At 42.3% G+C, this 122,019-nt stretch overlaps 6 protein-coding genes and 1 long non-coding RNA gene across 9 annotated transcripts; 5 read left to right on the forward strand and 2 right to left on the reverse strand.

Annotated features, from left to right (window-relative positions):
* Window positions 1-12,052: 12,052 nt before the first annotated feature.
* Window positions 12,053-12,947, reverse strand: LOC113020091 (uncharacterized). Its single transcript, XR_003272153.1, has 3 exons — window positions 12,704-12,947; window positions 12,394-12,546; window positions 12,053-12,107 (listed from the first exon to the last, which is right to left on the reverse strand). It is a non-coding gene; the product is annotated as an uncharacterized LOC113020091 (long non-coding RNA).
* Window positions 12,948-32,098: 19,151 nt separating this feature from the next.
* LOC113021469 (histone acetyltransferase KAT7-like) lies at window positions 32,099-51,341 on the reverse strand. Of its 3 annotated transcripts, none has more exons than XM_026166188.1 (15): window positions 50,936-51,341; window positions 49,235-49,379; window positions 47,980-48,180; window positions 45,124-45,408; window positions 44,934-45,016; window positions 44,690-44,776; window positions 42,661-42,759; window positions 42,484-42,573; window positions 41,488-41,679; window positions 39,936-40,025; window positions 39,202-39,342; window positions 38,813-38,906; window positions 38,522-38,668; window positions 36,907-37,013; window positions 32,099-36,776 (listed from the first exon to the last, which is right to left on the reverse strand). In XM_026166188.1, exons 1-15 carry the CDS (start codon window positions 50,948-50,950, stop codon window positions 36,678-36,680), a joined length of 1,875 nt encoding a protein of 624 aa, XP_026021973.1. In that variant the 5' UTR covers window positions 50,951-51,341; the 3' UTR covers window positions 32,099-36,677. The 3 variants fall into 3 exon arrangements, with proteins under 3 accessions (XP_026021973.1, XP_026021971.1, XP_026021972.1); XM_026166186.1 differs by having other exon boundaries at window positions 42,463-42,573; window positions 50,936-51,340; XM_026166187.1 differs by having other exon boundaries at window positions 42,463-42,573; window positions 45,124-45,405; window positions 50,936-51,336.
* Window positions 51,342-52,365: 1,024 nt separating this feature from the next.
* aldh16a1 (aldehyde dehydrogenase 16 family, member A1) lies at window positions 52,366-62,982 on the forward strand. Its single transcript, XM_026166185.1, has 17 exons — window positions 52,366-52,685; window positions 53,874-53,973; window positions 54,102-54,228; window positions 54,315-54,472; window positions 54,558-54,635; window positions 55,183-55,370; window positions 55,933-56,091; window positions 56,175-56,333; window positions 56,505-56,661; window positions 56,810-56,885; window positions 57,136-57,241; window positions 57,517-57,650; window positions 57,745-57,918; window positions 58,886-59,090; window positions 59,193-59,378; window positions 61,688-61,813; window positions 61,952-62,982. Exons 1-17 carry the CDS (start codon window positions 52,596-52,598, stop codon window positions 62,123-62,125), a joined length of 2,397 nt encoding a protein of 798 aa, XP_026021970.1. The 5' UTR covers window positions 52,366-52,595; the 3' UTR covers window positions 62,126-62,982.
* A 6,216-nt stretch (window positions 62,983-69,198) lies between these two features.
* LOC113021470 (ferritin, middle subunit-like) lies at window positions 69,199-70,904 on the forward strand. The gene is made up of 4 exons (XM_026166189.1): window positions 69,199-69,525; window positions 69,940-70,086; window positions 70,264-70,389; window positions 70,494-70,904. The coding sequence occupies exons 1-4, from the start codon at window positions 69,424-69,426 to the stop codon at window positions 70,647-70,649; spliced, it is 531 nt and encodes a 176-aa protein (XP_026021974.1). The 5' UTR covers window positions 69,199-69,423; the 3' UTR covers window positions 70,650-70,904.
* A 6,086-nt stretch (window positions 70,905-76,990) lies between these two features.
* LOC113021471 (ferritin, middle subunit-like) lies at window positions 76,991-78,686 on the forward strand. The gene is made up of 4 exons (XM_026166191.1): window positions 76,991-77,310; window positions 77,722-77,868; window positions 78,046-78,171; window positions 78,276-78,686. The coding sequence occupies exons 1-4, from the start codon at window positions 77,209-77,211 to the stop codon at window positions 78,429-78,431; spliced, it is 531 nt and encodes a 176-aa protein (XP_026021976.1). The 5' UTR covers window positions 76,991-77,208; the 3' UTR covers window positions 78,432-78,686.
* Window positions 78,687-90,375: 11,689 nt separating this feature from the next.
* Window positions 90,376-92,074, forward strand: LOC113021472 (ferritin, middle subunit-like). The gene is made up of 4 exons (XM_026166192.1): window positions 90,376-90,695; window positions 91,110-91,256; window positions 91,434-91,559; window positions 91,664-92,074. Exons 1-4 carry the CDS (start codon window positions 90,594-90,596, stop codon window positions 91,817-91,819), a joined length of 531 nt encoding a protein of 176 aa, XP_026021977.1. The 5' UTR covers window positions 90,376-90,593; the 3' UTR covers window positions 91,820-92,074.
* Window positions 92,075-116,661: 24,587 nt separating this feature from the next.
* On the forward strand, window positions 116,662-118,471 carry LOC113021473 (ferritin, middle subunit-like). Its single transcript, XM_026166193.1, has 4 exons — window positions 116,662-116,897; window positions 117,505-117,651; window positions 117,829-117,954; window positions 118,059-118,471. The coding sequence occupies exons 1-4, from the start codon at window positions 116,796-116,798 to the stop codon at window positions 118,212-118,214; spliced, it is 531 nt and encodes a 176-aa protein (XP_026021978.1). The 5' UTR covers window positions 116,662-116,795; the 3' UTR covers window positions 118,215-118,471.
* The last annotated feature ends 3,548 nt before the right edge of the window (window positions 118,472-122,019 follow it).

Raw genomic sequence — 122,019 nt, forward strand, 5'->3', positions numbered from 1 at the left:
CACACAGGTGGGAGACACAGCTGGACCTGGTTAACCTGACGAGACAGGGGAACACTGACACCAGGGACCAATAGAGGGAGCACAAACTCAGAACCCAGTACCTAAAATCCCAAAACACAAACCACCCCAAAACAGCCCATGAATAATAAAGAGAATAATAACAATAAAGAACACAAACACAAAGTCACCGAGTCATGGTCGCAGGACCATGACAGTTATGGTTTTTGGTCTTAGTACCTTTAGTGTTTTGTTTCTTAGTGTTTTGCCAGTTTGTTTTGGTTTCCTGGTCTTCCCTTGCCGTTATCATTAAAGGATCACTTTTCTGTTGAAACTTACTACTCCTCGTCCTCATCTGCTTTTGGGTCCCTTTTTCCATTACACAGCGGCGCACCCTGCCGTGACAGAACGACCCGACCAGTATGGACCCAGCGGATGTCTGCGAGGATTTTTTTGAGTTCAGCGCACGTGTGACCATCCTCCAGGGACAATGGAACATCTATTCTGTATGCAGACAGGAGAGTGAGGCGGAGTCAGTTAAAGTTCGGCTTCTCCAGATCCTGTCTGCTTACCCTGTCTACACGGCAGAATTGTCGGAGGATGTGCAGGATTTCGTTCGCACTGTTTTTTCACTTCAACAACATCAGGACTGTGAACAGGAATCGCTGCCGCTGCCTTGCGTGCCTGAGACAGTTCGTGTCGGCTCGCTGAGACTCGCTGCAGCGTCCCCACCTCACAGCTCACCAGTTTCCACGCCCTCGTCACAGTCTCGCCACGCTCTTGCCACGGTCCAGTGCGGGGAAGCACTGGACACCATAGACTTGGACCACGACGAGCGCCAGTTAATATTCTGCTGAGGAGCTCCGGTGGAAGCCATGGCTCATTCCGGAGCACGAGCCCTCTTTCCGGGGAACTCGACTGGCTCTCGGGGGACCTCGGAGTTACCAGGGACTTCCACCTATCGCTCCGCCGTCTTCCACTCCCAAGAAGAAACGGCGTGCGCGCCACCGACGCTCCGCACCACGAACGCAAGTGAGTGACTATGTTTTGTCTCCTCATGTTTTTTCTTCGGAGGTTATGGAAACTGACACTGCTTTTCCGGTTCATGAGCCCGGCTGTAAAGAGACTGTTTGCACAGGAAATGCTAGCCATCAGGCTCAGCTAAGCTGTTGTGGGACTGCTATCCAGGCCGTTTTGGAGCCGGGGACGGAGGTGCAGCTTGTGCAGCCTTTTTTAGTGTTAGCTGGAGGGCCCGAGGAGCCCGTCCGGCCTCATGTTTCGTCTGCTGCAGGTTCGGGAGAACCCTGCCAGCTTCATGTTTCGTCTGCTGCAGGTTCGGGAGAACCCTGCCAGCTTCATGCTTCGTCTGCTGGAGGTTCTTTATTCTCTTCCCCCTCCTGCCCCCCCCCCCCCCTCTTTCTTAAATAGATAACTATCATATCTGATATCATATCTCACAGTACAATAATATTGAATGGGTTGCATTGTTGTATTTTGTCATGTTTCTCAGGTCTTTGTCTGAATTTCTACGAACATTATTGCTAAGGATTGTCTTATTGCATTGGAGTCACACTGGGTTAAATATGTACACTTGGGTTTTAAGGGGTATTTATTATTTTCTTCTTTTTTTTGGGTTGTATGGAAGCCCCAAACGCAATTTCATTGTTCTTGACAATGACAATAAATAAATAAATACTAATACTAAAATACTAAATACTAACCCAGCCAGCTTCATGTTTCATCAGCTGGAGGGCCCGAGGAGCCCGTCCAGCTTCACGCCACGTCAGCTGGAGGGCCCGAGGAGCCCGTCCAGCTTCACGCCTCGTCTGCTGAAGGGCCCGAGGAGCCCGTTCAGTCTCACGCCACGTCAGCTGGAGGGCCTGAGGAGCCTGTCCAGTTTCACACCTCGTTAGCTGGTGGGCCCAAGGAACCCGTCCGGCCACCTTCTGCTTCACCACCTGTGGCTGTAGTGCCACCACCTGCGGCTCCCGCGCCGCCGCCTGCAGGACCACCACCTGCTGCGCTACCGCTTGCTGCTTCTGCGCCTCAGCCTGAGGACGACACCTCGCCTGGTTCTGCCACACCTCAGTCTGAGAACTCATACAAACTCATTTCACCCACTATAGACTGTGTGTTGCTGCAACTTACACAGCCTCTTGCCACGTCAGCTGGGGGGCCCGAGGAGCCCGTCCAGCCACCACCTGTGGCTGCCTCACCGTCACCTGGTTCTGCCTCTGCTACGCCTGGTCCAGCCTCTGCCTCTGCTATGCCTGGTCCAGTTTCTGCTACGCCTGGTCCAGCCTCTGCTTCTGCTACGCCTGGTCCAGCCTCTGCTTCTGCTACGCCTGGTCCAGCTTCTGCTTCTGCTACGCCTGGTCCAGCCTCTGCTTCTGCTACGCCTGGTCCAGCCTCTGCTTCTGCTACGCCTGGTCCAGCCTCTGCTTCTGCTACGCCTGGTCCAGTTTCTGCTTCGCCTGGTCCAGCCTCTGCTTCTGCTACGCCTGGTCCAGCCTCTGCTTCTGCTACGCCTGGTCCAGCCTCTGCTTCTGCTACGCCTGGTCCAGCCTCTGCTTATGCTACGCCTGGTCCAGCTTCTGCCTCTGCTTCTGCTTCGCCTGGTCCAGCTTCTGCCTCTGCTTCGCCTGGTCCAGCTTCGGTTTCTGCTTCTGCTTCGCCTGGTCCAGCTTCAGCCTGTGCTTCGCTTGGTCCAGCTTCGGCTTCTGCTTCTGCTTTGCCTGGTCCAGCTTCGGCTTCTGCTTCGCCTGGTCCAGCCTCAGCATCAGCTCCTGCTTCGCCATCGTCAGGTCCAGCGTCGGCCTCTGTTCCTGCTTCGCCTCTGCCTGGTCCAGCTTCGGCCTCAGCTTCTGCTTCGCCTGGTCCGGCTTCAGCCTCTGCTTCTGCCTCGTCTGGTCCAGCTTCTGCCTGTGCTTCGCCTGGTCCGGCTTCGGCCTCAGCTTCTGCTTCGCCTGGTCCGGCTTCGGCCTCAGCTTCTGCTTCGCCTGGTCCGGCTTCGGCCTCAGCTCCTGCTTCGCCGTCGTCGGGTCCGGCTCCGGCCTCTGTTCCTGCTTCGCCTCCACCTGGTCCAGCTTCGGCCTCGGCTTCTGCTTCGCCATCGCCTGGCTCTATTAATAAAAATAGTGTACATGTACATACGTGTACATACCTTAATAAAAACAAGCAGGTGAGATGTTACAATGCTTTTATTTTTATTTTAGTGGACACTCAATACAATAGACAGCTGCTGGGGTTTGGGGTTTGTTTAACCTGAGTAGCGAAAAGACCACGGGGGGGTTGAAAACGATGTGCCGGGAGTCCGCTGTTCTCGCCGGCTCTAATAATCCTCGACCTCGCTGTCTGCTATGGAGCTGGCGGGTCACAGATGTCTCCGAGTCGGAGCGCGTTTGGAAATATATGATGTCTTGATAAATCGAGCAGATATTTGAAGTTTACACAGCTACATTCTCGCTTGAAAATAACTTAAAAGTTTCTTTTGTGACCCAGAAAGAGTAATATTTAAAAGTTTTCAGCCCCGCTCGTCCGCCATTGTGAAAGAAGTGTGAATTTGAGAAACTGAACCAGTTAAAAAGAGTATATTTCACTGAGGTTGTGAAATAAGTAAATGTAATTGATGTGAATGAGGAACCAGCTGAACAGTATATTGAAAGCTCATGTTTAGTGTTTATATAGCATTTATTTGTGTGAAATAAATCAGACAGACACGTTCTGGAGGAAAGCAGAGACGCATCGTGTCTTCCTTATTCTGCTCTTCACCTGCTTTTACAGGTAACATATTTGTCATCGTGGTCTTCATCCTTGGGACCCGTAACATTTTCACCCGTACCTACTCCTCAGGTGGGAGCAACTAGTGTCCAGCAGGTGCCTGTACCCATTCCTGTTTCCGGTGGAGGCTCAGGTGAGCCCATCCAGCAGTTTTCCTCGTGTTCTGGAGGCTCAGGGGTCCTAGTTCAGCTAACTGCTTATCCACTGCCACTACAACCTTCATTATAACAACCACCTCTACAAACTCTACTCCAGTCTCTAGCCCTGTTGTCAACTCTGTTACCTGTTCAGTCTTTAGCTCTGGCATCAGCTCTGTTTCCAGCTCAGTCAGTAGCTCAGCCACCTGTTCAGCCACTTCCATCCTCTGCTGGAAGCTCCAAGGAGCTCATTCAGCCAGCAGGGGACCGCATCTCGCTAATAAATCCTTGACAGACTGTTTGCCGTTGCAACCTGAGCCAGCTGTGTGCCTTGTGCAGCTACAGTTAGCTCCACCCATGCCAGAGGTCTCTGCACCCGCTGGCCCTGCCTTTGTTCCTGCTGGGGGTTCAGGAGAACCGCTCCAGCCTCATGCCATGTCGCCCAGCACCTCTCCGTTTCCTCTCCGTGCTGGAATCTACTGGGGTAGACAGTGACACTGCAGAGCCTGTGACGATTTTTGAGGTTAACAAACTAACTGGACTATTGAGACATTCTCAGGACATTTACAGACTCCCATGTTATAATGTGCCCAAAGGGGCCACAATATGGAGCTCCTTACATTAAGGAACAGTAATATTTGGGAATCTTTATGGGAGCATTAAGAGGCGACCTTGGAATTGAGTCTTTCCAGTACTTTCTAACAATATTTGCAGAACCCTGTGCCATGTCTAGTGAAACGTGCCTACCCAAAATGCAGACTTTGATATGAGTAAATGAACAAAAGCAAACTTTTGGTGAAGCAAAAGTCCAAAAGGCAGCAAACGACAAAATCCATACATTCTATCAGGCGGAGAACAATGGAAACTCACATGCAGACAAATGATACAAAACAGTACGACAAGACTGTGGAGCAGTTCTGAGTCACTGGCACGTGGATCATTGCAGGAATGCCCACGTGGGGGGGCGCGTAGAGAAAGCAAATCTGTTAAGGGGGACGGCTGGGTGGGCAGCAGTGGAGCAACTCAGCAGGGAGGCTGGGAGACCAGTGATGGAAATGGAGCTTAACTACTGCTGTTGGTGATGACAGGGGAACTGTTGCACTCCCAGTCTCCTCAGACTTGTGCCTTTTTCAACTGTGTAGCACCTAAATGTGCATCACGTTAGCAACACAGCATTTGTATGTGACACAAACACAACACAACAATGGAGGATGTGATGGTATACCTGCTGCTTATATGTGTATATAATATATATCTATAGCTTTTTGTCAGGTTTTTGTGCAGCTTTTTAAGCAGGTGCTTAAAAAGTACCAGAGAAAACCCTAAAAACTGAGTCGAATCAGGTCAAGCCGAGTAGGTTTTAGTGGAAAAGGCCTGATACGGTCAAAGTTTCAGCTGGCTCTAGAAGCTTTGCAGGTTCAGGGTCCTCTTGCTTGTTATGAGCTGGCTTCACCACATGAGGTACAGGAATAATAAAAGTGTCTGGGCTGGCACAGAGGCTGTATTATCTTGCTTCACCATCTCGTGGTACAAATCAGTATTACAAGAAAGAACAACCTGGCCCTCGTTCAGCCTCTTCAAGAGATATTCAGATATAAAGTTACATCTGCTGTTTCTTCACATTTTGTTCATAGCTTTAGTTAATTATGGAAAACTATTTTCTAATTCACCAATAATGAATTAATTCAGCCCTTTAACAGGAAATCATTTAATTAATTCACAAATTCAAGTGATAAACATATTATAGACCAGTGTGAGCATCCTGAGAAGGCCACACTCACAACAAGATGTTAAACATGTTTCAGGTTGTGCCTCATAATAATTAGCACTAGCATCATACTCATATCCTGTCTGATATATAATCTGAATGTGAAGTTCTTCACAGTCACATATTTAACGGTGGATGTAAGAGCTGTGCTCCACCACTAGATGATGTTGTGGATCAAGGTTTGTAATGGAGCAGCTGGTCCACTGTGAATCACTGCACCTTTGTGTTTGTTTGTTTTATGAAGATTTGTGACTGAACAGAGATTTAAACACTGAAATAGTCACGACTCAGTCACGTTAATGTGCAAACATATTGATGCCTGTTAATTAGGGCAACTCTCTTAGGTGCTTTAACACTGCATTGCAACATTATCACATTTTATTATAACAATACTTTTCTTAAGAGAGTATAGATAATTCTACTAATCCACTTAATATTAATGTAATTACTAATAACCTAATCCTCCATATATATTATTTCTAATAGCTGCATCGATATATTTTTATTGTCCTTATTTTGACTTTTTTAGCGCTGAATGCAAATAGTAATAACAGTCAAGTTACAATTATGTCCTGATAGATTTGTTGTAATTTTCTTTGCACAATACTGGCTCACTGCACTGGTACATAAAATGTTTGTCCTATCTACGGTAAACAAAATACTGTACAGTGCTGATGTAATTAGCAGATAATAAGTCATGCGTTATTCTAAATTTTGTTGTGTATACCAGCTCGTGCAAGTCCCTCCTCTTGAAAACATGTGCCCTCTCCACACTAAGAGGCTTTAAACAAAGACAGCAGTGAGACCAGTGTCAGCACTGGTCTTGTTTCCTGAACTGGAGCAGCTGTTAAAAGAGCTTCAGTGTTTGGCTCCCGTTTGTTGATGCTTGTGCTGATCTGATGATTCTGAAGGTCAGAACGTCCTTCAAAGGCCGCCGTGTTTAACACAAGAGACATGAGAAATATCGTCATTCATTCCCCGCCTTCCTCTCTTTTTGTTGACACAGCTGTGTCATTTTGAATTTACCCAAATTAAATATCACTTCCGTCCTTCTCCAGCATCTTTGTGATTGTGACCCAGTTAACGAAATAAAAGCAATGTCAAGCTCATTTTCAAATTCTTTATTAGCAATTTTAATGACATTATGCGGAGCAGATGTTTACCAAACCACCAGAGAGGAGTCTTATTAAGCTATTAGTTAGCAGAGGTTAACCCGGCAGTGGCAGGGCATGAATTCAAGAACCTTATCTGCATGTGTTGACCTTCACTCGAGGAAACATGGTTGTTTGTTTTGGACACCAGTGTAGAGCATTTCCTTATATATCATCCGCAGGCCTAGATGTCAAGAAAAGACATTCAGCTGACAGTCAGCGCCAAAATGTTTGTTATCACTTCTCTCCCAGTAAATAATGTGTATATTTCTCATTGTTCGCATAATTAAACTCCTGAGTACATACATTTCATTACAGTACACAAGCACATGCTAAAAACACACAAACAAGCAGATGTTAAAATACTATCCTACACTCAAACACTGCACGCAGGCGTGCTGTAACTCTCCCTCCCCCAAAGCAGGGCCAGCATCTCTGCAGCAAATGATTTAGCAATCTAATTATAAAGTGTGGGGAAACATCCTTTCATGTTTACTACCAGTATTCATTACCTGTAGAGGTGCAGCTCAGGGAGAAGCATTTCAGTGGAGACCCGTAAGATTTAGAGCAAGTTAATGTGATAGGAATTCAGCACTTCAGGGTGGAAAAAACACTGGAAGCTGTTTAGCTTTATAACTTTCAAGCTTTGCAGTAAATGTCTTCAAGTAAACGGCCATATTTTTGACTCTACTAAAATTATTGAAACATTTAGATACATTAAAAATATATGTAAAAATGTACAACTTAATGGTTGGTGGACATAACATATATTAATCTATTAGGGTAGCTTTGCTTGATTCACAGTTGAAATAATGTTTATTTGCTTTAAACCAGGCCGTGGTGTGCCTGAGGTGACCATATTCAGGATATCCCCTCTGTTCAACAACATTTGGATGTTCACAATAAGGACAAATGTATTACAAATCAACAGGGTTTGCCAAGTGCTGAGCCAAATAATGCTCAATAGCTCCAAACCTCCTCTGGAATTAACTTTAGCACCACAACTTTGCACAGAGAGCTTAGTGGCATGAGTTTCCACACCCAAGCAGCTCCTGTAGGTGTAAGATGGCCCAGCACTTTTGTCCATGTAAGGATGAAATGATCACATTATGTGTAACTTTGCCCAATTTTACTATGTGTATGCACCAATGGAAAAAACATTTCCCAGTTTCTTTTCAACAAAAAAGATCACATTGATTGTTTTTTTTTTAAGTTAACTGCAATCGTTGAGTGTAATAATTCGATTACGGTAAATAACGTTAAACAACCCCTAAGCACCTCCACAGAGGTCCAGGTGAGTCACAGCTATTTTGGCTGCAGTGGAGCCTGCGAGCAGGTATACAATGTATACCCTGTTGTACTCACAGAGATTTATAGTTTGCCTATAAATATTAAATAATAAATAATAAAAGGCTGCGGGATCTAAAGGAGCAGTTGCTCCTTTTTGACAGCACAGCTCCCTAAAATGTAATAAACCCGCAGACAGGAGCAAGGAGACAAGGGGCATCAAATCCATTTAGAATGATTTAGACTGAACCCTGCAGACATGCTTGAATGAATGAAATGGATTACAATGGATATGATCCTGGTCCTGTCCTTTCTCTCGTTGTTCTATAACCTGTGAGCATCATGGCAGGTATAAAATGAATTCACATTTAAAACGCCAGCTGATCAGGAGCACACATGTACAAATATAAAAATATGAATCAACATGATCATCAAATCTGGGGCTCAAAGTGGGTGTGCGAAGTTCCTCCAGTGGCTGCTTGAGTCTGACTCCTGTGGTAAAATGTCCTGCTTAACAACATTATAAAGCATGTTTACAGCCTGGTGCAAAGAATGGCTTGGACTAGTTAAATTTACCCTTTTTAATTTTTCATATTTATTTCCTATCTTATTCATAGCCTTTTCCTTTTTTGTTTTCTTTAGGTCACGAGCAGTTGTCCAAGCATTTCACTACATATCGTACTGTGTATGACTGTGTACGTGACAAATAAAATTTGAATTTGAATTTGAATTTGAAATTTGACTTGTGTGGTTTCCTCCTCTGACACCAGACAATGGTTGATGTCATGGTGCTTTTATGCACCCGCAGATTTTAATTGAAGTAGTTGTCATGCTGACATCAGTATTTGCTCAAAGCACTTTTTCTTAAACATTAATTTAACTCAGCAGGAGCAATAAGCTGCGTAAATGAATGAGTCCGTTCCATGAACAGCAGGTTTCCCATATCTGACAATCTTGTAGCAGGTGGGACTTGTTTGCTCTTCTCTGCTAAACTTAGATTTTCATGCTTGTTAATAAAACGCGCAGCTTTAAGTCCTGCCATATGTAAAAAACAAAAGACGGGCAGAAGGAAGAGCTTTCAGGCAAAAACCTGCTTCCCTGATATGTTCTGTATGTAATACGACGCTATCCAGTGTCGTGCTTTGATGCAATCTACACTGTGCCAATACTGCGCCTGTTACCGTGCTTGTGGCTGTGCTCCGGTCTCTGCAGCTTGCTCACTTGGGTTTGCATTTGCAATTTTTTTGCTTTTTAGCCTGACGAAGCGAAAGAGAGCATATGAGAGACATGAGAGATGAGAGCAGTCCGATCCAACAAATAAAAGCTGATTGGATCTGCAGCTGGCAGCATGACAGGAGGCTGCCTCTTTTCACCTCCAATTCTGGACCTCAGCATTCCTTCCAATTTTGACCAGCGATGGCTTATTTACAAGTTGGCCACACACAAATTTGTTTTTCTTTCTGCTATACCCGCGTCACTTTGTGTTGTTTGAAATAAGTGGGAACATCTATAAAGTCACACAGTAATAGAAGCCGCGCAGCTGAAGTCACGACGCAGCCTAAATGAAGTGTGTCATAGTCCCAATAACTCTTATGTGCATAAATATAGTGGTGGACAACTTGTAATGTAAACCCAGACTGATTGTTACTAAAGGTATAAGTGAAGTTAGTGAGCATAACTGGGCCTGAATGTCAGCAATATCTTAGTTTTAAAGCCTGTTGTAATGTTAGTCTGTCTGCCTGGTCTTAAGACCATTTAACTGTTGAAGACAGCAGAGCTGATACCAGCATCAAACCATTCAGTTCATTTACATATTAATGTTAGTTAAATTAAACATTTGAACAATGTATTTCATCAGTTATTAACTTATGTTGCCAGCCTTTTGCTTTGACAATGTGTATGATTTAAATTTCATTTACTTAGTATTGGTAACCAAATTGTGCATTTTTAAAACGGTCCCTTAGATTTCATTTTTAAATGAAATTAGCTGGAATCACAGCAGTCGTTAGCTGTCAATGTACCCATCTTTAAGTAACAATGTCACCATGTTTCAATCAAGCAACAATGTCCTCGGCTGAAAAATTAAGCCTGGTTGGAAATGACCAACACTGCAGTTCCAGGAATGACCACTAGAGGCTGGCTTCCAAAGAGATTCAGTTCTTATACCATGTTTATACCCAGGTACAAAAAAATGCTTTAGTTTCTTCTGGATAGAGATCTAAGATGTAATTCCCTGACAGCGACATCAATCACCAAAGCCTTCTTCCTCTGGCATTTTTGCACAGCCTGAACCTGGTTTAAAGTTAGCCATTTAAACTGAGTGTGACAGACAGGGAGTTTTTCCTTCCCACTGTCGCTAAAGAGCTTGCTCATAGAGGTCATGTGGTTGTTGGGTTTTTCTCTGCATGTATTATTGTAGGGTCTATCCTACACTGAAAAAAAAAAGTTCTTTCAATTTACTTGATTTTATTGTGTACATCAGTCCCACATAATATGAATAAGTATGACTGACTTAATTTTCCACTTTCCCTCAAGTAATTAATGCTTGTCAGATCAAAGTATTTTATTTATATCAGATTACTTTAAAAAATCATGTTTGATGTACTAATATTAATCTATTATCATAATATCAATGTATTGCATAATGTCAATATATTTTAATGTTTAACACCAACTTATTTTTATTTGCCAGTGGTACGCAATGATATTATGTAATGTAAACACATTGCAATTATGTTCCTGCAACACAAATTATGGCTTTAAATCCTACTTAATTTTTTCAATTGAAATATTAACTGATTATTATTGACAAAAAAGGCAAAGACTGTGAGTGCTACTGAACAATACACCTTTATTAAACTGTAACAGCAGTGAAAGCAGCAATTCTGCCATGAACAAGTCCAAAATCACATCCATGTAAACTTGTTAACACATTTTTAAAGATAGCCTGCAGAAATAAAAAGAAAAAGTTAGTTTGAGAATATATTTGCAAATATTTCACAAAAAACTGACCTTAGCAGCAAATAAAAGAAAGTGCTTATAGATGATCCTGTCATCTCTTACATATAAAACATTTGTATTAATTACACAATTGAAAATGTAAACTAAATTAAGACTACCTGAAAAAAAAGCAACACGCTTTTATGAATAAACAGATTTACACAAATATAACTTGTGTGTTATTTGACAACAGTTTCAGCTTCTGTACAAGTATTTACCTGTACAAGATTTCAACTAAGTTGAGCCTTAAATGACATTGTTACATAACTAATACCAAACACCTACATGAATTTTAATCTTCATTTTAAACATTTAAGCAGGACATTAAGGTTGACTTAGAACATATTGCTAAAAATCGTCAGTAAAAATTTCTTACAACATGATACCAAAAGGAAAAATTATCCTGCATTGCAGTCACATGAGGGGAAAGCAATAAAAACATAAGCAGTATAACGTTACTGAACACAAAATGAAAAACTGCAAAGAATTGCAGAAGTGCAGTCTTTGACTTCTCAATGAAACAGATGGTTTTTGAAAGCAAGAACTTTAGAGAGTTTAGCTCCATCCAGTTCCATGAAAACCTTCTGGAAAACGTCAAAGTTGTAGCGAAGGTCAGCAGGGTAGGCAAGGTTTAATGCATACATGAGTCCAAATAGCATTATCACAGCAAATGCTACATTATCCAAAGTCTTCGCCACCCTGATGCCTGCAAGGACAACTCTTGTTCATCTGCTGAAGCTTGCTCTTTAAGAAGATAAATTCAAACAGTGGTGTCTTCAACAGTCTCACTGATGGCACGTTCTTCCATGCCCTGTAAAAAAGAAGCCATGTTAGTCATTTCCAAGTAAGTAATATGACACACTGTGGAAAGTCCAAAAAAAAAAAAAAAAGACAAGTACATACCACATACTCATGGATAAGCATGCCAGGGTCTTCACCCATGTAGATACACACTCCCTTAACACACTCAGCATCAACATCTTCACACTGAAATGAAATGTATGTAATTAGCATCTTCATTCAGCTCTTGTCCTTCATTTAAGTTTTAATAGTGTACTTTACATGAATGTTTTTAAAGTAAAGGCACACAAATTAATAATAGGTTTACTGGCAATTAATAATAAGTTGACAAAGTGAAGGTTAAAAAAAACAAGTAGATGTAAAAATACAAAATGAGAGAATTTATCATGGGAAACATTTGAAATCTTCCACAATTATAAAATTTCATCCAAAGAGGATCATGTTAAGTGAATGTTGAGGCTTTATCACTTACATTATCCATTTATGCCACAATTCTTTTCAGTATTAGTCCACGCTCTCCTCTTCTGTTGACCAACTTCACCAGGTTGTCCAAGTGGAGATCCAGCTGAGCCAGGAACTTTGTTTGAGGGGGGATGGTGGCAATTCTCTTAAACTCAGCGTTGATCTGAAAACATGAGCACAGAGAAATGAGCTTCAAAGGTTTAATGCCTGGAAGAAGGCCGCAATCACTCATGCTGAAGAAATGGGCTGTCAAATAACAACTGTGCCTTAACCATTTTAGGCTAATACCACAAGAACACCGTGTATGAGGCAAACCTTACCTCATGGAAATCAAATAGAGCAGGCCATCTTGCCATGAAAGCCTCCACCATTGGTGCATCACGAACAACTTCATGTCTTCTGTATGAAAAAGTCTTTTCCATCTTGAGTTTCACCAACTCTGTTACTCTTTTTTATGTCCATGTGGTGGGCTTTGACATGTCAATAGCTTTAAGAGTCCCTTTGTCTGCTACTTCTGAAACTGAGGTAAGGTTAAGAAACTCATTCCCAAACAAGGAATCCATAAACTGAAGCTGCCCTGAAGACAACACTGTCTCTTGACTTCAACGATGAGATCCTCAGTTGATTCTGGCGCTTCATTAGAGAGTGAGCCTTCGACAGGTTCCGTCAGCCAAAACAGTCTTTAGGACCATAGGACTCCCCATAGAACTCTGTAGGAAAAAAAGAATTACATATCAGACATTCAGAAAGAATCCTTTCAGTTTAGTTTTCATAAAGCTATCCATACCCAATACTCAAAGTTATAAAGATCAGACATAAAAAAGTAGAATTTATCTAATGAAATACATGCGACTGAACCTATTACACTTATATGAACACCTTTTATTTCTATATGCCTTTTTAAAGTCACAATGTGGACTGATCCAATCTCATAGTCAACCAATGGATAAGTATCAAGGAGTTCACAGAGTGAAGCGAGAGTGAATATTCTTGTGGATACTGGGCGGAGCTCAAAAGCTCTGTCGTGCTCTCTGTACCAGCCACCAAGCTCTCTGACAATGTAGAATATGCTGTGGTACAATGCAGATATGGTTTTTCAGTATTCTGGCAATCCACCTGCTGCCCTTTGGGCCAGTACCATTCCATTTCTATAAGTTATACTCTTTATGTCACACACTGTGCAAGGTTGACCTCTAGAATGTCAGGGAATGTACCTAATGACTTAAGCTATCTCCTCTTTAAGCAAATCCACTAGAAAGGCCGATACAGCTGAGCTCTCTAATTCAGACTTGCCAAGAGATGGGGAGTTTAGATGGTAGGCTATCATCATCTGATGTTTTGACTTCTGTAATCATAAAGGTAAAAATTCCACCATCACAAAAAACATTAATTTTAATTGAAAAAAGGTATTCCAGTCCAGAAGAGCATCAATGGTTTCTTTAAAGTACCAATCTTTCCCTCATTTATACATAATGTTTTGAGAAGCAGCTCACATACGTTCTACACAAACTAGAAAAAAAGAGGGGGGGAAAGGGTCCTAATTTGTTTTGGGCCGATTTTGGAAAATTCACTATACATCACTTAATAAGACATAGTCTGTTGAACAAACTTATCTCCTTGTAGATATCTGCTGTATTATTTGGGCATGGTGGCAGGATCCTTCTTATAACTTGAGTGCATGTCATCAGCAAGAATTAAGGTATGGCACTGTGGCCCTCCCAGCTTCTGAAACTCTGACGGTTACAGCCGGACTAATTACCCACTGTAGCCATAGCTAGCACGAGTAACACAAACACTATTGCGCTCTCAGTGACGTTTTAACTTGCTAAGCCATCAAAAACGTCAGTGCTCTCTGTAACATGCATAAATTCCATATCTGACCGACAACAGCTGCTTTCTCCCGACTATGTGCAATTTGTTAATATTTTTCAGCTTTAGCCACAAAGCTAATACCAACTTTAGCTAGCACTGTAAAAACAACATGTAGATGCATTAAAGATTACGTTTCATATAGCATGCACTACAACAATTCTGTGAAAACGTACCCAACTAAAACAAATGTATTTAAATTACTTACCTTCTCACTATGCCTGACTCAGTGCCAAAGGTTGCATGTGGCTGAACAGTCTTCCAGAATCTGGCGGTCAATTGCGCTCTCCTTAAATTATGTTGTTGTCTTATTGGATAAGACTCTAGGTCTTATTATCCAATCGCATTTAGTTGTTGTCTTTGAATATATTGCATCATTTCCGGTTGTGGTCAAACATGATTACAATGGTTTTAGTATTCTAATTTAGTCACTTTAAATCAATGCAAGAAAAATGAGTAGTCTCAGTATTGTTTATAATCAAGTAAATGGTACTTTATTTAATCATGTAAATAAGAGAAACATGAGAGGCTTGTGTAGCATTAACTAAATTCATTTGTGCAAATTCAAAAGCCTGCCAATTCCCATTTTTTCAGTGTACAATATAAAGCACCTGAGGCGACTGTTGTTGTAATTTGGCGCTCTATAAATAAAATTATATTGAATTGAAGGATGTGGTTATGGATTTAATAAGGAAATGGGCACTTTGTGGGACAGGTGGTATTCATTTAAGCTCTAGCTGTCTGCTAGGTATCCCTTACCTGCACCAGCCAGCCAGAATGAAATGTCAGCATTTTATTGATATGTCACAATAATTAGCAGGTACTGGTATCTGTGTGATATGCTTGCTAGCCGATGTTAGCTCTCTGTCCTCTTGTTTAAATATGGACACTTACTGAAAAACAAAAACAAGTAAAAATAGATGATGATGATGATGATGGCCTAATGGGAGTTTACAAACGACTGGGTGACAACACTGTGCTTTTTCCATCTTTTATCTATACTCTATACTTTATGTATATTCTAGATGTGCTTAATATAGCAAAGGGCTTTTTTAAAACAAGCACCAAAATGAAAATTGAGGAAAACAAAAGTAAACATCATCATTAATCATTCATTTCTATCATTTCTTACGTCGCTTTTGACATTTCGAGCTTCCAGCCACACTGGAAAACATTTCATATGACTAGTACACCCAATAATAGCAGCAATGATTTGAATTGATCCTTTCCTTTTCTCAGTATCTCACACCATTTTGGAGGAATTTTACTCTGGAATATTTTGGTATACAGAGGAGTTCACGGTCGACTCAATGCCAAAGCACTGAGGTCCTGTAGCTGCAAAACGAACCCTAATCATCACCTCTCTGCCACCATGTTTATCAGTTTTATATAAGCCACAGCTGTGCTGTGTTTGTTAGAGACAGCATCCCTTCCACACAGGCAACACTTGTTCAAGTTTTTGAACACTGCACAGTTTGACCTTGGGGTGAATTTGTTGGGATGTCCACTCTTGGGAAGACTGTGTGTTAACACCTGAATGTTTCAAAAACATCTGCTTTTCTAGAAGTGCTCACGCCTGCGGGTGATTAATTAGTCATGTGAATTTGATGAGCAGCTGCTACCCTTAAATTCCTGTGGAAGTAGTTTTTCACAGGATTGTAGAACAAAACAGCTAAATAAATAATTTAAGGTTTGGACTGTCACAGTCTGGCAGAGGCAGACTGTAGGAATTTGACGTGGAGGACCCAAAATGCTCCACGTCAAACGAAGGAACTTGGACCAAAACTTGAATATTAACAAAAAGTGAGCCGTTTAATAAGGCTTTTAAAAAAGGTACAAACAAAGGGCAAGACAAACTGAAGTAAAACTAACATCAACCTAAACTGGGAGAACTAAATAAACAACAAGAAAAAGCTGGACATGAAACTTGGAAACACGGCATGGAAAACGTGGCGTGAACAACAGGCGACCTGACAAAGAACGAACAGAAACACACAGACTAAATACACACAAGGGGGGTTAGGGGAAGTGGAAACACATGAGGAAACAGCTGACACTAGTCTGACATAACGAGACAAAGGAAGCAAAGCTGACTGCACTGACATAGGACACAGACCTTCAAAATAAAAGAGGAAACAAAAAATGCAGACATGACAATATGAACTTGACAACATAAGACACGCAGGATGAAACACAAAGGGTGAGGGAAACTTAAACACAGGGGAAGAAAACACAAGGAGTCTAATAACCAAACGAACTTCGCTAATCTAATGAACTCAAACATAAACAACATCCAAATAAACTAAAACTTAAAACGCTGCGTCAACACACCCAGGAACCTGACACTTGGCAACTCAAGGAGTGTTAGATTACATTTCCAGATAAATGGTAGAAAACGTCAGGTGGAAATTGTGTACCTCAGCAGTTTTATGTAAACTGCTTTACAACTATCTGGCAAAGGCATAAAAACGGGATTTTGTGGCACGTTTCAGTTGTTACTTTGAATTATTTTCCTGGGTCTTGTGCACCTTCCAAACTTCAGTGTTGTTAACACACAAGGAAGAAAAAGTAATTAGCAGTTAACCCTAAATAGGTTACAGAAAAAGTAGTGTGCTGTCTCTGCTTACCCCTGGAGAAAGTGGTGACAGACTGCGTCTCCCAGGAACTGCTCCTGTGGTTGTTTACAGGATTCAGGTTGAGCTTCATCTCTGTCCACAGACTGTACAAAGAAAAAGCTGTGAGACACTAAAGGAACGACTGAGAGAGAAAGGGGGGGGGAAGTATTTTTTTATTTTGAAAGAATTTTCTTTGCCTACAAGTCGATTATTGTGAGAGGAGCATAAGAAAAACGGTTTTGTCTTGTTGAAAACAGTTTGTCACAGCTGAGAGCTTTTTCGTTGGACTCTTCTGAGGTCCTGACTGTTAGCAGCTGCTAAACATCACCAACTTTCCTTCTCCTCTCTCACTCCTCACAATGTGCCGGTGAATCGTCCAAAATCATATAATAAATATAATAGTAGAGCAGCGGGCCTCTTTAGTCCTTCATATTGTGTCACTGATGAAAATTAAACCTTATCCCACCAACATATTTACATATATACTTGATCAAAAAAAGAAAGTTCAATTCTAAGAGTAGGCTGTCATGATCTTCGGTAGCCGATTGAATGGAGGGAGAGTGAGGACCTAAATGCAGACACTGCAGGCAGAAGTTAAACGAGAAGTTTCTTTTTTTCAAGCTGATTGTTGAAAGTAAACTAATCAGGAAAACTAAACTGGGAGAAACCTCAGAAACCTGGGACACAGGGATAAGTGTACAGGTGTTCTGACAAAGGACTGAGGGACACAGCCACTGTATACAATGAGGGGCGATCAGGGAAGTGGAAACACAGCAGGAACAAATTAGACATAACAAGACAGGGGAAGCAAAACCGAACACAATGCTCATAAGACTATCAAAATAAGACAGGAAGCAGCACGAACACTGAGACCCAGACACACAAGCTTGACTCTAAGGCGGGAACACAGAAGAACATGGGAAAAGGTGAGGGAGACAAAGAGACAGACAGAGGAGACACGGGGATAAGTGAACATGGAGACATCGTCTTCCACAGGAAGACACTGAGGACAAAACACTGAGAAAGGGAAACGATAAGGGAATTTAACCTGAATCACAACAGACAAACATAATAATTAGGAAAGTTATAAGCACAAGAAAAGTAAACTAGGAAAGATAAGTCTAAGAACACAACAATAACGACTAAACACGATTCAAAAGTCCACAGACACAAAACATTGGGTCAAAGGCCCAGAACCATGACATAGGATGTCTGTCCAAACTGGGAGCTGGACTGGTTTCTGATACCTGACAGCTCTGTCTACACAAGTAGAGCCTAGAGTAAGTATTTCATTAGGATACAATGTTACGGTATGGACCTATGCAGATGTAAGAAAGTGAAGTATTTGAGCCTGAAGTTAAAGTGAAGACACAAGATAAATGCACTGCCAAAACAGGAAATGATTAACAACCAATGCTAAAAACAAAAATAAGGATGAGACACCAGAAAATGCTGAGGGGACCAATGAACTTCACAAACACAGACAGTGATTTACCAAATACAGCCAGGACGAAAGAGAGAGGATCAAGCAATGAAGAACGATATTAAACTGAAAAAAGACTGAGAACCCTGAGAAAAGACCAGCGATCACGAGGAGCCCTGGTCTGCTGATCAGCTGAAGGCGTTTAGAGCAGCCTGACAACAGAGACGCGACAAATGGATGAACACGTTTTTCAGCATCTGTGTCAGATACGACGTTCCTAATTGGGACAATATGTGCAGATGAGATAAGACAGTCTTTACAGTTGTTTAATGTGAGGCAACAGCTTGATTAAAAGTGACTTTGATTTCTCACAATATTTTAGCCAAAGTAATGGCGTTCAGGGCCTGGTCAGAGATTTACTTTATGTAGCCAAATATCAAAATGTCCATTTTGTGCCCTTCTGTGATATGATTCTACTATGAGGTCTGTATGATGTGATAGTGCCTGCTCCGTATGTGAGGAGAAAGAATTTAAAGCACGCTAAACAGCATCAGCATCTTAGCACTGTCCCTGTGATCACGCTAGCATGTTAACAGCAGCTGTAAAATGCACAGACGCACAAAGCTGCCAGGTTAGCTGTCAGTTCATAAAGGTCGTCTTTTTCTTCTGGATCAGGCATGATGCTCACTTCCATTTATAATGGACACCGATTGAAAAGAGACTGATTGCACGATTGTACTTTTTTTAAAGAACACAAAACAATGAGAGATGCAGAAGCTTGTGCCACTGTCATTAGAGCAAAGACACCCCTCTATAAATGACTGATCAACTGGTCCAAGTGTAACACAGTTTGAAGGCAGCTGATTAAGGGTCAGCTCCGGCCTGGACTGGAGCGTGGATGAAGAAAATACAGTGATGGGGGCCATCGTGGTTTTTGCTCCCGTTGGGGAGAAGGTGCAATTTCTCCCAAATGAGCATCTGCACACACTGGCTTTATGATGTTTCTGGGAACAGGATGCATTTCTTTTTACAATTTGCTTTGACGGTGTTTGATGAGTATTCTTAGAACAGATGTATTTTTAGATGATGTGTTTCCATAAGCTGAAACACACATTACAACATTACAAAGAACATTTAAGACAGAAGAACCAGAGGCTCACTGAACGCTTTAAATATCTGTTTATCTATTTATCGTACATGATGAACTAATAACCAGAAGATATGGTTTCAAAGAAAGGGAAAAAAGAAAAGAGTTTTTAGACACTCGTCTGACATGTGCGTACAGTTGTGTGCCTGTGTTTCAATCACCTGTTTGAGGATTACTTCTTCTTCTTCTTGTGTGTACTTCTTTGGAACCCCAGACTAATTTCCCAGCACTCCCAGCACAGCAGAAGGATGGGAGTCTTTTAATGAAGCTCAAAAAACCCTCCCTTGTGATCATGAAGGTTAAGAGTTAGTGAGGCTGATCCCTGCTCAGGCAACAGACGGAGTGTCAGCAAAAATGTCAAATACGGCAGTGAAACATAACCGAGTCCGTCCTCTGGGAGGAATGAGTGAAATAACAGGGAAATAATTTCTATGCAGTAACTGTTAATGGATGACATGGATCAATCAAAGCACACAAGGCTGAATAGAAATGTGACGTAAAGAGTGAATCCATCCATCTTCTTCACCACTTGTCCAGTCCAGGATCAGCAGTGATCAGGCCGTCACAGTAACAATGTCCCGTTCCTGAGTCTGGTGACTCAGTGTTTATGTTTTTGATGATCAGTATTCTTGGTTTCTGTTCGTTTCTGGTTCGACTTTATTGATTTTTAGATCTTGGGTTTTGCACCTCCCGTGTGTTCCACGTGTCACGTCGAGTCAGTTGTGCTTTCTTGTCTATGTTCGTGTGCTCAATGTTCGCCTCCACTGTCAGCCGTGTCGCCTTTTCAAGTCTGCGTCTCCTGATTTCTGTTTCCTGTTTTACTTTGATAGTCTCGTATCCTGTTTTCAGTGTGCTGAGTTTTGCTTCCCCGTTGTCTCATTATGTCAGATTAGTCTTGCTGTGTTTCCCTCCTGTTTCCCATTCCCTCGTTACTCCCTCGTGTATTTAAGTCCTTTGTCTTCCTCTTTTTGTTGCTGGATCTTCTGCATTTTCTGCCCCTCATCTCTGATTTTCACGTTTTATGTTCTTACTTTCTTTATACTTGTTCGTAGTTTTCCCCAGTTTAGGTTTTTGTTAGTTTTTCGCAGTCTCCCGTCGCCTTTTGTTTTTGGTGTTTTTTTGCCGCCCAATATAAAGGCTCACTCTTTGTTAAACATCCACCTGCATCTCTGTGTCTGCGTTTCGGTCCACATTCGATTAGGCCTCCCAAAATGCATTGGACTCAAATGCAGCAGTCTGGAGAAAAGTTTCAGTTTATTTCCCAAACACAGCTCACATGGTGAAGGTAAAGGTGTCCAGTCAGTGAAGTCCAAGGCCCAGAAAGAACAAGAAAATCCACACCTTAGCTCCACAGAATCGAGACCTCTTTCTGTCTCTCTAAGATCTCAAAGGCCTTCTGCACAGAGACACACAAAGCAAGCAGCAAACACTGAGCGAGAAAGCCTGCTTCACTAACTGTGGTCAGTTCAATGATCCAGCAAAGCCTGAAGACGATCTTAAGTAGCAGCTGATTGCAAATGGGTGAGCTCATTACCTGCAGGTGAGAGGAACCGAAGGGTGTTAACCCAGGACACGTCCCGCTCCTGAAACACAACGCTGAGGTCAGCTCACTCACACAAAACAACAGAAGGATAGAAAATGGTGAGCCAGCACAGGAGGACTGAGGGACCATGGCAATTTTCTTTGATTCTGGAAGGTGCTACTTAATGGTTCCCTTGTATCCCCACGTTCAATACCCTGCAGGTTATCATATGAGAAATGTGAGGAAGGGTTCAAATTAAGTGGACACACATCTCCAGGAAGAAAGCTGTTTCGCTTCTTTCTGTAGTTTTTCTCCTTTAGGATTATTTTCTTTTTACCCTCAGGGTGTTTAAAAAAACCCTGTCAGACCTGCAGTTCTCTATAAAACAGAAAGTAATGCGGCTCTAGTCGCTACTTCGTGTCTAACCATCCCCATTTTATTCAGTTAATACAACATTACATAGATACATAGTGTGGCAGAAGACTAATGTAAGCGTTCTTCTGGCCTGTGATTTAAAAACAATGGTTCAGGTTGAGTAAATTATTTATTTGAACACAAATGCACAAACGAACACAATCGCAGTAACATTAGACTCCATTAAGCTCCTGTTGGTCCTCTGACATCTCTGAAAGGCTTGACTGCCATCCAGAAGTCCAACAAACGCTCACTAAGGTTGACAAGTCAGGTAGATTCAAGGCCTGCACTCCGTCCTACTGTGGAGTCCCTGGAGAGGAGAATTACTTTCTTTCTTTCTTTCTGCAAGTTTATTCATGCAGGGAATCCTATGTATGCAATTCCAAGCAGGAAAACACTCTCCCAAAATATCATCCCAGGCCTACATGACAGAGAATGTGCATCTTCTCTTTTGTTTTCATATTTTAATTTATATTTGATTGTGTTGTGGTTTGCAGTGTTTTGTGTTGTTTCACTTAAATTTGTTTAAAAGGAAAAAGCTGAAAATTTAAATAGTTAAAAGTTGAAATGTAAATTGTTGTTTTTTGTATTTTAACATTTATTTATTACGTTTTATGTGGAGTGAATAAATAAAAGTATATTTACGGTGGCCCCTACAAAGCACGTAGTGCGTCGTTCACTTCAAAGAGCCATTTCGTTTGCGACCTACACATCACTATTACCAAGCCCAGCATGTCAGCTATGATTTGGAAGGGGTGAATAGCTGCCATGACCAGATGCTGAAGGCGGTTCCAGAAAGTAGTAGGCAACGCCATGGCAAACTCCATCTTGGCCCAAAGACAAGACTCGCCCTTGTCAAAGCTGGAGAAGAGCCCTGTCGGTAGCAAAGAATAAGGTCAGGTCTCCTCTATACAGCCTCGGACTGGCAGCTGCAGGATGACCTAAGGATGCAGTTGATGTTCTCTCAGCACATCACTGAAACATCACTTCAACCAGACATGTTTATGTCTCAAAGGCAACAAAACAGCTTATTGTCCTCGATCTCGCCACGTCCTGGGAAGAGGAAGAGGGAAATGAAAGAAGTAAAGAAGTGCCGGGAAGGCGGCTTGAAGATGTACTATGAGCCAATAGAGGTGGGCTCTAAAGGCTTCGCATGATGCTCACTCCGCAAAGTCCTGAACCAACTGGGCCTAACAGGAGTGGCTAGGAAGAGGGTGAAACCGCAGAGAAGGCCCCAAGGTGGCTGTGGATGAAGAGGGTTGATCCGTGGGTGGCTGTCGCTGGGACGCAGGCTGGGGTCTGCTCAACCTTAGCTGGGTGCCTGGATGATAGTGTCTGATGTTGAAAGACCCGAAACACCAGATGACCCCATGTTACATCACTGAAAATGCGTCCCAGCGCATCCAAAGATGCATCGTGCACACTCCATTAATAATAATAATAATAAAATGAAACTGAATGTTTCCCAACTGAGGACATTTCATTTAAACAGATCCCATTCAATTTAAGATTTTAAGTACTTATGTAACAAAATTACATTATAAGATTTACATGTAATCAAACTACTTAAAGTCAGGAGTTTAGGGCATGAATTATACAAACCTCTCTTTCACTCTCTCTTTTGCTGCAGGCGTCTCTGAACTGCATTTCCTTATGCTTCCTTTCCTCTGTCTTTGTCTTTGTTTTAAAACTGCAAACTCTTTCATCAGTTCCATCAGAGGGTCCTTTCTGATTTCTGGATGCTCTCAGATTATTTATGCTTGATTTGGTGCTATGTAAAAATAAATAAATAAATTTAATTGAACACGCATGACTGGCTGGAAAGGAGACGTGAGAAGAAACAGGTATTAAAAACATTAAAATGTTTGGAGCTTCGGTATTTTCATTTGTTATTATAGAGAGCCATGGGCTTAGACTGAAACATTAAGACAACATGATTGTGCAACAGAACTATGAGAAGCAGAGACAAAAATTAAAAAAGTGAACATGCACAACAACTTTGAACATGAGCAATAACAGTAACCCTGCTGAAACACACAAGCTATTAAAGTTAAGTGGTTTATAAATTAAAACAAGTGAATTTATCACTCAGCTGAATAGTTGCTGCTTTCACACTTAAGCAGGTTATTTTAGAAAAGTTATTTGTTAATAGACTTGATAAATATATTGAGAAGCATCATCTCCTAAGTGATAACCAACATGGTAAAAAGGCCCACTTCAGTGGCAGTGATGGAACTTGTAGAAGGGATATCTACTGCAATAGATAATAAAGAATATACTGTTGGTGTTTTTATAGACTTAAAACAGGTGTTTGATACAAATGATCTATATTAATGAATAAACTAGAGAGATATGGTCTTAGAGGGATAGCAGACAAGTGGATGAAAAGTTACCTGGATGACAGAAACCAATAATGTAAAATCTAATCAGCTGAAGGTAGCTTGTGGTGTTCCTCAGGGCTCTGTGCTGGGCCCTAAATTATTCATGTTATATATAAATGACATATGTAGTGTTCCCAAACTGTTAAAATGTGTATTGTTCGCTGATGACACCACTCTGTGTTGCTCAGGTAAAAACCAGGAACAGCTTCTGACTACAGCGGAAAAGGAGTTAAATATATTTAAAACACTGGTTTGATGTAAATAAGTTATCATTAAATACAAACCAAACAAAATGTATTAATTTTGGTACCAGACAAATGAAAGATTTATCTATAATCAGGGTTGATGGAATTGAAATTGAAAGAATGTACAGTTAAAATAAATTCCTTGGAGTGATGATTGATGATGAGCTGAGCTGGAAGTCTCATATAAACCATGTGAAAACAAAAATGTCAAAAACCATTGATTTTCTCTACAAAACAAACATGTCCTGAACAAGAAATCATTACACACACTATTGTTCTCTGTGCTTCCATATATGACTTACTGTCTATAGATACGGGCTAATGCATATAAAACAAATACTCTTCCCATTTTGGAGTTACAAAAAAGAGCTATAAGAATTATAAACCAATCAAACTATATAGAACCAACTAACATTTTGTTTATTAATCTGAATACCCTGAAATTTTATGATTTAGCTGAATATAAAATGGCACAGATAATTATAAAGCACAAAACAACTGGCTTTGCTGCAGTCAGAGAGAGTCAATATGACATAAGGGCAACAGATTTCTTTAAAAAGAACAAGATGAGGACGAACATAAAGCAGAGACGTGCTTCTGTTAGAGGAGGAAACCTGTGCAATAGTTATGACAGGGATTTAAAAAGGTGGAGTTCATTTCACTTGTTTACAAACATGTTTAAAAATAGATTATTAGAAAAATATATAAATCAAGAATGAAAAGAGCAAAAATAATAATACTGAAACTCTTGGTTGTTTTGCTTTGATTATTTTAATGAAATTTAATTTAATCGATTTACTTATCTAAGGTGGAAAGGTTTTTTATTTTGTTTTGTTTGTTTGCTTTGTTTTACTCTTTGCTTCGAGCCCTGTGTATATGAGCTGCATGCTAGAAGATCTTTTGTTAAAGCGTAATAAGCACATGATTCAGCCAATACCTTTTGATCAGCTTTGTCTCGTGCTTTCTCGCTTTGTGGTAGATCTTTATTCTGTATTCACTGAGATGCTAATCAATAAATCAATATTCAACTCAACATGGTGACGGAGACAAGGGATCACAGGAAGGCAAAAGAAATATCACTGAAACAAGACAGAGAGGGAGATGGTGAGGGTGGAAGAAATGATGAAACACGTGAAATCAAAGCAGGAACTAAAACTAACATAATGAATAAAGCAAAAAAACCAGGAATCCCAAAACATAACAAACTTCAAGAACAATAAAAGACAAACTCAAACACCAAGAACCCAAATCCTCGTTGGAAGTTGTTAAATCTGAAAGAATTATTTTGAAGCACAGATTGAACAGGTTGAGTCCATGCACGAATGTCAGCTACAACAATGGGAAAAATGTTGACACTGGTAGAAAACAAGCTACTGCATTAAGACTAACAGCCAAGCTAGATATAGTTCAAGCCTGTTACAGATGGTGCACTAATCAACAGACAGACAGAAAAAACTCACAGCTGCTGAGCTCTGCATCACTTTGAACACATGCTGCAACATGCAGCTACATCTTGAGGAAGATGAAGGTCAAGTTACATCAATGCACACAGCATATTGAGCATCAGACAGACAAAGCATGTGGGTTTGTTAGTTGGTTGAGACCAGAATCGGAGCTCAAAGAGTGAATAAAACTGCACTAACGCTCCTCCAAAATGGCCAGAAAGGCTTTGGCTACTATGCTAATTGCTAATTCGTTGCAATCTTCACCTTTTCACAGCTTTTACCTGAAAGCTGCTCATAAGAACAGCAATCGCTACATCAGAAATCATCAAAGCTACACACAGCTTCCTGAGGCTGTAGAGCTGTATAGAGCAGCACCTGCTATTAGACGAACTGTTCATAAAAACTTATAGACTAATGCAGTGTTGAATGGTGGCCATAGCATCGGCTATGTGGTGTAGGATAAGCTGCAGATTTAAAGCAGTAGTGTTTCTTTGTGAATTTAGTTGCATAGGCATGTTGCTAATTTCCAAATTGAGCATCAGAATGGTAAAAAAATGCTTTAAGTAAGATAAGTAAGAGCTACACCAGCAGAAGACCACATCAGGGCTACACCTGTCAGCTAAAAACAGGAAGCAATTCACACTGGCTTACCAAAACGTGACCATGGAAGATTGGAAAACCATTACCTGCTCGGATGAGTCTCAATTTCTGCTGCAGCATTTTGGTGTCAGCATCAGAATTTGGTGTAAACAGCATGAAAACATGGCGCCATCCTGCCTTGTGCCAGTGGCTCTGCTGCAGGTGGTGTACTGGTGTGGGGAATGTTTTCTTGCTGCAATTTTTTGCCCTTTAGTACCAACTAAGCATCATTTAAACACTACAGTCTACCTCAGGATCGCTCCTGACCTTGTCCACCCTGTATGACCATACTGTACTCATCCTCTGATGGCTGTTTCAAGCAGGATATGTCAGGAGCATGTCACAAAGCTCAAATCATCTCACGCTGGTTTCACAAACATGGCAATGAGTTCACTGCACTCAAATAACCTCCACTCTCAGCAGATCTCAATCCAATAGAGCACCTTTGTGATGTGGCGAAGCAGGATATTCACATTATGGATGTGCAGCTAACAAATGTCAGAAACTGGGTAATGCTGTCATGTATGGACCAAAATCTCTTTTCAGCCCCTTATTGAATCAGGGAGTCCAACCCGGTACTAGTAAGGTGTACCTACTGACGTGGCTGACTGAATTTTGTGCTTTCTTTATAGTAAATAAAAACATTTCCTTCAAATGTTGATACAAATCGATGCATCAAAATTGACCAAAATTCAGGAAATGAAATGTCTGATACTCACAGGTTCCTGGGAGAAGTCTTTCAGATCCCTCACATGTAAACACTTCTGGTCATGTGTCTCAAGTATGAAATCTGCCCGGTGTGCTTAACTCCTGTCCCAAAAGAAAACTCCAATTTTGCTCCATCTTTCACTCTCCTCACTGAGTCTTGAATGAAGAGCTTGTGTAAAGCTATTTTCCCCAAAAGGAAGTGAGCGCTCCTTAACTGTTGCTGAGAGATGAATCAGTTATGCCACATAAATAAATAAATAAATAAATAAATAAATAAATAAATAAATAAATAAATATGTGCAAAATTGTTTGCGTGGGTGTAGCTACTTGTGCCACTCATTAAAACACATAGAGGTGGAGACTGATTGATCAAATGGATACTAATAGCAGAATAATTTGTTGGTGTTAACAGCGTTTTTTCAAAGAGTTCTGGTGAGCTGAAGAATCCTGTATTGAAAATGAAAGAAAACTGAAGTCATAGGACATTCAGAGCAGAACCAGTTGAGTTTTACCCAGCGGGTGGGTCCAAACCCACATGTGGGGCTGATGCACAATTGTGTGTTTGTCACAGATCAAGTCAAAGGATGGATTCTCGTCAGAAGCTGCACTGATCATGATTATAAACCCATCATAATACTGTGGCACTCACCCGCAGAGTCACACAAACAAACCATGAATACATCTAGCCCCGAAAATCAAATTGCACTGGGACAAGGCGACACGAACCATAAAGAGGACACAAAACACGATTATGATCTGGTTCAGGGAAATATATCCGTGTCAGTTGGAGTTGTGATTTGGTTTGGCGTCTTGTGCTCAGCCTGTAAAATAAAGACACATCCTGTCTTTTCCTACGCTCGCACCATTTTTCTTCCTTTGGGTTCATCGAGCTGACATTTCAAAGGCACACTGTGTCATACATGGCTTTGCCACATTTTACCATAAACGTGTGGGGTAAATGAAACAGAAGCTAACCAATCAGCACACCCATCCTTCACAGTTTGGGTCAGTTGGTTTTAGATTAGATGAAGTTTACTCACAGTCAACAGCTCATGAGTCAGACAGAGGGGTGGGAAAAAATCTGGCCTGCAGGATGTGTTCGGTTTAATACGAGGCTGCTGGAGGAAGCGGGGAGGAGCGAGCACAGGGCGTTTATAAGAGCAAGCACGGACCTCGCCTCAAGACCAGAGCACAAAGTGCAGAAACATAACCACGCGTGGACGGGTTGAATTCTGTTGGCTCCTGTATGCGTCCGAATCAGGGAGACTCTTCTTGACTATTTGCAGCCACTTCTATATTTTATTATTGTTGTTATTACTTTGGCATCCTTAGGTAGCCATGGAGACGCTGAAGTTTGTAGTAGTGATGCTGGTGGTCGTGCTGGTGCAGGTTTGCAGCGCGCTGGGGACTCCGCTCTCCGGGGAAGAAAACGACGGAGAAATGTGGACGGTGGAGGACTGGCAGGTACAACCCCCACCCCGACCCCTCAAAGAAAAGAAAAGGGAGAGGAAGAGAGACGCAGATTTGAGGGTTGCATCCCCATATTACGGAGCTTTGTAGAGAAAAAGATATTTTCTTATCAGAATCAAGTCTAAATTTGTTTAAGCTGTATAAATATTACAAAACAAACTTCTCTCTCTTTCTCTTCTTCTGCAGTTTCTTTGACTAACTTGCTTTTCAGCACCACAGACAGAGACCGAAAGTCCAACAGAGGCTGGAGGATCATCGCCTTATTTGTTAGAGCCAATCATCTAAAATCATCAGCAGCCGATATTAAAAAATAGTTCTGGTAATAGTTCTCTGTCGAATGTGCCTGCAGCTACAAATCCTCAGAGAAATGTGAACATGACAACCGAGCGTGTCCGCCAAACTGGTAATTAGATGGTAAATGGGCTCGTTCACGCTTTTCCACTCTAACCGAGCAATTCAGTGCTTGAAAGCGAGGAGAACTCGTCCAGGGCAGAGACGTGTTCGTGCTGACTGCAAACTTTAGACTTTTGGAAATAAATTCACGCGTGATGCTGTGCTTTATATCTACGTGAGTGTGGCGAGCCTCAGTCTTCTGTTGTTGTGTGTGCAATTTTCTGGGACACATCTGCAGATCCGCTGAATCACATGCCTCCGAAATAAGAAAATCTGCGGTGGTTTATTTGCGATTTGACGCGTAGAAATGAAGGCCTAGCAGGCACAGATGGCGTGTTTATTACCATATTTAACAGCTGGAGTCTCAGCTAATGTCTCTGCTTCTGTGGCAAAGCATTTCAAAGCCATGTTCACGAGTAATTCTTACAGCTAAGATGTGTCATTCGGAAACATTTTAGAAGTCTGAGAAGTAGATGTGTTACAGGGTTATGAAGTCTCCACGACTACAAATAGTGTTTTGTGTGTTTGGTGTGGTATATCTATAGTATGTGGTGACCTTTAGTCCAGATGCTGGTGAAGAATTTTGTAACAGACTTTTATGAGACACAAAGAACGAGTGTATGCAGAGCTTAATACTCCCATTTCTGCTTATTTCCACAATCTGACTAGATCCTAGTATTTATATCAGCAATAACTTATTGTACTATATGTACATGTGTGTGTGTGTGTGTGTGTGTGTGTGTGTGTGTGTGTGTGTGTGTGTGTGTGTGTGTGTGTGTGTGTGTGTGTGTGTAAGCAGGGTTACCCAGTGGAGAGAGGAATAACCATTCGTCTGGCAGATCTCATCAAGCGGTCCAAAGCGCAGCAGTTCCACGGTCTGATGGGAAGAAGCTCAGGTGAGCAAATAAACCAGCTCATAATTGTACTGCATGGTTTAGAGTTGATGATGTGCTCCACAGTCCTTTTTGCTTCCTGTAATACCCGAGACTTCTTTATCTCTTGCTTGTTTCAGGTGTATCCCACGCTGTGAGACTGGGCAGGAAAAGTGAGTAAGACAGATTAGAGTTCAACTTTTCTTTATTGTTTTATTTTGGTAGCGAGCCTAAAAATCTTTGTGTTCCTCTTTCTCTGTGTGTTGGTTTGTTTTTACAGGAAATAAAGGGGAGATGTTTGTTGGACTCATGGGCAGAAGGAGTTTAGGAGGAGGTAAATGTCCGGCTACAGCCACGTCTATTTGTATATAATGTTTGCTTTGCATAACTCTTTAGATAGAGAAGCGGCTCTGTTATCATGTTTGAATCTGCCATTTAAAAAGTGATTTTCAAGCTTGATTATAATCAAATCTAAATGTTCATTCTAATATTTGTTTTTGCTGTTTTCTTTCTGTTTTACAGACATGGAGGAAGAATTTAAATCGGACTCTTACTGAAGACAAAAAAAGAAAAGAAACCAAACTCCATTTCAGTTATAACGTCTTATTCAGCCATCCGTTGTTGACCAACAGGACACTGAGTATGATGCACTTTGACCGACACGGTCCAAACACCTGTTACAATGAGCTGAAATAAATGCTTTTAAAAATCGCTAACTTCACTCCCGTCGATCTGATGAACTGCACTGCTGTATGTTGTAGCTGATGATATCTTGCCACATTTAAACTTAATGCATATGTAAGTCTCGTGTCTTTTCAAAGGGTTCGCTCAGTTTGTGCCAGATTCATTAAAGATGATTTCATTAGCTAAGTGTGCTTTCTTTCTCTGTCATGCATTACTTGCAGAATATCATTCTCTCGTGTTCATGACCCCTACTGGTCCACTAATTCTTAATTTACGTTTTAATAATTAGAAATAAGCAAAAAAGATGTTTGGTGTTAATTGTTATTACCTATTGTTATTTAAACTCACTAAAATAAAAGTGGAATAGAAACCCTGAGTATACGAGGGCATTTTTAAGTGTATTTACAGGGAAACACACTAATATTCAGCTCTGCTTTAGGCTACATTTGCTTATCTAATAAGTAAATTAATTCATTAATTAATAAATATTTAGAATTTGCAACCGAAATAAACATTTGGTAACAGATGTTTTATTTAAAACACTGACAGGCACATTCTTTTCCCCTGCATCGGCCCTCTGTAAAGATATTACAATTAATAAATCACATGTTACATCTTTGCATCTAACTAACATGAAAGCGTGACCAGGAAAAAGAGCAGATCAAAGATCAAAGGTCTCCTATCATCTCCCTCATGTGTGGAATTAGCAAGTGTTACAACTCTGAGTCAGTTCTGCTCTTTAAACATTTTGAGGCACCACAGAGATCTGTTCTTGATCCAGTTATTTAATCTAATAATAATGACATTGTTATTCCAAACCAACACTTTATGTTCAACCTTCTTTTTAACTGATGATACAATAATATGTGCTAGAAAGAGCCTGCAGGCCCTGATTTATCTTAATCCCCTCAATCTCTCTTTGGCAGCTCAAAATCAGCATAAATGCAGAAAGGATCTTAAAATAATCTTTTTGAAAACCTTTACATCCTGTGCAAATAAAATAAATGGATCTTATAAATATATTTTTTTAATAGCGTGTGAAAAACGTACATTTGAGATTCATGTTCAACGAGGGGCTCAAACACTGCACCGTACAGAAATGTTGTCTTTCATTTTCCAGCTGCAGTATTATTGTGCAGTCAGTCTCCATAACTGTCCTGGCCTATGAAGAGATTCATGCAGCCCAAACAACACTCCATCACTTAAACCCCGTATGTCATCATGCTTCTTTGAGCTCTGAAGGAAAAGCTTGGATGGATTCCCTTGAACAATTAACAGCCCTCGTGTGGTATTCCTTTGTAAAGCCTCCAAACCACACATCTCTCATTTAAGTGTTGTAACAACAATTAACAATAAATTGACATTTTAATTTCAGATGCTCTCCAATGAAACCACCTGTTGGGTAGAACTGGTTTCAGCAGCACTATTCAAACGGAATAAACTCAAACCACAGACCTACATTCTCTTTGTAGCTCTTTAAGTTTTATGATCTGATGTTTGTTGGAATTTTGCAATTTTTTTTAAATTAATTGTATTTTGTGCAGTTTTGTTATTTTTTTCTGCCAATTGTGTTCTTGTGGATGTGGGATATCTTGATTTTCAGTCCCCAGTGTGGACAAAACTCGATCATCTTCTTCAAAGCCGACATGACCGCAGTAGTGCCAGGATTTATTTAGTCAGATTAGACATGCAGTAGATACTTGCTATTGCTGAAATGCCCCTTTAAGCGATCAGTGGCATTGCATATTTAGTTATTTAAACAGGCACGACACATAGAAATATTCTTTTGTCTATAAGTTCCTTATTAGCTGAGCAAACTGACCGAGCCTAAACAATCCTTAAACCTTTAAGGATGCTGTTCGGGACACAGTCAACACATGAGGCGAAATCTGTTTGTTTCACCATTTGTCTTTATTGAAGAGGAAGGCAAAGAGGAGAAGCAGGTACAAAAGCACAACTGAGCTACACAGCAATGTCACGCTACTTTTGTGTCACTTCTTTGTGTGAGTAGTTTAAATAGGTAGCACTACAACAACAGCTTTCTGGTGACCTATGAAAGGCAAAGGAATGCATCTTTGTTTCTCCAGGGAGTCGTGATAGCATATGGGTGCGTTAGTAACCAGCAAAATGCTCTAAAACTGTCCATCTATAGCTGCCATTGGCACCAGGGGGAGGAATGAAGAGGTGATTGGAAAATAGACACAAGCACAACAACGTCATGACAGGTTTCTTGAAAACAAGGACCCTACACACACGGGTAAATTTGATTTTTTTTCTAAAGTTCAAAACACTCCAGTTATTTACAGATTTAATGGGCTGTATTCAGCATTATAATTAGGTCCATTTTCTGCTCAGGTAAGAAGGAAAAGAGTACACCCTTAATGATGGGATTTCTTCTTGTAAGACTCTTAAATATCAGCATAATGGAGGCCTGAAAAAAGGAACCCATCCTCTATAATATTTTCTCTGATACCAAAGCCTTTTGCTTACCAGTCATCTCAGCCAAAAAAGACCTCGAGAGCACAAGTATCCCAATCATGTATGGAACACTGTAGCCAGGAGTGTTTGAGGATGCTTTTTATTCATTGGAGATTCATTTAAAGGCAAAAAAAAAGAGAGGAGAAAATGGTAAGTAAGCGCACTTTGCTGTTAATGCACATGAGTTAAAAAAAACAACAACAACCTACCAACAAGTAAATTCAGGCTGCAGCACATTTGTGAGTGATTTATTGAGAGCTCATGCTAAAAGGATAAATGGAGTGTCTGTTAGCACTGTTGCCCTGTGCTGTACGACCCAATGACAGTGCATTTAACCACATTAACCACCGGATAACACAAATATGTATTAATATGTCAAATGCAGATAACCCGTACACAGAAACGATCAGTATATAAAACAGGACAAAAAGACATTGATTTTTTTAAACTAATGAACTTTAAAGGCAACAGTTGTTTCAACACAAGAAGAAATGTAACTTTAAGCCGCAGTCGGGAAAAGAAAATGGCTCAAGTGTGACACAAAAGCTACAGGAAAAAATATAAAAATAAAAAAGATAATGGTTGATTCAATGTGACATTGTTGGCAACACACCTCTAATTTCACAGCCAGCTGCTGTCTAAACTTATGCACAATGTTTCTGAGTCTTACCAAGTGTTAGACGGCACGATTGAAACCACCCCCGTGTCTGTTTGGTAAAAAACAAACAAAAAACTACTAGTAGTATTTTTACAACTGCTAGCTTGTTTCGCTTTTAGTGCCTGCAGCCACTCAGTGTTTAAATATGTATTTCCTTCAGTTACCTAAACTGAGGATTGTTAGGATGTATGTGAATCCTCTGTTGGACCAAGCAGATGTTTAGTCTGAACAAAAAGGGAATTTCCTGTTTTAAAGTCAGTTATTTGCTCGAGCCAGAACGGCTATTTCCCAGTTTCCAGTCTAAGATAAGCGAACAGCTTCATATTTACCGAACAGACGCGAGAGAGATATCGATCACAGATCAATGTTCACAGATCCACATTTGATAATAACAGCCAGCTACTCCTTTACCAAAACATTAAATGCTGATTAAAATTCTTCAACATGTTGATCCAGATCAATAAATGTAGAGATTGTCAATAGAATTAAAATAATATTTTAATCAATCATATAGAACAAATTAAAAAAATTTAAAGTGCTGCCAACCATGCTTATTGAGCTTACACAACAAGGCTGCCCTTTTCTAACAGCTCACAGCATCAACTATGGTGGTAATAGGTAGTGACAATGTGCACAGTGACATGTTTTGACTCAATCACGTCACTTTTGATAACATGGAATAAATCTCTGAAATGTAAATGACTCATCGCCTTTGTTGGTGGGGAAATGCTCTGGATTGTTCTTCCTGTACTTCCCAGTTTGTAGACACATTCAAAAGCACGTACAATTTTTTTTTAGATTTTTTAAAATATTTGATTCACCAGGAAATCAGTTCCCTAGAAAGGAGAGATTCCTCTACGCTTGTTTACGCTCTATGTAGTTAATGTGGTTTTTTTAAGAATATAAATAGGCTATTTAAAAAAAAAAAAAATCTATAAAAAACCCCAAAACACTTGCTGGGCAGTAACATCTACATTATTTTCACGTTAATACACACACAAAAACTAAAAAACAACAACAAAAAACCCCAAACACAACAAAACAAGAAGCTTAATGCGCCATTTTAGCTTTTTATACAGTGGTAAAACCTCAGAGGTAGAAAAAGTATGAAAATCATTGAGAACTTTAACAAAACCAAACAAAGCACACAAGAGCTCCCAAACTCTATAAACTGATAAAAAATGAAACTGCAGACACAACTGAGAGAAAAGTCTTAAAACATGAGTTACAAAAACAAACGGAAAACACACAAAAACACACATCGTGGGTAGGTTCCTCCTTGGTGACGGTACAAACGTGGCCCAGTGGCACCTATAGCTTTTTGCTAACCAAGAGATGGATGAGACGGGGTTAAATGCTGGACACAATGTGAGGCTTTGTTGCATGAGAAGCTCTGTTACTGATCGGCTCTGGGTTCAAACAGCCACAAGGCCGTAAGGTAAAACACCTGACCTAAAACCATATTAGCTTTTCAATACTGCATCTAGTTGATAAAATGGATTAAGTTAAGTTAGATCAAATCACTTTTCACTACTTTTCACCTGTGTATGTGTCAAATATGTGAACACTAATTTACATAGTGTTGTTTGCTCACTGTGGTTTGATACTTTTGGACATTTTCTTTCTTTAGATTTCATCACTCGTCCCAGAGGAATGATCAACCTTATTTCTTCTCCAGTTTGTTTGAAAACTCTCCATTTAATCATGTGGATGGCAGTATTACATGCAAGCCCAGACATGGTCCTGTTTAATCACAACCAGCTGGTCTGTGTCTGCAAAAACACGTTTACACGAGTCAAAGTGTTGCCGACCTGCATTTTGTCTCAATGACAGACTGAAATGCACTGCAGATTTGATACCACATGCCACTGATTGGATTAGCAAGCGGGCCTGGTGCGCCGTGCTAATTAAGTGTCTGGGAGAAGGTGCGCTAACGATGCACGATTACCTTCACTTTGCAGAGAACAAATGAGGTCAAGAAGCTATCAGCGGCCATGCTACGTATACACACGTCAAAAGAACCTAAAGATGAATAGTGGCTGTGGTCAGTGTATAATAAAACCTGTCTGTTCTATTGTGTAAAATGTATAACTGCATTTGTGAAAATGTTAAAGAATTACATAAAACTCAAAGCCCATTTCATCAGAACAATCCAACATTCAATATTGTATTGATTAACATTCTCATGTTATCCCCCACTTTAAAAAATAATTTATAGCAAAAGCTAATCAAAAGCTAATTAGCTAAACTCAACATCAATAGTTTATAGCTAGCTAGTTAGCTTATAAAATACTGTTTAATCAAGAAATATTCATCAGTTTTATTGAATATCTGTGTTATTTTTGCCATTTTTCCCAAAATGCCCATTTTCAGGAAAGTCTTAACCAGCTAACTTTAGTAGTGGTTTTTGCTAGCTTATAAAATACTATACAGGGGAGTGTAGCTATTTTGGCTGCCATGAGATAAGGGTCGTTCTACATCCTGAACAGGGAAATAAATATTTAAAATTGTGACTGAATATCGTTCCTATTTTTCACCATATTATTTTTTAAATGCCCACTTTTGGCCCAAACAAACCAGCTAACTTTAAGCAGCTGTTGTTGCTAGCTTTAGCATAGCGCATGTAATACGCAAAAAATGAAAAGACAGCGACAACCCCGGTGTTGCTTTGTCGTAAAAATGTCTACCCCTATCAAAAGAGTAATAAAACAAGATTTGAATCATTAATTAATTATTTAACTTGTCAGCATCCCGCCACAAATAAAGCAAATTTATATTTCCTTTTTATAAATGTGTTAAGTACTGTATTGGATGTTGTATGTTAGGACCTGTTCTGTAATCTGTCTTTATTTCACTGCTTATTGCTCGAGATACATCTAAATGTAGTTTTCCCGCTCACAGAAATTAAACATTGCTTTTCATTAGCCCTCTTCCTTTACATATTTTATTTATGCAGCTTTCCTTTCAAAAGGACGTCGTTCCTGATTGCTTGCTATTAAACACCTGGCAACTCAGGGTTTTTACTAACACACAGTTAAGTGTCTGAGAAGTCATTCCCAGACTCATATGGATTTTCCTTATTTTTCTAATTCAAATTTTAGGGAAATCTCCAAACAATTCTTTTAACAGGAATCCTACCTGTGGACTAACGTTGTGGTTACTTGAACCCAGAGTAGCAACTGTCCATGTCTGTGACTGCGCTGTAGCTGCTGAAAGCGTTTCGTACAATAGTGAGTGAGGGTTTAGACTCAGCGTCTGTGAGCATGCCCGTGTACAGAGGAGGATCTGTGCGTGACTGTGTGTTTTTGGAGTGTGTGTATTGGTAGCTCCTCTACGTCCCTTTGGGTGGGGTCCATTTTAAGGCTGTGGGGTCAATGGTCTTGCTGTTACCACGTTTGGTCTCCTTGGCCTTCCAGTCATCAATAAGGTCCTTTAAAGGAAGAAGGAAACACCCCGCAAAGGAACCCTGGTTATTAGAATCATAAACAACAACCAGCTGCTAATTGGGAGAGAGTGGCTAATCTACTAAACAGAGACAACGGCATGGCTGTGTTTCATACCTGTCTCTTTAAAACCAGGTGCTTCCCCTTCCAATATTTAAGCATCTGGAGGGACTGCAGTGTGCTGACTATATCCACCGGGTTCACTGCAGTTTCCTGGCTGATCTCTGTGAACATAAAAGTGAGAGAAACTGAGGATGAATCATCAGCAGCTTTCAAATCATTTCCCTGCATTCATTACACCCATAAAAAACATCTTTAAAAAATTCATATTTAAAAGTTTTTTTTCATTAAAATATTCCCTTCAGGTCTTCAGAAAGCTCAGATGTAACTTTACTATCTGTGGCACAGGGGGACACAGAGCAGCAGAGTGGAGTGACTGAGAAGAGTCACTGTCATCACTCTGTGCGAGCTGGAGACATTTTCCTAGATTCAAAATAACAAGAAGACATTCTGAGTTCAAAAGAAAAAATACAAATAAAAGAGGACAAAGAGATGCTCAGAAGTGAAGGAACAGTGTTATCACTGAACCATTCACTGTTTAGTCACATTCTTCTTTATTCTGCGTGTCAAACAGATTGCACTGAAGGACGCTCGCGGTGAAGTCGTCATTTATGAAAAGTAACTCCTATCAAATACTGGCGTGTCAGTGCTTCCAACCTCCAATTAGATACACCTATGGTAGCTAGCATTTTCAAGATCCTACGTCACGTCCTTCTCAACTTTTTGCATTGACAACAGTTTCATAAAAACTTGACCTCTGACCCCTGACCTTGAGGATGAGGTCACTGAGATTCAAAGCCGTCTGAGATTTTTAGGGATACACCTAAGATATCGAACATCGTTCTCGAGTTACTGCATTCACAAACTTGGGTGTCTGTGAATATAAAACCCCACCAGCCTGTTACAGCAGAGGGGTAACAACGAAACACAATATTGGATATTGAAGTGAAATTATTGAAAACTTTAGAATACACAACGTGATGATTATAGTGCTGTTAAATGATGATGTCAATCCCATCAAATGCAAAGGATGCATAAGCACCATGAAACAATACAAGTGTAAGCAAGTAAACAGAGATGTGAATAACTTCAAATATTCCAAAATCCTCCATATAAAGAAGGAAATACAAGCAGCATGTGAGCTGGACTGCAACATGAAGACAAGGAAAATGAATGTGTCGTGTGTTTGAGGCCGGTGTCACTCAAAGCACTGCTGTGCCTTAATGCCTTACACAGATGTGAGCGTGTGGCTGCACTGTTTGTTTTTAATCACAGAAGCAGAAACGAGCAGCGCAAACAAACGCGATGCACCATGGGAGCAGGGCGTTCCTCGCTTCCTCCGAGTCACCGCTTCTTTGGCAGAAAACCACAGGGGAAGCCTCGCGTGCGCCCGCCTTCATTTATCACCAGTACATTGACTCAATATGGCTGCAGTGCTCTCTGACCCATTCACAAAAGTGGCCACGCTTGAATGTGTGCATACACACACACACACACACACACACACACACACACACACACACACACACACACACACACACACGGTCTCAGGAGCTGTTCTTGTGTCTTACACTGTATTTTATAAGCTTTTTGACCAGCAGCCATAGTCAAACAGAATCAACTAGAAGTCAGATATTTGTCTTTCTCCATCCAGCATTTTGAACTTTCTGACCTTTGATGGAAATCTCCTTGCCCTGAAAGTTGTTCAGGTAGCGCAGCAGCACCTCCTTCCAGTAACTTCGGTAGCTGATTAGTCCCAGGTCCGACAGGGGCCGCTCAGGTGAGCCCACCTTCTCCTCTACTTTGGACAACAGGTAACCTGGCAGGACAAACCGAGAGAGCAGTGCTTTGGATGGCTACACTTAGGAGCGACCTGAAGCTCCTACACCTGCTGTTACTGTGTAGCGCTGTGCAGAATCTCTGGCCAGTGTGTGAGCTCGTTTACATTTAAGTGGGTACTCACTGAAGTCTATGAGCATCTTGCCGTAACCCTGCCTCATGTACTGCGGCATGGTGAGGATGCAGGATACGTTGTAGTTCAGGAAGGAGTTTTTCTCCTATGGGAGGAGAATGAACGCATGAAGGTAACAGGCTGAATCAAAGCTCATAGCAGGACTATGGAGGCTGCAGCAGTATGAAAATGCATTATCTCTGATCTGATTGCTTTGGCCCAACATCACAGAGCAGCTGACATTACAACCTGTGTGAAACTTCATCAGAAACACGGTTTTAAATTCAGCTCGCACTTCGTAGTAAAGACATTTGTGATTTGTTGTAGTCATTCTCTGCAAACTCTGTTAACACTCCCTATTTTCAAGAAGAGTTCAGTCATGTAAAATACTCTGGAGTTACCTTGGAGAAGTATCCGACAAGGTGGCACCCTGTGTTGTCAGCTTCAGTCATAACATAGAAAAGGAACGGTTCCACATCATAATACAGAGTCTTGTGGTCCAGGAAGAGTTTCGCCAGCAGACACAGATTCTGACAGTAAATCTGCAGAAAGCACAACGTGAAGAAGTCGCACAGCAAAAGTGTGTGAAGTTTTAGCCAGTCAAACAATCCTGCACTGACTTTCGTGACTTCACGTTACCCATCAGGTATAAATACATTAAGAGTCTTCCACACCTCAGCCACACAGCCTGCCTTCCTCCACAGGGAGGAAATACTTGTTAAGGCCTTTCTGTCACACCGGATGTGTAAATGTGCAAATGTTTGGTGTGTTAAAAAAATCTATCGCAGCCGTTCACCTCGACTGCGCTTTTTTGCAGGTAATTATTTGGATGGATTCATTGGATGAACCCAGAATCTCAGTTTCTTCCTTTGAATCATCAGGATTCGCTCATTAGACATTTTCTGTGTTACGAATTCTAAATTCTCACAGTGCACTCGGTGTGTAACGGCCTTTAGATTTGAAATATTAAGATCTTGTTAACAAATTTAGCCTAAAGTTCAAGTACATTAAATCGAAATGTAACTGCCATTATCACTGCCTGCAGACTTGCTGTGAGGGTTAGATAGAATATTTGGCAGAGCAAGTTTAGAGGTCAGTATTTGGTGGGAAAATCCTCCCACTGAGACTCTCTCACCTTATTCTTCTTTCCATCCACCTCAAAGACAGAGATGTTCCCCTTCCTGTAAATCTCGTCACCTGGAGGGTGTTTCCACACACACTTGGCCTTAACAAAAAAGACAAACGTGAAGAAATCGAGACAAAAAGTAACTTTTGTTCAGATCTTCAACTGGTGCAAAATTCTAAAAATACACTAAAAATAATAAATAAAAAATAATTTAAAAAAGTATTTTTTCAGTGTTTGCCAATTGTTTTTTTAATTTTATCTTTTGTGTTTATTTCAGTTGTAGCTGCTCTGTCCCCCCCCATATTCAGGCTTTAATATTTAATCACTAACACTGCCCTGCTGTGGCTGTGCAGTTCATCTGTCTGACAGTCAGGCTCCAAACACCTGACTTCAGCCAAGCACCCAGTTTGGAAAAATGTTCTCGTCAGCCTTGTCACTTAAATACAGAAAAAGTCTGAACGTCTCAGAAAGGCCAAAGTTACACACTTTATCTAAACGGTGTAGGAATAATATTATAGAGCACCTGAGGCACTGAGACAGTCTAAGACAATAGCCCAGGCTCACTTTGATACCTCTGTGTCACTGACTGGCACCTTATACTTTCTAATCAATCAGATACTTTGACTGAGATAAACTGAAGCTCAACACTTTGAGGAATCATTTGCATATTTCCCCCGTTTACTGATTACAGAATTAAAGCATAAAAACAACTTTAAGTATGACAGGAGAAGCCAAACTGCAGTGCACAAAAACAGCGGGACCTACAGCACCGTGCCAAATCTCAGACCACCTCATGTCTTTGTAATTTGCAGGAAAATTGGAAATGGGTGCAGGAATTTAAAGCAGTATCTGCCAACATACATGTGTACAGTATGCAAGACAAAATCAGAGTTTGTGCAGTTTTTACAAACTTGGCATTTTATTACTCGACTTTTCTTCACGTAGTCTTCAGCAATAGTTCTCCAGGCTTCTTAAAGGACATGCAAAAGTCCTCTTTAGATGTCGGCTGCCTTTTGTTCTGTTCTCTTGCTTCAGTAACACTGAAGTCCAGCCTCTGGACAGCCCACGAGTGATCAGGTATGTTTTTACTGCTTTGGCAGTGTGTTTAAGAACATCTACAGCTGTTGGCTGAGAAATGAAGACCTGGACTGAAAAGCAATGAAAAAGCAAAGACTGAACAATATTCTGAAAGCCCGGAGAATTACTGCTTAAAACCAGTTTTTAAAAAATGAGCCAATGTTTGTGATAACAAAGTCAGTGTATGAGCCAACAGCTCAGCCTGCTTCAAACACTAGCAGTGTTGAATGCGTAGTCCTAACATGGTCCATCTCAGTCATGCTGTTCTGCCTTTCAGCACAGAAGCCCCACCCACCTGCTGTTGAAACCTTGTGTTTGTGAGTGATAGCCAATCAGTGGAGAGTTGGGGGAGAAGTTATCAAGCTACTGTAGGCGACTCCAACAATGCTAATCTGGTAGGAGTCTGCTGCGATCTATCTTATCTTAATGTAATGATGATAATAATAATAACAATGATGATAATGATGATAGTGGTGAGCCTCACCATGTGCCTGCGTAGAATGGTCTGACTCTTCATGTACTTGAGGCAGAACTCGCACATGTAAAGCCTCCCCAGGCGGGCGTACTCCTCTGGGTATGGAGAGTGGTACCAGGTGTCCAGCTCGTAACGTCCAAACACAATGGTCTTTATCATGTTGCTGCCCTCCGACACCTGGCCAGCCAGACGGAGCTTCTCCTGCACAACCAGGACAGGAAGGGACAGGAAGACAAGGTACAGAGAGGACAAGAAGACAGGGCAGGCGTGCAGAGAAAGAGAGAAAAACAAATCTCAATTATTTGTCGAAGAGGATCGAGCGAATCAAAGGTCACGCTCAGGGAAACCTCAGTGGAGGAAAAACAAAAGAAAACGATGCAGGAAGAAAATTTAAAGGAAGAACTAAAAAGAAAAGAATTCGAATAAAAAAGGTATGAAGCAAATTCTTTAGAAAATACTTGAGTGTAAATGTTGTTCATGAGGAAGTGAATCAACAAACAAGCTACTGTTAATATAATATAAAAATCATAGTCAGCAAGAAAAATGATCAGATAACTGTTAAAGTTGCAAGCAAAGAGTAAAAACACGCATATGTGATGTCAATTCTAACTTAGATGCTTTCAAGATGACTTTGTTTTGAAATTGAAAAGCTAGTCATTCATTTACCTCTGTAAAGAAATGTATCGCCAGAGCAACGCAGTTAAAAGACCAAAATACTTCCAAAATCCTATGTGATAGTTCAAGTATGTCTGTTTGAGAATAACGATGCTTGAATGGGCCACAAAGTGACAGAACAGAAGGGGAAAAACCCAACACGGAATGACAGGAAGTGATTTCCCAAACTACCAAAAATATCTCAGACGCCTCCTGCAGCTGCAGGGGAGGGTCTGCAGACTGCAACAGAGAAGAAGAGCGATAAGGCCAAAAATAAAGGGAAGAAGACAAAGTGCAAGGGGGGAGATGAAGATGAGTTTTCTCTCTTACAAGGTCGTCCGAGGCACGTGCCTGCGCTTTCCTGAACAGCTCGAGGTCATAGTCACTGGTGATGTTCTCCAGCAGAGGCTCGCGGCTCGTTCCGTGGCTCTGACGGTGGTCCTGGTGGTGAGCGGGGACCAGAGAAGACGGTACAATCAAATGATATGTGATATATTACACACACTGACTCTTATCTAATCCACTTACCATGTACTTTTCCTTCTGCTCCTTATTGAGGCCAGTGTTCCTCTTCCTCCTCAGCTCTGTCACCTTCTCTTTGTAGCGCAGCTGACGCTCTGTAGGGGCCTGAGAGGACACAAAACACACTTATATATACACTCACATAAAGGTGATGCTCATAATAAACATGCCCCAACTTTTAAATAATAAACTCACAGAATGTCTATGAGTCAAAAGCTCAGAAGTCATCGATATAAAAAAGAATATTGTCCTCATAAATAAACACTGATTTGTGTGTAATTATGTCTTCTGACAAACTGATGCTTTCTCATGAACTTAAAATGAATCCCTTAAAAATACGCAGGAGCAGTGGTCGTGTTCATGGTCGACCACCATGTTGGCCCGCCCTTTTGAATGCAGCCAAAAACATAATCACACTTTCCCTCCGATAAACAGTTTGCTTATGGTATGAGAGTTTATTCACTGACATAATAACGAGATAATAAAATGTTATTTCCACAGACTAAAATGAGCTAACAGCAGCTAACAGAGGCAAAAACAACAGTGCTTACTGACAAAAATGTTTAGGATATCAACACCACCAGCTCATCGACTTGCTTTCATAAGGTTTACAGCCATGGACACCCGGCACACTGACTCGTGAAGCAAACAGCATTTAACATGTGGAGTAAAATGAACGGTGGGCAGGTCTTTGTCCTGCAGAGACCACCGTAGCTAGAACTATATACTAAAACTGGGAGGCGTAAGAAAACAGAATTCAGTTGACTGCAATCTGCAACCTCCTGACATCTGCTGGTGAGATTTTACACACTGTAACTTTAAAGGGCGAGAAGCTTAACTGCTTCTTTCAGATAATGAACTAAGTGGCTGCACCAAGGTGCAGCGTGAGACAAATAAGTGCTATTTGGAAATGTTAATCACGCACAGTTCCACTAGCAGACTCCATGAATATAATAAAAGGATTTAAATAACATAATAAGACCCTAAAATGGACACTTTATCGCTTTCTGAACACAAAACTTTCTAAAAATCTCATTTTTTTCTCATCTGCACTGACGTCCCACAGGATGTATAACCGACCTGGCATTATGCTGGCTGCATGTAACCGCGTTTGGCTGATCAGCCTTCAGCCAGGAGAAATAACGACATATTGTTAACCATGTGATCTAATATGCAAACAGTAGTTTAGCCCTTTAAAAACCCATTCATTGGGTCATATCTCAAGTTCAGTCTAAAGTACCAGATAAATGATTATAAGTCATTCATTACATTAAATAAGTGTAATTAATCTGATGTGTAGTAACTAACTTCAAAAACAGCTCCTCAATATAAATGATCATTCAACACTTCACATATCATCCAAGCACAATCAATAATTATATTATAATTATCTAAAATTATAATTTTACAAATGTGTTCCAGAAACCAAACAGTTTTCACAGAGCAGAGACAAATACAAATAACCGGGAAGGTAAAACAAACGTATGTGCTTAAAGTATAAATCCTTAACCAAGTGTCTTTATTAATGCAGCGGTCATAAACATAACCAGGGAAATGTCATTTGGCCTTCCGTGCGTCCACAGAGAGGAGGTAACCAAGTGTAAGCGTAATCATTCGTTAGTGCATGTGACCTGGGTTTACTCAGGATCAGAGGGAAGCCAGTGCAGAGAATAAACAAGCGTAACAGATCAGTCACATTGCTGCTACTCTTACAGATACAGTCAGGCAGCGAGGGGTCCTACCAGTTACCAGCAGCAGCTCTTCATCACTTTGCCTCTGACCCTGCTATTCTGACAAATCGCAGCATGATGGGAGGTGTTGCTGCTTTAAGAGTGATGTTGTGCTGTCTTGTGGGTGGGTGAGGGGGGATTCCCTCCCATACACACAGACAGCATTGTGTAACAATCCACTGCATCTAAATTCTTAGGCTGAGTTCAGCTGACAAAGGGAATTACTTAACAGAAGCATGTGCACGAACTGGTGGACTTGTTTACGTTTTATTTGTTTACTTGCGTGCGTGCCGTCCACGCGTTACCTGGTTTCTCGTGGAGTGTCTGTTCTCGTCCTGACGGTGCGACAGCGTCCTTTCCTCGGCCTGTTTGTCGCGCGTCGATGCCTTGCCCTGACAAAACATCAACACCGTCTGCCACCAAAATCTCACAACTGACCCCGCAGCAGGAACATCACAGCACGTAGCATCATAGTTTCACACTCACTTCTTATCCGGAATTCCCCGTTGATGTATCGTCATGTTTATTTGTGTTTGTGTGTGCGTGTACCTTGCATTCATCAGCAGAAAGGTTGTGGTAGAGAGGGCATCCTGATATGGAGAAATGTCTCTCGTGCCTCCCTGTGAGATGACCTGAGAGAGACCGAAGGAAGAAGTGGAAGGGGTGGAATGGGAAGAGGATGAGGAGATGCTCTGAAGAGGAAGCGATGCTGTGAAGTATGTGTCAGTCTGTCACTCACCCAGCGAGTTGCAGCCAGGTGTGGGACACTTCATGTTGAAGTTGTAGCTCTCGTGGAAACGCCGTCGTTTGGGCCGGTGGGAAAGGTCGTGGGCGGCGGCCTCTTTGAGCGACAGCTCTTTGGCTAACCTCTCGTCTTCCTCTTGTGAAACTACAATGTCGTTGCTAGAAGACACGAGGTCATTGCTCGGGCTGGAAACTTCAATGTCCGACTCTGATGACGGGGCGTTGCCTGTTGGTGTGCGAGGAGGGGTCTCGTCACGATCCGCCCCTTGTTTGATGTCTACTGAATCAAATGTGACAACGAAGACATGTCAAATGTCAAACAGACATTCTTACAAAAGTCCCATCATTTTTGCGTGCCACCAACTTTCAACTGTCTTATATCTCATGGGAGGCCTCTGTTAACTTTTGTCACCACATACACAGCTAGCTAACACCCTGCGACGATGAAGAAAAATCTAATATCAAGGAACATATTAGTGCACCAGTGTCTGAGCTCACAGACCCCAGCGGCTCAATTGAAGCAGGCACATCAACACTTTTCTTTTTCTGTTTTTCACTCATGTAGGGCGAGTCAACATGTCAGTCCAACTCTGTGTCTACAGAGCGGACGCAGTAGAAGTAGCATGAAAGCACCAGCAGCAGCTCAAGTGATTTCTGTCCAGTGAGACGGCGAGACGGTGCTTAGGCAAAGGGTTAAATGATATGCTAGCTACATGTTGGAAACACTCAGAACTTAACACACAGTCACTACAGTAAATGGTAAATGGCCTGTATTTGTATAGCACTTTTACTAGTCCCAAAGTGCTTTACACATCCAGTCATCCACCCATTCACACACACATCCACACACTGGTGATGGCAGCTACATTGTAGCCACAGCCACCCTGGGGCGCACTGACAGAGGCGAGGCTGCCGGACACTGGCGCCACCAGGCCCTCTGACCACCACCAGTAGGCAACGGGTGAAGTGTCTTGCCCAAGGACACAACGACCGAGACTGTCCAAGCTCGAACCGGCAACCTTCCGATTACAAGGCGACCTCCCAACTCTTGAGCCACAATTCTGTTTTCATGGATGCCTGGATGTTAAACTTAATTGTTACACCTGGTAAAGCAGCAACGCTGATCATTTTATTAAAGATGAAAGAATTTAGACAGTTTTTTACTCTCAGTGATGACGCAGAGTTTGTTTGTGGGACCTGAACAGACGGAGTTTAGGACCCAGACAACCGGTCACAGCAGATGGCCCCGCCCCTCCCTGAGCCTGGTTCTGTCGGAGGTTTCTTCCTGTTAAAAGGGAGTTTTTCCTTCCCACTGTCACCAAAGTGCTGCTCATAGGGGGTCATATGATTGTTGAGCTTTTCTCTGTACCTATGAAGCGCCTTGAGGCGACTTTTGTTGTGATTTGGCGCTATATAAATAAAATTGAATTGAATTGAATCGAATACTCCACGAGGCTCCAGACTACGATAGCTGTAATTCTCCGACAATCCATCAAGCGGTGCAGCTTCATACCTTACCAAAGTCGTACTAAAACATTTTTGACAGATGTTTGAGTGCCGTGTAGCACATGAAATCGGTTCATGGTCAGTAAGCACAATCAGAATTCATATATGAGGCGCACTGTCGATTTTTGGAGAAAATTAAAGGCTTTTAAGTGCACCGGAAAATACAATATACAGAAGAAACGAATGCATCACGATATATATAGTTAAAGCACAGGCTTCAAATTATACGGCGATATGGATTTTAGGCCATATCACCCAGCCCTAATTTCAGCATACTTTATTAATCCCTAAGGAAATTATGTGTTATAATTTACAATCATAGCATTATACAATCAAAATTTAAGCTCATATATCAAATAGCTTTTAATTTTTTATGCTTCACTGGTTTTTCTTCATCACAGTGAATCAGAATTTGTCATTTCAAACAGATACAAAAAATGTCCAGCCCTCCTGCAATGTCCCATATTTGAGCAAATATTAATAAAAACTTCAAGTTGCAAAAAACAATTTGTGATGATTTCTGTATAGTTCAGTTTTCTATGTAGCTCAGTTACACAATACTGTAAGATAAAGCATGTGGGATACGTTTTAACATAAAACTCCCTGATTTCATTCAACTTTCATGTTGGATTGAGCAAATACAACAAATTGTACCAGTAGAACAACGTGCTGGAGTTTCTAGATGGTGCTCTGATTATAACACAGAAAAAAAACGAGTTAAATATGTCTATATTTTTTCATTTTTAAGACCTGGGTCACTAAATCATCCATTTTAAGAACATTTTCTGCTCCACCACCACTGATTTGCACGTTTGAATGTGCAGTATATAACAATTGATAAATGAAGCTAAAACGAACAGCCTAATAACCTTCTGCAAACCAAACCTTTCTACAGGTACAATAAAGTAACCCGAACCTGCAGATGATCATATCCTGCATCCGCTGAAGTTAGATAACAGTTCCTGGTGTCTATGAAGTAATTCATTCATCTCAGTGACAAAACACAAGCCCAGGATATCTACTGATAGCAGGAACACACCGTGATCACAGACAAGCCTCGTGACATCAGCTGAATGGCATCACGATGTCAGATGGACTCCGCTGCACATTCATGTTCTTCTTTCTTTTCTTTTGCCCTCTTGCTTTTCTAACACTCTCGTTCTCCACCTGTCCTGTTTCTTTCTCTCCCTGAACCCCTCCTTCCCGTTTTTTCCTCACTGCAAATTCATCCTCTAACTAAAGTGGAGCTTGGCAATGACCAAGCTCAACTTTTAATAAGAAAAAATGTTTAGAGCATGTTTAGAGCATTTGACAGTTCTGAATTCTAGTACTGTACCAATCTTACCGTGAGCCTCTGTGTCAGAGCCGGACGACCTGCTCTGCCGTAGTGGGTATTTTTTGGCTGTGGTGTTTGCCGCCCCCTGCTGGCTGCGTGTGACCCTGCGCCCAGAGGAGAAGACTGATGCTGCAACAGCTGTCGGCGCTGACTCTACGGCTGAGTCCAGAGCTTCATCAGAACCCACAGTTACAGGAGAGCTGCAGTTATCTACAGAAGAGAGGGGAAGTCAGTCAAACGTGTTTTATTTACTGCAGTAAAATAACTTAAGAGGCCTTTCAGGGGATTACTCAACCAACTCATTAATCAACAGAAGAGTAATCACCAGTTACTTTATAATGTACTTTTCAAGCATTAAAATGAAAGGTTCTGCCAAACCATGAAAAAATTATCAGCATATGAAATCTGCTGCTGTTGGAGCCCTGAGTGGACTCTGCTCCTCTTCCAAGAAGGAACTTGACTGAAATGCCCGATTTCGTTAACTGTGCAAGTAGTTTGTCAGTAACTGAATCCAAACGAAAAAGTTAAAAGAAAAGAAAAGATGCAAACGGCCTCAGTGGCTATGAAGAGACTGATCCCATCACAAAACAGAAGCAGTGAACCTTTGAATCCACTTTGTTTTTGCAGATAAATAGCCTCTTTGCTGTTTCTGTCTGTCTGTGTGTGTGTGTGGGGGGGGGGGAGACGACGACAAGGAAGGAGTAGCCAACTCTCCTTGACAAAAAGCAGAGGAAACAGTGTCAGTCTCTGTTTTAAATCTCCTCTGATAGCCAGAGCAAAACGAGGTCACCCAGGGGTGGGGGTGGGAGTGTGTGTGTGTGTGTGTGTGTGTGTGTGTGTGTGTGTGTGTGTGTGTGTGTGTGTGTGTGTGTGTGTGTGTGTGTGAGAGAGATGAGGGAGATCAGTCTGTCTAAAGCCATTCATCCTCTATGGCTGCCCATATACAATAGCTATGTCTAAACCAGTGTAGTGAGGAGGCTGGACTCTGAATGAATGCATCTTTAATTTATATTACTTATAGAGACAGAATTACACAGCATGTAGGCATGCTTGGATTCTTATGCTTCCAGAACACCCAAAAGCTACACAGTAACCTAAACAATGTGAAAAGGATAGATGTACACCTTTATGTCAACAAGTTATGTTTTTTCCATTTCATGCAATTTTTATTTTGGTCAGTTTTTTTGTGCAAACCTTTGGCTCAAAATTTGACTGACGTGATCTCTCTTCTAATTTGTATTTCTGTCCAAATGTGAATGTTTACCTTGTGAACTTCGGCTGAGTCGCAGAGACGCGCGAGTCAGGCGTGTGCTGCTGCGTCTGTGCACAATCTCAGCAGCTTCAGCATGCTCGACATCAGCGGAGAAGTCCGAGTCCTCCGTCCCGTCCGAGCTGCTGCCAGCGGTCCTCTGGGAAAGCAGCAGTTAGAAGTTAGAAGCAATCTGTTAGAAGCAACAACTATGGACGACCAACACAACCGCGTGTGACAAAGTTACTTTTTTTCCCTCTTTACCAGAGGATAATCCAACAAAGATCCCATTCTGGGGGGAGGAGCGTCACCCCCTTCAAATCTCCTCCGGCACTTCACCCCCTCTTCCCACCAAGGACTTGTAAATACTTCAGATAAGCCTAATACCAGTATCACCACGGGAGGTCCGGACAGCTAATCTATTGTACCAAGCACAACCTATAACAACTGGGTTTGTTTAGAAGTCCAGCACCTAACGATTCAGGATAATTTGTTCAAATCAGCACACCTCCAGGTTAGCTAATAAGCATAATGAATGTAATGTTGTTTTATTCTGACGATTCACACTAGACTAATTAAGCAGTGAGGGCTGTCAATCACTGCACAAACTGATCCCTGTCATCTCGGTCTAGCCTAAAAAACAAAACAAACACAAAAAGTATGAAAACAGGATCAAACAATGTGCACATTTCTCTGTTTAATTCATTACAAACATTATTATTGTCACAGTATTTATTTAGTTACTTTTCTAATCTGTCCTTACTTATGTTAAATGAAATGTAGAAACAGTGACTACTTTGTTACATTCACTTCCCATTCTTTTCTCATTGTTTTGCTAACTATTTATGAAAACAAATGAACAGTTACAGACTTTGATAAAAATGGAGAGGTAGATCCAGGCCAATGTGGTTATCCTGCTTTATGGACGTTAGCGTAACAGCAATAAAATAATAGTAATAACATGTTATTAGGCTAACTAATTGTCTTTTAATATTAATGTAAATTTATAACAATGTAAGTTACTTTTTAAAATCCACACAGCCAAAAAGAAACCCAAAGATCAAACACAACATCAGTACAGCACGGGCTATTACCGCAAACTATGTTTGACAACTTCATAACAAGATGCTGCGCGCACAATTTACATACGACCAATTAAATTAAAAAGGAGGCGGGAGTTAGAGAATGCGAACCAATGAACGCGACGCTTGTCAGGCGTCCGTCCAATCACAGCTGTTGTTTTGGTGCGGGCGCCCGTTCCTCCTCGCACCCCAAGAACTGCCTATTGCTTTTTCATCAGTAAGCTAAAGCTGCTGCTGTTACCTACGTTAAAGTGTGCTCGGGATTCCCACTGTACTAAGCAGCCGTTACAAATTTGAACAAAGTTACCAGCATGTTTAAAACTCTTATTTGGGTACTAGAAAGAAGCGACAGTTCAAAAACAACAACATATTCTTGCAACTCAGCAATATGAGCCTGAGCTAGCTTAGCCATATAGCAACCGCAGATCGACAGCTCACTTATGCGATTCTATAAGCACTGATATTCTATGAATGCTACAAGCCGTTCACTTTGTCTTGTAGGAACGTTTTTTAGCTTGCAGCCCCCTTAAGTTTGTTTCCCACACAGTTTGTTTGCTTTTACCTCTATGTCGGCTAACATTAGCTATGACGTTATGTTGTTGTTTATCTGCATTAACGGTTGAGTCTGCCTCACCTTTCTCCGGGGCATTTTTCAAAGATCTGCCGTAACGCCTCTGGCGGATTATTATCCCGTGCTGTGGCAATTTATGGCAGCCTTTTGAAACTGTAACAACGAAAAAATAACCACCAGCTGACATGAGCCAACCCAGCTGAAAAAAAGCGCATAAAATTCTCCGCACTTCCTAGTGAGGACAGCGCAAACTCGCTCTTTTTGGGCGGTACAGTGACAAAATGACTCCGGGGAGAAACATACACCGTCAAATCACGTTACTATGGTGCATTAAGATTTTTGCAGCCATATTTGAATGCGCTCAATTGGGTATTTGGGATTGCTTTAAACTGTACAGCATCGTAAAAAGTAATAGTCATAATAAAAGCAATAAATAAATAAATGTAAAACAATTAGCCGTTTAAAGTAATGGCTGCGCTAGTCACAACTAATAACGTTCTTATAGACGTGGACCACTAAACGCACCGTGTTTACGTTGCGTCTTTAAACCAAATTTGTATTGTTGCTATGAATCTTTTAACTGGAGGAAGTCTTCAAAACGGCAGACAACACAATTACACATGTACTTAAAAAAAGTGATTTAAGTTTAAAATTTAACACCATAACCTCCTAAGATGTGATGAGTCATTTTTAAAGCGAATTGCCCCTCATTTATTATCATTGATTTTCATTTTTTAATCATTCAAAATCACTTTTTGTTTTAAAATTAAATTATTATTATTTTATTTAGCTACATGACAGACTGGACACGTGACCGAATGTTTCCGTGTGTGTGTGTGCGTGTGTGTGTTTTAAACTTTACGTACGTTGGTAAATAGACTTCGGTGAACAGGGTTTACACAGGGGTTAAATCTAAACTTTAAAATTTACATGTTTTTCAAGTATCTTTATAACTCTTTGATATTGTAACCAATCCGGTCCTTTTTGTCCACTTAAAATATGTTTACAGAACTATTGTGATATTGTTTGTAATATTTGCTGTCCTCTTGGGCAGATTAACCTTAAAAAAACATTTTTAATGCCAACAAGATTTTCTTAACTGGATAAATAAAGGATATATAAAAGTCACTGCCAAAAACTGATTGCAGCTTCTGCCTTGTTACAATAATGTTGTTTGTGGCTCAAGATGACTTGATATCAGTCATGGCGGATACATTTGACATATGTTTCACATATTATAGACCAACAAGTTATATATCAGTTTTGGCAAATACCAAAAATCAGTTTTTGGCAGACGATCATTTTTTGGTACAAACACCGGAAATTAGGCTTTATTTTGAAATTATGTCACACGTTTTATTACAATAATTTGTATGAGTTTGAAAAAACTAAAACTAAAAACTGGATTGATTGTGCTTTACGAAGTTAAAAAAGGTTATTTTCATTTTCTCAGTGTCCATACATCCTAGTACGGTCTATCTGTGTTCTGGTGAACTTAGCGCACACAATAGCGGAAGTCGGGAGGAGTGAATCCTCTCGCTCTCACGTATCGACCTGCGCGTTTCTGGCAGCTCAGGGAAGCTAGCACGTTTCTTTCAGAGTCGGAGTGACGCTCGAGTTCCCCTTCTGCCAGCTTTCTCTCTTCGTATTCTTCCTAACTCCATCCAAGAACGACCACGCACAGCGACGGCGAGATTTGCTCCCACAGTGGTTTCTTCTTATTATGGCTGTTAGCAGCACCAAGACAGTGTACGAGATTTTCCAAAGCATGGAGTACGGGCCAGCAGCAACTTCTAGCACTGCTACTGCACAGGTACAGGTAACGTTCAGATTCATATTCAGAGACTGCTTTGAAACGAAACTTACTCACAGCACGCTGTGCTGCGGAGTTAGCGGATACCTATATATAAGTTATTGGACTCGTGAAGTTGCTTAACCGTTAGCCCAGTGTACCTCACAAGACAAACATGTGACAGAACTAGACACATAATTACATTATAATGTGTCGAGGGATTACTGTTCATGTAGATTGTTTTTTTATGTCCGTATCCCACCGTAGTCCGTGAAAAACATTGTAGGGGTTTCCTCTTTTTACCTGAACTTGAAAAGAGTTTAACAGGAGCTTCTGCCAAATACCAAATGTAGAAGATGGGATCTCTCAATAAAGGTTTACCCCTCGTTCATGGTGCCAGGCCTGCTAAAACTAAGTAAAATCAGCTGGCTACTCCCATCTTCTGTGTACAGTCTATGATTGCTAATCTGCAAACAGCTGTGTAAAAACAGCTGTGTAAAGGTTTTTGTGGCTGTCAGGACATTGAAGGTTTACAAAGAGTGCTAAATTACTGGAGAAGCACTCAAACCACTAGCATGCTGTCATTTGACAGCCCACATCATGTAGCGCATGAGAGACCATAGTACCAGCACCACGGCTCAGTTAATACACACTGCTAAAAAATGCCGTTGGTGCTTTGCAGAGAGTTGAGCTCTGTACTTTGGTCTTCAGTCTGTAAATAGCTGACACTCTTCACTTTGCCTACCCGCCTTTATCAGTCACTGCCATGTATATTGGTCTCTTCAACCAGTAAAAAGGTTTTTTTGGTTTTGGGTGCTGCTCATCTGCAGGCCATAATTTCACGAGTGTGCTAATGACGATGTTAACATGTTGTGGATTTAAAATGTTGAGAGCACGATAGACTGTAGTTTTCTTATTTTCAAAATAATGCACATCTCTTATATGCAAATGCTTAGATTTGCAAAAACATTAGAAGGGCCTCCTTTACCTGTAAGACTCCAGATAACAGCTTGTCTGAGATGTTCGGCATCCTCATCCTCTGTACTCATACAGGCACGGTTTGATAAAAGGGAAGCAAGACTTTTTTATTTTAATTCAAGGATTTTCATAAATCTGCAGTAACCTTTTAACAAAACTGAATCTGTGTGGGAGTGTTGGTCTCTCTGTTCTGGAGCTGATCCTTCCCCTGTTCCCTCTCTTCTTCATCAGGCCTGGCTGGAGCATCGTTCCCGTTCTCTGGGTCTCTTCATTGACGGTGAATTTGTCTGTTCAGCAGACGGGCGGAGCTGCTCCCTGGCTGATTCTAAAGGTGAGAGCAGCCCAAGCACACAGTTACACAGAAGTTAAAACCTCTTCATTACAAGTCAGTGTTTCAGACTTTTTACAAACATCCTAATGATAATGATGGTCTCAGTGTTTTGCCTGCCTGCTCTCCAGGAAGTATTGTATGCAGCACAGCATGCGCTGAAGAAGCTGATATTTCCCAGTGTGCCTCCTCTGCTGTTAACGGTTTCAAGTCCTGGAGCAACCTGAGCTGCAACCAAAGGGCCAAAGTGCTCCTCAGGTCCAACAAACACACCTTCACACACCTCGCTGCTTTGTTTTTGAGCCACCAGTTTAACATAAAGATGAATTTCTGTCCTCTAACAGGTTGGTGAGTGTGCTCGGGCAGCACGGCCAGTGTCTCTCAGAGTTGTGTGAGCTCTGTGAGGCCTCCTGCGCCACTGCCGCCCTGGTCAGGCTGCTGCAGTTCTACAGCAGCTGGGCGCAGCTCAGAGACACACTCCTCACTGACTGGACACCTCTGGGTAAGTGAATTCAGCTATCTTTACAAAATGCTCTCAGTCTTTTTATTGTGGTGTTTCGTAATTTTTCTTATTTTTTATCTTCCAGGTGTGGTGGCAGTGGTGACCTCGAAAGACTGTCCTCTCTATTCTCTTCTGCTCAAAGTCCTGCCAGCACTGGCTATGGGTAAAACACACACTGATGTTTGTAGCTGAACCCTAATCTGACTCTAACATCAAATCTGAACATTTCAAAATCGTCTTAATACCTGAGTTTAAAAGTGAAATACTGAAATGTCTCAGTTTAAACATTTGGGATGAAATACTATTTTATAAGAGCTTCATTTGGTTCTTATTTACTTTTCCTGCAGTGTCCCAACTTTTTCAGAATTGGTTTTTGTGGTCCGCTGTTAGATCTTAATTACTATCAAATGTATCCAGATCTTTGATATGGGAAAAACATCAAAGCACTTCTCTCATCAACCACCAAAGAGCCCTGCAGCCTGTGGTTATATTCATCGATTCATGCTTTAGTTGATTAATAAATTATATGGTTTATTAAATACCAGAAAATTCATCCAAAGGCCAAAGATGTGTAGCTTAAGATTAGTCATGAGAGAGAAGCCAGTTATCTCTTTTTGTAATTTGTTATCATCTTAATCGTTTAGGTTTTCTATCTTTATTTGTGGTGTCAGAGGAGCTGTGAGGTATAAATGAATGCTTCTTCCTTCTAGGCAACTCTGTGGTGGTTGTCCCCGGTCAGAGCACGGCCCCCCCAGTACTACTACTAGCTCAGCTTTTTACAGGAGCAGGACTTCCTGCTGGGGCTCTTAATGTGCTAACAGGAAGTGACATAACACTGGGTGTCAAAGTGGCCCAGAACCACAGCATCAGTTACGTCAACTACTGCGGCAACAAGGAGGTGTGTTTGTGTGCCATGTTTGCATGTCTTTGTGGGGACCAGAAATGGGAATGTTACTATACTGGGACCAACAGCCCTTATGGCAGGGGTACGGAGCTGCAGGTGTCCTGCAGGTTTCAGATGTGTCCTTGAGCCAACACAGCTGATTTAAATGGATAAATGACCTCCTCAACATGTCCTGAAGTTCTCCAGAGGCCTGATAATGAACTCATCATGTGATTCAGGTGTGTTGACCCAGGGTGAGATCTAAACCCTGCAGGACACCGGCCCTCGAGGCCTGGAGTTGGACACCCCTGCCTTATGGGGACAAAATGCCTGCCCCTTCGAGTTTGAGGGCATTTTTGAGACTCTTAATGTGGTTTTGGTGTCAGGGTTACTGTTAGGCTTAGGCGAGGTTTGGATTAGGCATTGCTTTTTGATGATTAGGGTTAGGGAAAGCATTGTCAATTAGACGTCCCCACTAAGATATGAAAACACGACTGTGTGTGTTTTTGTGAGAGTGAGTGAAATGGAGTCCAAATGGTTGAGCTGTGTGTAAGAAAATGTTTCCCTGCTCTTCGAGGACGGAGTGATGCTGTGTAAGGCCACAGCAGGGATGGGAGTTCCTGTGGCGGTGTCACCGTGCGTAGGCTCCACCTGTCCCTTCATCATCTTTGAGTCGGCAGACATTAACAGTGCCGTGGATGAGGTGATGGAGGCCGCCTTCAGGAAGAAGAAAGAGGTACGCTCATAGAGCGACGAGGTAACTCCTATTCCAGCGACGCATCCCTGAGCCTGTTTGACGGGACTCCCCTCTGCCTGCAGGTCTTCTGGGTGTTGTGTGTGCAGGAGAGTGTGGTGGACAGTGTTGTTGCCCATCTCCGGTTGCGAATGGCCAAGATGAAATGTGTGACCCTGCCCAGTGAGGCAGACAGGGAACGGGTGGATGCTGCTGTGCAGGAGGCTCAGCAGCTGGGAGCCACGGTTAGTAAGAAGACTTTGAGACATCAGGGTTTAAAAATGTTAATGCCAGGAAAAGTTTCAACGAACTTGAAGGTTCCCTTAGACTCGTCTGCTGATGGTGTGCACCACTTTGTCTTCATTTCCTCTGAGTTTACTGCCCATAACTAGCAGTTTTAAATGATCTCTCCTCAGTTGGTTCAGTCCTGTGCTGATCCCACGTCAGGTGCCCAGTATCCTTCCACTGTGCTCTGTGGGGTGGCCCCCTCCTCACCATGTGTGCTCAACCCCTGTCCCGGACCACTGCTGCCCCTCATGACCTTCAGAAGCAACACAGAAGCCGTGACTCTTGGTAAGAAGCTTCATGTGAAAACGTCTCCTATAAGACACCAACGTGAATAAGGTTTGAGGGTTTTTTAAAGGGTTGCATTTGCATCGTAATCAGAGACCTGGGCCTGTGTCGAACAAGGCGCCGGAGTAACATTTTCTGCCCTGTGCAGGGAACCACAGTCCTCACGGTCAGGCAGCATCCATCTGGACCGAAGACCTCACCCTCGCTCTGGAGACAGCTCAGAGGTGCATCTGCATTCTCTGCTCTCTGTCCTTCTGTTCTGCTGTCTGTTTCCTCTTTCTCCTTCTCTTCGTTTCTTTGTTGACTTTTCTTTTTACTTTCATATACAGTCGTTTCGTCACAACCACCTGTGCTCGGTGTAAAGCGAATACGTTGACTTTCATGGTCGGCTTCACATCTCGTGACTGTCCATTTAGTACTAACATTCATATTTATTTCCTTTAAAATGAATATTTCTTCTTCGTGTCCTGCCAGGTTGTCAGTTGGCTCTGTGTGGGTGAATTCCCACTCCATCTGTGACCCCTGTCTGCCCGTCTCCGGTCACAAAGACAGCGGGACCTGCACCGATGGAGGACAGGAGGTTTGTTGTTTTGACAGGCCGACAGAGCCTGGATCAGTAACACTGCTTGCACATGCTGCTGTAGTTCAATGTTTGAATTCAACGTCCCCTGGGTGTCGTCTCACCATCCTTAGTTTAGTGTTTTCTGTTAGGCTCATATAGCCCCGCAGCACTAATAACCTCGGTCTTTAGATATGAGGTTCTTATTGGTCTCCAGCTCCTGCAGTGCAAAACATCCCTACTAAACACGCCCACATAAATCACTCGATAGTTATATCCCCTCTTTATCCTGTCAGGGTCTGTACCAGTTTCTACGCCCCTCCTCTTCCTCCCCCCCTCTTCCTCGCTCCTCTCCCGTCTCCATGGACTACACGCAGTTCGGAACAGAAACGTCCCCACCTATCATTCCTGCTGAGTCGGACCCTGCCAGGTATGTTTGTGAAGCATTATAGCTGGTAAATGTTGCAGGAAAAATGTGTTGCACAGCACTAATCGCATCATTACATTTTCTTTCGTTTTTCTAGAGCCCCTCAGTCCCACCTGCAGTTTGTTGCTGGTAAAGCATGTAAGTCAGTGTCTGGCTGCAGTGTGGCTGTGCAGCCACCAGGTGGTAGTGGTGGTCTGTTGGCCTACTGCCCAGACGGGGGCCGGAAGGACGTTCGCAATGCTGTGGAGGCTGCTGTCAAAGTCCAGCCAGGGTGAGAGCGCAAACTACGTGTACGTGTTCACAAACACGTACAGGTCATTCAAAAAAACCACAAACACAACTGAGGTTTGTGTACTCGCACAACAGATGCTGTTGAGAGTTTATGAAACTGCACAGATTTTCCAAGATGTAGTCACTATATTAGTGGAAAAGCCATCAAGTAATGACGTAGGTACAAATCATCCCTGTAGTATTTCTGGATGGTTTCACAGGTTCTTTCAAGTCTTTTCTTAAAGTGGAGACGGGGTTCAGCTCCCAGACCCACACCTGCACCTGCTTCCACAGAAGGGCTGAAAGCTGATTGTGCATTGAGACACTGCCGGTCTGAGAGCAGAGTGCTTTGTTGGTATACTACGGTAATATGAGGATTTTAAGATGTGATTATTTAAGACCTTGAAGGATTTAAAATGAAGTTCTGCGTCTACGACAGAGCCACTAAAGAAATGTTACTATTTTTAACTTGGAGTCAGACGAGGCTGTTCGACGAGTAGAGTCACAAAGCAGAAATCTGGAGAGTGAACTGAGCAGCGTAGATCCACTTTAATGTTGTTTGTTACATTTTACTCCATATACACAACATTTAGATGAGTCCTCTGAGCCTTCCATGTAGAACATTGTGTTCTTAATCTGCTCTTATCAGCTGGTTACTGTAGGGCCGGGCTGTGTGCGTTTGCCATCAGTCAATGTACAACTTGACTGTGGGAACAGATAAGAAGACAAAGTGCAGAGTCATGAACTCGACACAAACTGCTTACAGAGTTCACTGAAATCTGACAAACACAAGCTGTGAAGCAGGACGTGTGGCCATTACTCATCGGCAGTCTTTAACAGTTGATAGATTTTATCCACGTAATGAAGCTTAACCTGACGGACACATAAATCCCAACAAATGGCATCAGGCTTTTGTTTTATTTATATTATTATTGTTGTATTTCTTTGAATGCCTTTGTCTCTTACAGCTGGATGAAAAAGAGCCCGTCTGCACGTGCCCAGTCACTCTACTCTCTGGCCAAGGGCCTTGAGGCGAAGAGGCGGGACATAGCTGCAGCAATCAACACACAGACCGGCCTGTCAATGGACGAGGCTGAGAAGGAGGTGGAGCTCAGCATTACCAGGCTCAGTGTTTGGGCCGCTTACTGTGACAAAGTCCAGGGAGGAGCGCTGGTGAGACCTTTCATGTTACTCAAAGCTGCTAAAGATGCTGAAACATGATAGAAAAGTATCAGCTGAGGCCGTCTGATCGCTCGTTGTTTCCCTCTCCTTCAGCCCATGCCAAACTCTGGCTCCGCTCTCTCCATCCCTGAAGCCCTGGGAGTCATGGGGGTCGTCCTACCTGACTACAATCCCCTCCTCTCCATGGTAACCGTGCTTGGGGCAACTATTGCCACAGGCAATGCTGTTATTATGGTCCCCAGTCAAAAGTATCCACTGCCTGTCTTGGCATTCATTAAGGTAAGTGTATAAATGTGCTGCGTGGCAAGTGGCAGGGAACCTTTAGAAAGAAGTTGCATGTTTCAGTCGGAACACAAAGTCAAACACGGTGGAACAAAAGTAACACGAACTGAAGCAATACGTCTTTGTTACTCAGAGGCAGCTGACCTGAATATCGTCTTAACTTGGGGGTCAAACTAGTGATTGTACAAGTGAATAGAAAAGTCTACACAAAAAGAAAAGTCTGCCCAGGTTTGTATGAATGTCAGTACACTGTGTGGGTCAGAAGCAGAGCTGCTGTCATTCTAGAGGAAAGGCTCGCCACCCTGCAGCCATTTTAAACATGCGCGGGCACCTGTGTGAGCATGTCGATTTACTTTAAATTCAGTCGTCAGCATGACATAATCATGCACGCGCAGAAACGCCAGTCAGACGTGATAAGAAGCGCCGTTAAGCAAAAATAGTAATAAAGGCTTTTGTCCATTTTGTGTCCACCGCCACGTTTGCTGGCGTTTCTCGTTTACTGCAGCAGTTTGCTCACATTGCTCAGGACGCTGCACTCTGTTTACACTCGAGGTGCACGTCCTGGGCAGGGAGTCATAGGCTACGTTCACACTGCAGGTCTTGATGCTCAATTCCGATTTTTTTGATCAAATCCGAATTTTTTGTCTGCTCGTTCACACTACAAATAAAATGCGACAGCAAACGCGCTCTAGTGTGAACGCTCAAAGCGGCCGCATGTGCAAAAGAAGACGTCACACACAGCGCGCTCTGTTTAGACACAGAGCAAACAATATTGTTTGACTGATGGCCTTAATATAAAGACTTCTGACTTCACGTTTCCCAATTTTTGCTTTAAGTTATTTTGTTATTTACATAATAATGTAAATAACCTAATAATTATCATTATTGCTGTTTTAGAGAGGAGCGCTGCTTCAAAGGACAGCTGCAGATTTCTGTCAGAATCTGCAGATTATGCAGTACAAATAAAATGTTCACGTTTCTCCAACGCTGTCTTCCCAGCAGTTTCACCGGGTGGCCAGGAAGCGTTCGCGATGTCTTATCGGGCGCTTCTCCGGTGCTGATAATTGGCGTCTGTCTTGTGTCAGTGACGTAAAAGGCGGATTTAATGCGACTTGACCGTTCACACAGCAGTCGCTTCATCGTATGTATCGATTCAATAGAAAGTGACCCAGCGATTTGTCGATTTGTGCGTTCAACTGTCAACATGTTCGGATATGGTCCATAGGGTCAAAAAGATCAGCCTGCAGTGTGAACGTAGCCAAAGAGACCAATTACACGAAGAGTCTCTCAGTATGTCATTCTGCGCTGTGATTACAGCCGTTCACCAGCTCTGTGAACAGTCCTCGTAGCCATTGATCACCGGTCACGACAACGAGCATACTAACAAACCATGAAGCTGAGCTTGTGGCCCTCCAGCTAACATGTGACTCTAAAGTGGCTGTTGGTGTGATGGTAAATAGTGATCTGTCTAAGTGTTAGCCTCTTAATAATAATTTGAGGACAGGCTGTGCAGGCATAAGGGATGTGAGCCGAGGATAAAGGAGTCTTCATGCGTTGAACACATGAAATGAATTGAACTGAAATAAATCATCACCGGATGAGTGTTACATGTCTGCACCTAGCTGTTTGAGGGTAATCCCTAAATCTGCACAGCTCTGTGCGGCTGACCTTGTCAGGTCACGTCTAACATGCGTGCACGTGTTTTGCTTTACGTGTTGCAAAGAAGCTCTGAAGATGTTTTTAATCAGGTCAAACCTTGGAAAGAACAGCTGTTTACTCAAATGGAAATAATGTGCAAAGGTTTTAGAAAAGTCTGCTTATAGTGTCATGATTGTTTTAGTTATGTGCAGTTCCAGATCCTTTCAGTGTTGCATCTATTCTGGGTTCCCCCAAATGTTTGGTTGGCCTGCTATTGTAAGACATGGTGCCTAAATGTTTTTGTACAGCCTAAGCAAAAAAAAAGAAAGAAAAAGACGTAGGTGAGTGGACTGTTGGTTAGATAATGCTTCCTAATGGAGAGTTTGAAAGTCTTAAATTGTACCTTAATGTTGCGGGCCTGTTTCTAGCCAGTTTTTCTAAGTTGGTCAGCATTAAAAGTGCTTGGTCAGCGCAGCTTAAGCTGCAGTCGATCACGAGGCTGTCAGTGTGAACTTGTGTGCAGATCTGTTTTCATTTAAGATGAAAACTTGACTGCAGAGTTGAAGCAAGTCTTCGGTTTCCTCAGCTTGACCTGCATTAAAAAGCACCGTGAATCATAAAAACCGGTTGTTATCTTTATTGCACCTTTTCCTTCTCCTCTTTCTCAGGTGCTCCAGTCCTCGGACTTGCCAGCAGGTCTGGTAAACGTTATTACAGGAAGTCGAGACCAGCTGACTGTGGCTCTGGCTAATCACAGTGTCATCAAGGCCATCTGGTACTGGGGCAGTGCTGAGGTGAGGCTAACTCTTTTAGCTAACTCATTTTGCATTAAACTGAGCTCCTGAGTGTAGGATTGACTTCCTTCTCCCAAATTAGGCCTGCCTCATATAATCGCCTACACCCACTTCACTGTTTCTGATTTCCTGCTGCAGGGCTGCCAGTACCTCCAGTACACCTGCACTAGTCCACTAAAAACCCTGCGCCTGTGTGAGGACCAGGAAGGGAAAGATGGGGAGCTAGACTGGACTCGGTGCCGTCCGTCATTCCTGGAAGAAATGTGGAGAAGCGCTGTGCAGTGGAAGAGTGTGTGGATTCCTACAGCTTAAAACAGAACGGCAGGAAGAAGGAACAGAGTTACAGTTTGGATCATGGAGCGTTTGACTGTGACCTGAAAAAGCAGAAATCATCACAGGCCAGACGGCGACAGAAGGGGAGGAGGGCTTTTAAAAGCAAAGAAACATTAGATGTTAAATTACATTTTGAGATTATATTAGGAATGGCTGACACAAAGCACTTAATAGACAGACGAGGGATTCAATGCAGCTCACACGTTAACAGTGTTGCTGACTTATGAGCTGATTTTTGTTGCCAACATGGTTTAAAAATGATCCTAAAATGGAAAATGTGGCGATTCACTGTGATTAAGACGAAAGGTTTTTCCCTTTTACGTCCCTGTGACGGTCAATGCAGAGACCCTAAAAACATTTCACTGTTTTCATTAAATGTATGTCGGTTTACTGAAGATTATCGAGCAGAGCAGTAGCTGCCCGTCAGAAGAATCGATTCATTGTTGAGTTTGTCATTTTGGTTTTTAAATAAATATAAAAAACAATGCTAGCCAAAGTAACATCCATTAGAACTACTGCAACATTTTGCTTGATTAGTCAAAACAATAAACCTGCAGGTTTATTAACGACAGCTGCTCTTTAGTAATTCCTTTATTTTAGTCATAACAGGCTATCATGATAATAACCCTGCTGATTTTCTACCTCTGTTATGCGTTTTTTAATTAACCCTCACATGTCTGATCAGGTATCACAAGTTATTTCAAAGTAGGTCATGTTCACATTTCTTTCCACGTTAACGAATAATCCACGTGAACCGTGACAAACCTCAGGAGAACTTTGGCTCAGATTATTGCGCCTGTGTTGCAGGGTCAGTGCATATTAAATAGATAAAGTTGTGTTATGGGCTTGAGCATGCTCTGTGGGGGCCATTCCACTTCCTGCTCAGAAGTTAAGACAGACAGAAATGAGGTGTAATTCAGAAAAGGTCACAGCAGGGGGCGCTCACAAGGTAGTTCTCAGTGATCAGGAGTGAATACAGATAAACGTGAACAATATATATATTTTTTATTTTGTTTTTGACAATACAGCAACACTTATGTACTAAAGTTTTTCTGAGAGAAAAGCTAAAAAAATACTTCCAATCTGGTGACGTATGCTGAGAGGTCCTCGGAAAAACCCTTTGTGGCTCCTGTTTCTAAACAGCAACTAAAACACACATTAGATGTGCGGTTTAACTACAACAGAACCTTACACGTATAGGAAGCAGCGGGTATCAGAGGCTTCAACACAGCTAGCCGTTGTTTGTGTTCGCTGGCTTGACAAAACCTAAAAGCCCAGTTGGAGATAACAGGAACCTCGACGCTGGTTCTCAGCTTCCTCCTGTCGTAGCTGCAAATCCAGCTACGTGCATAAGATTAGGCAGCAGATTTGAATGAAGTATAAAAACATTTGTTCATTTTTTTGCAGTTTGCACTTCTGTAACTTTACAGCTGGCCTTCATTCAGTCAGTTTAATAAAGTCTGGCTTAACAATCATGCAGGTACTTAAAACACGCTGTAAAGAACGGATCCAGAGAAAATGTTTTCCTTCAGGATCTTTCTAAACCAAAGCACCGGGCTGTGTTCAGCATAAGTTACCATGGTGATTTAGTAGAAAGAGAGCAACTTTTGTGACACAGGAAACTCTTTAAGCTCAACATCGCTGACTGAGGATTTAATCGAGCTTCGCAGTGCACCACTCGGGCGGCTCCTGCACACTTCATGCCTGTAAATGTTCTGTGGAGCTATGATGTATTTCTTTACTTACTGGTTTACTACAAATCAAATGTGCAGAGCCCTTCGACTTAAAATCTAATGATATTTTCCAAAGAAAAGTGTCCACCCAAAATGTAAAATTTTGGACTGCATCTCTGTCGTCCACTGTTCATTCAGAACGGTCTTGTGAGTGCCCCGTATAAAAAACCTGAACTCCACAGAGTGTTTGTTGCTTTATTCTCAAGCTGCCAGAAGCAGCTACAGTTTGTGTGATTTGCCCCGGTGTCAGAATAACAAGCATTTAGCTGAAGTTTGCAGTCCTGGAGCTTCTAAAGAATTATGGTCTGCATCTTGGTGCTAATTATGCTGTTCGCATCTGAGCAATCAAATCACACCAAAGGGAGTCCAGTTTAACTGCACTGAAAAGAGTTCTCCATTGAAAAATCTCAGCTGGGGGGAACTATGCATACTCTGCAACTAGAAGCCGCGTCAGCCTTACAGATCTGTCAGTGACTCAGCAAAACAAACAAAAAGCAGCAGTACATGGATCCAACTTCCTGTGTCATGTGTCTTTTGCTGTACATTAATACTGTAATTTGTAGCCATGAAAGGTCAAATCTGACTCTGTCGTGCAAAAACATTCCAAGTGACATTTCATTTGTTTCCAAATTCACATTGTGAAATAAAACAAACAAATGTCAAGTGTGTCTGTTTAAAAACGAATATTTAAAGAAAACGATTATCTGGAAATGTATATTTATTGTTTTATTTCTTTTCCCATTACTCACAAATACATTAGCTTTTCCAGCTTCTAATGTTTAAGCTATGTTTCTACAGCTGTCTGTGCTGTTGCAGAATTCTTCTGTAGATTCTTTGAAAGCTGTTTTTCTCTGCTACACGTATTGCATCAACACTTCTTAAATGAATAAATCCGGACTACTGATTTGATCAGCGTCTCAAATTATTTTATGCATGGAATAGGTTAAAGAAATATAAATGTGCTTCCTGCATTATCTATTTTTTATAAGAAAACAGCAGCGCCGCCACTGCACATTGTAAACCTACTGGCTCATATGTTTGATTGTGGCACTGTGACTGTGATCCTGGTTCTGCTGGAGGTCTCTTCCTGTTAAAAGGGAGTTCTTTCTTTCCACTGTATCCAAGTGCTTCTGATTGTTAGAGTTTTCTCTCTTATTGTAGCGTTTTTCCTTTGTAAAAGTGCCTCGAGGCAACCGTTGTGAGTTGGTGATATACACTCGGCCCCCTTTTGTCTCCAGAACATCTCTACTTCTTCAGATTCAACAAGGTGCAGGAAACAAGCCTCAGACACTTTGGCCCATGTGACACGATGGGTTTGTCAGCTGCACGTCCATGATGCTAGTCTCCCATTCCTCCACATCCTAAAGGTGCTCGACTGGATTGATATTGAGTGCAGTGAACTCACTGTCATGCTCAGGAAACCAGTTTGCGATGACCTGAGCTTTGTGAAATAGTTTATCCTGCTGGATGCATGCATCAAAAACTTTAGCTTCAGTTTCCTGTTATTAGCTGACAGGAGTGACACCTGGTGTGGTCTGCTGCTGCTGTAGCTCAAGGGTTGACATGCTGGGTGTTCGGAGATATTATTCTGCAAGTGATTATTTGAATTACTGTTGCTTTACTGTCAACTTCAAGCAGTTTGACTTTTCTCATCTGACCTCTGACACCAACATGGCATTTTAACCCAGAGAACTGCAGCTCACTGTATATCTTCTTTCCTTTAAATAAACCTTGGTTGGAAACATCCCAGCAGGTCAGCAGCTTCAGGAATACTCGGACCAGCCAGTCTGACACCAACAGCCGTGCCACATTCAGAGTAAATCACATTTTCTGATCCTCGGTTTGAACATCAGCGAACCATCTTCACCACGTCTACATGCCTACATGAGTTGAACAAATGTGCCTAACAAACATGAGAAAGTATGAATACAGTTCTTTTCGTTAATTACTACTAGTTCACACAGATAACTGGTCAAAAACAGTTTCGGTAACTCAAGTACACTTTTGGTTCCTTCGTTCACACTTTCTGTTCCTTGTTCGTTTTTCCAAACCGGTCCCATCCAGCAGAGCACTGAGGTAAACGTACAATGAGATGCGATCACGAGGTGTCCTCCCTCTCACGGCCCTGTGACAACAAAAGCAGAACAGAGAAAAAGGAAGACGGGTGCTGGCGGCTGCAGAATGCTGACTCACAGCGATGACATCGCACAACACTCAGCTGAACCTGATGGTACAACCCGGACTCATCGTCTTACACGAGAGTGCACAAAATAAAGATGGCAAAGCTGCTGTCTGAACTGCTCTGTCATCTTTGTTAAGCATGAGAGTGGAAAACAAAGCAAGTGTAGCCACTTGATGACGAGTGCTTATGTGTTGTTGCAGGTGTTGGTGAAGTACAGTCAACACAGGACAGCTTACAGTGCTTTTTAGTACGATGATAAGTGAGCAGTGACTGTGGATCTGTCTTTAGCTCGTCCTTCCTTCCTTTCAGCTCTGTGGTTCCTCCATTTTCACAGAACACTAACTTATGTGATTGTTGTCTCTATACTGTGAAAGCCTTTTATTAACCAATCATTTTTACTGCAGGATGAAATTTAGTTATAAGACTTGAGTGACATAAAAGCCATGTGAACACAAAGCTATCTATTGGGCTGGCATTAAATACAACATGTATTTGATTTTTTTCATTTTATGGAACTTTTTATGTCTACTTCCTTATTTCTTAATATGACACAGGAACTGGTGTCTTTACTCAGGTCATTATTTATTTAACAGTTTTATAACTTTTCAGATTGCAGTTTTCTTACCCTTGCTCCGTACCACAAACTACAAATTTCTCCACTGATTCTGAATACTCTGACAAAATTAACACCTTTATGTTTTTCTGAATCCATTTTCCTTTATCTTGAAATATATGTAGAGGTGTTTTAAGTTTTTTTTTCTGAGGTCATGGAAAATGTCTCTTATTAGTACATGGTCCTGATTGGACAGCACCGCTACTGACAAATCTTATAGAATATGATGATTGCTGTGCCCATTGGCAAATAAAACAGTTAAAACAGCTCCAACTTAAACGTCTACAGGTATAAATGCATCATATGTAACACCTGTAGCTCTGACGCTCTGGAAAAACAAGTGTTGCTTCTCTGACTGAGGAATGTGTTATGTAATGATGTCTCTAGCTCTTGCAACTATGCTAAAAATGTAATGTGGCTTTATTTTGAACATGTTAAAATTACACAACAGCAACTACAAAAAAAGCACAAACAAACAAAAGGAAACATAAGGAAAAAATAACAACAACATTTTCAAAACGAAGTAAGAAGAAGGAAACGCTTATTTAATCCCACGCATGTTTCCACAAGTCATAACTAATAATCATCAGTGTGATTAATGGCCTGTCCTACAATAAATCCGTCCTTAGAATTTGTTACATGCATTTGCTTTTATAATTCCAACATCGTGGCAGGAGAGTTATTTACAGATGTGCAAACACATATATACTGTGTAGATAGCGAGTAACAAAACTATCTCCTTCTTGTACCTTGAAAAAAAAAACCATAATTTTGTACCACTATTTAAAATGTGTCAAACTAATAAGATGTAACCTTTGCAATATCATTGATGTGTTTGAGAGCGGTATTGTTTACTCTCGTACATTACGTGTCAGCTAAAATCACACACTACAGCAAATCATAAGGAGAACTAAACCTGTTCTGAGACATATTTTAGAGACAAGCGGTGTCGGCCTACGTGACTGCCACTGTGTGTGAAATGACACGTTCAGCCAAAAGGCTTACATATGTTCTCCTTAGTGTGCAGGAAGGTATCAATTACTCTAAGACAAGCAGACATGGTGGAAGTTATTCACTGGGAAAGAAAGAGTAGATCAGTAGGCTTTCTCTGTCATTTCAACTGCTTAAAAGCAAGTCTAGTGATGTTCTTTCATTCATTTTATTATTAGAAAATGAAGCTGAAAGGGTGCAGCAAAGAAAATGCAGGCTCCGTCCTCGTGCTGGGAACACGTGATTACCAGCACACCTGTTCAGACTGGCAGGTCTCTTGGGCACAGTGGAAAAGTACTGCTCACACCGCTGTAGGTGTTGTCTTGTAGTGCTTGACTTGATGTAAAGACAAAGTCAAGTTAAAGATAAACGTACAGAAGAGATATTTATGATTACATGAAGATGAATATTAAAGCTTACTGTATGTGTTTTGGGCTTTCTATTAAAAACATATCATGAGTGGATTTACTTCTACATGCACTTTACATAGAAAGGATTGAGTATGTGACGTTGTGTTACACTTATACCTCAGCTGCAGTGAGACTATTCAAGGACAAGTTTCATCTAACACGATACTCTTACATAAACAGACTAATACAAAAATGTGTATACATGTCTTAGTTTTCGTTTTGTGTTACCCAGCAGTAGTAATGTTTCCGCCTGGGAGGTTCTACTATTGCTGGTAATGTCTGCCAACAGTGCTGTGGTGTTGAGCAATGCAATGCAATAAGAAACTCTTTGGTTGTAAACACCATTATCAGCAGTTTTTGGATGTCACGTGTTAGATTTATGGCGTAACTCTGCCTCAGTTTATGCTGCTTTTATGTAACCATTAACTACAATAATATGCAAAAGTGTTCTTCTTTTGTACTTGTTGGTTAGAACAAATGCCCGTCTAAACAGGTTGTTTTTGGAATTTTTCATTGATTCAACAAAAGAAGTGAAAACACAGTATGTGTTTTATTGACAGGCTGCAAGTAACAAAGCGCCTAAAGATGCAATTTAAAAAGTTTTCTGTTATATATCGACACAATTGGGTCAACCTTTGGGTTTTGTGCCTTTTTGGCTTGAATGTTTCAAAGATCAGTCTTAAGTCCCTTTATTAAACAAGCAAAAAACATTTGTTTAAAAAACTTGTCCAGATAAAAACTTCAAACGCCCTTCAGAACTGGGAATTATTGAGGTCTGGCTACTTGAAAAAGAAATATCAGCTTTGGCTCAAGACTTTTGCACAGCATTGTACGTATTAAACAAAGAAGCGATTTTACGCGTTTTGAGATTTATCGTTAAATATCTTATATATGTTGCTTATTTCCTGTTGAACTACGGAAAATGCTTTGTCATTGCACGTGACTATCTCCCAGCAGGTCACATTAAACATTAAAGTGGATGATGAGATTTCTACGAATCAGGAGGAGAAAAAAATGCAACTTCATCCTGTGAGTCACAGCTGGTACAGACACCCCGGCTCAGTGATTGGTGGAAACATACGTCACATCTGTCACGAGCTCCTCCGTGGAGTATAAATACAGGGACCCGCGAGTGTCCCTGTATTCACACCAGGGGAGAAATCTTTGAGGAGTTTTTGCTTCAACAGTGTTTGAACGGAACTTCTTGACTTCGTCCCGCTTTGTATTTCAGCTACTCTGCACTTCGGAAGAAAAATCCTTTTCTACTTGAACACTACACATAAAGTCGACGTGAAGCTTTATTTTTGCACCGTTTTTGTTAATAAAAAGCACAAGAAACGCCAGCCGAAATGGAGTCCCAAGTGCGCCAGAACTACCACCGCGACTGCGAGGCCGCCATCAACCGGATGGTGAACATGGAGCTGTTTGCGTCTTACACCTACACTTCTATGGTGAGAACACGTCATGTGATGCTGATGTCTGTAATAACCTTAGTCTCAAGCTATATTAGCTTAATGCTAGACAAAGAGAACGGAGTAGAGTCGTTAAATGTAAAGTCCGGTATGTTGTTGCTAATTTCAGTAATGCATGATTTCAGTCGCAGCTCGTTTGTTGGTTGTTTATCACAGTTGGGCAGGTTGCCAGATGCGGAGTGTATTTTCACCCCAAACACATCACCGAAAAACCCAAATGCTGCGTCGTGCTTCGTTTGGCTTTTCTTTAGTCTCTATTTCAGCAGTTACCTCGGTCTAAACCGGCTGAACTGTCCATCATGAATCATGTCTGTCTCCATAACTGTTTGTCACGATGCTGTATTTGCAGAAGAATTGGTGCTGTGTACTAATAACCTGTGTCTGATTTGTCAGGCCTTCTACTTTGACCGTGATGATGTGGCCCTGCCAGGCTTCTCCCACTTCTTCAAGGAGAACAGCCATGAGGAGAGGGAGCACGCTGACAAGCTGCTGTCCTTCCAGAACAAGAGAGGAGGTCGTGTCTTACTCCAGGATATCAAGGTGTGTACAAACTGAACCAGTCCTGCTGTGACATACCTGACTGTGTCTCTAACACAGAAACTGGGATTAATGAGCAGTGTTATGACACTTGTTCTCTTGTTGTTAGCGTTAGTGTGTAATGTGTATACAGAGCTTAAAACAAGTGTTCAGTCTCTAACAGAATTGTTTGTTGTGCAGAAACCAGAGCGTGATGAGTGGGGCAGCGGGCTGGAGGCCATGCAGTGTGCTCTGCAGCTGGAGAAGAATGTCAACCAGGCTCTGCTGGACCTGCACAAGCTGGCTTCTCAGCATAATGACCCTCATGTAAGTGGGAGTTGGAGGGAAGAGTTTGGGGTTAAAGACTGAACTAGTTGATGCTGTGTATGTTTGACAAATCATCAAATGTTAACTGTAGTTTGTTTTCCCAGCTGTGTGACTTCCTGGAGAGCCACTACCTGGATGAGCAGGTGAAGTCCATCAAGAAGCTGGGTGACCACATCACTAACCTCACCCGCATGGATGCCCACAACAACAAGATGGCAGAGTACCTGTTTGACAAGCACACTCTGGGTGACAAGAGCTAAATGCTGAGACGTAGAAGTGAGCCTGGAGTCGGCATGTTAACAACACAGGCTTTGAAGTAAACTCACTTCTGCTCCAGCTGATTTCTTTCCTGATTTCCTCACTTTAAAGCTGGCATCAGTTCTTGTATGTTGTGGTGTTTGTGTGAAATGTCACATGGAGCGATGGATGTTATCAGGGTATGGCTCTGCTTCTAAACTGTCTGACATTTGGAAATGTTTCTGATCTGTTCATCTGAATAAACCTTTTGAGCTGGATCTTTGGTCTGTCTGCATCTGTGACTCATTTTATTATAGTTTAGATCAACTGCTCTGTCAGATGTATGCCTATTCAACAGACAATGCATTTAAGTATAGTGTTTCAGTTCAAATGGCTTCAGAAGGAGTTTGGTGTCAGATAGGCTGGTCCAACTATTTCAGAAACTCTTACAGGATTTCTCTACCCTGCCAGGAAGTGTAAGAGGAAAAATCCTGTGAGGTTGTTGAACCAAAATGCCTCTTTCATAACACCCAGATTGCTTCAGGTTCTTATGGAAGCCTGTTTCCGCCACTAAAAAAAAAAAAAGCTAGTATCCATAACTCGAAATTAGTTATTTTCTCGAAATTTCGAGAAATATAACTCGAAATTTCGAGTTAGCTCTGCCAATCAAAAATATACGTGAATGAGGTCGCTTTCTTGTTACCCGGAAGCATATGGCGCAGGACCGCGCACTCAAACGGATCCCAACAAATTAAAGTATGTTTGCTGATAGTAACACCATGTGATTCGGCTAATAACACAGGGATTTCATCATTTGTGAAGCCAGGCTGAAAACACTCAGCAATCTGTGCATTCACGACTGGATGTAATACCGGTAGCTTAGCTGTAGCATTTGTAGCTGAGGGCTTCAGCTTCCGGGTAACAAGGAAATGACGTCATTCACGTAGATTACTGATTGGCAGCACTAACTCGAAATTTTGAGTTATGGATCCTTTTCTTTTTTTTTTTTTTTTTTTTTTTTTTTTTTTTTTTAGTGGCGGAAACGGGCTTCCATAGGTTCTTGAGTCCCTTGTGGGAAATTATAATTTAATTGTAGCTTCAACATTTACAAGAACCACACATGTGAAACGATGTTAATTACTAATAAAGTTAAAGACAAAAGGCACATATTCCATACAGCCATTATTTCAGAGTCTTGATGACATTAAAGCTTAACTCTTAACTTTTTCAGATTTAATGACTAGAAAACTGAGGTGAATGTTTTTGGTTTTTGACCTCCAACGTGTATTTAGATACCTTGGCCCAGTATAATAAGCCAACTGTCACAAACCTGGGGCTGAAAGTGGACTCTGAACGTGACAGATTAAGGCAGTTGTAAAATCAAGCTTCTTGCAGCTCAGGCAGCTGTCACAGCAGCACTTTGAGACAGTGATCCACGTCTATGTTAGCACTCAGCTGGATTACTGTAATGCACTTTATATAGGGATCAGTGATTCATACATTACTCGTTTGCAGAGGGTGCAAAATGCTGCAGCTCGTCTTTTATCTGGCACTTGAAAGTTTGAATACATTTGCCCTATTTTAGCTTCACTTCACTGGCTGCCCATTCATTTTAGGATTCATTTAAAAATTCTTTTATTTGCTTTTAAAGCCCTCCATGGCCTAGCCCCATCTTATCTCTCTTAGCTGCTACAGCCTTATACACTCACCTGCTCTCTCAAGTCAGCTGATCAGCTGCTCCTGAATGTACCCAGGACTGAGCATAAACCTCGAGGAGATCGTGCTTTTCCTGTAGCAGATCCAAAACTGTGAACGATCTGCCTTTAGAGATAAGACTCGTGATGGCAGCTACGTTGTAGCCACAGCTGCCCTGGGGCGCACTGACAGAGGCAAGGCTGCCGGACACTGGCGCCACCGGGCCCTCTGACCACCACCAGTAGGCAAACATGGGTATCTTGCCCAAGGATATTTGGCATGCAGCCAGGAGGCAGCCTGGGATCAAACCACCGACCTTCTGGTTAGTGGCTGACCTGCTCTGCCACCTGAGCTACAGCCACCCCAGAAAGTGCTTTATAAATAAAGATGGATTGGATTGGACATCTTATAGTTTTTAGGTCAGTGTTGACAGGAAACTGACTCTGGATCTGTCTTTAGCTCGTCTTTCTTATCTTGACCTCTGTGATGTCCTTTCACAGAATACTAAGCTATGAGATTGTTGTCTATACTGTGATAACGTTTTACTAACATTCACAAATCCTCATGCAGGATGATAACATGTAGTTATAAGACCTAAGTGAAAAAAAGCTGTCTCATATGGAAACAGAGGTTTCTGCTGGGTTGGCAGTGTTGGAACATACAATGGAAAAAAAAGCAGAAACAGAAAAACCCATCATGAAAACAAGGCAATAATTTTGAGTACATTAATGGTTTATTTATAATTAATCACTGAGGAAATGTGCGGAAAGTTCATACCCAGCACAAATGTTTGCATCAGGTCAAATGAAATTTGACCTGATGCGAACATTTTACAAATTTACTTATGAATTAAATTACATTGAAAACTGACATGTAATTAAGTTTACTGTTAGTGTACTTATGTATCTTTTCCAAACATGGAAGCACGTGTACTTAATTTTTTTATTTAATTTATAGTACTTTATACTTCTACTTAAGTACATTATAGTACTGTATTTAGTTAACTCTTTTACTATTTTCTTACCCCTGCTGTCTAATGAAAACCACATTTTTCTACTTGTGATGATTTAAAATTTTCTGATGAAATTACTTGATTTGTGTTTTTCTTTATAGAATGAACATTTCCCTTTTCTTAAAACATATAAAGATTTTTAAAGTTTTTTTCTGAGCTCATGGAAAACGCCTCTTATGGTTATCCGATCCTGACTGGACAGTAGTGCTACAAACTGGATGAATATGATGACTATGATGTATCGCTGTTGGTCAAACTGCCCGTTATTAAATAAAATAGTTAAAAACACTTTTAAAAGAAGGTCCACTTAAGACATAAAATGCAACATACACATAATGCAGCAGTAATAATATCTCAGAAACATCACATCATACTTATAGCTCTGACACTTTCAGTTCATTCTGTGATATTTTTAGTACAACTGATTTCTATGGAAAACAAGTGCTGCTTCCTTGATTGAGGAATGTGTTACATAGTGATATTATCTGGTTTCAAACTCTTGCAGCTATGCTAAAAAATTGTTGGAATACCTTTGGTGTGTTTTAGAACGAACCTGTTCTGAGACATATTTTAAAGATGAGCCTTGTTGGTCTGCATGACTCCCTTTACTTAGACTTGGTTCCTCCTGCGCCAGATGGCGCATTGGGCGGCAAGGGATCATCAACGAGCTCGATTTGCAGCCACATCTTCAGCCTCGTCCCATGAAAGATCGACCACTTTCAGGTCCTCAATGAATGACCGTCTCCACGTCTGTTTTGTCGTCCGCAGACATGAAGACGGTCATTCATTGTGGACCTGAAAGCATGACTCCCACTGTGTGTGAAATGCCATGTTAAGCCAAAAGGCTTACATACTAATGCGCATAAAGATAATAAATAGTCTAAGATGAGTATGCCTTCTTGAGTGAGATGGTGATTGGCTGGTACAGAAACAAGAGGAAAAAAGAACTCAAATAAGAAGTTCTTGGGTTCCTGGTACAGATCAACTAAAGTAAGTAAATCCAGGGGTAGGGCAGCACGGTGTCACGATGGCTGCCTCAAAGCAACAAGGTCCTGAGTTCAATTCTGACATCAGGCCAGGGTCTTTCTGTGTGGAGTTTGCATGTTCTCCGTGTGTTTGCGTGGGTTCTGTCCGGGTACTCCGGCTTCCTCCCACAGTCCAAAGACATGTAGTTAGCGGGGATAGGTTCGTTCGAAACTCTAAATTGAATGCGAGTGTGAATGGTTGTCTGTGTCTATGTGTTAGCCCTGCGACAGAGTAGCGACCTGTCCAGGGTGTAGCCTGCCTCTTGGGACACCTGGGATAGGCTCTGAAAAAGCCCGTCCTAGGCAACCATGAAAAAGGATAAGCAGAAGAGAATGGATGAATTAAGTATGTGAGACTGCAGCACACTGAATAATCTTCAAATGTGTGTTACATACCTCTGCTGCGATGATATTCTTGAAGGTTTCATTGAAAAAGCTACTTTTACATAAATAGGCTGATATAAAAGTATATAAAAATACATTTCTTAGGTTGTTTTCACTCAGCAGTAGTAATACTTTAGCCTGAGAAATTCCTGTCAACAGCACTGTGGTGTTGAGCAATGCAATAAAAAACACTTTGGTTGTAAGCACCATTATCAGCAGTTTTTGGATGTCATGTGTTACATCAGCTGAATCAGCTTCAGTTTGTGCAGGTTTTATGTACTAGGCCAGCGTTAACTCAAATAATCTAACTTTTATACAGCACAGTAAAGTCCTGAATATGCCGTCCTGAAGCACCTGTCCTTTATATTTTGCCACAAAAAAGGACGTTCAAAGATGTACTGGAACATCTGCATACATACATGAAAATCTAGTTTTCACATTTTTACCAGCTTTAAAGTCAATACTTTGGTATGAAAACCTTTATCCTACATATTCTATATACCACAGGCTGAACTCTCGTAGATAGCATTCTTGTCATTTCTCTATGCAGTTTTTAGGAATAGTTCTCCAGGCTTCTTCTTAAAGAACGTGCAAAGCTCTTCTTTGTTGGCCTCTTTTTGTTCTGTACTCTTACACTGCTTCAGTAATGTTAAGGTCGAGCTTTGGGGAGGTCAGTCCATGGCTAAGAGGGATCATAATTCTATCACTTTGGCAAGCTCTCCAAAACCACTGGGTGAGGGACTCAGGGTCTCAGTTCCCTAGATGTTCACTGGTGTTGGTGTGGTGGGTCTGCCCCTGTGGAAATTCACCACCAGCTCCTGGTTTTCCCATGTTGAACTGGAGATGGTTCTGCTGGCACTAGTCCACAAACTCCTGAGTCCACTGTCTTTATTCTGAGTCATCCTCACTTTTAATAAGGCCAACTATGGCAGAGTCATCAGGAAACTCTTGCAGATGACAGTCTAGGTTGGTAACTGTCTGCAGTGTAGAGAGTGAACGGGAATAGTGCTAGCACAGTTCTTTATAGGGCCCTGTACTGAAGACCAGCCTGTCAGAAACACAGCCTTGCATCCTCACATACTGTGGGTAGCCAGTGCGATAGTCCAATATCTATTGGGACAGGTAGTAGTCCACCCCTGACTGCTTGTCCCTCACAAGTCCAGGTTGGATGGGGTTAGCACTGGAGAAACTAGAGAAAGAACATTAGCCTAACTGTGCTTCCAGGCTTCTTCAGGTAGCACGATCTCGGTGCAGGAGGTAGATGATGACATCATCCACCCCAATGCTAGACTGATAGGCTTTTGCAGTTGATTCAATGGAGACCTAACCGGGGCTGAAGATGCTTCAGTACTAGCCTGTCGAGGGTCTTCTTCAGATGTGAGGTCAGTGCTACTAGCTTGTAGTTGCTGAGGTCTTTTGGACGTGTGATCTGTGGTAATGGTACCACACAGGTACTGAGTAAGAGCCGCTTAAATAGGCAGCCTAGTAACGTGGTACCGGAAGATAGATGTTGATGGGGGAGAAAATGTCTGTTTATGTCTGTTAATCTGTTATCTTCAGGACTGGTGGTAGATTCAACTAAAGAAATTGAAATAAATTATGTCCTTTGTTATACACAGCTAGTAACAAAGTGCCAAAAGCTATAATTTAAAATAGGTTCTTTGCTAAGTTCTCTGTTAGGAGTAGACACGACTGATTCATCACTTGAGTTTTGTTCCTTTTTTTTTTATGCATGAATCATTGCAGGAATGAAAATGAGTAAAAAAGCCACCAATCTCCATATTAAAACTTAGAGCTTAAAAGCCCTTGAAAAGGCTAGGAAAGTACTGCTATTTAAAAATTAGCGGACGGTCTGGCACATTGGAAGCAAGGTTTGGAATAAACGTTTTAAACAGTATTTTTAAACAGTATTAAACAAATACATTCATACCATGTGCGTGTGCATATCGGCTCTCATGTCCATCAGGACGTCTACATGTTTTTTGAGAAAATCTTTATATATCTTATATATGTTGCTTATTTCCTGTTGAACTACGGAAAATGCTTTGTCATTGCACGTGACTATCTCCCAGCAGGTCACATTAAACATTAAAGTGGATGATGAGATTTCTACGAATCAGGAGGAGAAAAAAATGCAACTTCATCCTGTGAGTCACAGCTGGTACAGACGCCCCGGCTCAGTGATTGGTGGAAACATACGTCACATCTTGCACGAGCACTTCCGGTGGAGTATAAATACAGGGACCCGCGAGTGTGCCGTTTCACACCAGGGGAGAAATCTTTGAGGAGTTTTTGCTTCAACAGTGTTTGAACGGAACTTCTTGACTTCGTCCCGCTTTGTATTTCAGCTACTCTGCACTTCGGAAGAAAAATCCTTTTCTACTTGAACACTACACATAAAGTCGACGTGAAGCTTTATTTTTGCACCGTTTTTGTTAATAAAAAGCACAAGAAACGCCAGCCGAAATGGAGTCCCAAGTGCGCCAGAACTACCACCGCGACTGCGAGGCCGCCATCAACCGGATGGTGAACATGGAGCTGTTTGCGTCTTACACCTACACTTCTATGGTGAGAACACGTCATGTGATGCTGATGTCTGTAATAACCTTGGTCTCAAGCTATATTAGCTTAATGCTAGACAAAGAGAACGGAGTAGAGTCGTTAAATGTAAAGTCCGGTATGTTGTTGCTAATTTCAGTAATACATGATTTCAGTCGCAGCTCGTTTGTTGGTTGTTTATCACAGTTGGGCAGGTTGCCAGATGCGGAGTGTATTTTCACCCCAAACACATCACCGAAAAACCCAAATGCTGCGTCGTGCTTCGTTTGGCTTTTTAGTCTCGAGTTCAGCAGTTACCTCGGTCTAAACCGGCTGAACTGTCCATCATGAATCATGTCTGTCTCCATAACTGTTTGTCACGATGCTGTATTTGCAGAAGAATTGGTGCTGTGTACTAATAACCTGTGTCTGATTTGTCAGGCCTTCTACTTTGACCGTGATGATGTGGCCCTGCCAGGCTTCTCCCACTTCTTCAAGGAGAACAGCCATGAGGAGAGGGAGCACGCTGACAAGCTGCTGTCCTTCCAGAACAAGAGAGGAGGTCGCGTCTTACTCCAGGACATCAAGGTGTGTACAAACTGAACCAGTCCTGCTGTGACATACCTGACTGTGTCTCTAACACAGAAACTGGGATTAATGAGCAGTGTTATGACACTTGTTCTCTTGTTGTTAGCGTTAGTGTGTAATGTGTACACAGAGCTTAAAACAAGTGTTCAGTCTCTAACAGAATTGTTTGTTGTGCAGAAACCAGAGCGTGATGAGTGGGGCAGCGGGCTGGAGGCCATGCAGTGTGCTCTGCAGCTGGAGAAGAATGTCAACCAGGCTCTGCTGGACCTGCACAAGCTGGCTTCTCAGCATAATGACCCTCATGTAAGTGGGAGTTGGAGGGAAGAGTTTGGGGTTAAAGACTGAACTAGTTGATGCTGTGTATGTTTGACAAATCATCAAATGTTAACTGTAGTTTGTTTTCCCAGCTGTGTGACTTCCTGGAGAGCCACTACCTGGATGAGCAGGTGAAGTCCATCAAGAAGCTGGGTGACCACATCACTAACCTCACCCGCATGGATGCCCACAACAACAAGATGGCAGAGTACCTGTTTGACAAGCACACTCTGGGTGACAAGAGCTAAATGCTGAGATGTAGAAGTGAGCCTGGAGTCAGCATGTTAACAACACAGGCTTTGAAGTAAACTCACTTCTGCTCCAGCTGATTTCTTTCCTGATTTCCTCACTTTAAAGCTGGCATCAGTTCTTGTATGTTGTGGTGTTTGTGTGAAATGTCACATGGAGCGATGGATGTTATCAGGGTATGGCTCTGCTTCTAAGCTGTCTGACATTTGGAAATGTTTCTGATCTGTTCATCTGAATAAACCTTTTGAGCTGGATCTTTGGTCTGTCTGCATCAGTCACTTATCATGACTTATGGTTTAGATCAACTGCTCTGTCAGATGTATGCCTATTCAACAGACAATGCATTTAAGTATAGTGTTTCAGTTCAAATGGCTTCAGAAGGAGTTTGGTGTCAGATAGGCTGGTCCAACTATTTCAGAAACTCTTACAGGATTTCTCTACCCTGCCAGGAAGTGTAAGAGGAAAAATCCTGTGAGGTTGTTGAACCAAAATGCCTCTTTCATAACACCCAGATTGCTTCAGGTTCTTATGGAAGCCTGTTTCCGCCACTAAAAAAAAAAAAAAGCTAGTATCCATAACTCGAAATTAGTTATTTTCTCGAAATTTCGAGAAATATAACTCGAAATTTCGAGTTAGCTCTGCCAATCAAAAATATACGTGAATGAGGTCGCTTTCTTGTTACCCGGAAGCATATGGCGCAGGACCGCGCACTCAAACGGATCCCAACAAATTAAAGTATGTTTGCTGATAGTAACACCATGTGATTCGGCTAATAACACAGGGATTTCATCATTTGTGAAGCCAGGCTGAAAACACTCAGCAATCTGTGCATTCACGACTGGATGTAATACCGGTAGCTTAGCTGTAGCATTTGTAGCTGAGGGCTTCAGCTTCCGGGTAACAAGGAAATGACGTCATTCACGTAGATTACTGATTGGCAGCACTAACTCGAAATTTCGAGTTGCTTTTCTCAAAATTTTGAGTTAATATGTAGAAATTTCGAGAAAACTCAAATTTCAAGAAAATAACTCAAAATTTTGAGTTATGGATCTTTTTTTTTTTTTTTTTTTTTTTTTTTTTTTTTTAGTGGCGGAAACGGGCTTCCATAGGTTCTTGAGTCCCTTGTGGGAAATTATAATTTAATTGTAGCTTCAACATTTACAAGAACCACACATGTGAAACGATGTTAATTACTAATAAAGTTAAAGACAAAAGGCACATATTCCATACAGCCATTATTTCAGAGTCTTGATGACATTAAAGCTTAACTCTTAACTTTTTCAGATTTAATGACTAGAAAACTGAGGTGAATGTTTTTGGTTTTTGACCTCCAACGTGTATTTAGATACCTTGGCCCAGTATAATAAGCCAACTGTCACAAACCTGGGGCTGAAAGTGGACTCTGAACGTGACAGATTAAGGCAGTTGTAAAATCAAGCTTCTTGCAGCTCAGGCAGCTGTCACAGCAGCACTTTGAGACAGTGATCCACGTCTATGTTAGCACTCAGCTGGATTACTGTAATGCACTTTATATAGGGATCAGTGATTCATACATTACTCGTTTGCAGAGGGTGCAAAATGCTGCAGCTCGTCTTTTATCTGGCACTTGAAAGTTTGAATACATTTGCCCTATTTTAGCTTCACTTCACTGGCTGCCCATTCATTTTAGGATTCATTTAAAAATTCTTTTATTTGCTTTTAAAGCCCTCCATGGCCTAGCCCCATCTTATCTCTCTTAGCTGCTACAGCCTTATACACTCACCTGCTCTCTCAAGTCAGCTGATCAGCTGCTCCTGAATGTACCCAGGACTGAGCATAAACCTCGAGGAGATCGTGCTTTTCCTGTAGCAGATCCAAAACTGTGAACGATCTGCCTTTAGAGATAAGACTCGTGATGGCAGCTACGTTGTAGCCACAGCTGCCCTGGGGCGCACTGACAGAGGCGAGGCTGCCGGACACTGGCGCCACCGGGCCCTCTGACCACCACCAGTAGGCAAACATGGGTATCTTGCCCAAGGATATTTGGCATGCAGCCAGGAGGCAGCCTGGGATCAAACCACCGACCTTCTGGTTAGTGGCTGACCTGCTCTGCCACCTGAGCTACAGCCACCCCAGAAAGTGCTTTATAAATAAAGATGGATTGGATTGGACATCTTATAGTTTTTAGGTCAGTGTTGACAGGAAACTGACTCTGGATCTGTCTTTAGCTCGTCTTTCTTATCTTGACCTCTGTGATGTCCTTTCACAGAATACTAAGCTATGAGATTGTTGTCTATACTGTGATAACGTTTTACTAACATTCACAAATCCTCATGCAGGATGATAACATGTAGTTATAAGACCTAAGTGAAAAAAAGCTGTCTCATATGGAAACAGAGGTTTCTGCTGGGTTGGCAGTGTTGGAACATACAATGGAAAAAAAAGCAGAAACAGAAAAACCCATCATGAAAACAAGGCAATAATTTTGAGTACATTAATGGTTTATTTATAATTAATCACTGAGGAAATGTGCGGAAAGTTCATACCCAGCACAAATGTTCGCATCAGGTCAAATTTCATTTGACCTGATGCGAACATTTTACAAATTTACTTATGAATTAAATTACATTGAAAACTGACATGTAATTAAGTTTACTGTTAGTGTACTTATGTATCTTTTCCAAACATGGAAGCACGTGTACTTAATTTTTTTATTTAATTTATAGTACTTTATACTTCTACTTAAGTACATTATAGTACTGTATTTAGTTAACTCTTTTTTTTTTTTGACACTGTAATTTTTATTGATAGTTTTGTCACAGTTTAAACATAGACATGTTTTGCATTACAGGAGAAATAACCATGCAAGCACACAGTCAAAACAAAACAGAACTAAAGCGAACAAAAGGTGTGGGTGCCAATTCTAATCAACTACCGTATGCATGCCTGCCTTTGCTCAGCAGCATACATACTCCAGCTTATATATGTACTTTTATACAGGCATGCATCAATAGATATACAGAGTCATAGACCTTAAATGTTTTGTTCGTTCATTAATTTTCCTTGGTGCCATACAATGTCCACTTCTCCCACTTAGCAACGAAAATATCTTCCTTTAATCTGAGACTGTAAGTCATTTTTTCCATTGCATAGATTTCTCCAACAATATTTAACCAGTCTTTTGATGAAGGCGGATCCAGTTTGTACCAGTTTCTTGTTATAGCTTTCTTTGCAGCTATCAATAGGATTTTTGTCAAATACAAGTCGTCGTACAGAACATACTCTCTAATATTCCCAAGATATACAGTTTTAAAATTGTGTGGTAATTGGTAGCCCAAGATATTGCCTATTACAAGACTCACGTTCTTCCAAAAATTATGCAGTTTCAGGCACTCCCAAAACACGTGCGTATGATGTGCTTCCATGTTACCACATCTTCTCCAGCATGGCAAACTGTCTTGAGTCTGTTTACTTTTGATTTTTGGTGTAATAAAGAATCGAGTAAGGTGTTTCCACCCAAATTCTCTCCAGCATCTTGAGTTAGTCGTTGTGTTCTGGGTTTCACACATATCTAATCATTCCTCAGTTGAGATATCAGTTTTTATTTCCTGCTCCCATTTCTTTTTTATGTATTCAGTTGATGTTGCCGTGTTCTCTCTTAGATTTTTATATAGTACAGAAATCTCCTTGAATTGGAGGCCCCTGTATGATTTAATTATACAATTCAGGATGCCATAAGACGTACGCGAACTTCGTATTTCCTTTGAAAAGTAGTCTCTGAGTTGCAGGTACCGGTAAAAATTGGTTTTCTCTAAACTATACCGATCTTTTAAATCTTGAAAACTCATCAAATGGCCATCTTTCATTACTGTACAAATCGCTGTTATTCCTTTTTGTTCCCACTTCCTGAATCCTGGGTCGTGAGCACTTAGTATATCACCAACAACATAGGCAGCCCAGTTTAACATCTTAACCTCCCTTTCCAACTTACTTTGTTTAACTAGGCCAAACCATATCTCTAGAGTGTGGGATGTTATAGGATCAAGGAAATGCTGTAAGGTTTTCTTAAGTTGCTCATTTCCAAGAAAAGTCTGGACTGGGACATCCCGTACTTTTATTTCAATATCTTTCCATTTAGCATTAAAGTTCTGATCACACCACTTTATCGCCGGTCTGGTTTGGGCCGCATGATAGTAATCTTTTAGATTAGGGAGTCCCACACCACCTTGCTTCCTAGATAGTTGTAATGTTGTGTATTTTATTCTAGGCCTTTTACCATTCCATACAAATCTAGAGATGAGCCTATCCCAGTCCTTGAATTTTTCCACTGGGATCTTAACTGGCAGAGATTGGAAAAGGTACAATAACCGTGGGAGGACACTCATTTTTATTGTTGTGATTCTTGCACTAAAGTCTAGTGTAAGAGTTGACCATCGGTTTAGATCGTGTTTAATCTGAGTGGTCAGCCTATCATAATTTGTTTTAAAAAGGTCACTCAATTGTTTAGTCACGGTTACACCCAAGTATTTCATTTGTTTTGCAGTCCAGTTCAGTCTAAACTTATTTTTAACCTCTTCAGATGGCAAATAGTTGAAAGCCAGTATCTGAGTTTTGGTCACATTAATTTTGTACCCCGAATGTTCAGCAAAGATATTAATTACATTAAACATTGGAATTAAAGTTTGGTTTGGATTTTCTAGGTAGAGTATGATATCATCTGCAAATAAGCTGATGATGTGGTCTTCCCCTTTAATACTTATTCCTCTCACCTCCTCACTTTGTCGGATGGCCTGTGCCAGGGGTTCAATATATAGAGTGAAGAGAAGAGGTGAGAGGCAACAACCCTGACGGGTACCCCTCTCGAGAGAGATTTGCTCCGTTAGGCTGCCATTGATTCTAATTCGAGCTGTAGGAGATTGGTAAATAGATTTGATACACATCACAGCACCGTCATTAAAACCAAACCTTTCAAGCACGGCATATAGGAAGTTCCAATCTACACTGTCGAAAGCCTTCTCTGCATCCAGGCTTACTAGGGCCGCACTGCCCTTTTTTGTTTGTATCGAGTTAACTATTTGGAGGGTCCTTCTTATACTATCTTGAGTTCTACGTCCTGAGATAAAGCCAGTTTGGTCTTCATTAATTAAGTCTGTCATAATTGCTCCATATCGCTTAGCGATTATAGATGTGTATATTTTGTAGTCCACATTAAGAACCGATATGGGTCTGTAGTTGTTACAATATTCGGTGTCTTTTCCCTCTTTAGGGATTACTGAGATAATCGCCTCTCTCCATGAGGGAGGTGTTACACCCTCCGCAAGGGTATGATTGAATGATGATTGAAGCATTGGTATCAACTCCTCCTTAAAGTTCTTGTACCACTCTGAGGGGAACCCATCGGCCCCCGGTGATTTATTAGCTTTCAGACTGGAAATTGCTCTAGATATTTCTTCATGACTGATGGGGGCAGTCAGTTTGCTGTTTTGCTGCGTACCAATACGTGGTAAGTCTAGGAAGTTAAGAAAAGCAGTTTTCTCATCTTTATTTGAGGAACATGGTTGTTTATACAAGTTTTCGTAATATTTCTTAAATGTTTCTTCTATTGCTTCCTGGGTATACTGCAAGTTATTTGTAGATAGGTCTCTAATCTTGTGAATCGTATTAACAGCTTGCTGCTGTCTAAGACGCCGTGCTATCAGTCTAGCTTCCTTTGGGCCATTCTCATAATAATCCTGTTTCAAAAATCTAAGTTTTTTTCCACTTCTTCAGTCAATATATTGTCAATTTCCTTTTTTAGTGTTTTAATTCTGTCTTGGAGCTGAACATTCCGAGTTGTTCGGTATAATATTTCTGTGTTTTTCAATTCCTCCACCTGGCTTAGGTACAGGGCCTTCCTCATTTGGTGTTGTTTTGAAGTTATAGCAATAAGCTTCCCTCTGAGCACAGCTTTGAATGCATCCCAAAACACCGTTGGGCTAATTTCTTCAGTGGAGTTTTCCTCTATGTATTGCTTTATATCTTTCTTGATTTGGTCTTTCGTTTCTTTATTATTCAGACAGCTCAGATTTAACCTCCAACAGGTATTTCTACGCCTACTATTTAGATTTAGCTTTAAATGAATGGCACAGTGATCAGCAATATCTGCCACTCCAATTGTGCATTCAGTTACTCTGTGTAGATCCCATCTGTTCATTAAGACATAGTCAATTCTTGAGTAAGTGTTGTGAGTCTTTGAGTAGTGTGTATACTCCTTATCCAGCGGGTGGTGTTCCCTCCATACATCTACCATTCCATGCTCCGTCATAAATGTATTAACCATTCTCGCCAGGCTGTTTTTGCTTCTATTTGTGCTTGTTGTATCAATTCTATGGTCAAATACCACATTAAAGTCTCCTGCACACAGCACAGTCCCTTCAGATTCTGACATGACTGTAGTAAGTAGAGTCTTCACATTTTGTTGGTTGCTCTCAGGGGGAATATAGAGATTGATTAGTGTCACCGCCTCCCCTTCTAGTTTACCTCTTACAATAATGTATCTCCCCTCACTGTCCCGAATTTCTTTAGAACATTCAAAATTAACTGAATTTTTAATAAGTATTGCTACCCCCCTTTTACGACTTTTCTTGCAAGTACTATAGTAAGAATTTCTGTACCCAAATTTCTTCAATTTATCATGCTCTTCCTGCGACAAATGTGTTTCCTGAAGATATATTACATTGGCATTAAGCTTTCTCATTTTGAATATCACTTTGCTTCTTTTAATTGGGTTATTCATCCCATTGACAGTCATTGACACCAGCGTTATATTCCTCATCTTTTCACTGTTAAGTTTTGCTTTATTTTTGGCTTATCACTATCATAGCCTCCCACACTAACTCTAAGAACTTGGAACAAGATAACAAGAAACTTAAGAGAAACTGAAAATACGTATTTCTTACCCACAGCGTCCCTGTGGTTCGTGGGGTATATCCCTTTCAGATTAGGGGCCCCCGTGAGATCCAACATAGGTTCCTTAAGAAAAAAGAAAAAAAAAAAGAAAAGAAAACCTACCACTTTCCGGTCTACCTTGCCTTGAAAAGTAACAGAGTAATGAACCTTTAGTTTCAGAGTTCTACTGTTCAGTCATTTCCACCGGATTCAAATGTTTGTATCCTCACTTATAAGTTCTCGGTGTTAGATCGCTGCCATCCCAATGCATTTTGCAGTCGCTCCTCCAGCATCGTGCTTTCCCCGCTCCGCTGCGGCACCTCCACCTGTATTCCTCTCCTCCTTAGCTCCTCCGCCGCCGCCCGGCCACTGTCATATGTCCTGGCGCCGCTCTCCCAGTGGATCCTGATTCTGGTCAGAGGCGTCTGGAAGCGAATTCCTCTCTCTTTTAAGGCTTTCTTAATTCCAGCATATTCCTTCCTCTTTTGAACCACGTCGGCAGCGTAGTCATGATCAAAGAAAAGCTGCTTATCCTGATGTACAACCTTTTTCTTCCACGCTGCCTTCAGCACCATCTCCTTGGTTGAGAACTGAAGAAAATTAACCACCACCGATCGCGGAGGTTTTTCTGGTCCGGGTTTTGGCACCAGAGCTCTGTGCGCCCGCTGAATATTTAGAGCAGAATCCGGCGGGAGCGAAAGCTCAGCTCTCAACAAGTCCTCCACACACTGCAGCACAGAGTTTCCTTCAGAGCCCTCTTTTAGGCCAAAAATGCGAATGTTGTTCCGTCGGCTACGGCCTTCCAAGTCAGCCAGTTTCGTCTGAATATTCCGTTGTTGCTGAAGCGACTGGATTAGAGCGTCTTTTGCGGCCAAATTCCACCTTTCCATCTCTTCCAGTCTTTTCTCAGCTTCTTCGAGTCTGGTCTCATGGCTAGCTAGCTCGTTCGCAGTTTCTGCCAGCTTTGTATTAATGTCTTTCTTGAAGCTGTCGAATTCGTCCTTCATTTCTTGTGTGATGTCTTTCTTAAACGTGGCAAACTCGGTTTTAAACTCTGCTTTAAGTGAGTGAATTTCCTTAATGATGTCCTGGAAGTCTGCGTGAGGGTGGCTAGCTACATCTCCTTCCATCTGCTCGCCTTGCACGCTGTTCTCGGACATGTCTGCGTTGCCCCCTCTTACCAGCTCCACTTGTTTCACAAAATCCTTAATGTTTCCTTGTCTTTTTGACCTTCTTCCACCTTCCATGGCATTTATTACACGGTTTAGCGGTGGAAATATTCGAATTCTGGTTCTCTTTCGAGTTTTGACCGGGAGCTGCAGGTTTATGCTGCCATCTTCCTTACGTCCCCCTAGTGGTCCCCCTAGTTAACTCTTTTACTATTTTCTTACCCCTGCTGTCTAATGAAAACCACATTTTTCTACTTGTGATGATTTAAAATTTTCTGATGAAATTACTTGATTTGTGTTTTTCTTTATAGAATGAACATTTCCCTTTTCTTAAAACATATAAAGATTTTTAAAGTTTTTTTCTGAGCTCATGGAAAACGCCTCTTATGGTTATCCGATCCTGACTGGACAGTATTGCTACAAACTGGATGAATATGATGACTATGATGTATCGCTGTTGGTCAAACTGCCCGTTATTAAATAAAATAGTTAAAAACACTTTTAAAAGAAGGTCCACTTAAGACATAAAATGCAACATACACATAATGCAGCAGTAATAATATCTCAGAAACATCACATCATACTTATAGCTCTGACACTTTCAGTTCATTCTGTGATATTTTTAGTACAACTGATTTCTATGGAAAACAAGTGCTGCTTCCTTGATTGAGGAATGTGTTACATAGTGATATTATCTGGTTTCAAACTCTTGCAGCTATGCTAAAAAATTGTTGGAATACCTTTGGTGTGTTTTAGAACGAACCTGTTCTGAGACATATTTTAAAGATGAGCCTTGTTGGTCTGCATGACTCCCTTTACTTAGACTTGGTTCCTCCTGCGCCAGATGGCGCATTGGGCGGCAAGGGATCATCAACGAGCTCGATTTGCAGCCACATCTTCAGCCTCGTCCCATGAAAGATCGACCACTTTCAGGTCCTCAATGAATGACCGTCTCCACGTCTGTTTTGTCGTCCGCAGACATGAAGACGGTCATTCATTGTGGACCTGAAAGCATGACTCCCACTGTGTGTGAAATGCCATGTTAAGCCAAAAGGCTTACATACTAATGCGCATAAAGATAATAAATAGTCTAAGATGAGTATGCCTTCTTGAGTGAGATGGTGATTGGCTGGTACAGAAACAAGAGGAAAAAAGAACTCAAATAAGAAGTTCTTGGGTTCCTGGTACAGATCAACTAAAGTAAGTAAATCCAGGGGTAGGGCAGCACGGTGTCACGATGGCTGCCTCAAAGCAACAAGGTCCTGAGTTCAATTCTGACATCAGGCCAGGGTCTTTCTGTGTGGAGTTTGCATGTTCTCCGTGTGTTTGCGTGGGTTCTGTCCGGGTACTCCGGCTTCCTCCCACAGTCCAAAGACATGTAGTTAGCGGGGATAGGTTCGTTCGAAACTCTAAATTGAATGCGAGTGTGAATGGTTGTCTGTGTCTATGTGTTAGCCCTGCGACAGAGTAGCGACCTGTCCAGGGTGTAGCCTGCCTCTTGGGACACCTGGGATAGGCTCTGAAAAAGCCCGTCCTAGGCAACCATGAAAAAGGATAAGCAGAAGAGAATGGATGAATTAAGTATGTGAGACTGCAGCACACTGAATAATCTTCAAATGTGTGTTACATACCTCTGCTGCGATGATATTCTTGAAGGTTTCATTGAAAAAGCTACTTTTACATAAATAGGCTGATATAAAAGTATATAAAAATACATTTCTTAGGTTGTTTTCACTCAGCAGTAGTAATGCTTTAGCCTGAGAAATTCCTGTCAACAGCACTGTGGTGTTGAGCAATGCAATAAAAAACACTTTGGTTGTAAGCACCATTATCAGCAGTTTTTGGATGTCATGTGTTACATCAGCTGAATCAGCTTCAGTTTGTGCAGGTTTTATGTACTAGGCCAGCGTTAACTCAAATAATCTAACTTTTATACAGCACAGTAAAGTCCTGAATATGCCGTCCTGAAGCACCTGTCCTTTATATTTTGCCACAAAAAAGGACGTTCAAAGATGTACTGGAACATCTGCATACATACATGAAAATCTAGTTTTCACATTTTTACCGAGCTTTAAAGTCAATACTTTGGTATGAAAACCTTTATCCTACATATTCTATATACCACAGGCTGAACTCTCGTAGATAGCATTCTTGTCATTTCTCTATGCAGTTTTTAGGAATAGTTCTCCAGGCTTCTTCTTAAAGAACGCGCAAAGCTCTTCTTTGTTGGCCTCTTTTTGTTCTGTACTCTTACACTGCTTCAGTAATGTTAAGGTCGAGCTTTGGGGAGGTCAGTCCATGGCTAAGAGGGATCATAATTCTATCACTTTGGCAAGCTCTCCAAAACCACTGGGTGAGGGACTCAGGGTCTCAGTTCCCTAGATGTTCACTGGTGTTGGTGTGGTGGGTCTGCCCCTGTGGAAATTCACCACCAGCTCCTGGTTTTCCCATGTTGAACTGGAGATGGTTCTGCTGGCACTAGTCCACAAACTCCTGAGTCCACTGTCTTTATTCTGAGTCATCCTCACTTTTAATAAGGCCAACTATGGCAGAGTCATCAGGAAACTCTTGCAGATGACAGTCTAGGTTGGTAACTGTCTGCAGTGTAGAGAGTGAACGGGAATAGTGCTAGCACAGTTCTTTATAGGGCCCTGTACTGAAGACCAGCCTGTCAGAAACACAGCCTTGCATCCTCACATACTGTGGGTAGCCAGTGCGATAGTCCAATATCTATTGGGACAGGTAGTAGTCCACCCCTGACTGCTTGTCCCTCACAAGTCCAGGTTGGATGGGGTTAGCACTGGAGAAACTAGAGAAAGAACATTAGCCTAACTGTGCTTCCAGGCTTCTTCAGGTAGCACGATCTCGGTGCAGGAGGTAGATGATGACATCATCCACCCCAATGCTAGACTGATAGGCTTTTGCAGTTGATTCAATGGAGACCTAACCGGGGCTGAAGATGCTTCAGTACTAGCCTGTCGAGGGTCTTCTTCAGATGTGAGGTCAGTGCTACTAGCTTGTAGTTGCTGAGGTCTTTTGGACGTGTGATCTGTGGTAATGGTACCACACAGGTACTGAGTAAGAGCCGCTTAAATAGGCAGCCTAGTAACGTGGTACCGGAAGATAGATGTTGATGGGGGAGAAAATGTCTGTTTATGTCTGTTAATCTGTTATCTTCAGGACTGGTGGTAGATTCAACTAAAGAAATTGAAATAAATTATGTCCTTTGTTATACACAGCTAGTAACAAAGTGCCAAAAGCTATAATTTAAAATAGGTTCTTTGCTAAGTTCTCTGTTAGGAGTAGACACGACTGATTCATCACTTGAGTTTTGTTCCTTTTTTTTTTATGCATGAATCATTGCAGGAATGAAAATGAGTAAAAAAGCCACCAATCTCCATATTAAAACTTAGAGCTTAAAAGCCCTTGAAAAGGCTAGGAAAGTACTGCTATTTAAAAATTAGCGGACGGTCTGGCACATTGGAAGCAAGGTTTGGAATAAACGTTTTAAACAGTATTTTTAAACAGTATTAAACAAATACATTCATACCATGTGCGTGTGCATATCGGCTCTCATGTCCATCAGGACGTCTACATGTTTTTTGAGAAAATCTTTATATATCTTATATATGTTGCTTGTTACCTGTTGAACTACGGAAAATGCTTTGTCATTGCACGTGACTATCTCCCAGCAGGTCACATTAAACATTAAAGTGGATGATGAGTTTTCTACGAATCAGGAGGAGAAAAAAATGCAACTTCATCCTGTGAGTCACAGCTGGTACAGACGCCCCGGCTCAGTGATTGGTGGAAACATACGTCACATCTTGCACGAGCACTTCCGGTGGAGTATAAATACAGGGACCCGCGAGTGTGCCGTTTCACACCAGGGGAGAAATCTTTGAGGAGTTTTTGCTTCAACAGTGTTTGAACGGAACTTCTTGACTTCGTCCCGCTTTGTATTTCAGCTACTCTGCACTTCGGAAGAAAAATCCTTTTCTACTTGAACACTACACATAAAGTCGACGTGAAGCTTTATTTTTGCACCGTTTTTGTTAATAAAAAGCACAAGAAACGCCAGCCGAAATGGAGTCCCAAGTGCGCCAGAACTACCACCGCGACTGCGAGGCCGCCATCAACCGGATGGTGAACATGGAGCTGTTTGCGTCTTACACCTACACTTCTATGGTGAGAACACGTCATGTGATGCTGATGTCTGTAATAACCTTGGTCTCAAGCTATATTAGCTTAATGCTAGACAAAGAGAACGGAGTAGAGTCGTTAAATGTAAAGTCCGGTATGTTGTTGCTAATTTCAGTAATGCATGATTTCAGTCGCAGCTCGTTTGTTGGTTGTTTATCACAGTTGGGCAGGTTGCCAGATGCGGAGTGTATTTTCACCCCAAACACATCACCGAAAAACCCAAATGCTGCGTCGTGCTTCGTTTGGCTTTTCTTTAGTCTCGAGTTCAGCAGTTACCTCGGTCTAAACCAGCTGAACTGTCCATCATGAATCATGTCTGTCTCCATAACTGTTTGTCACGATGCTGTATTTGCAGAAGAATTGGTGCTGTGTACTAATAACCTGTGTCTGATTTGTCAGGCCTTCTACTTTGACCGTGATGATGTGGCCCTGCCAGGCTTCTCCCACTTCTTCAAGGAGAACAGCCATGAGGAGAGGGAGCACGCTGACAAGCTGCTGTCCTTCCAGAACAAGAGAGGAGGTCGCGTCTTACTCCAGGACATCAAGGTGTGTACAAACTGAACCAGTCCTGCTGTGACATACCTGACTGTGTCTCTAACACAGAAACTGGGATTAATGAGCAGTGTTATGACACTTGTTCTCTTGTTGTTAGCGTTAGTGTGTAATGTGTACACAGAGCTTAAAACAAGTGTTCAGTCTCTAACAGAATTGTTTGTTGTGCAGAAACCAGAGCGTGATGAGTGGGGCAGCGGGCTGGAGGCCATGCAGTGTGCTCTGCAGCTGGAGAAGAATGTCAACCAGGCTCTGCTGGACCTGCACAAGCTGGCTTCTCAGCATAATGACCCTCATGTAAGTGGGAGTTGGAGGGAAGAGTTTGGGGTTAAAGACTGAACTAGTTGATGCTGTGTATGTTTGACAAATCATCAAATGTTAACTGTAGTTTGTTTTCCCAGCTGTGTGACTTCCTGGAGAGCCACTACCTGGATGAGCAGGTGAAGTCCATCAAGAAGCTGGGTGACCACATCACTAACCTCACCCGCATGGATGCCCACAACAACAAGATGGCAGAGTACCTGTTTGACAAGCACACTCTGGGTGACAAGAGCTAAATGCTGAGACGTAGAAGTGAGCCTGGAGTCAGCATGTTAACAACACAGGCTTTGAAGTAAACTCACTTCTGCTCCAGCTGATTTCTTTCCTGATTTCCTCACTTTAAAGCTGGCATCAGTTCTTGTATGTTGTGGTGTTTGTGTGAAATGTCACATGGAGCGATGGATGTTATCAGGGTATGGCTCTGCTTCTAAGCTGTCTGACATTTGGAAATGTTTCTGATCTGTTCATCTGAATAAACCTTTTGAGCTGGATCTTTGGTCTCTCTGCATCTGTGACTCATTTTACTGATTAGTTCAAGCAGTCCAAAAACTAAATCACAACTTCATTACTGACTTTGTCAGATTAAAGATTATCTCAGGTCTTTCAGTTAATATTTCTACTTATTGGCACCAAATACAAACGAGGCCATATCAGATGTAAATATTACTGGACTTGCAGGACATCGCTATGGCAGCTTCAACAAGCACCACACATCCGAAATGGCAAAAGTATATTACTTGTATATTATATTACTTCATGTTAAGATCTAAATATAACAGCCAATAACTAACATGAAAATATGGAATAAAGTGGACATGTGATCTAATGTTTTACTATGATGAATCTTTGGTGGGTGTTCCTTTTTGGTACAAATCTTTGTTTGCCTTGTTATGGCTATTACTGTAATGCACCATCGCCATCTACTGGAGATATTCGGTTTCTGTTAACATCTTTAAAGCAGGTAAAATTAAAAAAAAAAGAACTAAAGGTGTTTTACATTACAGCCTGCATTTTTTTTTTAACCTTATGCCTTATTCAGTACAATACACAATACAAAACACTAGCCAAGTTTACTTCCAAATATAGAACAACTGAAATGAGTTGTGCAAATTCTGATTCAGTGTTGGGAAGGTTACTTTTAAAATGTATTCCACTACAGATTACAGAATACATGCCCAAAATGTATTTTGTAACATTCTGTTATGTTACTCAATGAGAGTAACGTATTCTGAATACTTTGGATCGGGGTGGCTTACTGGGCTTAAGCTGGGGTTGTTTTTTCAGAAGCCCGGGGTCTTTTGGAGTGTAATTTTTTCATAGTTAGATGCCTGGCTGACAACTGTATACAACAAAAACTACACACAATATTCGAAGCACATAGTGCACACTGTTGGAATTTCCCCCCTAATCCGATTGTTCAGTCTGACGTCACTAGCCGTGTCTGGGCCTAAACTCTGCTGCAGGTCCATATATCAAACGATCACTATGGCATTACTGAGAGTTGAAAAACTATCTAAAGTCTTTCATCTTTAATAAAATGATCAGTGTTCTGCTCTACCAGGTGTAACAATTGAGTTTAACATCCAGGCATCCATGAAAACGGAATTTATGACATTTAACGGAGTTAGAAGTTAGCAGGAAGTTAGCTCGCTAGCTTCTATCTAAAATTTAGATTTTTTTCGATACCCATCCCTAGTTATAATGTAACCTAAAATATTGTGTGAAAACTCTGGTTTGCTGGGTTATCAAGATTGCCAACATTCATTAAAGGAACAACCTCTAGAACTCAAAAATCATATTTTTATAGACTTTATTCTTCATTAAAAACTGATTCTTGTGTTTTGGGTCATACTGGCTGCCAGTCCTGTCACAAAGAAACAGTTGAGCACCATTTGGCTTTGAAGCTAGCCTTTAAAGTATTTTAGTCTGAATACAGTTAATCAAGCAAAGCTGATTGATCTAACGGACGGAAAACAGAACAGTCATGGTCAAAAAGCCAGGTATAAATAAGAAAATAATAAAAAATAATAAAAAGTTTAGACCTCTATTAATAGTTTACACCTTCATTAAAAGTCATCCACCTGTCCAGTTATGTTAGGGACATGTCAGCACTGATGTGTAGGGATGGGTATCGAAACCCGGTTCTTGTTGAGAACCGGTTCCCACTGTTTCAATTCCTTGGAAGTGTTTGCCATTTTTGCAAACGATTCCCTTATTGATTCCAGTCGCCCCAAATGACGTCACCACGTTGCGGAGCGTCATTTACCTGGCAGGAAACACGGCGCCAGCGGCTCAAATGCTCAAAAGCTTGGTTATACTTTACGAGAACGGATGACAACAGGGCAACTTGCAATACTTGCAAAGTAGATATTTCATTTAAGGGAGGAAACACTACGAATATGCAAAAGCATTTGCTCACAAAACACGCGATGACCTTAAATGAATGTCGTGTTTTTAATTCCGCTCCGGACTCGTGACTCTCAACCCAGCAGCAGCGGTAACGTTTGCACGTCCTCTCCCGTTAATGCGGCAGGTAAATAATCAACTAACAGTGCATATTATGTTAGTGCGATCTGCCTTATTACAAAACCTGCCATTACTGTGCATTTAGGTGACCATGACGAGAGACAGAGTCTGGCTCAGATGCTGGCAGTTCTCACTGCAGTCTACCGGTAGCGTCTCCTTTCAGGCCAGGATAGACGAATGTCACCGAGCAGTGACTAAGTTTGTGGTCAAAGGCTTGCACCCATTTGCCACAGCAGATGCCCCCGATTTCACTTTGGTAAGTGAATGTGTTTAATTGTAGGCAGGACATTACTGGATATTCTTGTGTAATTGCTACTGAATAATTTATGTTACACTTTGTTATTGCTACAGAAGAATATTTATTTTATTATTTTACATTTACATTTTTTTTCCTGGGGACCCTGTGACACCCCATTGAAGAGCCGTAGGCTGGATCTCTTAAGATCTCAATGTTGGGTTTGTAAGGCCATGTTACTCCTCAATTTCTATCTTGTTCAAAGAGAAGATAAAAAACAAAGTTCTAAGCTAATCGACCTTAGTGTTCTCCTTTTTAAAAATAAGAATCGATAAAGAATCGAATCGTTAAACAGAATCGAAAATGGAATCGGAATCGTTAAAATCTTATCAATACCCATCCCTAGTCAGATATAAACCAAGTTTAGGTGGAGTTTATTTTCGTTGTGCTGACTTTTTACCGTCAGTTGCAATAACTCGTACTGCGTTCTAGCCAGCTTGACGGAGTTTTTAGGTGGGTGGGTGCTATGATGTTACTGATAGTGAACTTTATTTTATTCATAAGGTTAGTTAGTAGAGTTGCCAACGGCTCCTTAAAAAAATGGAATGGTCCCTCAATCAGAGAAAATATTACACGTTTCGTATTGAGCTGAGAAGAGACGCAGTTTGTCCCGGACTTTAGCTAGAATGGAAAAAGACACAAAGCTGGAGTTATTCTGTCGTTACGCTGCACAGCTGCCTCTTCTTCTCTCATTCTCTCCCCTCCCTCTCCTGTTGCTACTTCAATCATGAAACTGATCAATGATCAGCTGATCGGCTTTTCTCTCTCATTTATTTATCGCCCACTTTGTGCCAGAAAGAGGAAACCAGCGGATGTCGCGCTAAACAACAGCAGCACGTTTAAGCTTGATCAGCTGTTGTTAGAATTTATTTAATATTAATTTCTAGTATCAGCTGATGTTGGCTGGAGCCACAGCTGTAAAGCTGCTGGTCATGATATTGGTTTGGATATGTGGTGAGAGGGAAACATGAAGATGAAACCAGGAGATGTCCTTACTGAATCATCAGAGCTGTGATGAAGAAACAGGTTTACCTTTTAGGTGACATGGATGAGTTGAAGGGAAGTTATGAACTGTTTCTGAGAGACAGATAACCCCAGGATCCTTTTTTATGTAGCTGACAGCTGGTAACTGTGCAGGGGCGGATCTAGGAAATTTTTGCCAGGGGGCCAGGTAGGGCATTAACAGGGAAAGGGGGGCACAAAGAAATACTTTTCTTTCTTATTCTCATTTAAAATACCTAGTTTTTATTAAATAATTATCTGAATCTTACAACCAAAGTTTTTATCTGACGTAAAATGTATAGAAATCATACATATACCAACAAGACTGTACATCACTGTCACAACAGCATTTGTTTTTATTCAAAGGCTTTATGCCTTTAATACCTGGTGGGCCGGTCTGTAGTCAAAATGCCCGATTTTCTGTCCCAGTCCAGCCCTGCAGGTTAATACTGGCAGTGTCACCATGCCAGCTGACTGTATTTCATCATCAGCCAGTGTTGTTCTTTATCAATATTACCAAAGTTTACCATAAGGCAGCATAGAAAGTATTTACTTGCTTTCAGGTTTTATTCAAATGTTAGTCTTTTCAGTTGTTTCTCCACTTTTTTCCTGTTTCAAAATCAAACACCAGTTTGTGAGAAGATTATCTTCTTTTTTTAACAGGCAGATAAAGTTTTGCATTGGCTAATTTGTCAATTGTTTGTTACAAATGTTCATATTTTAATATTAAAAAATGTTTTTGCCCAAAACATATGTGCACTATATGTCAGTAAAAATACTATGCAAATATTGTTGTCCTTGAATGCTCAGTAAACACTGACAAAGCACTGATTGTATCTCTCGTACTTTATCAACGCAGTATCTAAAAACTTTGCACCGTAGTGGTTGAAATCTCATTCTAACAAGAGTTAAAAGCGCATTTGGTTATTAGGTTTATAGGATTATTGAATTATGGTTAATGGTTGGTAGAATTTTTTTTAAACATTATCTGCCAATACATCTGCCACCCTTCTCCAAATCTGTGCCCCTCCTGGCCCCCCCAACAAAAATTTTCTAGACACGCCACTGCTCGTATAGAAAACTATTCAGCGCGTATATAAAACAAGTCCGCGGCTCCGAACCGTAGTAAAGGGACCTCTGACTAATACGTCGGGTTTATGTCGGGCTCATAGCCGAAAACTAGCTTTACTTTGTTGTCTGGGTCAACTTTGCTTGCGAGAGACAGAGAGAGGCGTTGAAAGGCTGCTGCAACGGAGCTTATTGTTTGGGAGAAAAACACGAAAAAAGTGTACAGTCGAGTCTTAATAGCTTACTTACAACTGGGCTCGTCAGGCTCTCTTTTTGGCTGCAGTGGTTATTATTATATTTACATGCTTCCTGCATGTCTGTGCTCTCTATGCTGTTGTTGTTGGTGTGTGAGCTGAAAAGCTACAGCCGGCTGTGTGCGTACAGCAACCGTGTGTAAAAAGTGGTTAATAAATAGATGCTGAAAAGCATGTTCATGGAAACATCGTCGGGTCTGCTGTGATATGTTTACAACGGGACTTCTGCTCCTGAACCTCTGCGCACAGCGTCTGCAGGTCGGGGCTGTACGAAGTCACTTTCATCTTTACAGGACTGTAAGCTGTCGTCTGTGAGGCGTGAGCGGTGTTTGTTTTAACATAGTTCACGGTGGAGAACAGCTGCTGACATAATGTGGATCCGAAGATCCATAATTGGCCTACCTGGGGTTGAAAGTCTCGATAAATGCACGGCGTTTCGGCGGGTACACCGGCTTCCGCGAGTGTGACGCTTATTTTGAGTGATGAAAATGTAATAAATTATAATTTTATTTTTATATTTCAATATCACAATAATCTTCCAATTTAGAACTACAAGTTAAAAAGAACTAACATAAATAAATTACACTTCAGCTAAATACTTCTAATTTATTTTCCCAAACCACGCGGGACTAAATATAAGGACTAAAGAGCCACAGGTTGCCGACCCCTGGCCTAACATATAAAACAGGAAAAAACCGCTGTGTAATTCCTTTATTTCAACAAAGTAACTGTATTCTGAATACCACCTTTTTAAATGGTAACTGTAACGGAATACAGTTACTCATATTTTGTATTTTAAATACGTAACGGTGGTACATGTATTCTGTTACTCCCCAACACTACTGATTCATACATCATATCATGCTACACTGCATTTGCACTGTTTTGTCATTTATTTTCAGGAATTAAAGAAAGATCTGTAATCATTTTATTCACTTGTATTAATTTGCTTGAAGACGTTTCACCTCTCATCCGAGAAGCTTCTTCAGTTCTAAGGTCAAATGGTGGAGAGTCCCAGATATAAACCTAGTGGGAGTGACCCCCCACAGAGGGACAAAAGGACCCCTGATGATCCTCTAATCGCCTGAGCCAAGGTGGGAAACTGGGCGTGGGTCCCAATCAGCCAGAGTTTCGGGTGTGTTCATTGTGAAACCTGGCCCCACCTTATCATGCGAATTCCTGAGGTCAGATGGCCCAGGATGTGAGTTGGCGTTAAGGCGTCTGGGAAGGATCTCAAAACTGGATTATAGATGGCAGAGAGTTGGTGTCGTAAACCCCCGCCTCTGTTCAAAGATGGTCGCTCACAGTGGACATAGATGGATTCTTTCACTCCTCTTTCAAACCATCTGTCCTCTCTGTCCAAATGTGAACATTGGCATCCTCAAAGAGTGACCTTTGACCTTAAGATGCAGATGGATGCTGAGTCTTGTCCTGTGGAGGTGGCTCTTCTGTGTTGTGCCATGCGCTTGTGAAGTGGCTGTTTGGTCTCTCCAATGTAGAGGTCTGAGCATTCCTCGCTGCACTGTACAGCAACACCACATTGTTAAGTTTGTGTTTTGGCGTTTTGTCTTTCGGGTGAACCAGTTTCTGTCTGAGCGTGTTGCTGGGTCTGAAGTACACTGGGATGTCATGCTTGGAGAAAACTCTCCTGAGTTTCTCTGGTACACCGGCTACATAGGGGATGACAATGTTGTTGCGTCTGTCCTTCTTATCCTCCCTCGCTGGTGTCTGGTCTTCTTTTCTGTGCCTCTTTGCTGACTTTAAGAACGCCCATTTAGGATAGCCGCACGTTTTGAGTGCTTCCTTTACATGTGTGTGTTCCTTCTTTTTCCCTTCAGGCTTAGAGGGAACATGTTCTGCCCGGTGGTGTAGGGTCCTGATTACTCCAAGTTTGTGTTCCAGAGGGTGATGGGAGTCAAAGAGGAGGTACTGGTCCGTGTGTGTGGGCTTCCGGTAAACTTCGATGTTGAGGTTGCCGTTCTCTTCAATGTGCACAGCGCAGTACAGGAAAGGCAAACAGTCGTCCTTTGTGTCTTCCCTGGTGAACTTGATGTTTTTATCCACAGCGTTAATGTGCGCAGTGAAGGATTCCACTTCTTGTGTCTTGATTTTGACCCAGGTGTCGTCTACATATCTGTACCAGTGGCTGGGTACTCTTCCTTTGAAAGAGCCAAGAGCCTTCCTTTCCACTTCCTCCATGTAAAGGTTGCTGCAATAGGTGACACGGGGGAGCCCATGGCACAGTCATGTTTTTGTCTGTAAAAGCCCTCGTTGTACTTGAAATATGTAGTGGTGAGGCAGAGGTCTAACAGTGTGCAGATCTGATCGGGTGTGAAGTTGGTCCTGTCCTCCAAGGAGCTGTCTTCTTGTAGTCGTTTTCTGACAGTCTCCACGGCCTCCGTGGTGGGTATGCAAGTGAAGAGAGAGACTACATCAAAGGACACCATGGTTTCATCTGGATCCAGGGTAAGTTTCTGGACCTTGACGGTAAAGTCGGTGGAGTTCTTGATGTGGGGTGTTCCCCACAAGAGGTGCCAGGATGGTAGCAAGGTGTTTCGAGATGTTGTAAGTAGCTGAGTTTATGCTACTGACTATGGGTCTGAGTGGGACAGCTTCTTTGTGGATCTTAGGAAGTCCGTAAATGCAGGGTATGGCATCCCCTGGGTAAAGGCGGTGATATGTGAGGCGGTCAATGATTTTGTCCTTTTCAAGGTCTTGAAGGCAAGCTATAACTTTCTTTTTGTAGCTGCTTGTGGGGTCTCGCTTTAAGGCTTCGTAGGTATTGTTGTCACTGAGGAGAGTAGTGATCTTTGTATGGTAATCCGTTGTGTTCAGTACCACGGTGCACCTTCCTTTATCAGCTGGTAATAAAGACTTCAGACCCAGCAACACACTCACCATTTGACCCTTAGAACTGAAGAAGCTTCTCGGATGAGAGGTGAAACGTCTTCAAGCAACTTAAACAAGTCCAGACGCTTTTCTTTCCAAGCTCCTTAGACTATGATGACCTGGATGACTGAGAACCTTCACAGACATTTGTATTAATGTTATCTAGAAATAAAATCACACCATAAAGAAATCATCTCTCACTCTTCTCTTAAAAATCCAGGTGTTTGCTCAGATTTATATACATTTTTTGGAAAGTATCCATGATTACAATTCTGATCAAAATGTCTCAACAGCCACAACTGTGCACACTTTATGCATAGAAAAACTGCTTAAAAAATAAATGATTTTTAAAAAGAAATCCCAGGTAAATGTGAGGATTGCATACTGTTTTACTTGTTAAGTTGTCTCCCTGCCCTGTTGGCTGAGCTAGTTTGGGCTAATCTTTAGGTTTCGAACTGTTGGCCTCATATTTGACTCGATGGCTGCAGGATGTCCAGGTCCTGTGGCTGGAACATCATCAACCCTTCACTACCGTACGTGACACTTGGTACAAGCTGTTTGTGCTGAAATATTGTGGCTGTTTTTCTCCAAACATGCTGCTGTGCATTACGGCCAAAAATCTTCTCTTGTCTAATATCGTGTGTGCTTTATTAATATTGTAATCATAATAATCCATAATTATGGATATACATATTAGATTGTTTTTAGTGAAATGTAAGCTCTCAAGAAAGGTAGGGAAAAGCTTTGTAATTTACTTTAAAATTAAATAAATAATAAATAAATATTAAATATGTTCCCGAAACCGGTGGAAAGAGCTACAGACCCATGATACCTTTACCAAGTTAGCTAGCAGCTAATGACCACCACTTCTTGTGCAGTTAATAAAAGAACAGGTAATGTCTGTTGCGCTGTTGCACACACAGCATGCTCATTTGTTTCAATTCATCAGTTGCCACAAGACGACTTACTAATGTGTACATAATAACCTAATACTTCTGTGTGCTATAGACTATAGTGTACACTGTACACCTTACTTTTAGTTTCTGTTGCATCAGTTTGTGTCTCCCAATTAATTTGTGTTTCTCTTACAACTCTGCACCGCCCAGATGCCCCAAAATGCATGAGCTCGTTGTGAGCTCGTTGCAAGCTCGGAACCAGCGTGCTCAGCCATCAAGGGTGAGCATTGGTTAATGGTCATTATGTGACTGATGCAAGCCAGTTCATTTTATTTGAGCAAAATTGGGATTAATAATTAAATGTTATTGTTGATGGGCACAGGCAGGACTCCACATGCACACACACATAAAAAAACGAAGTAAAAAAAAAAGGCTTAAGAAAAGGGCATTTGGGGCACCCACCAGGAAAAAGGCAGGCACCCCCCCACCCCCCTTCAACATGTGCATGGTGTAGGATAGTATTACCAATTATTTGTGACGTAAGAGCCTTTTACGGAATGGGCAATCATTAAAAAAAAAAAGGAAACCAGTTATACTGAAGGATTCAGAAATTAATTTAAAGAAGACTAATTATGGAGTTCCACAGGGTTCTTTGCTAGGACCAGTACTTTTTCCATTATACATGCTTCCCTTAGCCAGCGTTATAAGAAGGCGTAGCATACATTTTCACTGCTATGCAGATACCCGACTTTATCTATCCATGAAACCGGATGACTAATTAGTTATATTGCATGAATGTCTTAAAGACATAAGTTTGATAGATTCCTTTAGTCTTGCTCAATTTGTGTTGGGGCCAACCCAGAAACAGGGTCATACGTTGGATCTTGTGCTGTCTCTAGGGTTACCGGTCCTAAACATGAAAATACGTGATGCTGTTTTTTCTGATCACTGTCCTGTTTTGTTTGATATACTTTTATCTCTTCTCCATTTTACACCTCTTATTCCAACACACCGTTGTCGTGTTTTTAACCCATCTGCAACCAGTGTTGGGTGTAACGCGTAACAAGCAGACAAGAACATTACAGTAATACAGTATGTAAAAACTGTCGGCCGCTGTTAATAGCACGAGTAATCTACTGAAGCGCCTGACACGAGAGCATAGAGAAAGACTTCTGAGTGATCCTTGTTCATCATCCATGCATAACACCGTAGCAACTCCTGCTAAACAGCAAAACCTGATTTTACTTCAGCAGCACAGAAAGCATCTGAAGGTGAGCTTAAAAAAATAATTGCAGGCTACATTGTGGAAGAGATGCTACCGCTGCTGTCCCCAACCCCCGGGCCACGGACCGGTCCGTGAGAGTGAGACTCGGGTGTGAAATGTATGGTTTTCAGGGTTTTTATCGGTTTTTAGCGTTATTTTGTTATCGTTTTTTTTCCCCCGTTAACTCTGTTTTCCTGGGTCTTTTCACGTGTGTTATTAATAAATCTTCTTTTTTTCGGTACCGGTACTAATTTTGTTGTATTTATCCACAACACCTTAAACGCCGGTCCGTGAAAATATTGTCGGGCACAAACCGGTCCGTGGCGCAAAAAAGGTCGGGGACCGCTGCTGTAGAGTCTCCGTCTTTAAAAAAATTTTTTTATTATTTAAAGAGTTTAATTTCTATTGGTTGTCCACTCAAGGTTTGTAGGGATTTTAAGAAGTATTTAGTTAAATTACTTATTGAGTAATTAAGTTACTTTTCAGATACAGTAATTAGATAAGTATTTTAAATACAATATTGATTAAGTAATTAGTAATTAGTAATTAATTACTTTTTAAAAGTAACTTACCCAACACTGTCTGCAACAGAACAATTTTCTATTACTTTTAAAAAAGTTTTAAGATCTCCCCTTGGCTTTGGTACCGAGGAAATGACAGTTAATTTTTATGATGCAAAACTGCAAAACTGTCCTTGATGAGGTCGCTCCTTTTAAAAGTATGAGCTCGAAACCACAATCAGACCCATGGATAAATAAGGCCACTCGTTCAGCCAGACGAGGGTGCAGGAAGGTTGAACGTAAGTGGAAAAAAGATGGGGTCACTTGCCCCTCCCTTCCTTCCCTCCCCATCTCCAGCTGCCTCCCTCTTCCCGCTCCACCACAACCACCCACACATGCAGGACCTTGGAGTAGGGGTATGTCACCAGGGTGCAGAGGAGGCTACCCCCCCTCTGTCCCCTTCTGGCTGCCTCTGCCTCAATTTTATCCCACAACTTAGACATTCACATTACTCACACTCTCATTACACATACATATAGGATCTTGGGGGTGGGCACGATACACGGAATCCAAAGTACCATCAGGGTGTACACCTCACCCCTGGCGTCGTTGCCCACCTCTCAATTTTGAATACACGTAGACATTGAGGGCTAGCAGGAGGGACTATGTGCTTACCTGCTGCTCTCTGGCAGGTAGCTCCATGCCCTCCTGGGTTTTAAATGCACCTTAGAACACACATGCATCAACACTACAATGAGCGGGTGGAGGGAGGTTTGGAGTCTTCTCTCACCCCTGTTCTCTGCGGCCTGCTGGAGCGGGGGGGCTAGGAGGAGGAGTTGGCCGTCCGACTGCGGTCTGGAGTGTGGGGCCTCCCTGCTGCTGCGGAGTCGGGGCGGTCTGCCTCTCCCCACCGCAGGGAAAAGGGTAACACCACCTGGGTCTGGGTGCAGTTCCCCCTCCAGGGGCGGGGGTACCTAGACCCGGTTCGTAGAGTACGCTTGGGGAGTGTGATCGTGTGTACAGCGTCTCTTTATGTCTGTCTCCATGTTGGTTGAGTGTGGAGTAAGTGCATATGAGAGCATCAGGGTGGGAATGGATGTTTGTGTCTGTGTGTGCCTGTATGTCTGTGTCTATATGTCAGGTTGGGTATCAGACGCCACCTCTCTGGGGACATCTCAGGCCCTCCAAGGTTTGGAGGCCTATCTCCACCCACCACCACTTACCCTGCCAGTGGTGGACTCCCTCAGACATCGGTGCGTTGGTGGTTCTTTGTGTGTGGGGGTGGGCGTCCGGGTACACACCGGCTCACTCCTTGGCGGCCGCTTATCGGGGCCTGGAGCCTGGGGCTCGCTCGGGCCACTTCGGAGGTGGGGTGCCCCCGGCCTCTCGGCCTGGGGCTCGGTCACTCAGGCACAGCTGGCTGCCGGCGGAGCTCACGGGCGCGTCACTGCAACTCCCCCTGGCTTCTGCTTCGCGGCTGCTGAGTGAGCCCTCATCTGGGACTCTCCTCAGCTCTTTCTGGGACAGTGGCGCGGCTGCCCCTCTGTTGGTCTTCCTTGGTCTCTTGTGTTCTGGGAGCCTCTGGATGTCTGGAGTTTTGATCTCCTCCATACCTGCTTCATGCCCTGGAGTACGGGGCTGTGGCCCCCCCACACTCCCTAGCAGATCATTACATGGAGAAACCTTTGGAATGCAAGCATGCTGATCCACACAGGTATGCACACAGGTGTACACACGGGTATTCACAGACGCGGACTACAGCTTTCTTGGCTGCTGCTTCAAAGCACATTGTGCGCTGTCTATCTTGCGTGCTGCACAATATCGTTTATTATTTAGTATCTACTGATATCTACTGCTAGCTAGTTTGTGATGGTTCCGTTTTTTTTTATTATGTTGCTCTTTGTTGTTTGCTTTCTCTTCTGTTTTTTTTCTCCATACAGGTGACCCAGGTGTTTTTTTTTTCTTCTTTCTTCTCCCCCTTCTCACCGTCTCTTCTCCCCTTTGGTTTTCTTTCTCTCCCGCTCTTCCTTTCATTCTTTCTCCCTGTCCTATCCCCCAGTCATGTCTGTCCCGTTTGTAGCAACTGAAAATAAAATAAATTCATAATTATAATAAAGGTCAATCAAATGGACCAATATGGCAAGGCCATGATGATCCACTTGGTAAAATAAATCCGCTAAAAGATTTTTAAGGTTGTCATCTCTGACATTTTAGCTATTTTTAATAGCAGCCTTAGCTCAGGTGTTGTGCCAGCCTGTTTTAAACATGCTGTTGTACAGCCTGTACTTAAAAAAACCTAATCTCGATTGCTCTGTCCTCACTAACTTCAGGCCTATTTCAAAGCTCCCCTTCCTGTCGAAAATTTTGGAAAAGATTGTATATTTTCAGCTGCAAGCTTTTGTAAATAGGCACAATGTTCTTGAGAGGTTTCAGTCTGGTTTTAAAACTCTTCATAGCACAGAAACTGCACTTTTAAAGGATCTTAATGATCTTTTATTAGAATAGAAGAATAGAATAGAATAATCCTTTAATTGTCCCACAAGGGGAAATTTAATTGTAACAGCAGTCAAAAAGACAAATATACAAATAAACAGTACACAGGACACAGAACAGAAACATACACAATTTTTCTTACATATTTACATTAAGGGCAATGGTTATTATATACAGAGTACTGTACAGTTATTAAATTAAATAAAAATAACTACAGATAAGAGGCAAACCAGGTTGTAGTGCGAATCGGTTAATTAACTTATTGCAGTTACAGCGCTGACGTAAACATTTATGTTTGTTGGGAGCAGTTGTGATTGTGCAGTCTGACAGCTGCAGGGAGGAAGGACCTGCAGAAACGCTCCTTCATGCATCGAGGATGCAGCAGTCTGGCACTGAAGCAGCTCTGCAGCAACATTTACATGCATGGGGTGGGAGACTCTGTCCATCAGAGATGTTATTTTGGCCAGAGTCCTTCTGTCTCCACCACCTGTACTGGGTCTAGGGTGCATCCCAGAACAGAGCTGGCCTTCCTGATGAGTTTATCCAACCTCTTCCTCTCAGCTGCCAACAAACTGCTGCTCAAACATACAACACTGTAAAAAATGACAGATGCCACCACAGAGTCATAGAAGGTCTTTAAAAGCGCTCCCTGGACTCCAAATGACCTCAGCTGCCTCAGCAGGTAGAGTCTGCTCTGACCCTTCCTGTAAAGCATCAGTGTTGTGGCTCCAGTCCAGTTTATTATTCAGGTGAACACCCAGGTACCTATAAGAGTCCACTATCTCAATGTCCACTCCCTGGATGTTCACCGGTGTCAGTGTGGTGGGTCTGCGTCTCCGGAAGTCCACCACCAACTCCTTGGTTTTCCCGGCGTTGATCAGCAGGTGGTTCTGCTGACACCAGTCTACAAAGTCCAGAGTCCACCGTCTGTACTCTGAGTTGTCCTCACCTGTGATGAGGCGACTATGGCAGAGTCGTCAGAGAACTTCTGTAGGTGGCAGCGTGGGGAGTTGATGGAGAAGTCTGCGGTGTAGAGGGTGAAGAGGAACGGTGCCAGCACAGTTCCCTGTGGCTGGTAAGCAAACTGCAGCGGATCCAATGAAGACCTCACCAGGGGGTGCAGATGGTTTAGAACCAACCTCTCGAGGGTCTTCATCAAATGTGATGTCAGGGCTACCGGCCTGTAGCTGCTGACATCCTTGGGATGGGAGGTCTTTGGTACTGGTACCACACAGGAGGTCTTCCACAGCTGTGGAACTTTCCCCAGTGACAGGCTCAGGTTGAACAGATATCCTATGACGCCACACAGTTCATCTGCGCAGCATCTCAGGAGCCTGGAGCTGATGTCATCTGGACTTGCAGCTAGGGCTGGGCGATATATCGAGTTTTTTAAAAATATCGATATATTTTCATACGAGATATAAGATGTGACAATATCGTTTATATCGATATAGTCTATGTTACGTTATGATTATACTTGTGGAGCCGCAGGTTTGCCTCTCTTTCGTCCACTTATGTCTCTACTCAACGTTACTCGGCCTCGCCTCTCCTTCACTGAACACAACTCCGCCTCCCCCATAGCTTTACCTGCAGGCAATGACTAGATGAACGCGGAAAATCTCCGTTAGCGAGTTACCGTGCGTGGGGCTGGACGGCGTCAACGTGTTAGCGAGCTAACCGCGCTAACGACATGCAGCCAGGAGGGGCTGCACGGCCTAAAATCCTTTCATTTTCTCAAAACTCGACAGTGCGCCTTATGTATGAATTCTGGTTGTGCTTTCTGACCGCAAACCGATTTTATGTGGTACACAGCGCTCAGCAATCTGTCAAAAAATTTTTTAATATGACTTTGCTAAGCTACGGAGCTGCACCGCTTGATGGATTGTCGGAGGATTACGGCTACCGAGGAGGAGCCTCGCGGAGTGATACGTACTGTGTGTGTATAAGGACCACAAACGGCACCTGTTCAGAGACGTGGTGCAGCTGTGAAATCTGTCTCTTTGTTATTATGCTCAGCGTCTATTAGTTTACATTTTGACTGCACAATTGTGAGCTTTTTGTTATGCACAAAAACAACATTTTCTTTTATTTATGGTTCATGATTATTTAATAAATGCTGATAATTTATTTTTGAGTAATTTCTTCATGTACATCTACGCTGTATGTAAATAAAAGTGCCTGTGTGACATCTGGGACACAGTGTGACTAAGAACTCTCTTTTTGTTCTTAACTTATGGCTTTAAAAAAAAAATCGAGATATATATCTTATATCGCCATCCAGCTAAAAAATATCGAGATATGAATTTTGGGTCATATCGCCCAGCCCTACTTGCAGCCTTACGCACCTTGATCTTGCGAAGCTCGTTCCTCACTTGAAGTGCTGAGATGGAGAGAGGGGGTTTCGGGGGGGGGGGGGGTGTATGTTGGAGTCCACAGAAGCCGGGGGTGGGTGTGAAGCTGAGAGGTGTGAAGTCCTGAGATGAAGGACAGGCAGGCCCTAAAGATGAGGGAGATTGCAGCAGGGGGGACGATGCTGGGGGAGGGGTGGGTGTTTGATCAAACCTATTAAAATATTTATTTAGGTCATTCACCCACCCCAAGTCTCCTGCAGCCTGTGGGGTTGGTTTTTGTCCTGAGATTGTCTTCAGGCTGTTCCAAACCCCTCTGATGTTGTCCTGCTGCAGCTGCTCTTCCATCTTCCTGCTGTAGTTTTCCTTCCCTTTCCTTATCTTCCATTTCAGCTTCTTCTGGACAGCTCTCAGCTCCTGTTTGTCTCCAGATCTAAAGACTCTTATTCTCCTTGAGGAGAGCCTTAATTTCAGGATTTATCCATGGCTTGTTGTTAGAAAAACACCGTACCTTTTTGATGGGTACGGTGTTGTCCACACAGAAGTTCATGTAATCCGTAATGCAGTCTGTGATGCTGTTGAGGTCATCCTCCAGGGGGCTGCAGAGGTCGTCCCACACAGTAGAACGGAAACAGTCCCTCAGGGCCTCTCTGCCGACCATTTCCTTACTGTGCGTTTCACTACTGGTTCCCTGTGTACTAGAGGTTTATACACAGGCTGGAGATGAACCAGATTGTGATCTGAGCCCCCCAGGGGAGGGAGAGGTGATGAGCTGTATGCCTCCTTGGTGTTGGCAATGTTTTATTGTCTCTGGTGTGGCAGGTAACATACTGGGTGAAGGTGGGGAGAGTGGAGGACAGGGAGATGTGATTAAAGTCCCCAGAGATCAGGAAAAGGGCCTGAGGGTGCTGTGTTTGGAGTCTGCTGGTTACAGTGTGCAGGACCTCACAGGCTGCTGCAGCGCTAGCAGAAGGCGGGACATACACGGCTATCATAATCACGTGTGTAAACTCTCGCGGTAGATAGTACGGTCTCATGCTAACCGCTAGCAGCTCAATGTCCTTACAGCATAGCGTCTCTTTGATAGATAAATGCCCAGAGTTACACCATCTATCGTTCACAAACACAGCCAGACCCCCACCTCCCTTCTTACCACTCTCCGTTGTTCTGTCGGCCCAGATCAGATGAAAATCATCCATGTTTACGTGTGAGTCCGGAGTTAGCGCAGTTAGCCACGACTCTGTGAAGCACATCAGGCTGCACTCCCTGTAGCTCCTCTGATGTCGGGTAAGGGCTGCCAGTTCGTCTACTTTATTGGGGAGAGATCTCACATTCCCCATAATAATAGATGGAATCGCTGGCCGGTACCTCCTAACTTTACTGCGATGCCCGATCCCGGCCCGAGTACCGCGTCTCTTCCTCCTCACCTCGCGGGGGATGTTAGCTTGCTCGGCGGTAGGCAGGGCAGCGGAGGCTCCGAGGGTTAACAGCTGATCCCTGCTGTAAACAATGGGAGGTCAGACCTCCACGCGCTCTCCGGACAAAGACACCGTAAAAGAACACCATTGTCGATAGAATTCTGAGCTCCATTGTGGGGGACAGCAGTCCACAATAGAAAAACAAAAACAATAAACACAAAACAACAGAGAAACATATATTAAAGAGAAAAAAGGACTCGGTCAGGTTGGAGCTGCTGATACTGGCTGCCAGCTTGGAGCGGCGCCGGAAGCCACCGATTAAGGTGATTCAGCTGTGCTTCTGCTTTTGGATCTGACCGCTGCCTTCGATACTGTTGACCACAGCATCTTAATCTCACGTTTGGAACATTGTGGCTTAAAGGGCACTCCATTAGAGTGGTTCAGGTCATACTTGTCTGACAGGACCTTCTCTGTGAGCTTTGGAGATTTTATCTCTTCCTCAGCTCCCCTTACTTGTGGTGTTCCCCAGGGGTCTATACTGGGGCCAATTTTATTCTCCATTTATATGCTGCGTCTAGGTCTAATTTTTAGAAAATAAAACATTTGTTTTCATTCATATGCTGATGACACTCAGATCTATCTTCAATTGAAGGGAAACAGTCCTGCCTCACTAGAACCCTTACTTCAGTGTCTCTGTGAAGTTAAATCTTGGATGGCCTCTAACTTCCTTAACTTCAATGAGAACAAAACCAAAGTGATAATTTTTGGACCAAGTGGCAATCCCAGCACCTCCCATTTTAACCTGCACAGTCTTGAGCTTTTTATCAAATCGCATGCCAAAAATGTGGGGGTTATATTTGACAGCAATTTCACCTTTGAAAAACAGATTAGCTCAGTCATACAGTGGTCTTTCTTCAAACTGAGGCTTTTATTAGGGGTGCAACGATATTCGTATCGATATTGAACCGTTTGATACATTGCTTTCGGTTCGGTACGCATATGTATCGAACAATACAACATTTGTAATTTATTTTATCAACTTTCCTTCATACGATGCTGTCTGTGTTGAGCGCTCAGTGAATCTGCGTTCGACTACTCCGCCTAGGCTGCACTGTCGAGCGCAGATCCACTGAGCGCTCAACACAGACAGCATCGTCAGAAGGAAGAGCGCAGGGCAAGCTAGCAAGACAGAAGTTAAGCTCTCCTTGCAACATGGACCCCCCCCACCCTCATTCAGATCTGGCGTTTGGAATTATTTTGGTTTTCATGTGACGTATGACCCTGAAGGTAAGCGAGTCATGGACTAAAGTAAAACAGTATGTTGGATGTGCCATGCAATGCTCAATTACATAGGTGGGAACTAGTGTGTTAGCGCAGTTAGCTCGTTAACGTGTTGGCCGTCTAGCCCCATGCACGGAGCGATCGGCGGTAGCTCGTTAACGGAGATTTGCCGTGTTGTGGCGTTAAGGTCATTTCAACGAGATTAACCTGAAAGCACTAGTGGGAACACAACGAATATGACTGCACATTTACATCATCCTAGTGCAAAGACAAAAACAACAAGCATGCTACTAACTTTAGCCGAGTCATTTAGACAGCTGTTAGCACATGATTCTCCTTATGCTGCTGAGAATATAGCCCAGAAGAAGCGGATAGTATAGCTTTTATTTTGGAAAGAGGCATTTCTCTGTAATAAACTCTCTTTTCCAAAGATGAGTGATTCCTCAATCAGATACAGGGCTCGCAAAATCGCTAGCCCGACGTCCTGGGGCTAGCGATTTTTTTCAGACGGCTACCCTGCCCATCGGGCTATTGTAGGAAGGAAAAATCTATGTCAATGCTTTTGCATTCTTTCGGAAATGTAGCTGGGTAATTATGTCATTGGCATCGGTGAGCCACTGTCAATATGTGACATATTAAAATCGCGTTTGAATTTGCGCTTGTTTTTTGCTTTCACTTTGCAATCGCGCGAACTGTGTATAGAGAGCGACAGCACTGATTGGTGAGTGATGATAATTTGCGCACCAATTCCTCTGACGTTGTCTTATCAATCGTTAGCTTACTATGCAAACATGACAAGTAAAATCTCCCGCAGCAAGCTTAAACATATGAGAGGTTGATCGTGCAGAGAATCGCTGAGCATTATGTGAATGCGTGTGTAAAAGCAGCAGGATATATATTGTAGCGGATCAGGGCTGTTCGGGGTTCTGTTTGTACAGTTATGTTTTGTTTATGTTGCCATAGTGACGGGTGACGCCCTCTCGCTGCGACGGTGTGTCCTTCCGGGGTCAGAGGGCGCCCTGTGTGTTGTTGTTGTTGTTGTTGTTGTTGTTGCTGTGCTGTTGCCGCGCTGAGCAGTTAGCTAGCGGCAGTGTTCTTCTGCAGATGTCAATAAACGGCTGTGCTCCCTGGCTAGCTCACGGGAAGCAAGACCGAACGATACCTCCGTCTCCTCCTTGTCTGAGCTCGCCACAATATTTTAGTTCTGCTGAGCCAAATAAGACAGGTCAGGGTGAAGAAGTGACAGCCAAAGAAAAACTTACCACAAAACGGAAAAGTTATGACAAATCAGACTATAAGGCAAAAAGAAAGTGCAGCTTTATGGTTTCATGGACAAAAGAATTTCTGTGGCTGCAATATGACAAGCGAAATAACCAGGGCTGCACATAAGTGGTCCGCAGGTGCGCATTTGCTGTCAAAATAAAAAACGGGCACAAGATAAGAAGTTGCAACGCGTGTTTGCATACATAAGATTTTCAGGAGGAGGACAGACATTTGATTAGAACTCTTAAAGATGTCGAAGAAGCTCCTTTAAGCAATTACTGTGATGTTCCTCCACCTCCAAAGAAATGTCAGAATTAGTCCGAACCACAAAAGAAGCGCGTATTCTCGGAAAAGTAGTTGCAGGAGGTGAGCTGGCTTCAAACAAATGATGAACGCACAGAGATGTGGTGCGGAATGTGCCGTGAAAATTTAATAAATGACAAATTAAAAAGGCATGAACATTTTTTTTGTATCGAAAAAATATCGAACCGTGACACCAAAGTATCGAACCGAACCGAACCGTGAATTTTGTGTATTGTTGCACCCCTAGCTATTATCTAAGGTGAGATTTTTTTTTTATATTTTAAAAACTTTGAACGGGCGATTCATGCTTCCATTATATCCCAGCTGGACTATTGTAACTCCTTATATGCTGGAGTCAGCCAGACCGGCCTGGCAAGGCTGCAGTTGGTCCAGAATGCTGCAGCTCGTCTTCTGACACGTACTAAAAGATGTGAACACATTTCCCCGGTGCTTGCCTCTCTTCATTGGCTCCCTGTCCACTTCAGAATTAATTTTAAAATTTTATTGTTGACTTACAAAGCCCTGAATGGACAGGCTCCCGGGTATTTGTCTGACCTCTTGCAGACTTATACCCCCCTTAGATCTCTTAGATCAAGTGATCTTTTGCTTTTAGCCGTACCAAGGTCGAGGCTGGTTCATAGAGGCGATCGAGCGTTTGCAGTCATAGTGCCTAAGCTGTGGAATAATTTACCCCTATACATCAGACAGGCTCCCACTGTCAATCTTTTTAAATCTTATCTTAAAAAACATTTTTATTTACTGGCTTTTAATACAGCATGAGAGTTGTTTGTTAATTCATATTTGATGTTTGCTATCAATATTCTAAGTTATTTTATTAGGTATTTTGTATTCTTGTACAGCACTTTGGTCAAAGCTCCTGTTGTAATTAAATGTGCTATATAAATAAATAAACTATAAAGACCTGGGTGATCTAAAAGTACAGGGAGTGCAGAATTATTAGGCAAGTTGTATTTTTGAGGAATAATGTTATTATTGAACAACAACCATGTTCTCAATGAACCCCAAAAACTCATTAATATCAAAGCTGAATGTTTGTGGAAGTAGTTTTTAGTTTGTTTTTAGTTTTAGCTATTTTAGGGGGATATCTGTGTGTGCAGGTGACTATTACTGTGCATAATTATTAGGCAACTTAACAAAAACAAATATATACCCATTTCAATGATTTATTTTTACCAGTGACACCAATATAACATCTCCACATTCACAAATATACATTTCTGACATTCAAAAACAAAACAAAAACAAATCAGCGACCAATATAGCCACCTTTCTTTGCAAGGACACTCAAAAGCCTGCCATCCATGGATTCTGTCAGTGTTTTGATCTGTTCACCATCAACATTGCGTGCAGCAGCAACCACAGCCTCCCAGACACTGTTCAGAGAGGTGTACTGTTTTCCCTCCTTGTAAATCTCACATTTGATGATGGACCACAGGTTCTCAATGGGGTTCAGATCAGGTGAACAAGGAGGCCATGTCATTAGTTTTTCTTCTTTTATACCCTTTCTTGCAGCCACGCTGTGGAGTACTTGGACACGTGTGATGGAGCATTGTCCTGCATGAAAATCATGTTTTTCTTGAAGGATGCAGACTTCTTCCTGTACCACTGCTTGAAGAAGGTGTCTTCCAGAAACTGGCAGTAGGACTGGGAGTTGAGCTTGACTCCATCCTCAACCCGAAAAGGCCCCACAAGCTCATCTTTGGTGATACCAGCCCAAACCAGTACTCCACCTCCACCTTGCTGGCGTCTGAGTGGGACTGGAGCTCTCTGCCCTTTACCAATCCAGCCACGGGCCCATCCATCTGGCCCATCAAGACTCACTCTCATTTCATCAGTCCATAAAACCTTAGAAAAACCAGTCTTGAGATATTTCTTGGCCCAGTCTTGACGTTTCAGCTTGTGTGTCTTGTTCAGTGGTGGTCGTCTTTCAGCCTTTCTTACCTTGGCCATGTCTCTGAGTATTGCACACCTTGTGCTTTTGGGCACTCCAGTGATGTTGCAGCTCTGAAATATGGCCAAACTGGTGGCAAGTGGCATCTTGGCAGCTGCACGCTTGACTTTTCTCAGTTCATGGGCAGTTATTTTGCGCCTTGGTTTTTCCACACGCTTCTTGCGACCCTGTTGACTATTTTGAATGAAACGCTTGATTGTTCGATGATCACGCTTCAGAAGCTTTGCAATTTTGAGACTGCTGCATCCCTCTGCAAGATATCTCACTATTTTTGACTTTTCTGAGCCTGTCAAGTCCTTCTTTTGACCCATTTTGCCAAAGGAAAGGACGTTGCCTAATAATTATGCACACCTGATATAGGGTGTTGATGTCATTAGACCACACCCCTTCTCATTACAGAGATGCACATCACCTAATATGCTTAATTGGTAGTAGGCTTTCGAGCCTATACAGCTTGGAGTAAGACAACATGCATGAAGAGGATGATGTGGACAAAATACTCATTTGCCTAATAATTCTGCACTCCCTGTATTTGTGACCAGGATATTTCCTTCAATGTGATTATTAAATAACTATGTAGGACTGTTTTCATGTATTTGCCTTATTTCTAAAATTAGAAACATTTTGTACCAGAGTGATGCTGTAAAGCTAGTCTGCTTTGTCCTTTTTCGTGTTGACTTCATTCCTGCAAATAAACTGTTAACTGTGACTTTTCTGTGTCCTTGAAATGAGTCCTGGTTGTTATGGCCCTGTCCATAATCTGTTTTGGTGGCTGTTGTTGTCTGTTCCTTTAAGTCTTTGCAGGTCCCGGAGTGGATGAGCTGACGGCTGCTGATTGGTCCCCTGGCCATGTGATCTTCTTCAAATCCCTCACCAGCAGTTGTCCCGGGGCAGCCACTGACAGCAGCAGCAGACCTGACCCTGGCCTCCAAAACTTGAGACTTTTGTGCTTGTGATTTGTGCGGCTTCTCTGAGTTTTGTATATAGTGTGTATATTAGCTTTCATTGTACATAGCACATTGTAAATAGCACTGCAACAGAAGGGGTGAGCTGCCGTATTGTTTTTCCTTGCACTGTTTTCTCCTGTTTATTTCAGTTAGGGAGTTAGGTGTAGCGCTTGTCTTTTGTTTGATGTTTGATTTCACATAGGGTTTTAGATAGCACCTCCTCCTGACTTAGCTTGTTTTGTTTGTTATTTTGGCCTTTGTTCACCCTGGAGCTTCATTTTTGCAGTGTAGATAATAAAACACGATTCACTAAGGAATTGGTTTCCCTTTGTGTATGGTTTTGGGGACCAGGGCGGGGCAGTCTTTTCAAACTTATGTTGCGTTCCTGTACCCCTAGACTGGGGCGTAACACTGGTCAAAGCAGTGGTGTAACAGAGAGTGCTAACAGTGTCCAGAAAAAGAGAGCAGATTTTTCCCATACTGGCTTCTCTTTATTGGCACACTGTTAAATAGGGATGGGTACCGGTGTCCGGTGCCATCATGGCACCGGTTCTGACATAAACGGTAGTAACCAGACCGAAAAGCAGCGCACATTTCGGTGCTTTATTTTGGTGCTTTTTTTTCCTGAGCTGTGATACACTTCTAGCCAATCATTTTACGTTTCCCAGGATAGTAGGCGTGGCCAGGTACGTACGTTCTTTTAGAGCAGAGCTACAGATTAAAAATGCCCAAGGCGAAGCGGTCAAAAGTCTGGCTGTACTTCACAGCAAAAGATGCAAACTCAGCAGCAACAAGTGCTTTAAGCTGATACTGTGATACTGTCAAAGGAGGTAACACCAAGAATCCGATGAAACACCTGGCGACGCATAGCGTTTTTTTTAAAAGCCGAGAAATGCGCTGTATTTGATAGCTTGCTGCGAGACCTCACACTGTGCACGTTGGGTGGGTTGCCAGTTATCGGACCCGGAGCAACATCCCCCAAAAACCCGAAGAATAGAGTCCTGGGCCCTAGCCCTGCCAGTGTAGCAGAAATGATGAGGATGATGATGCAGCAGCAGCCGTTCTTCTCTGCGTGAGTCGCTTAATGTTGTTCGTGTATAATTTACGTTGAGTAGGCTAACCACGTTATTACATTAATGCATGTAAGGTGAACTAGCAAACATCATCATAGCTACATGCGGCTGTCCTCTTGTTTGATGGCAGATACTCCCTTCACCCTGGCCAAAAAGGCTAAAATGACCAAAGAAAAAGTGGAAAACAGTTAAACATGAGAGGTTTTTGGACAAAGTTTGTGTTTTTTTTCCATTGTTTAAGCACTGCTTCCAGCCAAGAGTGATGCCATATATGCCCTATAGCTGCAGAAAAGGCTAACATTGTTATCTTTTTACAAAAACAAAACAAAACAGCTGAACATGGGAGGTTTTTGGACAAAGTTTGTGTTCTCCATTCTTTATTAAGCACCGGTTCGAGCACCGTTTAAGCACCGGCACCATTTCAAAAGTACCGGTTTGGCACCGGTATCGGATAAAACCTAAATGATACCCATCCCTACTGTTAAATCCAGAATTTAATTTAACAGTCTTCTCACAAACTGTGTCTTAGCTGTATACTTCGAATAATAAGGTCCATCTTATCTTAAAAACCTCGTAGAACCCCAGTAGAGAACTTTTCTCTGAAAATATCACGCATACGTATAATATGCATGCACTGCAATGCAGCATGTGAAAATTAAAAGCTACACTTTAGCTATTAGGACTGACTTGTGGTTATAGGAGACATTCATTTTAGCTGAATCCTTGAATATGTCCCCTCCTAATTATGTCCCTCTATCTATTTTCTGACCACATGAATTTCACCTTGCTCTGTCTCTTCCTCGTTCTCTTATTGGGACTGTGGTAAATACCATTATCAACAGTCAACAGCCATGTGTTACAAAATAAAAGAGGTTTGGCTCAAGACTTGTATTGTACATATTAAAAAAAATGAATGAATATTGTACCATGTGCATGTGCATATCACTCATGTGCAAAAAGAATTCTTCATATAGCATTTTGAGATTAATCTTTATATATTTTACATATTTTGCTTGTTATCTGTTGAAATAAAGAAAATGCTTTGTCATTGCACCTGACTATCTGCCAGCAGGTCACATTAAACATTAAAGTTAATGACGAGTTTTCCAAGAATCGGGAGGAGAAAAAAAAATGCAACTTCATCCTGTGTCACAGCTGGTACAGACGCCTCGGCTCAGTGATTGGTGGAAACATACGTCACATCTGTCACGAGCTCCTCCGTGGAGTATAAATACAGGGACCCGCGAGTGTGCCGTTTCACACCAGGGGAGGAATCTTTGAGGAGTTGTTGCTTCAACAGTGTTTGAACGGAACTTCTTGACTTCATCCAACTTTATATTTCAGCTACAGATAACTTCAACGTAAAGCTTTATTTTTGCACCGTTTTTGTTAATAAAAAGCACAAGAAACGCCAGCCGAAATGGAGTCCCAAGTGCGTCAGAACTACCACCGCGACTGCGAGGCCGCCATCAACCGGATGGTGAACATGGAGCTGCTTGCGTCTTACACCTACACTTCTATGGTGAGAACACAGAAAGAGTCCATCATCAAAGCAGACTCTTTTCTGAGGAATGTTTACTATTTTGAAATGACGGCACTGTGTGCTGTTTAAATGTAAAATCATTTTATTATGAATATTAAGGTTAAATGGCGCAGCTAGAACAGGGATGTAATTGTAGCACACTAAGATGTATTGTGTTAATGCAGCTTTTTAACAAATGACAGATTATTTTTTAACAGTGTTAGATATTGACTTGTGCTCTTAGGTGAAAGTTTAAAGGTCACAATGTGAAACTGAATCATGAAATTTCAACAGATGTTTTGACAGTTATATATTTTTCTCAGTTAATTGTATGTTTAATGGACAACAGACCTGGAGAGCATTTGCTGCTCCACTCATACTTGCAGCAACCCTGCACAGTGCAAGATTCTGTGTTGGTGGGTGTCAAGTTTGAATTGTTGAACTAGCAGCAGAGTGGGGTCTTAGTCTCTATTTCAGCAGTTACCTCGGTCTAAACCAGCTGAACTGTCCATCATGAATCATGTCTGTCTCCATAACTGTTTGTCACGATGCTGTATTTGCAGAAGAATTGGTGCTGTGTACTAATAACCTGTGTCTGATTTGTCAGGCCTTCTACTTTGACCGTGATGATGTGGCCCTGCCAGGCTTCGCCCACTTCTTCAAGGAGAACAGCCATGAGGAGAGGGAGCACGCTGACAAGCTGCTGTCCTTCCAGAACAAGAGAGGAGGTCGCATCTTACTCCAGGACATCAAGGTGTGTACAAACTGAACCAGTCCTGCTGTGACATACCTGACTGTGTCTCTAACACAGAAACTGGGATTAATGAGCAGTGTTATGACACTTGTTCTCTTGTTGTTAGCGTTAGTGTGTAATGTGTATACAGAGCTTAAAACAAGTGTTCAGTCTCTAACAGAATTGTTTGTTGTGCAGAAACCAGAGCGTAATGAGTGGGGCAGCGGGCTGGAGGCCATGCAGTGTGCTCTGCAGCTGGAGAAGAAAGTAAACCAGGCTCTGCTGGACCTGCACAAGCTGGCTTCTCAGCATGATGACCCTCATGTAAGTGGGAGTTGGAGGGAAGAGTTTGGGGTTAAAGACTGAACTAGTTCATGCTGTGTATGTTTGACAAATCATCAAATGTTAACTGTAGTTTGTTTTCCCAGCTGTGTGACTTCCTGGAGAGCCACTACCTGGATGAGCAGGTGAAGTCCATCAAGAAGCTGGGTGACCACATCACTAACCTCACCCGCATGGATGCCCACAACAACAAGATGGCAGAGTACCTGTTTGACAAGCACACTCTGGGTGACAAGAGCTAAATGCTGAGATGTAGAAGTGAGCCTGGAGTCAGCATGTTAACAACACAGGCTTTGAAGTAAACTCACTTCTGCTCCAGCTGATTTCTTTCCTGATTTCCTCACTTTAAAGCTGGCATCAGTTCTTGTATGTTGTGGTGTTTTTGTGTGAAATGTCACATGGAGCGATGGATGTTATCAGGGTATGGCTCTGCTTCTAAGCTGTCTGACATTTGGAAATGTTTCTGATCTGTTCATCTGAATAAACATTTTGAGCTGGATCTTTGGACTGTCTGCATCAGTGACCCATTTTACTGATTAGAGTAAAAACTGAATGCATCACTACTTGATTGCTGTCGACTTTGTAAGATCATGGTGTTCAGAAATGTCGTCTCAGAAGGTCTTTGACTTAACATCTCTACACATTAGCAACAAGTACAATCTGATTTAGGTGAAGCCATATCAGAATTGAAATGTTACTGAATAACTTTTGGATTTCTCTTACAGAAAAGAGATCCAGTTAGCAAAAACAAACAAACACAAAAACCATTAACCTAATTAATCTAAAATTACAACTCAACATCTATATAGAATAGATGAAATTAACTGTACAATGTGTTAGCAGTTGTGCAGTTGCTATTCTGATTCATACATTGTATCATGCTATACTACATTTTTTTTGTTTTGTTATTCATTTCCTGAATTTAAAATGTCTGTGAGTTTATGTTGGACACCTGTACTGAAATAGTTGTCATTGTGTGGTTATATTGAATTATTAGTAACATACAATACTGTGTAAAGGTTTTAGGCAGGTGAGAAAAAGTATATAAACAAAGAATGCTTTCAGACATATAAAAGAATGTTTATTGGCCCCAAATGTATTTAGCAGCAGGACAACAACTCCAAACATGCAGCCAGTCTGTAATAGAACCATGTACAGTGTATAGAAGAACAAGAAGTACTGGGAGTGGTCGTATGGCCCCCACAGAGCCCTGATCTCAAAATCATGGAGTGTGTCTGGAATAACATGAAGAGACAGAAGGATGTGAGGACGCCTACATCCACAGAACATCTGTGGTTAGTTCTCCAAGGTGTTTGGCACAACCTACCAGCTGAGTTAATCTGTTTTTTCTTTAGTTTTATGGTCATACTTGGGAATGGAATGACTACTGGAAAAGTTTCCAGAGAAAAGATATGCACCTGGAAAAAGAAAGGAAAGTTGCCACTGTGAAAAGTTATTCATTCAACCTTTCATGCATAGCGGTCACTACAGTGGACAGCTATTCAAAGGCTGTTTTCTTCTATTTGTGTCAGTGTTGATGGTATACTTGCATATAAACCACTACATTAGACACTGATGTGTCACTCCATACCCTGCCACTCACTCTAAAGATGATGTGGAAATGTAAGTGGAAATGTAAAAAACTCTTTGAAAAGTACATGTTTCAAAAGATTCAAAAAATAAAAGCCATGCCTAAAGATGAATAAAAATACTTAACCCTGATGCACCCGCCAGGGGGGAGAGCTGCGGGGTTGGGGGATGCGGGTCCCCCGCGGAGGGAGGGATGTAGGGAGGGAGGGAGGGAGGACGGGGTCGCGAGATCCCCCCCGAGGGGATGGGAGGGAGGGATGGAGGGATGGAGGGAGGGAGGACGGGATCACGAGATCCCCCCGAGGGGATGGGACGGGATGGGACGGGATGGGAGGGCGGGACCGGGGGATGCGGGTCCCCCACGGAGGGAGGGAGGTCGGGGTCGCGAGATCCCCCCGAGGGGATGGGACGGGATGGGACGGGATGGGAGGGCGGAGACGTGAGTTTGACAGAGAGCACACGTGCAAGCGCGGACGATAGAGTCTTGTAAAAGGTGGCCGAGAAACACCCCGGCGAAAGCACAGCGCGTTGCGCGGAGAGATGATAAGAGCGCGGATGGCGGGTACTAAGCGCGTCGGGGTTACGGGTTACAGAGGCGATGTCCGGGCTACAACGACGGCAACAACGGCAACGGACGGCAACAAGGCGCCAACGAGAAAGAAGAAGACGAAGAAGACAATGTCACGCACTAGACCGTGGGAGCCAAAGAGCACTAAGGTCGGTACAGGCGGATCGCAATCGCCGGCGGTGTCATCGTCCTCCTCCTCCTCCTCCCGCTCACCATCACCGTCGCCATCGCCATCGCATTTGGCGTACGCTGCGTGGTCAGCTCCGGTGGCTCCGTTGTTGTTGCGACCAGCCACGTTTCGCTATCGAGGGCTAGGGATCGAGGAAGACCAAGAGCAGCAGCGGCGGCGGCGTCTGCAGCAGCAGCAGCGGCAGCAGCTACAGGAGAACTTGGAGGAGGACGAGAGCGAGGAAGAGGAGCAAGAGGTTGAGGGGGACGACAACGACGACGACCCGACGGCCCGAACTCTCGCAGACGAGGAGGAGGAGCGCCACTCGGAGGATCAGGAGGACGAAAACGATGGGGTGGATAGGTATTTCGGGGAAGAGGATCGCGGTTACGAAATGGTGTCTCAACTCTGCCAGGACGGCGGCTCGCAAGGCTAGTCGAACCGCCGAGAGGGAGAGGAAGAAGAAGCAGGCGCCGACCCGGGGCGGGGGACTTGGGAGATTTGGCAAGAGGACGACGCCGGCCGCGCTGCAGGTGGCGTTCATGATCCTGGGCGCGATCTCGGCCGCAGCGCTGTCGGCGAAACTCGTGACGCAGATGTAGCCGACGATTACGACTACAACGATGACGAAGAAGACAAAGACTATGCAGAAGAAGAAGAAGAAGAAGAAGAAGAAGACGTCCTCGCCGATGATGATGATGATGATGATGATGATGAAGAAAAAGAAGAAGATGTCCTCGCCGATGATTATAACGATGACGATGAAGACAAAGACTATGAAGAAGAAGAAGAAGAATTAGAAGAAGACGACAACGACGACCCCGATCCGCCGGGACGAGGCCCCACCGAAGAGGCCGTGGCGGCGGCGGCGCGAGACGAGGCCTCCGCGTTCATGGCCTACTTCCCGCCGGAGATAGAGGACTCGGTGATCGCCATGACCAACCTGGAAGCGGACAGGCGCAGGCCCGCCATCAATGGATGGAAGCCCATGGGCCGCGTCGAGTTCCGAGCCTATGTGGGGCTGCTCGTGCTCGCCGGCGTGTACAGGTCCCGGGGAGAGGCCTGCGAGAGCCTGTGGGACGCCGAGAGCGGCAGGTCCGTGTTCAGAGCCACGATGCCGCTTAAGACCTTTCGAGCCTACTCGAGCGCGCTGCGCTTCGACGACAGGGAGACCAGAAGGGCCGGGCGAGGCGAGGGCGAGGGCGGCGAGGGCGATAGCTACGACAAACTGGCCCCCATCAGAGCCGTGTGGGACGAGTGGTGCGCGAGGTTGCCCGCCATGTACCGCCCGGGACCGGAGGTCACCGTCGACGAGAGACTGGTGCCGTTCAGAGGTACGTACGTGGTGCGTGTGTGTGTGTGTGCGTGCGTGCGTGCGTGCGCGCGTGCGTGCGTGTGTGTGCGCGCGTGCGTGTGTGTGCGCGCGTGCGTGTGTGTGTGTGTGTGTGACTGGGGTAAGAGAGGAGGAATAGGAGAACGGGAATGGCGAAAACAGGCTAGTTCGCTTTGTTGTATGCTCGTGTCGGGTTCCGCGTTTGTGCTTTCGCATGACTCATGTCTTCCACGCTTGCAAGCAAGCAAGCGCGTTCTCTGTCAAACTCACGTCTCTTCTCCATCAGGACGGTGTCCGTTCAGACAGTACATGCCCAGCAAGCCGGCCAGGTACGGGATCAAGATATGGGTGGCGTGCGACGCGCGTTCCAGCTACGCGTGGAAAGAT

This window comes from Astatotilapia calliptera, chromosome 4, assembly GCF_900246225.1.
Source record: "Astatotilapia calliptera chromosome 4, fAstCal1.2, whole genome shotgun sequence".
Lineage (NCBI taxonomy): Eukaryota > Metazoa > Chordata > Actinopteri > Cichliformes > Cichlidae > Astatotilapia > Astatotilapia calliptera.

Excerpts from the sequence above, each read along its gene's own strand:
- aldh16a1 (XM_026166185.1), top strand. The coding sequence starts at position 52,596 with ATGGCTGTTAGCAGCACCAAGACAGTGTACGAGATTTTCCAAAGCATG. Across the intron at positions 52,686-53,873 it reads CTAGCACTGCTACTGCACAG|GCCTGGCTGGAGCATCGTTC; the intron begins GTACAGGTAACG and ends CTTCTTCATCAG. Across the intron at positions 59,091-59,192 it reads AAGTCCAGGGAGGAGCGCTG|CCCATGCCAAACTCTGGCTC; the intron begins GTGAGACCTTTC and ends CCTCTCCTTCAG.
- LOC113021469 (XM_026166186.1), bottom strand. Across the intron at positions 42,760-44,689 it reads GACACTCCACGAGAAACCAG|GCCCCTACAGAGCGTCAGCT; the intron begins GTAACGCGTGGA and ends GTGTCCTCTCAG. Across the intron at positions 39,343-39,935 it reads TGGATGGAAAGAAGAATAAG|ATTTACTGTCAGAATCTGTG; the intron begins GTGAGAGAGTCT and ends TGCTTTCTGCAG.
- LOC113021473 (XM_026166193.1), top strand. The coding sequence starts at position 116,796 with ATGGAGTCCCAAGTGCGTCAGAACTACCACCGCGACTGCGAGGCCGCC. Across the intron at positions 116,898-117,504 it reads CTTACACCTACACTTCTATG|GCCTTCTACTTTGACCGTGA; the intron begins GTGAGAACACAG and ends CTGATTTGTCAG. Across the intron at positions 117,955-118,058 it reads CTCAGCATGATGACCCTCAT|CTGTGTGACTTCCTGGAGAG; the intron begins GTAAGTGGGAGT and ends TTGTTTTCCCAG.
- LOC113021470 (XM_026166189.1), top strand. The coding sequence starts at position 69,424 with ATGGAGTCCCAAGTGCGCCAGAACTACCACCGCGACTGCGAGGCCGCC. Across the intron at positions 69,526-69,939 it reads CTTACACCTACACTTCTATG|GCCTTCTACTTTGACCGTGA; the intron begins GTGAGAACACGT and ends CTGATTTGTCAG. Across the intron at positions 70,390-70,493 it reads CTCAGCATAATGACCCTCAT|CTGTGTGACTTCCTGGAGAG; the intron begins GTAAGTGGGAGT and ends TTGTTTTCCCAG.
- LOC113021472 (XM_026166192.1), top strand. The coding sequence starts at position 90,594 with ATGGAGTCCCAAGTGCGCCAGAACTACCACCGCGACTGCGAGGCCGCC. Across the intron at positions 90,696-91,109 it reads CTTACACCTACACTTCTATG|GCCTTCTACTTTGACCGTGA; the intron begins GTGAGAACACGT and ends CTGATTTGTCAG. Across the intron at positions 91,560-91,663 it reads CTCAGCATAATGACCCTCAT|CTGTGTGACTTCCTGGAGAG; the intron begins GTAAGTGGGAGT and ends TTGTTTTCCCAG.
- LOC113021471 (XM_026166191.1), top strand. The coding sequence starts at position 77,209 with ATGGAGTCCCAAGTGCGCCAGAACTACCACCGCGACTGCGAGGCCGCC. Across the intron at positions 77,869-78,045 it reads TCTTACTCCAGGACATCAAG|AAACCAGAGCGTGATGAGTG; the intron begins GTGTGTACAAAC and ends TTTGTTGTGCAG. Across the intron at positions 78,172-78,275 it reads CTCAGCATAATGACCCTCAT|CTGTGTGACTTCCTGGAGAG; the intron begins GTAAGTGGGAGT and ends TTGTTTTCCCAG.